Source organism: Monodelphis domestica, chromosome 4 (genome assembly GCF_027887165.1).
Source record: "Monodelphis domestica isolate mMonDom1 chromosome 4, mMonDom1.pri, whole genome shotgun sequence".
Taxonomy (NCBI): domain Eukaryota; kingdom Metazoa; phylum Chordata; class Mammalia; order Didelphimorphia; family Didelphidae; genus Monodelphis; species Monodelphis domestica.
In genome coordinates this window covers 366,719,807-366,835,606 of record NC_077230.1, presented here as the reverse complement: position 1 = coordinate 366,835,606, position 115,800 = coordinate 366,719,807, and the positions used below count along the sequence as shown (strand labels likewise).

Below are 115,800 nucleotides of genomic sequence, written 5' to 3'. Positions count from 1 at the left end.
GACAAGGAGGGGATCAAATCAGTCAATACTTAAAGAAATTAATTCAGACTATTTCCTGGAAGGTCAAATACTGAAGCTGAAGCAGAAATACTTTGGCCACATAATGAGAGGGCAGAACTCTTCGGAAAAGATCCTGATGCTGGGGAAGTTTGAAGGCAAAAGGAGAAGGCAGCGGAGGATGAGATGGATAGACGATGCCATGGAAACAACAAACATGAGCTTGGACAGACTTTCAGAAATAGTGGAAGATAGAAAGGGCCTGGCGTGCTATGGCTGATGGGGTCACAAAGAGTCAGATGGGATTGAACATCAACATGGTGAAGGAGTAGGCTTGTTCTGCCTTGCCCCAAAGGCAAAATGAGTAACAAAGGGTAGGTTGAGAGAGGGAGGCATGAGAGGGGGTGAAAGTTCTGAGAGGCAGTTTCCAGATTTTTATACAAGAAAAACAACTTCCTAACAACTGGAGTTGTCCAAAAGTGGAGCCAAGAGTCAGAGATCTTCAAGTGGATGCAATTTTTTTCTTCTAAATTTTACAAAATGGAATAAAGCATGTCCTTATACAAAGAAAAATAAGATTATACATTAATGAAATTACAAATCTCTCATATGTTTAGCTTACTTTTCTTCATATCCACATCATAAATCCCATCCACACCCTCCCTGAGCCACAGAAGGTATTGTCCTGGGGAGACATGTTCATATAATTTAAGTCCTTCATGTTTCAAGTGGATGCATTTAATTCAAGTGAATGCAGTAGGCATTTATAAAGGCTCTCTATTCTGTGTCTTTAGAGATACGAAGACAAAAAAGGAAGCATTGCCTGCCCTCCGGGAGCTTACGCTCCAGAAGGGAACACAGATAAACAAATGGACTATATATACAAAGTGAGGATATAGTAACTGAAGGACAATGTTGACAGAATGTTACTTAGTGAAGGAATTCAGAAAGGCCCAAAGAATGGAGAACAGAGCTAAAAACTCGAAAAGATCTGGGGATTCCAAACCCTTGAAGCATGGCGGCTTTAACTGTTATTAAAGTGTTGTTACATGGTGTTTGATTCTTTGTGGCCCCATGGACTACACACATGCCAAATTCTTCTACCTTCTAAGTAAATGAGATCATCTCCTGAGAGAACAAGTGACCTAGGAAGTTGGAATCAGTCTGTTAGTCCATCAATAAACATTCATTAAGCACCTACTATGTGCCAGATACAATGCTTTGGATACAAAAGGCAGTCCCCACCCTGGAGAGACTCATGAGCTAATGGGACAGAGAGTGTGCACCAATAAGCTGTTTACTGGCTGGCAGAGAGAGAACAGCTGTGGGAAATATGGTCAGATTCATCAGGAAAAAATAAAAGAACTTTCCATTCTGCACTGAGAGCCCAGTCAGGATTAGGTCATGACACTTGGTGGACTTCTTGGACAGAACTGCATGCCTTCCTCTGGCTGGGTTAATCAGCGGGAGAGAGGGGATAGAGAAGGCAGATAATGGGAGTAACTCAGGATCAAGGTCAAGCATCAACAGTTTTAAGACGAGATCAGAACATTCCCAAGAAGAGAACAAGTTGAATTGGCTAGTTGTAGGGACAAAACAAGATGGTGTCATGGACAGAGTGTCAGGAAGATTCATTTTCCTGAGTTCAAATCTGGTCTCAGATACCTACTAGTTGTGTGACCCTGGGCAAGCCATTTCACCCTGTTTGCCTCAGTTTCCTCATCTGTGAAATGAGATAGAAAAGGAAAGAACAGATCATTTCATTATCTTTGCCAAGAAATGGGGTTACAAAGCATTGAACAAGACTGAAAAAAAATACAAAAGGACTAAGAAGAGAGTGTGAGTTTTTAAATTAATAATAAATAACTAAATATTTTACAAAGTTTTATTAATAATAACTAAAGCAAAAGAACTACCTGACTTAAGCCTGGTCCCAGGTCCAAGAGGGTGTGGGAGGAGCATACATCCACTTAAATACCAATAATGTGATCTTGCCAACATGGGAACGTAGGAGAGATTATAGGGAATTTTGGGAAATACTCAGGACTTCTGGGGAATGAAGTCATCAAAGGTTCAAAATCTCCATTTATACAAGAGCAAAGGAAGGCAGAAGGAATTACAGGGACTGATGGAGTGACTGGAGGTCATAAGGAAAACAAAACATAAATTTAAGAGAAATTAAGCCGAAAAAGGGAGGGAAATTTTGAAATTCGAGAGTAGAACCATGATGAGTGATGGAGAGATCTCAGGTACTAGATTTGTGGGTGCTTTCCTTCTCCAGCTTATTTTACAGGTGAAGAAACTGAGGCAAACAGGGCAAAGTGACTTACTTGGGGTCACAGAGCTAGTAAGTGTCTGAAGCCAGATTTGAACTTGGGAAGGGGAGTCCTCCTGACTCCAGGCCCAGTGCTCTATCCCTGTGCCACCTCACTTCCCTCCTTTGGGCTCTGTAGGGTTTTACCCACATGTTCTTTGGCTTTATTCATTTACCGCCTTAGTCAGAACAGTGTCCTGAATGATTGGGGGAGGGCCAGGCATGCCCCTTCAGCTGCCAGGGAAGGCTCTATCTTATCAGGCCAAATTTTTCCATTCTGAGAAACCGAATGTCCTGTCTCAGTGCTTCCCCAGCATCCCTAGAGAAAGGTGAGAGGGAGGCCATCCTCCCACGGCTTGAAGGGACAGAGGGAACCCCAGAGCGGGATGCCCAGGGAAGAGACCTGGCTGGAGACTGGAGATATGTTGGGGGGAAGATTTCTCCTCATCCAAGAGGACAGAATATTAGAGGAAGGTCCTGGGGGTTGGGGGTGCTTCTAGGAGACCAGGGGCTGGCCTGAGAAATACCCCCTCCCTGAACCCCGAACCTACAAAGCAGGAACCCACAGTGCCCACCACTGCTTGTGTCTGGGACTTGTACTCAACCTCACACGTGGCCGTGCCTACACATGCAGTCTAGACTCCCTCGCAGTTGCACACACACATGATCCATCTAGTCCTGTCCAGGCTCCCACCAGGACTGACCCTCTGGCCTGATCTCCCCCACACCAGCTCACACGTGGCCCATTGGCTCTCCAAAGACTCCCCTGGCCTGTCTGCCCTCCGAGTGTCAGCCCTGCTCCCCACGGCCAGCTCTTGGGCCCCCCAGATCCTCTTCCCTCCTCTCAGGGTCCCCTGCTCCTCCTTAGTCACCCAGAGACCCCCCTCCTCCCCTGCTGGGCCAGGGCAGCCCCGCTGACCCCACTTCCCAGGCTGGGGATCCAGCCAGGAGATTTGGGAGCCGCCAAGGGGGTCAGTTCTCCAGGAGGTAAATGATAGCCGCAGCCCCCCCCCCCCCCACACACACACACATTCCAGCTGCCGTGGCTTTTCACAGCTCCAGCCCTGCAGTGACATTTCCCAGGGCACGGAGGCTGGAGGCCTGCCCTAGAAGAAGGGGGCCCTGGGGAGTGGCTCCCACCCAGAGGAGGTCAAGTTCCATTCCTGGCCTTGACCCTCTGGCCGTGCAGAGTACTGGGAAAAGCCCTGGTCCTGGGAGTCTGGAGGGGGCTGGGCTTGTCTTCTGATGGGGACACCCACCATCTCTGGCCTCAGACCTCTCCATGGCAAAGGGGGGACAGACAGGGCCCCTGTGGGGTGATGGGGAAAAAGCCCTCTGTGACCCCCGAGCACCACGTGTGGTGCAATCAGCAGCTCCCCGATGTCATTCTCATCTCTTTTGACAGAGTTTACACAAGTGGGAGGGAATCAACATTGATTAAGTATCTTTTGCATACGGGGCACTGTGCTAAGTGCTTTACAATTATTATCCCAGAGAGGTGCTCTTATTATCCCCATTTTACTGTTGGAGAAACTGAGTCACAGGGTGGTAAAGTGACTTGCCCAGGGTCACACAGCTGGTAAGTGTCCAAGGCTGGATTTAAACTCAGGTCTTCTAGATTCCAGACTCAGTGCTCTATCCTTTATGCCATCTCAGATAGAGATGATCCCGGGACACGTCAGTATTCTGTTATTATCTTTTTACATTGAATAAACCTGCTACTTAGTATTAATAAAATTATTAATAATATATTATAAATGTTCTATTTATTATTTCTAAAAGTAGCAATAGCATGATATTATAAATTATACTTCAGTACAAACATGCCATTTATTATTAATAAAAGTGTTCATGAAATGATATAAATTATAGTATAAATGTGCTATTTATTATTAATAATGTCAGTAGCATTATATTATAACAGTGTAAATGTGCTACTTGTTATTAACAAGAGTATTAATAGCATGTTATAAATTATATAATAGCATAAATATGCTAATTTTGTTAATAAAATTATGGATAGTATTCTATTAATGGTATTAATAAAAATACTATTTATCATGAATAAATAGGGACAGCTAGTAGTGCACTGGGCAGAGCATGGACTTAAGGGTCAGGAAGACCTGAGTTCAAACTCTTCCTCAGATACCTAGTGGCTGAGTGGTCCTGGGCAAGTAACTTCATCTTTGCCTGCCTCAATTTCTTAATCTGCCAAATGGGAATAACAATATCATCTGCCTTCCAGAGTTGTGTTAAGAATTAAATGAGAGACTTGACTTCCGGTTAAGATGGCGGCTTAGAGAAAGCTGAAGTTCAGATCTCCGGAAAACCCTTCCCAACCGATCTCAAACTAGAAGCTCCTAAGGCGCCGAAATTCAAAACGATCAACAGCACAGACCCTGGGAACCCTCCTCCTGGACCTGGACCCGGTTCAAAAGGTACGGCTCCCCTTAAAAGCCAGAACCCGAGATCACTCGGACCTCAGGGGTAGGAGCGCAGAGTCCAAGGCTCCCGGAAGCGGCAGCCGGGCCGGGCTCAGAGAGCAGGGTCTGAGGAACAACAACCCTCAGGGTCTTCTACCCAAGTCCCAGTCCGGGTGAAAGTTACTGCCTGGGGCTTCCGCTGCAGAGAGCCGGTTGGTCCGGGTGAAAGTTACTGCCTGGGGCCTCCGCTGCAAAGAGCTTGTCGGTCCGGGTGAAAGTTACTGCCTGGGGCTTCCGCTGCAGAGAGCCGGGTTGGTCCGGGTGAAAGTTACTGCCTGGGGCCTCCGCTGCAAAGAGCTTGTCGGTCCGGGTGAAAGTTACTGCCTGGGGCCTCCGCTGCAGAGAGCTGGTCAAAACAACAGCAACCCTCAGGGTGGGCAAGACAACCTCACGGGCTGGATCCTGCTATCCAAGTCTCAGTGAAAGTCTGTGCTCTCGGAGCTTGGGGAAGCGGCAGCCCATCCCCCCGCAGGCCGACGAAACAGCCTCACGGCCAGCGATTCTGAAGGCAACTTCCGGAAATCGAGCCAGGGGGAGAGTGTGGCCTCGTGGTCCAACCCTTCCATTCCAGTTCCAGTGAGGCATATTCAGTTTAACCCAGGGAATGCTCATAGAACCAACATCTGCCCAGGACTAAAGCCTCTGATCACCAGACAAAGACAAGAAAAGCCAATCCTCCACGTTCAGAGATGACAAACTCCACAGAAGCACCGAAGCCCCAAAATACCAAGAAAAATAAGAAGAAAGGGGCGACTCTGGACACATTCTATGGAGCCAAAATACAAAATACAGAGCAGATAGAAGAAGATATACAAGAAAATTCTCCAAAATCTTCCAAAGGAAATAGAAACTCTCCACAAACCCATGAAGAATTTGAATCAGAAAGGACCAAAAAGATGGAAGCCCTCTGGGAGGAAAAGTGGGAAATGATGCAAAAGAAATTCACGCATCTACAAAACCAGTTTGACCAAACTGTAAAAGAAAACCAGGCTTTAAAGCAAGAACTAATAAAGCAAAGCCAAAACACCAAGAAATTAGAAGAGAACATAAAATATCTCACCGACAAGGTGATAGATCTGGAAAACAGGGGGAGAAGAGAAAATTTAAGAATAATTGGACTCCCAGAAAAGCCAGAAATAAACACCAAACTGGACATGGTGATACAAGATATAATCAAAGAAAATTGCCCAGAGATTCTAGAACAAGGGGGCAATACATCCACTGACAGAGCTCACAGAACACCTTCTACACTAAACCCCCAAAAGACAACTCCCAGGAATGTAATTGCCAAATTCCAAAGCTATCAAACAAAAGAAAAAATCCTACAGGAAGCCAGAAAAAGACAATTTAGATATAAAGGAATGCCAATCAGGGTCACCCAAGACCTTGCAAGTTCTACTCTGAATGATCGTAAGGCATGGAACATGATCTTCAGAAAGGCCAGAGAGCTGGGTCTCCAACCAAGAATCAGCTACCCAGCAAAACTGACTATATACTTCCAAGGGAAAGTATGGGCATTCAACAAAATAGAAGACTTCCAACTTTTTGCAAAGAAAAGACCAGAGCTCTGTGGAAAGTTTGATACCGAAAATCAAAGAGCAAGGAATACCTGAAAAGGTAAATATTAAGGAAAGGGGAAAAATGTTATCTTCTTTTACTCAAACTCTCTTCTATAAGAATTAAATGAGATCATAATTGTAAATTGCCTTGCTCTGTAAACCAAGACTTAAGGAGGTTAAAGTGACTCGCCTACAGTCACATAGCCAGGAAGTGGTAGGGCCAGAATTTGAAACCAGATCATCAAGTTCCCATGGCAAGGTTTTTCCAGGTAACTGATGAGAAGTAAGCACTGAAGTTCTAAACCAATTTTACAAACATTTATTAAGTACCTCCTATGTGCCAGGCATATGCTGGTGCTAGGAAGACACAAATGAAAAAATTGCACCATTTTTGTCCTCTAGGGGCAGCTGGGTGGGGGGCAACTGGGGGCACAGTAGATAGAGCACCAGGCCTGGAGTCTGAAAGATCTGAGTTCAAATCCAGTCCCAGACAATTACTAGCTTGTGACCCTGGGTAAGTCCCTGCCCCCGTATGCCTCGGTTTCCTCATCTGTTGAAATGAGTTAGAGAAGGAAATGGCAAACCATTCCAGTATCTCTGCCAAGAAAACTCCAAATGGGGTCATGAAGAGTCAGACACAGCTGAGTCGCCTTTAAGAAGTTCACGTTACACTGGACAGATCAGCTTGCTAATAGATAAGTAATTTGGACTGACTGTGATTTCACTGGCGCTTCCAGGGAAGTCCAGGTGGGGATATTCCCTCTGCCATTGCAGATGACTACCTGCTGTATAATTTAGCGCCCTAGCAAGTTGCCTGGGGGCACTATGAGATAAATAAGGATAATTATGCTGATTACACAGCACTTGAAGGCTTGTGAAATACTTGACATATATTATCCCAGGTGAGCCTCATAGCAATCCTGTGAGGTAGCTACTATGATGACCCCCCACTTTACAGACAAAGAAACTGAGGCTGAGAGAATACACAGTCAGTACGTGTCGGAGGCAGGACTCCTAGCTCTCCATCTCACAAAGTCATGCTGCAATTTGAGGCAAGTGAGAGCTCTAATAACTTTGGTGATTGGGAAAGGACCCTGTACACAGGGATTTTTTAAAAAACCTTTACCTTCTATCTTAGACTCAATATTGTGTGTTGGTTCCAAGGCAGAAGAGCAGTAAGGGCTGGGCAATGGGGGTTAAGTGACTTGCCCAGGGTCACACAGCTGGGAAGTGTCTGAGGCCAGATTTTTTGAACCCAGAACTTCTTATCTCCAGGTGACCTAGCTGCCCCCAAGAGATCTGAAGGAAATTTAAGCATTTTAAGAGATGGAAAAGTGGGAGGTGATAGCATTGGAGGTGTCAGAGACAGTCTGTGCAAAGACACCAAGGAAGGAGGAGATGGAATATTCAATGCCAGGGTTGGAGCATGGGTGAAAAGGATCAATGATATAAGTCTGGAAAGGTAGATGGGAGCTATATCATCGAGGGCTTTATATGTCAGATTGAGGCATTCTACAAGCAATAGGGATCCCTGGACGGTTCTTGAGTCAAAGAATGACTTGGTAGGAGCTATGTTTCAGGAAGATAATTTTTACCTCCTGAGTCCATCCTTAACCAGGCAGGTGTCCTTGGAGTTAATCCTACAATGTCTGCCCAACATGAATAAACCCTTAAGAGAGTAGGATTGGGAGCTGGGAAGACCTCTGATATAATCTAGTCTAACCCCACCATTTTCCTGATAAGGAAACTGAGATCCAAGGAGGTAAATGACTTCTCTAAAGTAATAAGTAACACTAACAGGCCAGGGTTTGAAACACTATGTCATCTGACTAATAAATCAATCATGGTAGACATCCACAACACCCCAAGAAAGAGTCTGGTATTGAACCAGGAGAACATTGTACACAGAGATTGATACACTGTGGTACAATCAAATGTAATGGACTTCTCCGTTAGTGGCAATGCAGTGATCCTGAACAACCCAGAGGGATATAGGAGAAAGAACACTATCCACATTCAGAGGGAAAACTGTGGGAGTAAGAACACAGAAGAAAAACAACTGCTCGCTTACATGGGTCAGTGGGGATATGATTGGGGATGTAGATTCTAAGTGAACATCCTAGTGTAAACATCAACATGGAAATGGGTTCTGATCAAGGACACAAGTAATACCCAATGAAATTGCGCTCGGCTGTGGGAAGGGTGGATGAAGGAGAGGGAGGGAAATAATGTGATTATTGTAACCAAGGAATAATGTTCTAAATTGACTAAATAAATTCTTTTTTTTTTAAGTCTGCTATTGTAGGAGGGCAAATCCACTTGCTGTCAGGATGCCTGAATTGAAATCCTGCCTAACTACTTGACTACCTGTGTCCAGTGGTTTTTCCTTCCAGCTCTAAAAATTCCATGATCTGGGGGCAGTTGGGTAGCTCAGTGGATTAAGAGACAGACCCAGAGATGGTAGGTCCTGGGTTCAAATCTGGACTCAGACACTTCCTAGCTGTGTGACCCTGGGCAAGTAACAACCCCCATTGCCTAACCCTTACTGCTCTTCTGCCTTGAAGCCAATACACAGTATTGACTCTGAGAAGGAAGGTAAGGGATTAAAAAGAAATCCCATGATCTCCAAGCAAACTCAGACTCTCTCCTTATTGAGGCATGGGTCAGCCACTTGTTGGCTCAGTCCAAGACTGTCTCACCATTCCTGGAGCCTGAGCCATACACCCAGCCAATCCCAGCCTACAGTGGGGGAGCAAAGAAGGTTGTAGACCCAGGAAAGTCGCAGCCAGGGACTGATCCCAGATGTCCTGCCTTGGAACCTAGGAAGGCTGGGTAAGAAACATTGCTATAAGCTCTGGACTCTACGGCCATGGCCACGCAGGAACCTTCCCGTCAGCTGCTGGAGTGTTGAAATGAAGTTCAGGAACAGACTCGGGGGCCTCTTTCTCTCCCAGCTCCTTTGGGGAGCAGTGTTTGGGCAGAGGGGACTATTTTTCATTTTGTCTTTGTATTCCCAGCACCTGTCCTAGGGACTGGGACCCAGGAGTGGCTTAAAAATGTTTATTGGATTAGATTCAGTCGAGCCTTCACTCATGCAGCAAACATTTAAGCCTCTACATGAGCTGTCTGCCTTCAGAAAACTTATATTCATTGGGATAACTTTCATTGTTTTGTTTTTTAAACCCTTACCTTCCATCTCAGAGTCAATACTGTGTATTGGTTCCAAGGCAGAAGAGAGGTAAGGGCTAGGCAATGGGGGGTTAAGTGACTTGCCCAGGATCACCTAGCTAGGAAGTGTCTGAGACCAGATTGGAACCCAGGGTCTCTTTCATCGTTTGTTTTTTAAAATCACAGTATTGGGAGATTTAGAGCCAAAAGCAAGTGTGCAGATAAATGTTTAACAACTAGCTCTTTTGCGTATGTCACACGATTAAATTTAATCTTTATTGTGAACATTTTCTCCATCACTTTCCAAAGTCTAGCTAATTAACAAAACTGGAAATCAGTTTGGTGTTGGTCATTTGCTTCTATTGTGTCCAACTCTTCATGACCCCAACTGGGATTTTCTTGGCAAAGTTACTGGGGTTTGCTGTTTCCCTCTCCAAAATCAATTTGTAGCATTTGCTAATCATCTCCAAGATGCTAAATGCTACACTGAAAATGTAATTGAAACAATATAGAATAACATTCCAAAAAAAGAAAGAAAGAAAGATTTTATCACAGCTCAGGGTCAGGTTCATGTACCAGCTGGCACTGGAACACCCCCAATTAATTGAGTTCTACCAACAGTGACCACGTCATACTGCTCATCTTTTTTGATTGGGTTCAGGGAAGGAATAAGCATTTATTAAGGGCCTTCTGTGTGCTAGACACTGTGCTAAGCACTTGACAAATAATATTTCATGTGATTTTCACAAAAACCCAGAGGTAGGTGCTGTTATCATCCCCACTTACAGTCAAGGAAACTGAGGCAGACAGTAATGAAGTGACTTGCCCAGGATCAAGCAACCACTACATTTTTGAACTCAGATCCCTCATTACAAGAAACATCAGAAATCTTCCAATTGTAGATAAAGGAACAAGGAGTCTTTGATTTAGAGATGGAAAAGACATTGAAGATGATTTAATCCATTTACAAGAGAGGAAACTGAGCCCTGAGGAGGGGAAATGACTTGTCCAAGGTCACAGAGTCAGTGAGTTATAGAACCAGGATGTAATTCCAAGTCCACAGTTCTTTCCGTCCCCCACAACACTGGTGAAATTACATATGGTCCCTGCTCTCACCAAGCTCAGCCCATTACTGCCTGTGTGACCCTGGGTAAGTCTCAGTGAGCCAGGAAATTCTCTAAGTCTATTGGTTTGTAGAGAAGGTACCAAGATGCCTTAGTAAAAGGAGGTCCTCATTAATGAAATCAAAGATTGATTACAATTTCTTTTTAAAAGACCTGGGGGGTAATTATGCAAAATATATATTCATATTGTTGTAAGAAAATACTCATACAAAACCAATAAATAAACTAAATAAAAAGGGGGGGGGGGGACAGGTAAGTGGTTCAGTGCATAGAAAGCCAGGCCTGCAGATGGGAGATCCTGGGTTCAAATTTGACCTCAGCACTTCCTAGCTGTGTGACCCTGGGTGAGTCACTGTTGCCTAGCCCTTGCAGCTCTTCTACCTTGGAACCAACACACAGTTCCAAGACAGAAAGTAAGGGTTAAAAAAAAAAGCCCCAGACATAAATGATGTGCCACATACCAAGGGCTGAGGGAGGTCTTGGGTGCAAGGGGTGCAGAGGGAGGATTGGGGAAGGTTTCCTAGGTAAGGGGCATTTGAACTGCTCTTTAAGGGGTGCACAGGAATTCAGAAGCCATCAAGGAGTGGGGGTGAGGAAGGGCATTCCACCAAAGAAATGAGCGACTTCAAAGGCAAGGAGGCTGGAGAAGAGCAGGGCACGCACGTTTGGAGGAGGGAGAGCTGTCAAACAGGAGTCTGGCTTGGCCAGAGAATGGAGCGTCCCAGGAATAATGTAAAAACCCTTCAGGCTCAGCAGCCAAATGAACCCTCCTCGTGAATCCTAACCGTAGACAGTTATCAGCAATATGGTTCCCAAGAGCCTGCCCCAACCACTTCCAGTTGATAAGGCTGCAGGGCCTGGGAGACAGCAGAGCTGTCTGACCCAAGGGGGGAGTCAGACGGGGTCACTCAGGCAGAGACGGCCTGTGGGTTCTGGGAACTGGTGCCTGGGTCCTGGGAGGTCTGAGGCTTGGGCTGCCCATAGGAGGAGGAGGGGGAGATGGAATTCGTGTGAATGCAGGGCCCAGGGGGAGGAAGCAGGAGCTTATTCTAGGATCATGGGATCGGTAGAGCTGGAAGGCCCTCAGAGGTCAGCTAATCCATCCTGATTTTGCAGCTGAGGCCCAGGGACGAGACACGCAGAGTGGATCTGCTCCAAGAGGGACCTCCAGCTGATTCCAGCTTGGGTCACTGGCTCTGACCAGCTTGGGCATCCTTCCACCCCAGCATTCTGGTGTCTTTATGGGAAAGGGGGGCACGGAGGGTGGGAAAGGCTTGCTGACCGCACACTTCTCTCTCTGTTCCAGAAACTAGAAGACTGAGCCACCCAATCCAGGCCAAAGCCTCTGCCCTGCCTTCCCGAGGTCCCCTCCCCACACCTTTCCCTCCCCGGCCCCAATTGATTAAGCCGTATCAATGGCCTTCCTGGAACAGTCCTTCGCTGACCCCCACGGCCCTAGAATAAGCCGGCTTGCACGGACAACCCGGGTGCCTTGATGTGCACAGACATGTGTGAGAGGCAGGCGTGTGCAGGGGCTGGAGGGGGGAAGAGCTGCTGTTGATTTTTCCCTGAAACAACCCAGGCTTTATCAGCCCCATCTCTTTCCCACGGTTTTCTGTTGCCAGTGAGGTCACTGGTCCCTTTAAACTGCAGCAGGGACCAATCAGGGAGCCCGGGGGAGGGCTGTAGGGGCTGGGGGGGGGGGGGGGGGGAGACGGGCCGGAGGAGCCCTTCACACGGACGTCTGTTCCCTTTACAGGAAGATTCAGGATCCCCCCCCCCCCAATCTCCCCAGCAGCAGAAGAGAGGGAGGGAGAGAGAGTGAGAGAGGGAGGGAGGGGAAGTAGGGGAGACAGGAGGGAGGGGGAGAGAGCCAGGGTCCAATCCATCACTCTTGGTAGATGCCTTATTAACCCATTAAACGGGGAGGTTACCGGAGGGAAGGAGGGGGGACGGTCTGGAAACTGGAAAGGGCGTCTGAGCGTGAGACAGAGGAGAGGGTTGGGACAGAGGGGGGGCTAGTGGAGACACAGCGGAGTGTGTGGGAGGGAAGGAGGCTGGGAAGAGACTTCACCAAAGCCACAGGGGACCAGCCGGGTGGGCTGGGAGGGGAAAAAGTTCCTCCGCTCTTCAAGGAAGGGGACCTGACTTTGTCCTCTCCATCCGCCTCCTCCCTCTTCCAGGCAACCTAAGTAAGCCGGAGAGCTAGGGGTGGGGGCCTCCTTCACCTTAGAGAGGCTGGGAGGAGCAGCTCAGGTCCGCACTCATTCACACCTCCTCGAGCGGCAGATTTGTGGCTGCTGGCCATGAAGAGGCTGGGAGAAGAGAGCCCGTCCGACACCGAGTCTGATGGGACCATAGATGTGGGCAAAGAGGAATACAGGTAAGAGAGCCGCCCCGGGCCCTGGGATGGGAGTGGGCAAGGGAGCAGCCCTAAGAAGAGACTGTCAAGTCTTTATTTAAGGGTACCTTGCTATTTCCAAGTCTTAAAACCATTATTGAGAGACCAGCGACGCTCTCCCCTTTAAGAATAAGTGGCTCTCAGCACCTGTGGCATAGACCAGTGTGGGGCCCACCCCACTAGGTTTTAGATCTGGAGCCCCACCACCATTTTACGGATGAGGAAACAGCCCGGGAGAGAAGAGGTGACTCACAAAATAGTCACCTGGAGAGGACCTTTAGAGATCTATTCCAACTCTTTCCCTCATTTTACAGAAGGGGAAATTGAGTCACAGAGAAGGGAAAGGGACTTAACCAAAGTTAGTCAGTGGCAGAACCTGGGCTAATTTTTTGCAGGAGACTAACCTGAGGTTTCTGCCATTTACTCCTCATTGCCTTTCTGTTGGTGTACTTGTGGACTTTGCTGCAAGACCCCCTAGTCTTACTGTGTTTCCTGGGGGCATCTAGTCCTGTGAGCTCTAAGCCAGCCCTTGGATAGCCTGGCTTCCGAAGAAGAGGCAGCTTTACCCAGAGGGGGAGCCAACTGGTGAAAGAGGCAGAATGTAAGGGGCTGGGCTAGAAATCCCATCTTCATACTGGGCTAGGGATGCAGGACCCATGGTGGCCTATTCTCACTTTTATCCTTATTAAGTAACCTTGGACATGGCCCTGAAATTCTTCTTGCCTCCTGTTTTCTTGTATAATGGTGGTTTCTCCCCACCTCCTAATTAATAAGAAATATATTCTCCTATTAAATTCTTGAAAGAAACACACTAGCAATTAAATGGAAGGGTTTAGGAGACACAGAAATAGATCCCAGATAAAATTTTAAATCTCTCCCTGTCTCTCTCTCTCTCTCTGGTTATGGCTCCCTGGCACTGTCTGGCCATCTCTGTCTTGTCTCTCCTTCTATCTCCTCTCTCCTCTTTCTCTGTCTATATGTTTCTGTCAGTGTCTCTAGCGATGTGTCTCTGTCTGTCTTTCTCTCATTTATCTACCTACTTATCTATTCCTGAAGTGGAAATGGAGTCTATATAGGATTGGGGCATCTTAATTATCTCTTCAATGAAGTTGGAATATGGTCCTAGTTTTTTTTCATCATAAAGGAAGAAGTTCCAGTTTTTCCCTTGCTTATTTTCAAAATTTGATAAATGTTCTTCCTTAGAAGTGATAAAATTAGGGGCAGCTAGGTGGCACAGTGGATAGAGCACCAGACTGGAAGGACCTGGGTTCAAATGTAGTCTCAGATAGTCCATGGCTGTGTGATCCTGGGCAGGTCACTTAACCTTGTTTTCCTAGCCCTTACTTGCCCTTCTGTCTTGGAGTTATGACTAAGATTTTTTTTAAAGGATTTTTTTTAAAAAGGGTGATAGACCCTTTGTAAAAAGTATTCCCCTCTGGGTCCTATGAAAAGACTTTTATGGACTCAGGATGACTGAACTAGAAGGAACCTCGGAATATAGAATATTGTCAAATTCTGTGTTTCAACAAAGAACTTAAAATATCAGAGCTATAAAGCACTCTAGAATATCAGGTCTAGAAAGGACTTTAGAACATAAACTATCAGAGCTGGAGAGAACCTTAGAATACAGAATGGTAGAACATAGGATACAACATGACATAAAAATCTCAAATTTTAGAACAGAAAAGTGCTTATCCTCAATATCTGAGTCTGGAATCCTGGGCTGTTTGGTTTTTTTGTGTTTTTTTTTTAACCCTTACCTTCTAATACTAGTATTAGCATTGGAATCAACACTAAATATTGGTTCCAAGGCAGAAGAGTGACAATAGGAGTTAAGTGACTTGCTCAGGATGACACATCTAGGTAATATCTGAGATCATAGAATATTGTTCTTTTATTTTGTTTTTGTTTTTTTAAACCCTTATTTTTTGTCTTAGAATTAATACTATGTATTGGTCCCAAGGCAGAGGAGTGGTAAGGGCTAGGCAATGGGGATTAAGTGACTTGCCCAGGGTCACACAGCTGGGAAGTGTCTGAGGTCACATTTGAACCTAGGACCTCCCATCTCTAGGCCTGGCTCTCAATCCACTGAGTCACCCAACTGCCTCCTAGAATACTGTTTTAAAGATGGCTATGTCCCCAGAATTCACCTAATCATGGGATGATTTAAAGCTGGAAAGGTCCTTGGACATTATCAGGTCCAGCTCCTCATTTTATGGATGAAGAAACTATAAGCTGTCCCACTGAGGGGAAGGAATTTGCCCCAACACAGTTCATTAGTGACAATCAGGCTTGGGGTTCATGTTCCCTGGTTCTCAAGCCCAGGAATCTTTCCACCCTCTCATCCCACTTCCCCAGTTTCATTGTTGGAGATAATTTCTGTCAAAAAAACTTCATGCAATTTGCTTGAGGTACTAATTGACATCCAGTCAATTCTCAGTCTTTCCCATGAGGATTATCACATTGTAGATTAGTCACGGCAAAGCCCAGGTGGGCTCCCCAGTCCCCTGAGAAAACTTCCAGGTCACTGCCATTGCTGTCAGCTGGCATGTTCTCATCAGGGTATACAGACATTCAACCTGAGATGTGTGTGGCCAGAAAGGGAAATCTGACATCTGGTGCCAACTGCCCGATATGCTTAGGCTCATAGACAATCAGAGCTGGAAGGGATCGGTACATAGCATGTTAAAGCCAGAAAGGACATGGAAAATATCAGAGTTCGAAGAAGCCTTAGAAGGGAACAGAAAATATCAGATTTGGGAAGGACCTTAAGGCATGGAATGTCAGAGCTGGAAGGAACCCTAGAACAGGATATGCCAGAGTTGGGAAGGACCTTAGAACAGAAAATACCAGAACTGGGAAGGACCTTAAAGCATGGAATGTCAGAGCTGGAAGGAACCTTAGAACAGAAAATGTCAGAGCTGGAAGGAACCCTAGAACAGGATATGCCAGAGTTGGGAAGGGACCTTAGAACAGAAAATACCAGAGCTGGGAAAGACCTTAAAGCATGGAATGTCAGAGCTGGAAGGAACCATAGAATAGGATATGCCAGAATTGGGAAGAACCTTAGAAAAGAAAATAGTAGAGCTGGAAGGGACCTTAGAATACAGGAGACAGAGCAGAAAGACTCCTTGGAACAAAAAATACTTAGAACAAAGAACATGATAGCTGGAAGGACCCTTTGATACCTGATAACCTCCAGGGGACCCTCAAGTACTGCATCTCCAGCCGATAGCCTGATGCTTTCCCTGTAGCTTTCTAACCTAAGGGGATATCTATTCAAGTATTAACAGCTGATGTATGTATGGTGCTTTTAGGTTCGCAGAGTGCCTTGTATACTCCATCCCATTCGTGGCTAATCGCAGCTCTGAGCAGCAGGTGCTCTGGAATTCTCTGACCATTTTACAGATGAGGAGACAGAGGCTAAGGTGAAGGTGACTTACTCAGAGCTGGGAGCAAATATTCCATATGGGATACAAACCCAGATCTTGTAGATCACAAGTCCAGAGTTCTGTACCACATGAGGCAAAATGCCAGCCTTCCTTCTATCAGAGAGGAACCAGGAGTTGTTTTCTGGGACTAGCAATGCTGTCTTTTGAGCAGGGGGAAAGAGGCAGCAGCTCCATCACTTGCTGTGATGTAATGCAACCAGTTCTCCATTATCTGTACTGAATATAGTGGAGAGACCCTCATGGACTGTCAGGATTTAATGTTGGAAAGCAGAATATCATAGCCGAGAAAGAGGAGGAGGAAAAATGAGGAGGAGGGGGCAGGTTCATCTTTCCACTTTTTTTAATATAATAAATTCATTTTGGGGGGCAGCTGGGTAGCTCAGTGGATTGAGAGCCAGGCCTAGAGATGGGAGGTCCTGGGTTCAAATCTGGTCTCAGACACTTCCCAGCTGTGTGACCCTGGGCAAGTCACTTAATCCCCATTGCTAGCCCTTACCACTTTTCTGCCTTGGAACCAATATTCAATATTGATTCTAAGATGGAAGGTAAGGGGTTAAAAAGAGATAGAGGGGGCAGCTGGGTAGCTCAGTGGATTGAGAGCCAAGCCTAGAGATGGGAAGTCCCAGGTTCAAATCTGGCCTCCAACACTTCCCAGCTGTGTGACCCTGGGCAAGTCACTTGACCCCTGTTGGCTAGCCCTTACTGTTCTTCTGCCTTGGAACCAATACACAGCATTGTATTCCAAGATGGAAGGTCAGGGTTAAAAAAAAAAGGTTCATTTTTCAAAAGTTCATATTTAGATTCAAATACTGTACAGATATCTTAAAGTACCATATGACAATAGCTAATATTTCTAGGGCAAAGCACTTTACAAATGATAACTGATTTGATTTGATCCTTACACACTCACATAATAATGCTATTATACCCATTTTGCAGATCAGAAAACAGAGGCAGATAGAAATTAATTGACTTGTCTGGGGCCACATAGCTACTAAGTGTCTGAGGCTGGATTTGAACTCAGGTCTTCCTTGATTCCAGGTCTAGTACTCTATCCACTGGGACACTTAGCTATGCCTATTATGTATACTTTGTAAATGGCAATCATTATTACTCCTACTATTACTGCTGCTACCACTATTACTACTACAACTACTACCACTACCACCAGCACTGCTACTACCAGAGGCACCAATTGTCCTACCTTTTGTCTTGCTACTTAGGACTTCTATGACTAGAAGAGAGTGAGACTGATGACGTTGTGCAACTCTGCCTCACTTAAATCTAGTTTATGGGGGCAATTGAGGCAGCACAGTGGATAGAGGACTGGGTCTAGAGTTGATAAGGACCTGTGTTCAAATCTGGACTCATTCACTTTCCAGCTGGGTGACCCTAAGCTAGTCATTTCACTCGCTTTGCCTAGTCTTTACCTCTTTTCTGTCTTAGAATTGATACTAAAACAGAAGGTAATGGTTTTTAAAAATCCAATTCATGCACAAGTCAAGACATCACCCTGTGATGTCATTGATCCTCCTCCAAAATGAAGGACAAACCTCAGTAACAACAATATTTCTGAGCTTTGTGACCCTGAGAGAGTCACTTTCTTGTCCGTCCTCATTTTCATTTAATAAGACTCCCAATAAACATCTGTCTAACTTCCACTTGAATACCTCCAGTGACAAGGAATTCATTATCAGCTATCCCATTTGGCACAATTAAAAGGCTGGTCATTAATAAATTAATTGGTGAAATTAAGGAATCTATAACAACTCCCCCCCCAATCAAATGTTCTTAATGGAGGAATCTATGATCTTAAAAAAAAATTATTTAGCAGTGAGGTGGCTCAGTGGATAGAGAGACAGGCCTGGCATCCAGAGGTCCTGGGTTCAAATATGGCCTCAGACATTTCCTAGCTGTATAACTCTAAGCAAGTCACTTATTTCCTCTTCCTTACCACTCTTCTGCCATGGAATAGTTACTTAGTATTGATTCTAAGACAGAAGGTAAGGGTTAAAAAAATTTGAGATAACTATGTTTCACTATCATTGGTTTCCTTCTTAATCCAGTTTTTGCATTTAAAAACATTATTCTGAGAACCCCATAAGTTTCACCTGATTGCCCAATAGGAGTCCAGGGTGCAAAGCAAGCTGAGAACCTCTGGTTCGGATGAGTTCTTAGGTCTCTTCCCATTTTAAATCTTATGAACATTTATATTCTCAGTGCCTACAAAAGCTAATGAGCTCAGAGAAGCAGCCTCAAAATGCAAAGGACACTGGCCTGGGAGTCATAAGAGAGATCTGGGTTTGAATCTCAGCTTTACCCCTTACTTACTAGCTGCATGATCATGGACCAGTCTTTAGAACTCTAGATCTCAGCTTCCTTATAAGTGAAATGGGGATAATTATATAGGTCCTCCTTTCTCACAGACTAGATGTGAGAAAAGTACTTTGGAAATTGGAAAGGATTATTAATATCCCAGCAATTATCATTATTAGCATTGTCATTGAGAGGCTTTGTCATTCAGAAGGGGCTGTTTTATAGTCCACGAACACTGTGACTTAATTCACATATCCTTTATGGATCTCTGATTAAAACCAGAATGAAACTTAAAAGGTTGTTTAGTTCCTTTTACAGGTCAAGAAATGGATGTTCAGAGACATGAAGAAAGAAAGAAAGAAAGAAAGAAAGAAAGAAAGAAAGAAAGAAAGAAAGAAAGAAAGAAAGAAAGAAAGAAAGAAAGAAAGAAAGAAAGAAAGAAAGAAAGAAAGAAAGAAAGAAAGAAAGAAAGAAAGAAAGAAAGAAAGGAAGGAAGGAAGGAAGGAAGGAAGGAAGGAAGGAAGGAAGGAAGGAAGGAAGGAAGGAAGGAAGGAAGGAAGGAAGGAAGGAAGGAAGGAAGGAAGGAAGGAAGGAAGGAAGGAAGGAAGGAAGGAAGGAAGGAAGGAAGGAAGGAAGGAAGGAAGGAAGGAGAGGAAACTGAAGTTTTAGAGAGAGAATAAGTTTTGCCACTTCTACACAGTAAATTGGTGAACTGTGACATCCAAGACCTCAAGGTTCTTCCCTTCCAAGCCAGTAGTGTTTTTTCTCTCCATGCCACCTAGTCCCCTTTCTTTGCTGGTCAGATGAAAGTTGTGGATTTCTTACTCAATCAGCTTTTCCAGAAGGATTCTGAGCGCAAACCAGCTCTTCCAGGGACCAGAGGAAGAAGCATTCCTCAGTGGACTGCATCAGAGAACTTTGGCAATAAAAGGGCTAAATGTTTTCATCATCATTGCCCAGGATTACTCTTGGGGAAAAGGGGAGAGAAGAGTCCTGAGCCAGAAAAAAAAAAATCTCCCTTCCCTCATGCCAAGGATGAAGAATTTGTGGGTCTGGGGGGTGGGGGGAGACATTCCATGGAAATCCTACCAGTTCTCTCATGCCATGCTGAGAAAGTCAGAGTTTGTGAACTTGGGTTTTTTTTTTTTCACTATATAAGTTTTGATAACTGTATTTCAGTAAAATTGGCTTCCCTTGTTATCATCTAGATTTTATTTTGTCCATTTAAAAATATTATCCTTAGAAGGATCCAAGGGCTTCACCAGATGGCCAAAGGGAGACCCCAGAAAAGATTCAGATCTCCTATTGTAGAGGGACCCAACAACCGTTTCTTTTGTCCTTACATCTCTACTTATGCTTAAAGAGTGCTTTCTGGGGGAAGCTCAGTGGCCCACTAGAGAGCCAGGTGTGAAGATGGGAAGCCCTGGATTCAAATCTGACCTCAGACCCTTCCCAGCTGTGTGACTGAGCAAGTCTCTTAACCCCCGTTGCCTAGTCCTTGCAGCTCTTCTGCCTTGGAACCAATCAATACACAGTACTGATTCTAAGATGGAAGATAAGGGTTAAAAAAAAAACAAGACAGAGGAGCAGTGATAATCATGGTGCCCCAGCTGAAGTGAAGCTCATTTGCAGAACCCCAGGAACTCAAAATTAGAAGAGCACTTCGGCCCAGCCTATGTTATTCAATTTTTTTAGTTGTATCCAACTCTCTGTGACCCCATCTGGGTTTTTTTTTTTTTGGCAGATACTAGAGAGGTTTGCTCTTTTCCTCTCCAGCTCATTTAACAGATGAGGAAACTGAGGCACACAGGGTTAAGTGACTTGCTCAGGGTCACACAGCTGGTAAGTGTCCTAGGCCACATTTGATCTCAGGAACTCCCCACTCTGGGCCCAGTGCTCCTCTATTCACTGGCTGCCTCACTGGCCTAGGTCAAACCCATCCATGAAGCAAGAGCCTTCCTTTTCTGCCTTGGCTTTGGTCAGCCCAAGTGTCACTGCAGGGGCTGGCCACTGAGGAAGCAGAATCTAATCAGGGGCACCGGCCACTGTGCATGATGTCCAGGGCACGAGGATGGAGGGAGAAGCTGGCGGTACATGAATTCATCTCCTGGGTTACATTCCCAAACTCACCCACTTCCATTCCCCTGCTCATTCCAGAAACCCTTTGCCAAAAACTTTATTGGCTCCTCACAGCCATCAACAACTGATAACCTCCATGAGCCTCAGTTTTCTCATCTGTCAAATGGAGATCATGATAACCTAAACCTCCCAGGGCTCCCAGAGATAATGTATATAAAGCCCCTTGCAAACTTTAAAGAGCTCTGGAAACACCAGCTCACATTAGCACAACAGCAGTGTTGCTCCCTATTTCTAGAACGTTTCAAAGGTTCCTTACAGCAACCTGATTACTGTTTTGATCCCTATTTTATAGATGAGGAATCTAAGACTCAGAGAGGAGTATGACTTGTTGGTGATCACTTTGCTAATGGATGTAAGAATCAGGATTGAAACCCAGGTCTCCTGACACTAGAAGTCCAGTTCCCTTTCTACCTTTGTAAGCTGCCTTTTTAATAAGCATAAAAAAGGATTATAATAATTATTTATTGTTGTTTTGGAACAACAATTCCAATTTATTTCATGATGTCCGATTTCCAAAGTATATTCCTTACAACAACCCTGAGAGAGTGAACATTATTACCTCCATTTTACAGATGAGGAAATTGAGATCCAGATCTTTGGACACCAAGACCAGCTTGCTTTCTACTGTACCACAGTGCTTGCTTCTTCCCTTCCTTCTTGCTTTCCTTCCTTCCTTCCATTTTCTTTCTATCTTTTTCTTTCTTTTCTTTTCTCTTTCTCTCTCTCCACCTCCCTTCCTTCCCTCTCTCTCCCTTCCTTCCTTCCTTCCTTCCTTCCTTCCTTCCTTCCTTCCTTCCTTCCTTCCTTCCTTCCTTCCTTCCTTTCTCTCTCCCTTTCTTTCTTCTCTTTTCTTTTCCTTCCTTTTAAAATTTAATCTTTTTTAGTGAACAAAAATAAATTTTTTCTCCCTCCCACTTCTCTACCATTTTGGCGGGAGGGTAGAAGAAAAGAAAAACAAACCCCTCATAATAAATATATGTAGTCAAGCAAAATAAGTTCCCACAATGATTTTGTCCAAAAATAAATGTTTCATTGTGCCCACCTAGACTATCACCCTCTGTCAGGAGATGGGTAACATGTTTCATCACTGAATGTCGAGAATCAGCATTGGGCGATGAGTTAGAGTTCTTAAAACCTTTCAAAAATGTTTATCTTTATAGTGTTATTATGCAAACTGGTTCCTGATTCTGCTCATTTCAATCTGTATCAATTCATAAATGTTTTCTCAGGTTTTTCTGAAACCAGCTCTTTCCTAATGTCTTCCAGCACCAGGAGAAGCCATTCCCACCTCTCCTTTCTCAAGGAGACGCCCGGATGCTTGGAAGCCCAGGCTCTCTGCCACAGCTCTGGATTTAAACACACACATACACACACACTCTCTCAAGACACACACACACAGATGCACGCACGCACACACATACACAAAGACAAAAACACACATAGACAAATAGACACACACAGACATACAGACAGAGACAGACAGACATGGAGACAAAGACACACATAGACAAACAAATACAGACACGTAGACACACAGACACAGAGACAAACAGACACACACAGAGACAAACACACAGACAGACTCATACAGACACAGAGACAAACACACACAGACACACACAGAGACAAACACACACAGAGACACACAGACACACACAGACAGACATGGAGACAGACACACATAGACAAAGACACACACAGACACAGAGACAAACACACACAAACAGACACACACAGAGACAAACACACACAGACACAGACAGACATGGAGACAAGGACACACATAGACAAGCAGACAAACACACACAGACAGACACAAACAGACACAGAGACAAAGACACACATAAACAGACACAGAGACAAACACCCACCCACAGGCACACCCAAACTCACACTCATACCCCTCCCTTCCCTACCCCCCTCCTCCTGGGACTCTGGCTGGATTTGGGGAAAAGAGGCACTGGAGAGCCCATGGGCACTCAGGGGCAGGTGGGGGGGAGGACACAGTTGGGGCTGCTTTGAGGTAACTGAAACCCCGAGAGCTGCTGGGAGGAGGAGAAGCCAGATGAGCGGCTGTCCCCCACAGCCCTCAGCCTGCAGGGGCTTCACCACGATGGCAGCAGCCCTTTCGAGGGGGCCCCTCTTCAGGAACCTGGGCTGGGAGCTCCCCTCGCTCACATTTGTGTCTTCTTTCTCCAGCCAGATCTCCAGGGCTCACTCCCCCACCACTACATCCCAGATGCAAGCCAGGAAAAAGAGGAGAGGGGTGAGTGGTCTCTGCACCTTCTCCTAGGGTCTGCTGTGGTCCCTGGGGAACCCTGGATCCCTCTGTAGGCATTTGGTAGCTCATTACCTGCTTTACAGGGCAGGAAACCAGGTTCTTAATCACAGGAAGCTCTAGAGGGAGGGGGCTTTAATTAGAGGAAATGAAGAGGTTGCCTTCATTAGAGCTTCTCTTTACCCTGACGGTAAGATGCTTGAAGGCAATATTATTTCATTTTGTCTTTGCCTCTTAACACCTAACACAATGGGTGGCACACAGCAGGCACTTAATAAATGCTTCTTGATTGATCGATTAATTACCTAAAGATTCTTTTAGCCACTATGCCAAGGATCCTAGACCTCTGACACAGGCAAGCCAGACTGAACAAGAAAGGACTCAGGAGGACACTAACATACAGGAGGTGTTTAATAGATGCCCAGTGATTGATTGATTGAATCATAGGATTTAGAGCCTAAATGATGGTGACAATAACTGGTGTCCTTCACATAGCTGATTTGTTTGATTCCCTTTCCAAGATGCATAGTTTTTACCACTGCAGAATATATAATGGACCAGCTAAAACCAAGTCACTTAGACTCATTTTACCCATGCGTAAAATGAGACTGATATACTTGATGTCAGGGGTTTAGACCTAAGGATACTTTTGTTGTTTAGTCGTTTTCATTCCTGCCCTGCTCTTTGCAACCCTATTTGGAGTTTTCTTGGTTGAGATACTGGAGTGGTTTGCCATGCTCTTCTCCAGCTCATTTTACAGATGAAGAAACTGAGGCAAGTAGGGTAAAGTGACTTGTCCAGGATCATACAGCTAATAAATATCTGAGGTCAGATCAGAACTCAGGAAGATGAGTCTGGGCCATTTAGCTGCCCAAATAAAATAAAGACATGATAAATGGGAGGCCCCTTTCAAGGAAAGGATGGAATGTGAAGAACTGGGAAAGACTTCTCACACAAGGTGGGACATTAGCTGAGGCTAGAAGGAAGCCAAAGAAGCAAGCAGGCTTCCCCCTTGAACCACTCCTCCTCAAGGCTGGAGAAGACTTCCCTCCCTAATCAATAGCTTAACCTGATCAATAGCTTAACCACTTGCCAAGGCACCAGGTTGGTTGGGCAGTAACTTCACAGGTGAAAAGGGGAAGAAGAGCATTCTAAGCACAAGGAGATGGAGGCATGGAGAGGAGAGAGCACAGTGCATGTTTGAGGACCACGATAAGTCCATTCTGGTTGGAGTATAAAGTATATAAAGAAGGGTAAAACAAGGCAAAGCCAGAACAGAAAAGGAGGTTGGGCACAGCCTATTTACATTCTTATTCAAGGAATTTGAACTTTACTTAGAGATGGTATAAATGAGGCCCAAAGAATTTATGAGACTCTTTGAGATCCCACAGATGAAAAATTCTGCCTCAGGGTGACTGAGTTTGGGGAGGGCAGCTTAGAGCAAGGCTTGCTGTGTGCCTGATGTGGTTGGCTCCTCCCTAGATCATTGAGAAAAGACGTCGGGACCGCATCAACAGCAGCTTGTCTGAGCTTCGTCGGCTGGTCCCTACAGCCTTTGAGAAGCAGGTAAGGGTGTCCCTGAAGGATGGAGGGTTGTGCGTCTGCTGGAGGAAGAATGGGAATTTTGGATGTCTCCTGGAAGGAGAGTGGGAAGGTTGGGTGTCTGATGGATGGAGAATAGGAGGGTTGGGTGTCTGCTGGAGGGAGAGTGGGAAGGTTTCTAGTTTGATGGGGGGGATGTTGAGGGTCTGCTGTATGGGAGAGTAGGAGGGTTGGGTGTCTGTTGGTGGGAGAGAGAGAATGTTGGGTATTTCACGGAGGCAGAATGGAAATGTTGAATGTCTCCTGGAAGGAGAGTGGGAAGACTGAGTGTCTGCTGGATGGAGAGTAGGAGGGTTGGGTGTCTGCTGGAGGGAGAGTGGGAAGATTGAGCGTTTGATGGGGGGATGTTGAATGTCTGCTGGATGGGAGAGTAGGAGGGTTGGGTGTCTACTGGTAAGAGAGAGAGAATGTTAGGTATTTCATGGAGGCAGAATGGGAATGTTGAGTGTCTGTTGGGGAGGGAGCGGGAGAGGAAACTGGTTTCTCATTGAGGTAGGAGAACACAGTGCCATTTTTAGGTGTCAAAAAGGAGTCCAGTTTGGTGGAATTCTCCTGTGTGATTGTCCATTTAGTCTGGGTTCATTTCCTAATTCAAAAGTTGGGAAGTTCAGGCTATTGTAGAGGGTGATGGAGAAGGTGCTAACTTAATCTAATTCATGACCAGTCTCCTTCCCCCTAATGTCAGCAGGTTGCCAGATTCTGCTTCCTAAAACAAGTTACTCCCCTCCTCAAAAACCTTCAATGACTTCCAGTGTCATAGTCAAAATTTAGACATAGCCTCTGAGCCTTAGTTTCCTCATCTTTTAAAAGTATATGTGGAGGGAAATAGCTTCACCTGCAACACAGTTGTTTCCTAACAAAATCCAAGTTGGAAGTCACCCAGGCCAATTTCCAGCCGGATATCCAAAACCCTTCTGCTGCATTCCCCCAAAGGAGCTACCCATCCTGTCCATGAATGTTTCTAACAAGGGGGACAGCAGGCAATCTATTACTTTGTTGTATAGCTTCAAAGGTTAGGAATGTCTGCCTTATATAGAGTCCAAAGGTGCCTCTTTCTGACTTCCACCCAAGCCACCTAGTTCTGCCCTTCAGGGCCAAACAGAACAAAGCCCATCCCTCTTCTACATGACAGCCTTCAAGACACTCGATTATCTTGTCTCCTTGCCCACCTCCCCTCTTTTTCTTTTCTCAGGCTAACTATCCCTACTTCCTGCCTTCAAACCATTGCCCTTAATTCAGCACAATTTTGAGTCTCTTTCCCATCCAGGTTTAAAACATGGCCCCAGAACAGAACATTCCAAATGTGGTCTGAGTAGATCACAGGATGACGCACCTTCGTCCTCCTCTCTAGTAACATAATCTAAGATTGTGTGAACATTTGGGACTGCCATGTCCTCATGGGTTCGATGGAGCCCGAAGTCCACTAAAACCCCCCAGATCCTTTTTGGATGTGATACTATTTTTTTTTTAATTTAGAATATTTTTCCATGGTTCCATGATTCATGATCCCTCCCCCTTCTCTGCTCCTCCTCCCTCTGGAAGCTGACAAGCAGTTCTACTGGGCATTGTTGGATGAGATGCTCTTTAGATGTGTCTCCCCAATATTGTACTTTGGAGTTTGGCTTTTTGACTAAGTGCAGGGCTTTACTATTAAACTTTTGTTGTGTTAGATTTGCCCTTTATTCTCATTTGTTGGCATCTTTGGGGTTCCTGACCTAATTATCTAGCTTCGTGTCACCTGTAGATTTGATAAGCATGGCACAGTGTGTGGTCATTTTTCGGTCCTGTACAACTCTTCCTGAACCCCTTTTGGGGTTTCCTTGTCAAAACCAACCCGAGTCCTTGATGCCATCCCCTCCCATCCCTTCTAATAGATTACTTTTCTCTCTAATCTTTCATTTCTCCTTATCTGATGCCTATGAACATATTCAAATCTCTTCCAGTCTTAAAAAGCTCTCACTTGGAATTTTAGCATCCCTTCCTTCCTTCAAGATATTATCCTATGACTCCTGCCTTGTACAGCCAAACTCCTAGAAAAGCTAACCTGCTAACCTCTTCTCACTTTTCCCTAAATCCTCTACAGTCTGGTTTCCAAGTTTGTCATTCAACAAATTGTTCTTTCCAAAGTTACTAATGGTCTCTCTCTTTTTTAAACCTTTACCTTCTGTCTCAGAATCAATACTGTGTATTGGTTCCAAGGCAGAAGAGCAGTAAGGGCTAGGCAATGGGGGTTAAGTGACTTGTCCAGGGTCACACAGCTGGGAAGTGTCTGAGGTCAAATTTGAACACAGGATTTTCCATCTCTAGACCTGGCTCTCAATCCACTAAGCTACTTAGCTGCCCCTAATGATCTCTTAGATGCCAATCCCAGTGCCTTTTTCTCAATCCTAATCCTCGTTGACCTCTGCAACCTCTGACATTGCTGATCACCCTCTCCTCTTGGACACTCTCTCTTGTCCTTCTGAGAAAAAAATCTTCAGGAGGATGCTTCTATTGTCCAGACACACACTCACATGCACTTTCCCAAGTTAATGTAAGCTCTGAGGGCAATGACTGTTTTAACTCTTATTTTCATGCTGGCATGACTTGCCTGGCAATGAAGGATACTTAACGATTAATTGTCCTCTCTAGATCTCCAGGTACCAGCAGCCCAGTATCAGGCTTCTCTGATTAGAGTTCCTCTCCCACGTCTGAAGGCCTGAACTCCACCTTCGTCCTTTCTCTCTTCCTCACAGGGCTCCTCCAAGCTAGAGAAAGCAGAAATCCTACAGATGACAGTGGACCATCTGAAAATGCTCCGGGCCACTGGAGGGTCTGGTAAGCGAAGCCCTTCTCTCCACCGGCTGACCTGGGGAGAACCCACGGCCAAACTCTGTACCTCCTTCCCTGTTTCATCTTGCTGACATTTCTTCCCCCTTCCATTAAATGAAGGGCCATTAAAAGAAGGTTCCCCCTTCTTGACCTCTCCGCAGCCTTTGACAGTATTGATTATCCTCTCCTCAGATATTCTCTCTTGTCCTCTGAGGCTTTATGGTGTCTTGAAAAGAGCACTCTGAGCTTAGAACATGGTTAAATCCCAAATTCAAATCCCAGTTTTTCTTTCTTTTCTTTCTTTCTTTTTCCTTCTTCCTTCCTTCCTTCCTTCCTTTCTTCCTTCCTTCCTTCATTTCTTTCTTTGTTTTTCTTTCTTTCTGTCTTTCTTTCTTTCTTTCTTTCTTTCTTTCTTTCTTTCTTTCTTTCTTTCTTTCTTTCTTTCTTTCTTTCTTTCTTTCTTTTTCTTTCTTTCTTTCCTTCTTTCCTTCCTTCCTTCCTTTCTTTCTTCTTTCTTTCTTTCTTCCTTCCTTTGTCCTTTCTTTCTTTTTCTTTCCTTCTTTCTTTCTCTTTTCTTTACTTTCCTTCCTTCCTTCCTTTTTTCTTTTTTCCTACCTTTCTTCATTTTTCCTTCCCTTCTTTCTTCCTTCCTTTTTTCTTTTCTTTCTTTCATTAATTTTTTCTTCCTTACTTCCTCTCTTTATCTCTTACCTTCTATCTTAGAATCAATACTGTATATTGGTTCCAAAGCAGAAGAGCAAGTCAGAACTAGGAAATGGGGTTAAGTGACTTGCCCAGGGTCACACAGCTAAGAAGTCTTTGAGGCCAAATTTGAACCCTGGACCTCCTCATCTCTTAGCCTGCTCTCAATCCACTGAACCATTTAGCTACCCCCTACTTCTGCAACTTTCTACCTGTGTGACCCAAGGAAACTCTTTGAGGCTCAGTTTCCTCACTTGTAAAATCAAGAAGTTGGGCTAAATGATGTCTAAAGTTCTTTCCAGATCTAAACTCTATCTCCACCCACTGCCACTTCTACTTCCACTGTTCCAGGGGAGCATGATATTGCTTCAGCGGCTGACTGGTGTCTTACTCAGCTGTCTAGCTTTCCCTACTATCTTTAAATTATAATTTAGTCTTTGAACTTAAAAAAAATATTTGGTGGGGGCAGCTACAGGGAATTGAGAGCTGGGTCTAGACATGGAAGGTCCTGTCAAATGCTTTCTAAATCTTTAAGCACCAAATAAAGGTGATTGTTCAAATCTGGCCTCAGACACTTCCTAGCTGTGTGACCCTGGGCAAGTCACTCAACTCCCATTGCCTAGCTCTTACTGCCCTTCTGCCTTGTTACCAATACACAGTATTGATTCTAAGATGGAAGGTAAGGGCTTACTTTTTTTTTTTGAGTGGTATATTTTAATAGAATTGGTTTCTTTTTATCATCCTATGAATTTTATTGCATGCTTTTAAAATTTGTGATTATGAGAAAGGGTTCGAAGGCATGGCACACAAAAAGGCTGAGCCCGTGTCCCCGGGCCTTGCTGAGTTATCTCTGATATGCTGGTTCACTCACTCACTCCATCAATGACCATTTTATTGTAAAAAAAAAGGGGGGGGTCTTCTTGAGATAATAATAGATGGCTTTGGCTCCCTGGTTGCGATGTCACACCAGTGAGGGGTTGGAGGATCAAGTGATCAGGAACAGGGGTTGAAGTAGAATCTAGGAGAGGGAATGGCAGTTCCCCTCTCTGTCCTTCTCAAGGGAGAATTAGCAGCCTCTATCACTTGCACCTCCTTTGGGGTAAAGGCTGAGAGGATGAGAAGTCTGTCTCCCCAGGCAGCCCCTCTAGAGGAAGGTTTCTAGATTTCTCCCCTCTAGAGGAAGGTTTCTAGATTTCCTTCCCCAAAGGAGCTACGTGGCCGTCCTTGTCTGGCCTTACTACAGAGGGACAGACAGGTCTCTAGCTTGAGGCTGTGCCCAGTTACTTAAGCGCCTTCCTTTTGTGAATTAGACCAAACTGAATCTGATAGCTACTTAAGGGATTTATTAACCAGGAAAGGTAAATGGGTTGAGGGGAGAGGGGAGAGGTAGCCCTGACAGAGTATCTATGCAGTCGTCGGTTCCAGGGGCCCCTTTCCCAACTGAATGCCCTTTCTAGAGTCTAATACTAGTATATCCCAAAGGAATCATCTAGAAACAGTTCTGAGAGGCGAGGAGGACCCAGGAGGGCTGGGCTCTGGTTTGAGAGTCCTAGCCGTTTGCAGCAGGTGGAGGAAACAGTAGGATTTCTAGAGAGAAAACAGCTACTGGATTAAGACAAGAACCAGGGTCTTCACTGATGGCTTCAGATCTTCAGCCACCCAGAAACAGGACCTTTCAGCTCCTGGTCACCAGGTAGAACACCAAGGGGCTCTTCAGTATCCCCTCAGCCCATCGTTCTTCTCCCATAAGCCCTTGCTCTTCCAACGGTCACTCCAGTCCTGTCAGTCAACCGTAGAATTCCAAAAACCCTCCTTGCTCCACCCTAACATTATGTAACTTACAGTAAGCACCCACTGTGTGCCAGGTGCTGAGCTAAGCCCTGCCCTTGTGGAGCTTACAGACCAAGGGGGAGACACCATGCCAACACATCCAGAGTGGGCTGTGTACAGGCTAAAGAGGAGAGCAGGAACAGAGGGAAGGCTTCCCGGAGAAGGTGCATTTTTGGTGGCATTAGAGGAAGCCAGAGAAGACAGAGTTAGAGTAGAGGAGGGAGATGCTCCAGATGGGCTTGGGAGCTAAGAGATGGAGGGTCCTATCCACATGACAGCCAAGAGGTCAGCCACTGAACTAAAGGGTGCTTGGGGGGATTTAGGTGGAAGGAGATTGGAAAGGGAGCAGGGGGCTAGCTTATGAAGGACTTTGAATGACAAGGGGAAGATTGTGTATTTGATCCAGAAGGCAATAGGGAGTCACAGGAGCTACAGGGGTAGAGGAGTGGCACCATCAGACCTGAACTTTAGGAAAATCATGTTAGTGGTTGAATAGAGAATGGACTGGAGTGGGAAGGGATGGGCATAGGCAGAGCCAATGGGCTATTGCATGGGGAGATGAGTTTAAAGATAGCAACAGCTTAATGCATGTCTCCCCAAACTCCCTACCCCCACAAGCCTTAGAGATGTTGATGACAAAGTCAGAGGACCAGCTCTCTTGGTAGAAATCTTGGGTGCTGTGGCAGAACAATGGGCATGGTAGCTTTATGTCCAAGAACACCGCATGGTTCTGTGTCCAGGATGCTAGAAGTCCTGGCTCAGCTACCATGACCTGTAGAACTTATCAGGGGCAGCCAGGGGACTCCATGGAGAGAGAGCTGGGCCCAGAGATGGAAGGTCCAGGGTTTAAACCCAGCTTCAGACACTTCCTGGCTATGTAGCCCTGGGCAAGTCACTGGATCCACTGGAGAAGAAAACAGCAAACTACTCCAGGATCTTTACCAAGAAAGCCTCATGGGCAGGATGGTCCCCCAGGGTCACAGAGCCCTCGGTCCTCTTGGCTGCCTTTTCCCTGAATTAAGATGTCTCTAGCTCCCAGATGCCTCCTCTGGAGCTGTTTGCAATGTTTTGCTGTGGAAGAGCCCTTGGGTGAAGGAAAGGAAGGAGCTTGAAAAATGTCTTCCTGCCCCCCCATGGGAGCCCATGGAGTCCTGTCACACTCCAGCTCTTCTGGCTTGCACAATGACCCTGATTTCTACGCCAGACCCTAGCCCCTTGCCTCAGGGAGAACAGAATCATAGGCCTATGAAGCTAAAGCTAAAAGGGACTTTTCTTCCTTTGAAATGAAGAAAAGCCACTCTGACTTTGGGAAGAATTCACTAATGAACCATCAACTCAATAATGCCTTTTGCATTATTAATAGTTATTGTTGGTACCAATTTAGTACTTTATGGCTGCTAAATGCTTTCCAGCTGGTTTCCAATTAAATCCTCCCAACGACCCTACTAAGGGAGGAGGAAGGATGAGACAGATATTTCCATACCCATTTTACAGATGAGGAAGCAGAAGGAAATGACTAGTAAATGGTAGGATTGGGATTTAGACTCAGGACTCTTGGCTCCAAGTTGAATGTGTTGTCTGTCCATTTCTTATATGCTCAGGCTTAGAAGTGACTTCATGTGGACATTTCATTTCAAGGAAGCAAAGCTGTGGGGAAATATAGAAAAGCAAAGATATCATCCTTGCCCTCCAACAGCTTATATTTTAAAAGTGAAGACAGCCCTTAAAAGGGAGCTGAAAAGCAGGAGAGTGAAGGGAGAGATTCCCCAATGGACTAACCAGCCTGGGCAAATGTATGTATGTGGGAGAAGGAAGGTTGAGATCAGGGACATAGCTCCTAGTTGGAATCGATGAAAGGAGGTGGTGAAGTCTGGAGTATGGAAGACAGCTTGTCTAGGATCCTCCTCAAAAACAGATTCTGAAAGAACCTCACCAATGGGAGAAGAGGAATGTGGGGTCCAAGGGAGAAGCTGAAATATGGCGGCCAAGTCTGGAGAGTGAAATGTGATGTCACTGGGCCCTTACTCAAAATGGGGGTTATTGGAAGAACTTATCCATGGGAGAAAGAAGCCACACTACACTCAGTTCATCCAATAGGAATTCTCTCAGCTTTATTGAATACTAAAGTTGTTCTTGGTGCAAAGTCATGTAAATGTCAGTTAAGGAGAATGGTGACTTCTCCCTTTCTCTTCTCTCCCAGCTACTAAGGTAGGTTTGGATGGGATTATAGACTTGGGAGACACTTTGGAGAGCATCCAATAGTCCAGCCTCTCTCTCTCCTCCTGAACCCCACTCCTGTCTGACAGATGCAACTTCACTTCAACAAATATTTTAATTAGAGCTGGGAGATATCTTAAAGATCATTTTAACCAATCCCTTGCCTCTGGTATTTTACAGATTAGTAAATTGAGACACAGGTAGCAGAATAGCTCTTTTAGAACAGCTTCCAGAGGCAGATCAAATGTCGTGTGATGATATAATGTAAAAAAGACACTGGACTTGGAGTCAATGGATCTGAGTTTGAATCTTAGCTCTGCTGCTGTCTGGTGTGATTAATAGGAGGAGGAATAAGAATTTAGAAAATATAAAAAATGTTAAGAATTTAAGAATGGCATCTAGAGGGTACAACCAATATAACACTGAGCCTACAGTCAGGAAGACTCATTGTTGTGAGTTCAAATCAGGCCACAGATGCATCCTAGCTGTGTGACCCCGGACAAGTCATTTAACCCTGTTTGCCTCAGTTTCCTTGTCTGTAAAAGCAGCTCGAGAAGGAAATGGCAAGCCACTCTAATATCTTAGCCAAGAAAACTCCAAATGGGGTGAGATATGACTGAAAAACAAGTGAACAAAAACATAGCACTTTAAGATTTGCAGAATTCTCTATAAATATAATAATTTATTATTAATATTAACAACAGTAGCTGATGAAGAACTGATAAAGACTTTGGGTGTGGAACTGGTCATATTATTAGATTTAGCTAGCGTTTTGGTTAATTTTGCTGAATTGATTTTCCTTTTAAATAAAACCCTAACTTTCTACCTTGGAATCAATACTAAGTTTTGATTCCAAGGCAGAAGAATGGTAAGGGCTAAGCAATTGGAGTTAAGTGACTTGCCTAGGGTCACAGCTAGGGAGTATCCAAGGCCAAATTTGAACCCTGAACTTTTTTTTCTTTCATTTTGAGTCATTGTTACCAAAGATGCTTTATCGATAAGGAAATAGGAAAGGGGTATCTCCAGTAATAAATGGGATAGGAGCAGCTAGGTGGCTCAGCAGATAAAAAACCAGGCCTTGAGATGGAAGGCCCTGGGTTCAAATTTGGCCTCAGACACTTCTTAGTTGTACGACCCATAACAAATCATTTAAACTCAATTGCCCAGCCCTTATCACTTTTCTGCCTTAGAACCAATACTTTGTATCAATTCTAAGACAGAAGGCAAGGGAAAGGAAGGAAGGAAGAAAGAAAGAAAGAAAGAAAGAAAGAAAGAAAGAAAGAAAGAAAGAAAGAAAGAAAGAAAGAAAGAAAGAAAGAAAGAAAGAAAGAAAGAAAGAAAGAAAGAAAGAAAGAAAGAAAGAGAGAGAGAGAGAGAGAGAGAGAGAGAGAGAGAGAGAGAGAGAGAGAGAGAGAGGAGGGGGGGAGAGGGGGAGAGAGGTGGGGGGGGGGAGAGAGAGAGGTGGGGGGAGAGGGAGAGAGGGAAAGAGAAAAAGAAGTATAAAGGTTAAATTTTGGGTTGAGACTGAATATAAAATTAGTTGGTCACCAGGGATTTAATTTTTTAAAAACCTCAATGAAGCACTCAAGTCAGAATGGAATTTTATGGTGATTTATTTACTATAGGAGGAAGAAATTAAGAAAGAGAGAAAGAGAGAAAGGGATTTTAAACTGCTCCCACTCAGGCTGAGCCAGGCAGGAGTTCAAGACCTTGGCCAAGGAGGCCTCCCCAGAAGGCCAAGTGATAGGGGAGTCAGCCTTATCATTCACCATGTGACCGTCTCAAGGAAGCTGTCTGAGGGAGTTCCTCCAGGCTCAATTTCCAGGGTCAACTGGTGCCCAACCCTTCCCACAGGAAGTGACAAGAACTCCAAAGTCAGTTCTCTATGTCACTTCCTGAGTCTCACATTTGCCAATGGTGGCTCAAGCTTGGCTTAGGACAGCCCAGGGGACAGTCACTTGTTTCTGATTTGTCACTTGCTAGCACATGCCAGTGTAGTGTGGGTGTATACATTCCTGGGTGCTAGACTAGACAAAATGGAGAAAATCAAAAATTCACAGAAGTGAGGGAGGGGATATAAAAATTACAAGTGCCAATAAAAAAATTAGAGAAATATTTTTAAAAACTGATATTTATATAGTAACATAAGGTTTGCAAAGCTTATTTCATCCTTGAAACCACATACCACAGCCATTATTATTTCCATTTTATTGGTAGGAAAATTGAGACTTGGAGGTATTAAGTGATCTGCCTATGGTCAAGTTGGGTCAATGGCAGAATTTGAACCCAAGTCTTTTCTGATTTTAAGTAGAACAGTCTTTCTACTATATACCATAACTCCACTAAGCCTCAGTTTCTCAATCTACAAAATGAAGAGGTTGAATTTCATTTTCCAAGAAGGCTTACAAGAGTTGTGGGCAAGTGCTGGGCAGTGGAGTCAGACCAGCTTTGGAGCTCTTAATCATGTGATCATCCTCTTTATTAGCTCTTTTGCTCTCCTGCTCTCCATCCCTCCTAGCTTTGTGCTTTCTGAAAATGGGGATCCAAGAGCCTCAAGTTCTTGGATGGAATGGGATTGTGTACATAAAGGGAGGTATAAATCTTGTACTTTGTTCATATTTGTTTTTATTATTAAAGAGGCAGCACAGTAGAAGTATACCACTGTGGTTCTTTCTGGATGCCCCAAAGAGCCTTTCAGGATTCTTTTTATAATATAATTTAATATTTTAAGTTAACAATTTAATTCATTTTCATTTAAGACATTTAAATTTCTAATATGGTAAATATTGATAGATATTAACTTAAATAAACAAAAACTCTACGGAATTTTGGTGAACCTCAGTCTAGTTCTCAACTCTGCAACCAACTAGCTATATGCCCTTGGGCAAGTCATTTAAACCTGTCCTTCCCAGCTTTGTCTTCTGTAGACTAGCCAAACATGCCTTCTGTGACTTCATCCAAGTTACTGATAAAAATGTTCAATAGCACAGAACCAAGGACAGATGCCTGGGGCACTCCATTAGAGAAATTTCCTTTAAAAAAATTAAATTATCATAAACAATACTAAAAATCAGTATAGCTAATTCAACATGCCTTACAACCATTCACATTTTTTTTTTAATGAGGCTACTTAACTTCCCTTTTGACTGTGGAAAAGTCTAAAGGGAAGGGACCAAAGTTCCTGGACCTTAGTTTCTTTTTCTCTCTCTTTTTAAAAATTATTTTTAAGTATTTTTCCATGATTCATATTCTCTCCCTCCCCTCTTCTCTCCCCACTCCTGGAGGTGACAGGAAATTCCACTGGTTTTTACATATATTATCACTCATTACCTATTTCTATATTATTCATTTTTATAATAATCTTTTAAAACCAAAACCCCAAATCCTATACCTATATAAACAAGTGATAAATCACATGTTTTTCTTCTGCATTTCTGCTCCCACAGTTCTTTCTCTAGTTGCCACCGCTAGTGTTTCTAGTACAATGTTAAATAATAGAGGTGATAATGGGCATCCTTGTTTCACTCCTGATCTTATTGGGAAGGCTTCTAACTTAACCTCATTGTAGATGATGCTTGCTGATGGTTTTAAATAAATATTACTTCTTATTTTGTGGGAGAACCCTTTTATTCCTCTCCTTTCTTATGTTTTCAATAGGAATGGATTATATTTTTGTCAAAGGCTTTTCTTGCATCTATTGAAATGATCATGTGATTTCTGTTAGTTTGGTTGTTGATATGATCAATTATGCAGATGGTTTTCCCAATATTGAACCAGCCTTGCATCCCTGGTCATAGTAAATAATTCTTGTGATAACTTGCTGGAGTCTTTTTGCTACTATTTTATTTAAATTTTTTGCATCTGTGTTCATTAAGGAGATTGGTCCACAGTTTTCTTTCTCTGTTTTTGGTCTGCCTGTCTTAGGTATCAGTACCATATTTATATCATTAAAAGAAGTTGGTAAGATACCTTCCTTTGCTTATTTTGTCAAATGGTTTGTATAGTATTGGGATTAATTGTTCTTTAAATGTTTGATAGAATTCACTTGTGAATCCATCTGGCCCTGGAAATTTTTTCCGGGGGAGGTCATTGATGGTTTGTTCAATTTCTTTTTCTGAGACAGGATTATTTAAGTATTCTATTTGCTCTTTTGTTAATCTTGGCAATTTATATTTTTGCAAATATTCATCCATTTCACCTAGGTTGTCAGATTTATGGTCATATAATTGGGCAAAATAGCTCCTAATACTCAGTTTCTTTATCTGTGATAGAAGAGATTTAGACTTGAAAACCACTAACTTCAACTAGGGCAGTGAGGTGGCCCAGGGAATAGAGTGCCTGGTCCACAATCAGAAAGTCTTCTCTTCTTGAGTTGAAATCCAGCCTCAGACACTTACTGTATGATCCTCAGTTTCCTCATCTGTCAAATAATCCAGAGAAGGACATGGTAAATCACTCCAATAACTGCCAAGAGAACCCCAGATGGGGTCATGAAAAGTCAGAAATGACTGAATAACAAAGAGATCCCTTCTAGTTCAAAAACTATGATTCTAGGAGAGTCTCAGAGTTTCAGCTGCAGCTGTAAATCATGATGATTATGTTCCTGCTGATGATAAGAGAATTTAAGCTTGTGGTAAGCATATTCTGTCTTCCCAGACAGAGCTATTTTTATCCTGGATAGTGGGAAGGTGGGTTTCATTCTGACATGTTTCTAGACCTTTGAAAACTTAGCAGACATTTGCAACGGAGTCATCCCCCTCGCAGCCAGGTCCCTCCCTGGGCTCTTCGACAATTGTAGTGAGTAGGATTCCTTGGCGCCCAGCAGGCTCTGATGTTTCCTGTGTCCTTTGCCCCTCAGGACTCTTTGATGCCCGTGCCCTGGCAGTGGACTACAGAAGCATTGGCTTTCGAGAGTGCCTCACTGAAGTTGGCAGATACCTTGGGATCCTGGAGGGCCAGAGCAGTACCGAGCCCATCCGGCTTCGCCTCCTCTCTCATCTGCACAACTACATTGCTGAGATGGTGCCCTCGTCAGGGGCTGCCACATTCCTGCCTTGCCCAGCTTGGCCATGGGCATTCCCCCACGGCAACTCGGCAGCCTCGAGCCAACTTCCAGTGCCCCAGCAAGGGCCCAGCCCAGGACTGGCACTCGTAACTGCCTCTTCTCTGGCGTATTCCATCCCCATGCTCCGAACCACCCCTCTCCACCGAATCTCTGGCACCATCCTGCCTTCCCGGAAGAGCTTCCTGAGCCGTCGGGTGCCCACAGGCCCCCCTCGGGCCCGCCCTGCAGGGAGGCCGGCTAGCCCAGCTCTGGTCCCTGTGGGGAGTGGCGCAGCTTCCAGAAACAGCCACATTGCTGCAGTCCTGCTCTCCTCCCCCTCATGCTCTCCCTCCCCTGCAGTTCCCATTCCTCCTCCCTACACATCGCCCACTGCGCTGAGTCCATCTGTTCAGGGGCCCGCAGGCAGTCTTGGCACTGCCAGACTCTGCCACTCCTGGACTACCGAGGTTGGGGCTTTCTGAGGTGATTCCCCACCAGATTCCTGGCACATGCACAGCTTGCCATTCCCTGGGACCATGGCTGGAGCAGGCCTGGATGGCACCATGATTGATGGAAAGGGCTCCTTCTTCCATCCCCATCCTGCCTCTCTCCTCCTCCCTGCTTCTCGAAGTAGCCTCTCCAGTTCCGGTCTTCATGTCCTCCTTCCTGCCTCCAGGCTCCATCCAGCTCCCCTTCTCCCTTTGTTTTATTAATAATTATAAAACTGGCTGTCTGGTGTATCAGAATTAGCCTTGGACCCAAAGCCAGAGAATTTGGCTTCCTCTCTTGCCTCTCCTCTTTCATGACTGGGTGAACCTGAGGAAACTCCTTCTGGCTGGACCTTCGATGGAGCCGCATCAGAATGGAGGGGTTGGACCAGATCTTCTCATCCTACATCTTCACTTCCAGCCAGCGTTCCCCCATGCAGATGTATTTCATCATGTAATTGACAAGTAGGGCATTGTGGTGCCCCCTCTAGGTGGTGTTGACAGGTGAGATCGCCTGGGTGCCATGGAATCTGGCTCCTTGGGCTTTCATAAAGAGTCCTCATCTGGACCCTGATCACCTACCACTAAGTCTTGATTCCTTGACTTTGATTCCTCCTCTGTGGCTACCCTTTATTAAACCCCAGCCTCCCCTTTAGAGGAATTCCCTTGAGTGACATGGCTCTTAGAGCAAGACTCTCCATCTAGGTGATTCAGTGACAGCTAGTTGACAAGGTCCATAGGGCACCGGACTTGGAATCTGGAAGATCTAAGTTCAAATCCTACCCCCAGACACTAGTTGTGACCCTGGGCAAATCCCTTAATCTCTCAGTGCCTCAGTTTCCTCATCTGTAAAATGGAAGTAATAATAGTCCCTATTTTCCAGGTTTGCTATGAGGATCAAATGAGTTAACATAGAAAAAAATGCTCTGTGAATGATGTGTGTATTAATACTAGTTACTATTCTTCCCGGAGTTGGTCATCCATTTCTGTGTGTCCATGACAAAGTCAACCCGTTGTATGGCCCTTCCTAGCAGAAATCCTCATCTGGGATCAATCACAGTGGAGGGGGATGAAAGAGAGAAGCGGGGAATGTTTTGAGAGAACAGAACATTGCATCCCAGGCCAGCTGGCCCTTCTGGGAAGTCAAGCCCAGAAGGAATAAATGACTTTTAAGCAGTAGTTTCTTGGGAACCTGGTTCCAGAACAAGCAGCTGGAGCACAATGTCTGACCTCCCAGTGAAAAGTGTGAATAAATATGAGGAAACACCACAAAAAGAGCCATTGGGCAAGATTACACTTCTGCCTTTGACCCACTTTACTCCAGATGAATTGGAAAAACAAGATCACAGGATCGAGTTTTTATCCCTTATTCCCACTAAATAAAGAGCTGAAATCACAGAATCAGAAGCATCATTAGAGCAGTGTTTTGATAAATGTTTAACAACCCACTTGGGGTAAGGGGGGAAGTATGTCCAATATACTTTGAAGCTTAATCTGCATTATTAATATTTCTTCTGTCTTATGTCTGGGCAATCAACAAAATAGATCAAGCCTCGATTTGTAACATTTGCCAATTTCCAAGGTTTAAATGCTCACCATGATCACTTAACAATCAGCTCCAAGGTATAAATGCTCACCATGATCATTTAACAATCAGCTCTCTCCAGGAGGTTCCTGGCTCTGGCACATTCTTTCATTAGAGGCCATCTAAGGGATTTGCACCCAAGCAGGAGTCCTGGGGATCATAAACTCAGAGACTTCAGGGCTGAAAGGGATCTTAGCATACATCTTGTCCAACTCTCTCTTATAGAAGAGGGCGCTGAGCCTCAGAGAGACAGTAACCCGCTCAAGTCACACAAATAATAGCCAGAGCCAGAATTCCAACTCAGCTCCTTCAGTTCCAAATCTGTGCTATTCAGTGGGCCACACAGCCTTCTTTCTCCCACCTCCTCCACACGGTCTCATCCAGCCTTGTGATAATTTCTCCTGACTGGGAGCTCCCTCCCTTAGCTCTAGGGAGCTCATTCTACTTTGGGATGGCTCTAATCAGCCAATGAGTTTTCCTTTCATTGAACCTACACCAAGAACTTAGTTGCAGGGTCAGCCACATAGTAGGTGCTTTTTCAATGTGGGTCAGATGGCATTTGCCTCTCTAAAGCTTCTCCCTGTTACTCCTGTTTCTGCTTTCTGGGACTAAACAAAAGTCTAGTGCCTCCTTTTTTTTTTTTAAACCCAGACCTTCTGTCTTAGAATCCATACTAAGTATTGGTTCCAAGGCTTTAGAAAAGCAGTAAGGACTTGGACAACTGAGGTTAAGTGACTTGCCCAGGATCACATAGCTAAGAAGTGTCTGAGGTCAGATTTGAACCCAGGACTTCTTGGCTCTATCCACTGAGTCACCCAGATGGTATCACGTGATAGTCTTTCCACTACTTGAGGACCACTCTCCTGGCCGGCCCTGAGCCTTCTCTAGGCTCAACATTCCCAGGTCTTTCAATAGAATTTGGCATAGTCCAAGCCTTCATTTCCCCACTCTCTCTCCCTGCTTAAGTCAAAACTGTTTCTCATGCCTTAGGGACAAAGACTAACCCTTGGGGCAGCCGGGTAGCCCAGTGGACAGAGCACCAGACCTAGAGAGGAGATGACCTGTGTTCTCATATGGCCTCAACTACTTACTAGCTGTGTGACCCTGAGCAAGTCACTTAACACTCTTAGCTTCAGTTTCCTTACCTGTTAAATGAGCTAGGGAAGGAAATGGCAAACCATTCCAGTATCTCCACCAAGAAAACCCCAATGGGGTGATAGAGAGTCAGACACAACTGAACAACAACACGTGTTTAGTCCTTCCTCGAAGAGAGAGACTTGCCTTTTTGGAGGAAGAAATGGCAAACCACTCCAGTATCTCTGCCAAGAGAACTCCCAATGGACTCCCAAAGGGTCAGCCGTGCCCTAACAGCAACAACATGCTCTATATGCTCTTTCTGAACCAAACTAATCTTCGTCATATTTGAATTTTTAAGAATTGAGTCACTTTTTTTTTTAACAAGAATGAATGGATTCCAACCATGGACCACTTGCTGAGTGTCAGGTAGCCCTGGGGATGGGACAGGCTGAATTTAGGACAGTAAAGATAGATGAAGTCCATAGTCTTACCACAACTGGGAAGATAAGGCAGAGGAACTGGAGAGGAGGAAGGCAGCAGCAACTACCAATCACTACCCTCTTATCCTCCTTTGATATTACCTGTAACCTGCCTAAAAAGGCAGAGCTCACCCAGGCTTCCAGGCTGGACCACAGGGCCGATTGCTCTTATGATGGTAAGCAAGGCCTCTGTGTGGTGAAAGGGTGCCATTTGGGGGGAGTCTCACTACAGTTTGCCCTGTCTACCTTATGTGTTCTCCTGGGTCTCTGGGAAGACTTTCATTTAATAAGCCATAATGTAAGCTGCCAAAGGTCTTTAAATATGGCATAATCCAAAGGGATTAAGCAGTGATGCTTCTGTCATAAGGTCTACATCTTCCTGACCCCTTGTATTCTCTTAGATATCCCTGTGCCAGAGGCTATACAATCCTGGATGCCCACTTAACATCCTATTCAATCCATTTTAGTGCCCTGGAAAAGATTCTAGGGTCTCAAAGTCTAGGCCAATGATGGTGAACCTGTGGCACAGGTGCCAAAGATGACATGCCCGTCACTCTGTGGGCACAGGCTACCCTCCTCCAACTCAGTTTGTTACTAGAAAGGCAATGGGACTCCCCTCTCCCTCTCCACCATGCCTGGTGGCATTTTTCCCATCCCCCATCCCTCTTCCCAGAAGCCCAATGGAAGTGCACAGGGAGGAAGATGGGTGGCTCAGAGGCGGCAGAGCTGGAGGGGAGAAGAGAACTCAGGTTACTCCCCTCCCCCTCTCTATACTCACTGAGGACATTGCTCATTTCACCCACCCCTCCACCCAGCAGCCCAATGGGAGCACTTCCTCCCTCTCCTGTGTGGGGTAAAGGGGAGTCAAGAAGAGGGGAAGTACCTGCACTGAGGGGGGAGGGGGACAGTATGTACCCTCTGGGGGAAAGTATCTGGGTTCAAATCTGGCCTCAGATACTTCTTAGCTGTGTAACTTTGGACAAATCACTTAATCCAAATTGCCTAATCCTTGCCATTCTTCTGTCTTAGAATTGATATGTGGGGGGCAGCTGGGCAGCTCAGTGGATTGAGAGTCAGGCCTAGAGACAAAAGGTCCTAGGTTCAAATCTGAACTCAGACACTTCCTAGCTGTGTGACCCTGGGCAAGTCACTTGACCCCCATTGCCTACCCTTACCACTCTTCTGCCTTGGAGCCAATACACAGTATTGACTCCAAGACAGAAGGTAAGGGTTTTATAAAATAAAAAAAAAAAGAATTGATATTGTAAGGACTGAAATTCTCTGGAGGCTCTATTTCTTAATTTAAAAAATAATTTATTAATAGACCACTCAGGATAAACTAAATTAGCCAATGAACTCCCTTCATAGTCCAAACGTACTGTGAAGATGGGATTAACTCTACTTTTTATTTTAACCTTTACAGTACACCAAAGAAAGCACAGCTGGGCAATAGCACATGGGGGTGAGTAGGCCCAGGCCAAAGCTAGGCAGCTGGAGAAGAGAATAAGAACAAGGACAGAAGAGGGGAGATAAGTGAAAAGGAAGATGAGTGAGAGGCAGACCAATATATGTCTCTCATAACGTCATCACTCAGCCCCTCCCCTGGAGATACTTGATTGGTTAAGAGTCAACAAGAAGGCAGATTTAGAGACTTCAAGCCCCTCCTTTGTTATGTCATCACAGGAAGAGGCGGGTCTTAAGGATGCCAAGAAGCCACCAAGGGGCTGGATTGCTGCGGTCCAAAATGGCTGCCTAGAGCTTGTAGATATCATTCCCTAATCTCCCAAATTGGGTCAAGTAAGCTTCCAGCTTGGGCCCCAAATGCTGTGATTCTTTTCAAGGATCCAACTCAGTTTCTTAGCCTGGGGGGAGAAACTGTTTCAGCCTTAAATCAAACTGTTTTTCAGAGGAAGTCAAAGAAAAAATCATTTCCCAATTGAATATTAATTTCCACAATGCTAAGTTAGAAAATGAAGGTTAAAAAAAAGAAAAAAAAGTGAATGCCTGATCTCCGAAATCCTAGAGAGGTCTTCATAGGCAACTCAGGCCTCCAGACACCAACTCTGTCTCTCTCTTCATGACACCACGGCTTCTGGCCTATGCATGCACTCTGAATTACACACTCCCTCCATTTCCCCAGACCTGCCCTTTTGTTATAGTTCAGTTGTTTTTCAGTCCGATCTGACCCTTCCTAACCCTATCCTATTTGTGCAGTTTTTTGAGCAAAGATACTGGAGTGGTTTGCCATTTCCTTCCCCAGGACATTTTACAGATGAGGAAATTGAGGCAGAGTTTAGTGACTTGTCCAGGGTCACACAGATAATTAATGTCTGAGGCTGGATTTGAACTCAGAAAGATGAGTCTTCCTGATTCCATGCCCAATGCTTTATCCATTGTGCTATCTAGCTGCCCCACCACCCCTGCCTTTCTACATGTTGGTTATTTTGTCATTCCTTAGGAAGTGATGGAGACAATAATTTCATTACTCCTTAAATGTCTGGTAAGGAATTAGATTGTATTTAAACTGACTAACCCACAGCAGTTGGATCCCCATAACCCTATGATATTCTGACTGAATAGACCATGCTGGAGGTGACTGCTTTTAGAGGCTGCCCAGGGAGCCGCTGCCTAGGAATTCTAGTAAAGAGATATTTTTCATATACGGCAAATTACCGCCTATTTCCTGGGATCAAAACAAAAGATATTTTCCATCTCCGACACATTAGCCCTCCATCCACCCCCGCCTCTGTCCTGGTCCCAAGATACCCTGAGCGCCCACCCTAGGAACGTAATCAGCTCTTCCCAAGGCTGATTTGAGTGATGAATCGCCCTCCCTGCCTCCTCCCCACCATGTCATTTAATGCTGAGAATACCTTGTCCGCCTGTAATTAAATCAACCATAAATGAGCCAAATAAGAATGCACCCGAAGGTTTATCTAATTTCTTTGGTGACTTGTGACTGTGCTTCAGGATTCTTACAGACATGTTGATTGTTTCTGTCCATGTGACTCAGAGCCCCTTCCCAGTGGTCTTGGAGAGGAGGGTCAGGTCTGAGTCAGTTTGCCTGAGTGAAGGACAGAGCTGGGATTTGAACCCAGGGCTTCTGGGTTCCGTTCTCCATCTCCCTTCTCCCATACTTTGCTCACTTCTGGCTCTCCTGCGATGCTCCTGCTTTGATCTGATTGGACATGCCCTGAGTGCTCCAAGGCTATGCCAACCAAACCAAAGCTCAGGCAGACCCTGCCGGGAGCAGCCTGATGAAGGAGTGAGGACCAGGCTGGCTCATGCTGGACGAGAAAAGCTCATCAGGAAGGCGGTCGATGGCTGATCTTAATGTTTTCATTCCCAGAAACTCAGGAGTGCCCCTCTCTAAAGGGTTTGGGGCTGCCCACATCTATATGCCCACAGTCATGGTCCCTTGAAGTATCCAGACCTGTCAGTTCCTTCCTTTGGGAAGGCCCTCTCTATGGTATCTTTTAAAAGTTCATTTCTGGAGGGCAGCTAGATTGGCTCAGTGGGCAGAGAGCCAGGTTCACATCTGGCTTCAGACCCTTCCTGGCTGGGTGACCCTGGGCAAGTCACTTAATCACAACTCCCTAGCTCTTATCATTCTTCTCTCTTGGAAATGATACTTAGTATTGATTCCAAGACAGAAAGTTTTTTAAAAAAATACTTAATTTCTAACCTAGGACAAAGTGAAATTCTCCAGAGAGCTCCCACTGTGGTAGAATGAGACTAATTCTTTCAGAGGAGACTACAACAAATGTAATGAAAAACAGCATAGAAAGAGGGCAGAGAGTCCTGGACTTGTAGTCAGAAGCCTGGGGATACAAGGAGAATAAAGAAGAGTATAGCTCATGAATGGGAGAATAGATTTCTGAATAGCCTAGATGGAGTTATAAATAATGAGGAAGATAAAGTAAACATACTCTCCTAAGGAAAGGACTCCACCAATATGGAACCAGGCTCAAAGGGCCACTGAACTAGGCACACCCTTTGACCCAGCAATACCTCTACTGGGTCTGTATCCCAAAGAGATCAGAGAAAAGGAAAAGGACCCACCTGGACCAAAATGCTTTTAGCAGCTCTTTTTGACATGGCAAAGGATGGGAAACTGGGAGGTTGTCCATTGTTTGGGGATTGGGTGAATGAGATGTGGTAGATGGTTGTAAGGGAACACAATGGTGCCATAAGGAACAAGGGACAGGATGAATTTAGAAAAGTCTAAAAAGACTTCTATGAATTGATGCAAAGCAAAGTGGGCAGAACCAGGAGAATGTTGTACATTGTAACAGAAATATTGTTCGATGATCAACTGGGAAAGACTAGGAGACTCATGAGGAAAATGCTCTCCACAGCCAAAGGTGGAACTCGTGGAGTCTGAGTGCAGATCAGAGCACGCCATCTTCCACCATATAGCCTTCATGAGATTTCCATTATAAGTGTGATATGCGACTTCTATCATGACATGAGCAATATGGAAATATGTATTACATGAAAGTATGGGTATCAGACTATTCACTGCCTGGGGTGGTGGGGGTGGTGGGAGGGGAGAAAATATAAATTCTAAAATGTCAAAAAAATTGCCTAAAATTGTTTCTATGTGTAACTGAAAAAAAAATTTAATGGAAAAATAAATAAAAGTAAATAAAAATAAATAAGGAAAGGGCTCCACAAAGAATCATGGGTTATTGAAGAAGGAAGGGTAGAAGAGAACATTTTTGAGCCACACTCTTATTGAGAGAGAAAAGGGAAGGCTCAAAAGAGAGGTGAAAAAAATAACTGAAAGAAAATGAAATGAACAGTTTAAATATATACAAAGAAAAGGAGGATAAAGGAGAAACTGGAAGAGAAGGGGGAAGGAGAAAGAGAAAATGAGGAAAAAGAAGAAAAAATGAGGAAAATGAAGAATAGGAGAAGAAAGAACAAAGGAAATGAAGTTAAGAAGGAGTAAGTCCAGGCCTTGACACTTAGTTCTCTGGTTATGGAGCCTTAGATGAATGACTTAACCTGAACCTCAATTTCCTTATCTGTATAATGGGGATAATAATCCCTCTACCTTTCATGTGAATTTGCTGTTAGGAAAGTGCTTTGTAGACCTTAAAGTGAGATGCAAAGGTATGCTAGTAGGCTGTAGGAACAGCCAGAAATGAGACTAAGGAACCAGTGCTCCCAGCAGGACCAATAGAACTCAATTCTCCTTGTTATCCTTGAATTCCTTTCATGGTGGCATCATTTTGTCATGCCTGATGGAAAAAGAAAATGGGTGAGCCATTTCACGACTCAATAGCCTCACCAAAAGAGAGGAGGAAGTTTGCTGACTAATTGGGATAACATTTCAAGGTACTGTGAAAGGACTCAGTGAGCCGAAGCTACCTTCTTCCTTCTTTTTTATTTAACCCTTATCTTCTGTCTTAGAATCCATTCTAGGTATTCCAAGACAGAAAAGCAATTATGGGGCTAGGCAATGGAGGTTAAGAGACTTGCCCAGAGCCACATAGCTAGGAAGTGTCTGTGGCCAAATTTGAATCCCAAGCCCTCCAATTCCAGGTCTGGCTCTCTTATCCACTGAGCTCTCTAGCTGCTTCCTATTTTTTTTTGTCCTTTCTTTTAAATTCTTGCCTTAGAATGGATACAAGTATCTGTTCCAAAGCAGAAGTGAGGTAAGGGCTAAGTAATTGGAGTTAAATGACTTGCCCAGGGTCACACAGCTAGGAAGTGTCTAAGGCCAGATTTGAACCCAGGACCTTCCAATTCCAGGCCTGACTTTATCCACTGAGCCACATGGCTGCCCTATGTTCTTTCTAAGAGGCTATGTTCAGTAAGTAAACAGTCTAGTCGGTTGAAGAGTCTGTCTATTTGATAAATACATGTTCATTGACAATGAGACTGTGAGAAACCTGCAATCTATGACACCTCTCCAAAACAAAAGGAAAGAAAAGAAAAGACAAATAATTTGTTGGACCAATGAGTGTCTTTAAACCTCTATAATATGCATGCCTGTGCCCTTTGATAGAGAAAGAACTCAGTAGTAATGCATATGGAATACAATATGAGAAAAATAAAATTTGGTTAATAAGTAATGACCCTTAAAATTGTGTAACACCAAAAATTCTCCAATCTGCAAATAAAACAGCTGAGGCAGAGCTCTGAGCCAACAATAAAGGCACCTGGCTCTCAAGTCTGGTCTAAGACCCCAACTTGCACTAGTGCAGTGATGGTGAACCTTTTAGAAAGAAAGTGCCCAAATAGCAGCCCTCATGCTGCCTGTGAGACCCCACCTTACCCCAGACAGAGGAGGAAGGAAGCTCCCATTGGCTGGTGGGCAGAGGAGTAGAGGATGGGAGAAATGTCCTCAGGCACCTATGGAGAGGGGGAGGGGAGCAGCCCCTCTGGCATGCATGCCATAGGTTCACTAACATGGCTCTATAGTTTTATTTTTTTTAAAACCCTTACTTTTTGTCTTAGAATCAATACTAAGTCTTGGCTCCAAAGCAGAAGAGTAGCAGGGCTGGGAAATAGGAGTTAAGTGACTTGCCCAGGGTCACACAATTGGGAAGTGTCTGAGGCCAGATTTGAACCCAGGATTTCCTGTCTCTGGGCCTGGTTCTCAAATCTACTGAGCCACCCAGCTGCCCCCAGAGTATAGATTTTATACCTGTCCAGGTTCACAGCACAAATTTTAAGTTCTGTGTGTTCCAGACATCATATATATTTTCATTGGTGGATTGTGAGCCCCTAGAACACCCACTAGGCAGCAGGATAGACACATGGCAACCAGCCTTTTGTCCCCCATTCACAAGGCAACACTTTGACTACATACAGGGTAGGGTCTAAACTGGTCTAGACTAGGTTGCAAGGTCTGGGTCCAATCCCTGGTCTAGACCTTCCTAGGATGGGTCACAAAAAGGTATTAATAAAGGACTGAAGGGCTCTTCCTTTTTCTGGGGGACTTTCCACTGAAGCTGGAGAAATCTCTATCCTGCAGTAATTAAATGATCTAGTCTTAGGGTAGAAGCCTTTGTAGGAGAAGTTACAATTTAGCCTAAAAGGAAAGGATCTACTCAACTCTAAACTGAATCTGATTATTCCTAATTATATTGTGTTAAGAATTGTTGATTATCCCTAATTGCCAAAATACATATTAATGTTTGTTAATAGAAAAGGAATGTCCAAGAAATAATCACTACCCCTATGGAATTACATTAAACTAGATAATACTGATTTTAACATAAGGATAAAATCATGGATTGGTAACTCCAGTCAAATCATTTCTCACAATTGTTAAGCTCAACTGTTCCATCTTTTTAAGAGCCTTGAAGGGTTAACTATAGGATTATATAGTGGGAGGGACCCATAACTTGTCCCTTAAGACCTTTTCCTGGACAGCTTTATCTCATAGAATGCAAAGCCCTAAAAGGCTCATAGATTAGAGCTAGAGGAAATCCTAGAGGTGATCTGGGTCCAACCCTCTCCCTTTACAGATGAGAAAACAGAAGCCAAGAGAGAATTCACTTGCCCAAAGCCATTTAAGTAGTGAGGGACAGAAATGAGATTTGAACCCAGCTCTTCTGACTTTGAATCTAACTCTTTCCACTATACTCTCACTACTTTCTCATTTGAAACTATTCACTCTTCAGAACCAAGTTCAATATGATGACTACTATTGTAATAATATTTTATAGAGTATTTTAGAATTACAAAGAATTTTTTATTCATTTTCATAAAAGAATAATCTTGTAAAACCAAAACCCCAAATCATATACCCAAATAAACAAGTGATAAATCATATGTTTTCACTTACATTTCTACTTCTACAGTTCTTTCTCTGGAGGTGAATAGCATTCTTTGTCATAAGTCCCTCAGCATTGTCCTGGATCACTGAAGTGCTGCTAGTAGCAAAGTATCACACTTGATTGTTCCACAATATTTCAGTATATGTTATGTTATCAGTGTATAATGTTCTCCTGGTTCTGCTTATTTCATTTTGCATCAGTTCACCCAGGTCTTTCCAGCTCTTTGTGAAATCATTCTCCTCATCACAGAATAGGAATTATCTCCATTTTGCAAATGAGGAAACTGAAACTCAGGAAAAGCTTGGCATTTACTAATTAACACTCTCTGATGTTGAGTAAAGAACATAATCACTGGGATAGGTGGAAGATTGTTAGTGAACAGGGTCAGGTAAGTGGCCAGGAGAATCCCCTTAATGGTTAAATAAGGAAATCAAGATTAAAGTACATGGGACAATTTTAAATTAGACTCTCATAATCATAGTTTTCTAACTAATGTTGTTGTTGTTGTTGTTGGTTGTCTCTCGAACCAAGGATGACGATTGTCTTTGTGCGTTTTTGTGCACAAAGACACCTGTGCATGAAGATTTAAGTGGAAAAGTCAATGCACAGAGACAGTCCCACTTTCTCGGCGTTGGAAGCCTGGGTCCAGTGGCACAAAAAGTCGTTACACCTAGAGACTTCTAACTAATGTGACCTAAAACATATAATATTGGAGTTAATATGCTATGGCAGAAAGAATATGAAGTGGAGTTAAAAGAACTAGATTTAAATCCCAGCTGATCCTGGGCAAATCTCTTCCTTGCTCCAGGGCTCAAGTTTACTCCTCTTACTTCCTGGCCATCTGACCCTGGACAAATCACTTAACCCCAGTTATCTAGCCTTACCTCTCTTCTGCCTTGGAACCAATATTTAGTATTTATTCGGAAGGTAAGGGTTTTTTTTTTTAAGGGTTTGGAAATAATGGATATGAATCTAATGAAAATTCATTGCACCAAAAGTACTGAGAAAAGACAAGGAAAACTTGTATGAACTGATGCAGAGTGAAGTGAGCAGAACATCAAGAAGATAATTTATAGAATGACAATGTTGTTTTTAAAAAAAAGTTTTGAAAGATCTTAGAATTCTGATCACTTCAGTGACAAACCACAATTGGAGGGTACCAGTGATGAAGCATGCTCCCTAATTCCTTTCAGAGGTAATGGACAGGTGATAGACTCAAGGGGCAGGATAATGTTGGGATTGGCAAGGAAGGATATTGGAATCCTACAATTGACTGACAGGAGCTGGAATGACAGTTTGAGCAGCAAGGGATTATGGGAGAGAACCATTGGCTGGGGGGGGTGGGGGGAGGCATTCTGAAGAGTGCTGCGTCTTCAGTCTTAGAACTGAAAGCTGACAAATTCAGTTTCTGAGTGGCTGAAGGAACCCCCCTGAAGCCACGAGAGAAGAGCCTGATTTCCTGCCCTTTAATCCTGAAGCTATTTCCTCTCAAAGAAATTCCTCTACTGTTTTCCTCCATCTGCTACAAAGGATCACAGTTCCTGAGGAGGTGCTGGCCAAGACTCTCTCAAAACCAGAGCCCAGCCCTCCTGGTTCCTCCTGATTTCTCCTTGCTTTCCCTGAACTGTTCAAGATTAATTCTTTTGATAGACTAACAATCTAGATTATAGAAAGAGCAGTCAGTTGGGAAAGGGGCAAAAGCATTTGTGGACATTGGCAAAGGCCTCTTGAACCAGTTGCTGCATGAACAACTTGTCAGGGTGACCTTTTCACCCACTTCCCCTCAACCCATTACCCTATCCTTCAATAAATCCTTTAGTCTAAAAATCAGATTTGGGTTTGGCCTATTTTCAATAACAGGAAGGGTAAACCCTTGGGGACCAGACTCAAAGCTTGAGTCCTGTCCCTTCCGTGGCACATCCAGACAAGGCCTACCACATATTTCTATTGAGGAAGGTAAATTGGCAATCTTCCTCCAAGGCTGCTGACAGGGGAGACTGACATCTCATCCCCTCAGCCTTTGCTCCCAAGGGGACTCAAGAGATATAGTCTGCTTGATATCTCTTGAGGAAGAAGAGAGAGAGGAAATCATCTTTCCCTCTCTCTAGAGTTTATCTCAAAATCTTGCTCCTGCTTACTCTAGGGAGGGAGAGGTCTTGCCATTCCCCTCACTCAACAGAGTTTGCCTTACCCCCTGTTTCCTGGTCACTTGGTCTTCTCAACTCCCTACTTGTATTCATCTTAACCAGTGAAACCAATCAACCAATCCTTTTTTAAAAAAGAAGAGTCCCCCTTCTTTTTTTTACAATAAGAAATGTAGTTTTGGACATAGACGAAGTGGGAATTTGGAATTTTTTTCTCTTTACACATTTTTGTTACAAGAGTTTTGTTTTTCTTTTCTCATTTGGGAAAAGGCAAGTGGAGAAGGGAAAGATGTAGCAATAATGTTATGAAGTGAAAAAAGAAAAAAGTCATTGAAGACAAAGAATCATTTTTTAATGCATGGAATAGAACAGAAGGAAGATCTGTAGGCAACAGACAGCAAGGATATCTTTGAAAGTTATACATTGAATGTATTATATGCTTTAAAAGAAACACAGACTTTACACAATGGAGATTTGCAGTTTCACTTATAATTCTTTTTTTATTCTATTTTGAATATGGAAATATTCATTTTAGTTGAAGTTTATTAAGTTCAACATTAAATATATGTACATACACAATGTGAGAGGTTAAATTTTGGGGGGGGCAGGAATTTGATCAAAAGCCAGTGCACAATTTATTAAACGCAAAACACTTAGTTTATTATTAGGAAATATGGATAGGAAATAGGAAGGATAAAAGTGAAAGTAATCTTATAATAATTTGTAACTATACCTCAGATCCCAATCCTAACTAAATTTCTCTACAAAACTCTATATCGATCTGTCTCAGAGGGCAGTATCTTCTGCTAAGCTGAAGCCCTTACCTATTCTTCTCTACTCTCTCTGTCTGATAATATAACCACTATCTCTCTACCTTATCTACCCAAGTTATTAATAATCAATAAGGCTATTAAGGCCTTAAATTGTTTTCTCTGACTCCAACAGTCCCCAGAGAGAACAAACCACACACACTCCTCAGGGTGTGGGGACTCAGAGACAAAAGCCCTTTCCAATGGTCTGCAATTTACAAAACACACTCAGCCACACCCTTCTAATTGTCACCAACTGACAACCTGCACAGCAGGGGGTCTCTTACTCAGAAATCCTATCTCCTTTTCCACTTTTATAGGAAAAGGGAGAAATTAATAAAAACTCTCTTAACAACACATACATATTTGTGTTATATTTGTTATATTTCTGTGACATTATTTTATGGAGTTATATATGACTGATGGCTAGGAAAATATTTATCAAAAGTAAAATTCTGAATTTAAAAAGTATATATATATATATACATATACAAAATAAAGAAGAGAACATTGGTTCCCTCCCAGCTCTAAGATCCTATGTTAAATCATCCAATATAACCTTTCACTTATCAAGACACAAGGAAACTGAGGCATAATAAGGGGAAGTGATGAGAACCAATAGTCAAACTGAAACTTTTTAAAAAATTTAAACCCTTACCTTCCATTTTAGAATCAATACTGTGTATTGGTTCTGAGGCAGAAGAGTGGTAAGGGCTAGGCAATGGGGGTCAAGTGACTTGCCCAGGGTCACACAGCTAGGAAGTATCTGAGGCCAAATTTGAACCCAGGACCTCCTGTCTCTCGGCCTGACTCTCAGTCCACTGAGCCACCCAGCTGCCCCCCAAACTGAAACTGCTGACTCTCTCTCTAATGTTATTTTCATTAGTGAATGCCCAAACGACACAAAATGCCATAGCATTTTTCTACTTTACCTTATGCATACACATATATCCAAGCAATGGAAATTTCATTTCTGCTTTATTGAAAAAAGGTCTTCCACTTTGTGAAATGATTTGAATCTTAAAAAATAAACTATGAACATTAGGACTGAAGATGAAATGATATATGTCATGTGCTAATTATTACTTTATAACATTATAATTACTATTAAAAAGTTTTAAAATGTTATATTAAAAGATTAGCAATGAACATCAACATGGTGATTATTTATAAGAAAATCAGTTCATTCCAGTGCATAGATTTTACAGTTCACAATTGCCCCCCGCCCCCCACGTTCTCTTCATTCTCATCAGTCATCCTCTCATCCTCATTTACTTTTTCTGGAATATGCTCATATTTTAACAAGGCTTTGGGTTACCTGGCCTTGTATTCGGTTCTAGGGGTCCCATTTTAGGAAGGACATTGACACATTACCCAGCATGCCCAGAGGATAACAATGGGACTGGGGACTGTATCACCTAAGGATCCAATGAAGGAACCAATGCCATTTAAGTTAAAGAGAAGTCTCTGATCATAGACTGAGTTTTTGAGGAGTTGTCACGTGGAAGAAGGTTTGGATTTGCTCTACGTGGTCCCAGAGGGCAGTAATGAGTAGAAACAAGAGACAGATTTCTGTTTGACAAACTAAAGCTGTGAGGGTTACCATAAGATTGAGCCAGGTGCTCCATGATCCCTCCCAGCTTGGTTACTTTGGCTGTACACGGAGTTAATATTTGACTTTCCTGAAGTTATGAGAACAGACTAGCTGATCTTTTGAGGCATTTCCAGATCTAACATCTATGCTTTCAGGATATTTTGTTCTCAGAAATTAAACAGTTTAGCTGAGGCCAGGAGAGGGAAGAAAACGGGTCAGATCCAAGAATTATCGAAGAGGAGCTGGAGGGCCGATGAGGTACATGAGGTCCTGTTGGTACAGCTATAAATGGCTGATCCAGCCATTCTAGAATACCCTGGAACCCAACAATACCACTAGCAGGTCCAAAGAGATCAAAGAAAGAGGAAAGGGGCCCGTATGTACAGAAGATATTTAGAGCAGCTCTTTATGTGGTGGCTGGCAAAGAATTGGAAACTGAAGAGGCGCCCATCGATTGGGACATGGTTGCACAAGTGATGCTTGTTCTAAGTTATGAACCTGAGAGATGCCAAGGTTGTGAATCTGAGATGGGAAAGATGGCGGCGTCCTTGACAGGAACAGCGGAGTTTAGAAAAGGGGGATCTTAGGGCGAAGATAATGAGTTCTGTTTTGGGCATTTTGGGTTTTAAGATGCCTACAAGGCATCCATTTGGAAACAATGTTATGGGACTAGAGCTCAGGATAAAGACAAAGGCTGAATATATATATATACACAAATATATATATATATTCTATCTCAAATTCAACATTTGCAAAACTCCTACTCACACCATTATTCTAAGGAAATAGATGGATAGATACAAACATGCACATATATAAATGTTTATATGTACATAAAAGATATATATCTACACATACATATATGTATATAAACATGTAGATCATCTGAATAGCTACAATAATCAAATCCATGAGTTTTAATGGGCTGAATTATTCCATCAAACCTGGTCTCTAATAAGGACAGAGGAGAAAAAAGAGAAGAGGGTCAAGGAATAGGGACTTGCAGTATAGCCACAGTTGCCAATGCTGACCCAGCAAAGGAGATGGAGGAGGAGAATCAAGAGGAAGTATTACCATGGAAACTCAGAGAGTATCCAGGAGAAAAAAAAGGAGTCAACAATGTCAAATGCTTCAGAAATGTTAAGGAGAATAAAGAGTGAGAAAAGGTCTGATGAAATCTTAGAAGAGAGAACAGAGAAGGAGAAGGGGCCTAAGACAGAGCCCCTGGCCACAGAGAGACTCCCCCAAACCAAAGATAAAACAGCCCCTTGGAATAAAAGTGTGATTCATGTCTGTCCCCTAGTGGTCAAAATAAAATGGGATGTTTTTCCCTAGGAAAGCTGCAAAGAATTACTCATTCTGTAAAGAGAGCAGCCTCTTGTTACATTTTCTTTTACAGATCTGTTCATGAATCTGAAAACTCAAGGCCAGGCTTTCAGAAAGCAGCCTCCAAGGGCCACGCACTTAAAATATTATTTTAAATTAAATGGTTTATTAGAAACGACAACAAAAATCAGCAGAAACCGTTATTCTTACTTCTTAACTATATTTACAGTGATTCATTTCAATACAATGATATGCCATGACGTCTTTTCATTTCTTATCTCTATATTCCCATGGAGACTCAATCCATTCTCTCTTTCTATTCTTTTTTTTTTCTTAAATCTTTCCTTCTGTCTTAGATTTGATACCATCAGTTTCAAGGCAGAAGAGGGGTAAGGCTAAGCAACTAGGATTAAGTGACTTGTCCAAGGTCACACAGCTAGGAAGTGTCTGAGGCCAAATTTAGAGCCAGATCCTCCTGACTCCAGGCCTGGTGATCTATCCACTGTGCTACCTAGCTGCCTCTTACCCATTCGTTTTTGTTTCCCATTTCTTTATAGAATGTGATCCTAGTCAAAGTAAATACCATTATTCTAGTTCTGTGTTTTTTGATAGGCATTATTTCTTGAAGTTTTTTTCTCCTAGATTTCTTTGTACTCTTTGTGCTTGTCCTCTTGTTTACTTTATGGCATACCTAACAACAGTTACAAAAATAATCATGCTCTTTGTCCTAACAATTTCATAGTTACAAATATGCTCTCTAAGTGTTATCAAGTTACAAAGAACCAAAACAGAGCTGTCTGTTCAGATATTTTTGTTATAAATGCAAAAAATTGGAAGTAATCCAAATAGTCAACAATAACCGTTTAACAGATCATGGTACATTGACGTAATGGAAGACTTCAGAGATTTCTTTCAGAATTTCTTTTTATGCTTCTCTCTTCACGTGGGGTTAAATATTCAAATGGTCATGGCATGACTGATGGCCTCTTTAGGCTGATCATGTGCCAGAGATGAAGGGTGACAGGTGGACAGCCAGAGGGCTCCAGGGCTATTTTCCCATGTCAGGAAGAAATTGAGGAAGGCTTCCAGAATGGTGGGTGAACCAACCCCCTGTGAACTGATGGTGCAGGACATGCCCATTTATGAGGTCATCCATCCATTTGAGTAGCTCTATAATGCCATCACTGTTTCCATTTTTTAAAAATCAACATTATATATGCTAAACAGATGACTGAGGCATCTACAAAAGGTTTCTTTGCCTCCTCTGACCAATCAGTCAATGTGAAAGCACTGGTGTGGGCTCATGAAGTATGGCTTGGTATGGATAGGGATCTGCAGACTACCTAGAATCTGAGGTAGCTGTCCCACGTGAGGCAGCTAGCTGGAGCAAAAAGGATAGAGTTCTGGGCCTGAAGTCAGGAAGATCTGAATTCAAATCTGGCCTCAGATACTTACTAGCTCTATGACCCTGGGCATGTCACTGAATCTCTGTTTGCCTCAGTTTCTGCATTTGTAAAATTAGATTCATAATAGTACCCACCTTGAAGAGTTGTGGTAAGATCAAATGAGATATTTGTAAGCACTTAGCAGGGTAACTGACACCTTGTAGGTGCTATATAAATGCCAGCCATTGTTGTTGTTGTTGTTGTTGTTGTTGTTACTATGGAGTCAAAGAGGCGAAGATGAGGAGGGGGCAGCCTTACACCAGGGGGAACAGTTTGCACAGGAGTCTTCTCTAGGCTTCAGCTGCCACTTCTGGGTAGAAAGTCCAGTTTGGATAAGACAGTCTTTCAGGTCCCTTTCAGCTCCAAAAGGAATCATCCATGAAGTAAATCTCGAATAAGATAATGCCTATAAAACACTTCTTCCCCTTACCTTATTCCCTTCTGTTTGGGTCCTGGGTGCTACTGTGAAAAAGCTATAATTTGCAGACTCTATTCCATACCTCCAGGGAGGTAACTCATGGAAAGAGCTCTTTACACTGTTTCCCAATAAAGGACAAGATAAACTCTTACTATGACTCAGAAACTTTCTGTAGACCATAAATTGCATCTCTGAAGGGTGGATGTCCTGTTGGCTCCTTCCCTCAGAGGGTGACCCTTCCTGACTGCCTTTCAGTGTGGGGTCTTCATCTTACTTGAGGATGGAGGGGTGAGACGGAGAAAAAGGAAAAGGAGTTATTTGCAACTTTCCATCCACTGACTAGAGTTTCCAAGGGGAGTTGTCCAAGAGCACTGGATGTCATCCAGGGAATCTTGTGAGTCAAACTGGCCAGGAGCCTTCACTTCAGGAACCAGGACTGGCTCTTGAGGTGGTGATCTGAAGGGAGTCAGTCCCTTCTGAAGGGAGGGCAAACCTGGTGAGAGAATCGAGGGTTTACTCTCTGCTGGCCTTCGCTTTTGCCCTGCAGGAAAGGAGAAGAAAGAATGAGCAAATTAGCCAAATGAAGTACATTTAAGATGAGAATTTTTTTTTTTAATTTTAGAACCCTTACCTTCCATCTTGGAGTCAGAAGAGTGGTAAGGGCTAGGCAATGGGGGTCAAGTGACTTGCCCAGGGTCACACAGCTGGGAAGTGTCTGAGGTCATAGTTGAACCCAAGACCTCCCGTCTCTAGGCCTGGCCCTCAATCCACTGAGCTACCCAGCTGCCCCCTAAGATGAGAATTTGAGGAGAGGAAGAAAGGCTTATTGACTCTAGGGTTTCAACTCACACCCAGTGAAAGGGAAAAGATGGGAAATGTTTCATGTTAGAGGGATTGTGGAAAGGACATGGATTGAATATACTTCTGGTAAAGCTATCAATGAGGGAAGTTAGGTGGCTGTATCTAGAGTTCAAATCTGACCACTGACATTTGCCAAATGAGTGACTCTGGACAATCCACTTAACCCTGTTTGCCTCAATTTCCCCACATGTCAAATGAGCTGGAGAAGAAAATGGCAAGCCATTCCAGTACCTTTGCCAAGAAAACCCCAAAAGAGATCACCAAGAGACTGAAAGGACTCATCAACAGCTTGGTCAAGTCATCCAGGAAAAATAAAAGGCAGAAAGGTCTCATATACATCCAAATCTTTATAGCAGCACTTTCTGTGGTATCAAAGAACTAGCAACAAAGTTGATGTCTGTGGATTGGGAAATGGCTAAGCAAATTGTGGTCCAAGAATACAATTTCTGGGCAATAAGAATTATGAAAGCTACAACATAGGAATACTTACATGAACTGGTGCAGAGAGAATTAAGCAAAATCAAGACTCTAACATATACAGCAACTACAACATCATAAATTGAAAGAACAGAGAAATGGAAACTGCTATGCAAGGATAATAGCCTGCATCGTGTTGCCCTCGAGGAAGAAACACAGGAATGCACATCCCTCCCTTCTTTGCCTCAGTTTAGTATGAAGGGAAGATGGGATGATGGGTTTGGAATACAGTGTAAGCTTTCAGATAGAGATGAAGTGTTGGTTAGTTTTACTGAGAAGCTTTTCTCCTCAATTTCCTTTTTTATTTTTTATTATGAGAAATTGTTTTCTGGCTGTGGAGAAGGTAAGCAAGTATTGGGAACTTAAGGTAACAAAAACAAAAATTCATTTTAAAAAATCAATGAAAAGAAAAAAAAGATAATCATAAGTTAATGTGATTTTTTTCCCCCTTTATTGTCTCTTTCTGTCAGTTCAGAACCTGTCAATGCCCACTAGGTTGTTTACTTCTTTCCCATCATCCCTAGCAGTTCTGCTATTTTGGCCAACCTTATTTTTAGCTGCTGCAGGCTAATCCCTCGCCAGCCCCACAGTATTGCAAGCTGGTGACTCAGCTATAGGGTCCCAGATGAAAATGGTGAGGATGGGACCCCAAACCAGCCATCTCAAATGGTAATCTTGTTGACAAGGGGGGAAATACCAGGGGCACCTCCCCGTCACAAGGATGGGGTTACCTATTTCTAGCTGATAGACTCAGCTGCCTGCCTTCTGGCATACCATCTATGACAGCCCTGAGCTGTTGCTAAGAAGACCAGGCTGGGGTACAGTCCAGACTCTCCACCTAGGGGCCTGGGGAATTTGGGCAGCCTTCCATATCCCAGAGTTCTCCAGTTCCTCAACTATAAAACAGACTCAATGATCCCTTCTAAAGGATCTAAGGAAATGAGAGAGGCCTCTAGTCCTCTGGCTATATGCTCTGAAGGAGATTTATGGAATCAATCAACAAACATTTCTTTTGTACCTGTTATGCACCAAACATTGTACTAGGCACCGGGAAGAAAAACACAGAGAGTTTACATTCTATTAAAGGGAGACAAATACAGAATAAATACAAGGTCGTCTAGGGCAAGGGTGCTAGAGAAGTTTGGAGGATCATGAAAGGTTTCAGAGAGAAGCTTGGGCTGGGTTTTGAAAAAAGTGATTCTACAAAGGGAGAAAAGGAGGGAGGGGCGGCCAATGCAAAGGGAAAGAGATGGGAGATGAAGGCTATGTTTAAGGAACATTGTTCCAAAATGAAGATAGTCTGGTTGGACCAAAACATGCAGGAAGGGGAGTAATATCTGAGGCCTGAAAGAGGTTGGAGCCAGGCTGTGAAGGGCTTTTAAAGTCAAAGGGATGTGTTTGTTACCTTCCATCTTAGAATCAAGATCAAGTATAGATTCCAAAGCAGGGGACTAGTAAGGGCTAGGCAAGGGAGGGTAAGTGACTTGCTCAGGGTCACACAATTTTTTAAAAAAGATATTTTATTTAACAATTACATGTAATGGCAATTTCCCACGTTTTCTGAAGTTAGGTGATCCAAACCATCTCCATTCCTCCTTTCCCTGCCCCTTCCTGGAAATAGAAAACAGTTTGATCTAGGTTATACATGTATTATCATGTAAAACACATTTCCATATTGTTCATTTTTGTAAGAGAATAAACACATAAAACCAATTCCCCCCCCCCCCCAAATAAGCTAAAGTGAGAAATCGTCCACTTTGATCTACAGCTCTTTCTTTGGAGGTACAGAGCATCCTCTGAGACATGCATATTCTTATGGTGGGTGTTTTGTCCAGGAGGCGATGGGAAGCTAGGAATTTGAGGAGTAGAGGAGTGATATGGTCAGATTAGTAGTTGAGAATAACATTTTTGGCAGCTATGTGGGGGATGGACTGGTGTGGGAAAAGTCTTGAGGCAGGGAGGGCAAGCAGAAGGCTGTTGCAATAATGTGGGGGAGAGGTGATGTTCCTAGCACACAGCCCTCATCTCCTCCCAGAGTGTTCCCCCTGGCTATCTGTCTGTCCCCACTGCCTGGAACATTCTCCCTCCTCATCTCCACCTCCTTGCATCCCTCAAAGCTCAGCTCAAAACCTGCTTTCTGCAAGAAGCCTTTCTCCTTAATGATCCCCCTTAATGCTCGTGCCTTGCCTCTGTGGATTATTCCCATTTGCTCTTGTTTACACAGAGCTGTTTGCATGTTACCTCCTATTAGAATGTGAGCTCTCAGAGCAGGGACTGATTTTTGTCCCTTTTGGGGTTAGCACTGAGCCTGGTACAAGTGGGCATTTATTAAATGCTTGCTTACTATCCAAATTAACAGAGAAAAAGGGTGAGCAGCAGGGAGAGGCTAAAAACTGGATACAGATGGAAAGACCCAGACCAGACAAGGCAGAATCTCTTAGGAGGTGGGGAGGTGGAGGGGCTGCCAGATGATGAAATCCGAGATCTACAGAAAATACTTTATCCATAAAGGCAGAGAGACAGGCCTGGTCAGTTTCAGCCCTGGTCAATTTCCTTCCTGGGAAATAGATGGAAGTAGAAGACTTTTTCCTCTCCTAACTTATTCAATTCCATATTTGTTGCACACACACATACCTAGTTTAGAAAATGTCCTAATGTAGTCAGCCTACTGAGGCTGCTAAGTGGCACGGGGCATTCAGCAATGAACTTGGCTTTCTGGGAGTTCCAATTCAATAAAGACACCCACTAGCTATGTGAACCTGGACAAGTCACTTAACTTCTGTCTCAGTTTCCTTATGTCAAAGTGGAGATGATGATGATCACCCCTATCTTCTAGGATCAGGATATAATATTTGTAAAGTGCTTTCTGAACACATGTTTAAATGCTACTTATTAATATTATAGAACACATACAAAAACTTGTAAAACAAAACTCCAACCATTGCTTTTTTGAAAGCTTTGTGTGCTATGTGTGGAGTACAAAGCCAGGCTCTGGGATTACAGGCACAAATGAAACAGTCCTTGCCTCCCAAGGAGTTTACATTCCACTGGGGTTTAGAGGGAGGAATAGCATGCCTTAAAAACATTTTTTTCTTGCCCTTACTTTCTGTCTTAGAATGGATACTATTAGTGCCAAGGCAGAAGAGTGGTAAGGGCTAGGTAATTGGGGTTAACTGACTTTTCCAGTGTCACAGTCAGAAAAATGTCTGAGACCAAGTTTGAACCCAAGACCACCCACCTCTAGGCCTGGCTTTCTATCCACTGAGTCACCTAGTTGTCACCCCCCAAATAAGTAAATTGAAAATCTATTAAGCCATTGAGTGGGAGAAAAAAACACTCATAAGGATGGGGGCTCGGGCAGTCCTGGAAAGCCACCCTGGAGGCAGTGACACTCACTCTGGGCCCAGAAGGGAGACAGATTCTTAGACACTATGGTGAGACAACTCCCAAGGACTCGATGAAAAATGTTATCCACCTCCAGAGAGAGCTTGGAGCACAGGCAAAGCATTTTTTTTTTTGCACTCAAATTCTCTAGCTTTTTCTTTCCCCAGCATGGCTAATGTAGAAATACTTGGCATGGGGTTATCAGACTGTATTCCTTGTTTTCTAGATAGGTGGGGAGAGGAGGAAAGAATTTAGAACGTTAAATAAAACATTTTAAATTAAGAATGAAAAAAAAGAGAAAGTGATAGGGAGAGAAAGCATTTCAGGAATGGGCCTTGACAGCTGTTGAAGAAAAACAATACTAACCCTGAACTATGTGGTTTAGGCTTAAGGCAGCCAGGAACAATTTGCGTTAATTGAACCTTCCCCTAAACTTTAACCTAATGGGGCCATTTCTAGGTTGGAAAAGGCAGTCCAGAATAGCCGGGTTCTCCAGGCCCTCAAAGGGAACTCAGGTGACATTTATAGGAACACAGAACCAGGAAAATCTATCTCAAAATGGAGCCAGGGTGGACATTCCAGAGCAGAGCAACCAAATCCCTGTCCCATTCCTTCTGGGCCACTCCCAGAGTTAAACAAAGAGGTCTCCTCCCTGCCATCTTGATCTTAATCCTGGGTCTCTGGAGAGAGCAGGTGGGTGGGGGCCGGCCTGAGGCCCCAGGATTTATCTCTTATCAAATCACTTTGGGGGCCAGGAGGAGGGAAGGGAAAGGCCAGGCAGAACTTGGAGTTAAATGTGATTAATTTATTTTTCTAAGAAAAGTTTTTTTGTTCTTTTGTTCCAATCTATTTCCCTCCTTTCCCAGAAGTCCCAGTAGGGCTTTGGAGAGAAATATTTTAATCCTCTTTCTGAATTCAAATCTGCCTCTTCTTAACTGTGTGACTCTGGGCAAGTCACTGCACCTGTTTGCCTCTGTTTCCTCATCTGTCAAATGAACTGGAGCAAAAAACAGCCAACCATTCCAGTATCTTTGCCAAGAAAAATTCAAATAGGATCATGAAGAGTTGGACACAACTGAAATGACTCAACAACAACAATTATTATTATTTTAAACCATTACCTTCCATCTTGGTTATTGGTTCCAAGGCAGAAGATTGGTAAGAGTTAGGCAATGGGGGTTAACTGACTTGCCCAGGGTCACATAGATGGGGTCTGAGGCCACATTTGAACCCAGGGTCTTTGGTCACTAGGCCTGACTCTCAACCCACAGAGCCATCTAGATGCTACCAATGATTTTGTAATATTTCTAGATAAATTCAGAAGACAGTTTTCCTCTATATTGCATATACAAAGGCAAGGAGGTAGGAGATAGGGTGTTATACACAGGGAAAAAAGGTTCATTTGTATTGAACAGTGTACACAAAATGGAGCCATTTTGAATGGGCCTAAAAAGATATGTTGAGCCAGATTATGTGGGAAATGTTGGTTTTTTCGATCTGGAGGTCACAAGGGGGTTGGGGGGGGGGGGCGTGCCACTTTGTTAGCTGTGCCGATGTAAGCTTGGGAGAAATCAGAGGGGAATGGAAGGAGGCCTGCATGAGGGGATGGAGAAAAGGGGAGGCTAGAGAGGCAGAAGCAGGGTGGGAGCTAAACTAAACTCTGCAGTCTGTGTTTCAACTGGAGTCTATCAGAAACAACTGATTAACATTCGGGCATTTCGGGAGATCCACCGGGATGGGGGGACAAGAAGGGACGGGGAGAGCCCCGGCCCAAGGAGTCTTTCCTCTTGGTGTCCTGCCTGCTCTAGACCCAGGGGAAGCCTTGCTGAGCCTGAGGCCAGGGCCCTGGGATGGGAACCCTTCAGGGCCAGCTCTCCCCTGCTCGGCCTAGGTAGACAGGCTGGCCCCTGACCTGGAACTGAGTATACAAAAGGCTCCTGAGAACAGAAATCTTTCTCCTTCCCATGCAGCTTGCTGGTGGAGAGGAAGAACCTCTGTGGACCCCCAGGCATGGGGAAAGGCAATACCGGGGTGCTAATAGGCCCCCAGATTGTTTCTGCTTCTTGAGTTTGTGGTTGTTCTGCATATGAGTAAGAATCTGAGACAGAACAGACCAGCTTCTAACCGGGAAAAGAGGTCCGGCCACTGCGGCCGGGCAGGGAAGCAAGGTCCAGTTCTGAGGAAGGCAGCCCTGGAGAGGCCAGGAAGGGGGAGAGCCAATGGTCCAACAGGAGGAAGTGGGAGGGGTTGGAAAGTTGGGGGGTGCAGAGAGGGGGGAAGGTCCCAGACATGGCCTTGGGGGGGATATTTTCATTATTGCAATCTTGCTTATTTTCAATAAACATCCCTTTGTTAAAGTGAAAGGGGAGCCCCAGATCAGAGTTCTAATAATAACAGTGAAGAGATACCTGGCCACTTGCTATTGGGCAGCACATACAGGCTGAGAGAGCAGTATTTTAGGAGAATCGCCCCCCCACCCCACCCCACCCCACTCTGAGGACCCACCTGCCAGTACAAGGAAGGGTTGGAGCAGCAGCTTCAGAACTTGGGCTGCCTATAACAATTTTTTCTTCTGAAATTAACAAACTATATTTCATATGTAAATATCAGTAGATAATATCATATATATTGTCACGTGGAATCTAGAGGCCCCCCCAAACTTGTAGCCCAGAAAGATTTAATGACCCCCAGTGTACTTAGCTTGAAGGTGAAAGCCCCAGGTTTGACCCGGAGGGAAAGTCCAACCTCAGAGTCTCAGAATGACAATAGACCTTAAAGGAGTTCAAGTGGGGATAGCTAATCCCTTCAGGTGTCAAATATCTCTTTTGTCCTAATGGTTTCTCCCTTTAGGCCAAACTCCTTTACCCAGGAGGCCCAGCCCTTTTGTGTCCACCGTAAAGCATCAGCCCCTCACTGTTATTCCTGTCTGGGACTCCTCATTTTCCTTTGTTACCCTTGTAAAGTCAATCCACTCATCCTACAACCCCACCTTCCCTAGAAAGGGATTTAAACTTCCCACTTTAAGGGCTCCTCAGAATTGTCCAATCTAGCTCAGTTGGCGTTTCCAGGGGTCACAGACCAGAGCAACTAGAGTTCAATCCTCCATGTGGAGGCCTAATCTAGCACTGAACCCTTATATTCCTAACTAAAGAACTATTTAATAGTTCTGTGTTTTTTCAAGTTAATATATATGCAACTGGCGTCCCATGCCCCATGTGCCACAAACTCTGCGCCTCGGTCTTTGGATTTCAAAGCCACATGAGGGTACATCAATAGAGGATAATGCACAAAGACAATCGTCATTCTCGGCTTCCAAGAGACTACTACTATATATGGAATAAATACCAAATAAAATTGAATAACTGAAAAAGAGGGTTTGTCCGTGAGTGGCTGTTATCATGGCCTCCTTTCTCTGGCCCTTCTCATTTCCAAAGTTCGAGGCTCTGGGCCCTATGAAAAATGCCAGACCTTCTTCTCTTGGGAGCTTAGCTATTATAAGGTGGGGAAAAGGAAAGATACAGACAAGTCTTCAGGAAGATTCCAAGGCCCGAAAGGAACTCATTCAGCCAAAAGGAGTTTGGGAAAGAGGCCCAGGGAGAATGTCTGTCCCCAGGAGAGAGTAAGAGGAATATTTGGGGGAGGAGCAACCATAGAGTGTTTTGAGGTGCCAGTAAGTCTTTGAGGTGGAGATGCCCAATAAGTAGTTGGAAATGGAAACCTACTATATAGTTCTGAAGTTTAAGGCTGGCCATATATAAGTGTGTAATTTAATTTTTTCAATTAACAAGTGTTTCTCTCCTCACCATTCAAGTGCCATCCCATTTGAGCAAAAAAAAAAAGAAAGAAATCTCTCATTACAATTATGCATAGGCAAGCAAAGGAAATTTCCCACATTGGCCTGACCATGTCCAATTCTTTATATTGAGTCCAAAACTTGTCAGGTGGTGGTGAGGAACATGTTTCTTTTTTTTTTCCTTTAAGACAGTCTTAAGAAAAAAGGACAAGGTCTAGGCAATGGCTCAAGGCCCTCGGCAAGGAATTGTCTGAAGTCACATTTGCATCCAGGTCCTCCTGACACCAGGCCTGGTGCTCTCTCTATTGTACCACCTAGCTGCCCCACTTCATGACTTTAATCACGCAAGGCCCCTTTGGTCTCTGGGGCTCAGTTTCCACATCTGCAAGATGAGAGGGTTGGACTTCACTTTTTGTCCAACTTCCTTCCACTTCTAAATCTTAGAGGATCCCCAGGTTTTCTGAGAGGAAAACCCTTTGTGAACCTTAAAATGTTACTGAAATAGCTTTGTAATAATGAAAAGTAAACTCCTTGAGGGTACTCGATTTCTTCCTTTTTGTAGCCCCAGAGCACAATACTTTCATTGTTCAGATCTCAAACACCTACTATGTGCCAGGCCATTTGCTAGACAGGGGATATAACCACAAAATGAATTCCTACTCAGTTCCTAGAAATTTATATTTAAGTGGGGGAGAAAAACAAGAGCATTAAAAAAAACATTTTCAGCAAAATTATAAAAATTATATATGGATATAAATTAAATACAAGCTAGCCTGGGAGAAAGGGCCCAAGCAGCTGTTGGAGGAATAGGGAAGACTTCTTACAGATGGTGTCTGAACTGCATTTTAAAAGGATGAGACAATGAGGGGCAAGTGGGGAAGGGCTGTGTTCCATGGAATGGAGTTTGGGCCTAGGGTTTGCTGGAGAGCCTAATTTTTAAATTTTCAGTGTGAGCATTTTACACTGAAGAAATTGGCCAGCACTACAAATTAGGGCATGATTTATTGTTTTATTGATTGTTTAGATTTTAGAAAGTGGTGGAGAAAATGTTAACAGATTAATCTCCAAGCATGTTGTGTGTTTTATCTGGGACTTCCACCAGCCCGATAGTACAAGGCTGAGGTATAGTCCTCCCAAGGGAGGCAGGGGATAGACTATCTAGAGGACTAGAGATGGTTTAGTTTGGCCTCTTGTCTTCCACAATAAAATATAAAAACTCCTTGAGGGCAGGGATTATGTTTTCCTTATTGCCATAGTGTGCCAGCTTCAAGTTCTCCTCAGTCTAATCCATTCTCCATTAACCCCTCCCCCCCCCTTTGATTTTCCTAAATTGAAAGTATGATCTCATATCATTCCCACACTCCATAAACTCCACCTCCATGGGCTCCCTGTTCCCTCCAAGATCAAACCCAAAATGCAGTTTGGCATTCCAAGTTCTTCAAAACCTAGATCCCTCCTAGACTCCCTGGTACATAGACCTCCATCCAGTCACACTGACCTCCTGCCTTAGGTTTAGACGGCTCTGGACTCATTCCCCATACCCAGACTCCTCTCCCTCCTCCACTCACAATGCTGACCTCTAACTTCCTTTAAGTCCCAACTAAAATCTCTCCTCCACCCCCTCTAAATTCCATCTCATCTTTTTTTTTTTAACCACTTATCTTCGGTCTTAAAAACAATACTGTGTATTGGTTCCGAGGCAACGGATTAAGTGACTGACTCAGGGTCACACAGCTGGGAAATGTCTGGGGTCAGATTTATCTTCTATAAAGCCTATATCTTATATATACAAATAGCGCCTTCCCCTCCCCCCATTAGATTGTAATCTCCTTGAGGGAGGAGAGTACCTTTCGCCTCTGGTAGTCCTCTCCCCTCCCATAATGCCTGGCACTCGTAAGCGACTGATAAATGTTTATCGATAATGGATTGTTTGGATTCCGTAGTTATCAATGGTTTGGAGGTTCTGAGTGTAGCCAATGAGCCTGAAGAATAGGGTGTGGAGGGGTCTCCCTCCACAAAGGGGTCTAGACTGCGCCCTTAGGGGCACTGGGAGGGAAAGTGATTTGGATAGGTTCCCGAAGGCCTTAAACCTAGGTCCGTCCTCACACCCAAGCCACCCTCTTAGCTGTAAAGGATAATGTTGACCCCATGGCTCGGTCTCTGCGGCAGTGCCAGGGCTTAATACATCAATGTTTGCCATTTCTTGTGCCAGTGGATACACAGTGGGTGCCCAGAAAACGTCGGTGCCACCAGTAGGCCCTTAATAAGTGAACGTTGACAAGGGCACACGGGAGAAGCTCTTAAATCGAGAGCTGCCAGCTTCACTCTAACCGTCGGCTTCCCAACCGTCTTCCAAGGGCCCCTCCCCCTCAACTGAGCCCGCGTGCTCCAACGCAGAAGCAGCAGCTGCAGCTGCGCGAAGGGTGCGGTGGGGGGAGGGGGCGTTACGGCGGGTGGGGGGAGGAGGGAGTGGGGGCAGAGGCAGCGGCGGGCGCGCGGGTCCTCCTGGACTTGGGGGGCGCTCTGGCCCACCGCGCGCGCCTCGGGTAGCCTCGCTCTCGCGTAGCTCTCTCTTGGTCTCGCGCTGCCTCTCGGTCGCACGCGCCCCCGGGGCCGCGTAGCGCCGCGCAGCGTTGCGCCGCGCCGCGCTGCGCTGCGCTGGGCTGGGCCGGGGCGGGCCGGACGGCGCCGCCCGGGGCGCGCCGTGCCCTTTGACCGGCGGCGCTCCCGGGGCGGGGGTATAAATGGGGCGCGGCGGCCTCGAGGCTGTCTCTCTCTCCGCTCCTGCCCCTTTGCTCTGTGCTCCCCGGCTTCCCACCCCCTAACCCCCCCCCCAAAAGACAAAAAAAAAAGAACCTAAAAAAACCTCAAGCTCCAAGTGAACAACGAAGAACGGACGCGCGGAGAGACCGTCCGCGGATCGGGGGCTTGGCTTGAGACCTCCCGGCGCCGAGAGAGACCTTTGCCCCGCTCCGCCTACTCGTCTGCGTGTCAGGCCCCCGCGTGTCTGTCTTCCGTCTCCGTGCTCGGTACCGCGTGTTCGTTCCGTCTCCCACGTGTTTGCCCCCTCCCCCCGTTTTCTCCCCTCTCCGGCTGGTCCCCCACGTGGCCCGCCTCGGCCTCCGTGTTCCTCCTCCCCCTGTTGCTCTCGCTCCTGTTCCCGGCCCCCACGTGTCCTTGAACCGTGTGCCGGTCGCCTCCCTCCCTCCTTGTGCTTTCCCTCCCCACGTCCGCGGCCGCCGCGCTCCCCCACGTGGCTTCTCCCCCGCGTGCCGCCGCGTTTGCTGCTTCCCTGCCGGCTTCCCTTGCTATTCCCCCACGGGGAAGGCGACAGCTACCACCGCCCGCCTGCGAGGCCTCGTTGAAGGGGGCTGTCGAGTTGGGGGACCACCCAAGAGGGAATAAGGCTCCTCTCTGGGGGTTCTAAATTGAAGCCGGAAGGCTGAACCGTGGGTTTCGGCCCCATTTTTGTCGTGCTTGTCTGTGTCGCTTGTGTTTCCCCTAACATGCGGCTGTGATTCTCCGGGCTTCGTCTCCACGTTTCCTTGAGGCTTCGCAACCTTTACTGGCTGGCTCAGACTTCTCTTTCCCCTTGTCTGTGGCTAGATTTTGGCCTCGGCCAAAATCGTAAAAGTCTTGTCTTTTTCTCCCCTTGCTTTGGTTCCAGAAAGAGTTCCTCCTGGCGGGGCTCGGGGTGTTGGGGGGTGGGGAGATGAACACTGCTGCCAGCAGTTACCCCATGGCCTCCCTATATGTCGGTGACTTGCACTCAGATGTCACCGAAGCCATGCTGTACGAGAAGTTCAGCCCTGCTGGACCCGTGCTGTCCATTCGGGTCTGCAGGGACATGATTACCAGGCGCTCCCTGGGATATGCCTATGTCAACTTTCAGCAACCAGCTGATGGTGAGTATGATAGGGATCGGGCTCCTCAGGCTGCACTTCGGGGGCTGGTTTGGGCTTCCGAGGACGCACTTGGGCCAGCAGTATTGCAAGTGTGCAGAGCATTTAAGGCTATTGACTCTTGTTAGGCCTGCATTTCTTAAGGGCTCGTATTTATTTCATGTTTTTTATAGTTGGCAAAACTTCCTTTAAACAATCCTACCAGGTAGGTAATATGAGTAACAGTATCATGTTACAGTGGAAGCTAATGAGGCTCAGATTTAAGTGACATGACAATGGCCACACAGCCAGTTTGCCCCTGAGCTGGGGCTCAAGTCACAGGCATCTTACTCCCAGGACTTTCTATTTTGCCAAGGTGCTTCTCCAAAAACAACTGAAATGATTCACAATTTGTTCAATAACTGGTAGGTGGCCTTAGTCTTTAATCCCATCCCTAGTGGTTACTCCTTAAGTAAGTCACTCTTGAGTTCCACTTTCTTGTGTTATGAATAGTTTTCCATTATTTGCATCCTGGTGGGGAAAGGAGTGGGATCCCATAAGCATTTCTGTAGCTATGTAAAAGCATTTTAAAAGTATTTCATTTGATTCTCACTGCTACAGTCCTGCAAGGTGGTAGTTCTTGAGGGTTCCCTCTAATTTCTAGGTGATATGACCTGTGAAAATTTTTGTTCTGAGGGCTGTAATAGCCAATTATACAAAGAAGGGAGGGCTGGACTTAGACGGTTCTCATCCATGTGCTGTTTAAACAAAGCTGAACTATCCCACATTGTCCTAAATAAAATCAGGAGCATTTAAAAGTATTAAGTAACCAGTAATTTTGAACCTCGGACCATTAGCTAACCCCGAGGGGGTAAGAGAAGGTGCAGCCATTTTGCTGATTAAAATCTCCATCTGCATCTTGAGTTGGCAACCCCCAGGCACAGAGCACATGTGTAACCAATTGAACACAATTAGTTTTTTGGTATAAATTTTGGGGAAGTGTGGTTCTTAACTGGTAGTTATGGCCAGTTGTTTTACCCAGTTAAGATAAAAATGACCAGTCCACAGATCAGTTGGAAAGTCTTAATAAGGCTTTCAAGAAAGAATTCCTTGGGTAGTGTCCACCTGAAGCACAAGACTGTTTTGTCTGCCCCCTGGGTATCTAGGAATGGGATGATTAATGCTAGAGCCTCTCCTAGGGAGAGGGAAAGCATATAATGTAGGTAACAGCACTGCTTTCAGGATCTATAGCTTAGTCACTCACTGGTTTATAGAAGTCTTAGTTGTGTGTGTGTGTGTGTGTGTGTGTGTTTCCTCTTAGAATCAATACTGTATTGGTTCTATGGCAGAAGAATAAGGGCTAGGCATTGGAGGTAAAGTGACGATTTGAATCTAGGACTTCCCATCTCTTGGCCTGGTTCCCCATAAACCTTAATTTTCCCAATCTAAACTTTCTTTGGGAATATTTAATCCCAACTAGTGGGCATCACATGAGAGAATGGCCACCAGAATTTTGTATAAACACTAGCTTTTGGACATGATGACCTACTTAACATTGTGTAAAAGTTCTGTTAGCAATGATACAAAACCAAAGTCGTTTAAGCAACTTTTTTAAAACTTGAGAATAAAACTAAATTCATATTGACTACTTTTGGCAACAGTAAAGGACACTCCCTAAGTTTTCAGTTACTGATATCCCATGTTAGCCAATTGGGAGTCTGAGGGCCTGAGAGAGCTGTTTATTCAAGGTCAGAGTAAGACAGTGGAAATAGAACCTAGGCTTTTGCCTTCACAGATAGGGCTCTAATCAGTAGAGAGAAGCAGCTTTTTGTGTGTGCACAGTGTGTTTTTGAACTTCCAGTATGAACACAAAAGATTGGGAGAAGCAGTACTAAGAGGTTAAATGGGGCCTTTTTAGGGGAAATAATAATGCTGTCTTTGGTACATGTGTTGGCTACAAGATTGTCACCTTTGAACAAAAGTACTGTTCAGTTGCAGATAACATAAGCTATTGGTTTGTGTCTTTGCCAAGGCATACTTTTGCAGGTCCTCTCCCTGCTAAAAATAAATGCTGCCCACTTTGAGTTGTCTTTAGAAGTGCCTTCTTGAAATTTAGGTTTTTTCAAAAGTCATTGATTCATATTGTTGAAATCGAACCCCGAGGTGTCAATTATATTAGTTGCCCACATTTATACTAAGATTTTAATTACTAAATAACAAATGTATAATAGCACTTCAGGACTATTTCTGCCTCCTCCTGCACACATTTTTATTCTCAGTTTTCTATTTGTTCCTAGCCCACTCTAGCATAAATGGAACCTGTGGGGGTTTCCAACATTGGGTAGAGAATGAAAGTTTCCTTAGCAGATGTCAGTAATTTTGGAGGAAAGGATAAGATCTTGTTTTTATATTAAACCTCAATGAATTGACAAATAAAACTTGCTGTTTTTAAAATAAAGTAAATCTTTTCCCCTTGTTTAATAACATGAGTAGAAATTGTCAATGTGGAATCTAGAAGTCCCCAGTTTATTTAGTTGGGAGGTAGAACCCCAGGTTTTGACCTTGTCACAGGAGAGTTTTCTATAAAGAATTAACTACTTCATTGACAGTACTTTAGGATTTGTTGAATGCTTTTCTATAGGATCTTGCTTGAGCTTTAAGGACAATCTGAGCATTCTATAGATGAGGGAGCAGGTTGAGGTTGAGGACCTTGCACAGGGTCATACAGCTAGGAACGCAGGATTTGAACTCAAAATTTGTTGACTCTCAGGCCATCTAGGTGGCTGGCTATTCTCAGGGAGTGAGCTTAATCCTGAAAAAGGTGTCAGGAATTTAAGGGGATCCTGAAGCATCTTTCCTCATCCATGTTGAGTTCCATAGTCTGATCTCATTCATGAAAGGGAAAACAAGCAGGACCTCGGGCTCAGACCTTTAGCTGGATAAGAATGCAAAGGACAGGGATTGTTTTGTGTCCTGGACCCTTTGACAGTTTGGAACTTGAGGGACTCCTTTTAGCAATTAGGTACTCCTTGCCCTATCCAAAACAGACTGAGTGTACCTTGTTTGTTTTTTTCATCACTAGCTGAAAGGGCCCTGGATACCATGAACTTTGATGTCATTAAAGGCAAACCAATCCGTATCATGTGGTCTCAACGGGATCCCTCCTTGAGGAAATCAGGAGTTGGGAATGTTTTCATTAAAAACCTGGATAAGTCCATAGACAACAAGGCACTTTATGACACCTTTTCAGCATTTGGGAACATCTTGTCCTGCAAGGTGAGTAGTGGTTATTTCCATGGCAAAATTGATGTTTATTTAAAGGGGGTGGAGGCATGTGTAATAAAAAAAAAATTGTAAAGCCAGCCAAAGGTAAAATGTACTTGATCAAAAGGCTGGAGAAACGCTACTCTTAAATCTCCAAAGTCTGGTTTCCATACAGTGTGTACCTGGAAGTGAGATCTGGGCTATTGTCCTCAGTCAGGTGACTTTTTAGAAGGGTAAAGCACTGTATTTAGTGGGCATTGGGTGTTCTTGGGAACTTTATGGTTAAAGCACTTCATGTATTTAGTGGGCACTCTAGGGAACCTTAAACCTAAAGGCAAGGAAATCCCAGACTGCCCGGAACACATCAAGATGATTGAACATTGGGGGTAGCTGGGTAGCTCAGTGGATTGAGAGCCAGGCCTAAACACAGGAGGTCCTAGGTTCAAATCTGAATCTGTCCTCAGACACTTCCCAGCTGTGTGACACTAGGCAAGTCACTTGACCCCCATTGCCTAGCCCTTACCACTTTTCTGCCTGGAAGGTAAGGGTTTTAAAAAAAAAATGATTGAACATTGGTTTTCATGGGTCCAGGCACTGCTAGCTCAAGTCTGGAAATTGCTCTTCTTTCCAAGCCTCCCTCCTACCATGGGCCTTCTCCCTAAAAACTTATTTACCTTTGGTTCTTCACTTTTATTTTTGTTTTGACAAATGACAAACATTTCCAGTTTTTGATTCCTCCTTCAGGATCATACATACTTTACCATTCCTACATAAGCTACACCTTTTTTGATATCTGGTCCTGTCTCCTCTCACCCCTAGCTACTACCCTAGCTCAGGTCCTCTTTCCCCTGTTGAAAAAGCTTTAGAATTTCTCTGCCTCTGACTTATCTCCTTCCTTCAAGTAGTCTCACATGGCCTACTCATATTCTGACAGAGCCCTGGGATAGTCCACTCTTAAATATATTCCCTCCAAGTCTCCTAATTGCTTTCTGGATGAAATTCAAGTTCTTCACTGATAAAGACACTTGGTTTGTTACGTAGCGCTTGTCTACATGTCTCCCCTCATCTTAATCAAGTTGCCTAACATCTGCCTTCATCCAACACTCCCACTCTTTCATGCTCTGGGTGCACCTCCATATCACTCTTGATTTTTGTCCTGGAGCTACAATTACCTTTTTATTGGAGGACTTAATGTTAAATTGAATTAAGGCAATAACTTATTTGGCTCCTGTATTTTATAGGTGGTGTGTGATGAAAATGGTTCTAAAGGCTACGCATTTGTGCACTTTGAGACCCAGGATGCTGCAGATAGGGCCATCGAGAAGATGAACGGCATGCTTCTCAACGACCGAAAAGTGTGAGTGTCACAGCCAGAAGCAACAACCATCGCATGAACCGTGGTGCATCTCAATATTAACAGGGACACACAAGGCTACTGGTGCTCTCGGCTCAAACCGTGGCCTCCTACCTCTCCACTACAGGGCTGGTGAGTCTCCCTGCCCAAGCTGTGGCCTGCACAAGGCGGGCTCCCTGCCCAAGCCTTAGCCTGCTACCTCTCCCTTACAGGGATCAGTGGGCCTCTCCTCTCCTGAAAATGAGAGATGACTAGTTGAGGGCCCTGAGCTTACTCTGAATCAGGTGAAATTTGGTATCTTTAGGACCATTTGGGTCACTTTAAAACAATGTATATTTAAAACGGGTTGTTTTTAATTAAAGATAACACCTTGTTCTGTAAGCTCAGGTGTCTTCACATTCTAGCTCTTGGCCCATTCATGGTAAGAGCTTTGGCCTAATTGCAATGAATCCACTTTAACCAAAACATAAATAAATCAAGTGTTCACCAGTCCCTGTATTGTAGGAGTTGGTCTTCTAAGCAAAGACCTCATTTTGTAGTGGTCATTTTTAGCTTGGAGACAATCTGGTAAAAGGAAAAAGATGGGTATGGGGGAAGGGAGGAAAGACAGGCACTTTGACAGCTCAAGGGAAAGTCTCAACTGGGATGTAACTTAGAACATCCATGTCATCTTTGCAAACATTGAAGGGCAACAAGTTAAACTGACAACTATGGGGCCAAGCATCCCACCCAAAAGGTTGTTTTCCACAGATTTAAGAAGTGTAAAAGTATGAACATTTTCTTAAAGTGTCATCGTGGTAATAATCTTGGCCTCTGGTGTTATGGTATAGTCGAATGAGCCAGGAAACTTGGTACAATATCCTTACTGTGATACTAATCTCACCCATACCATCAGATGAGCCACTTGCTGTTTGTGGACCTCTGTTTATGACATGAAAAAGAGAATATTAGGGGTCCTTAAAAGATTTCCTTTCTGTGATTAGGCACTTTGGTGAGATTGGGTGGCTGGTGGGAGCCAAGGACATGGTTAGTTGGTACCAACCCCTAAACCCAAAAGTTTGAGGTCCAGCAACAGACATGTTGTTCATTGGTGATTTTTTTTGAGCCTGGCTTTTTGTACTCCTTTGTGTATGAAAGTTGGTGGGGTGCTGAGGCTTGCCCCGTCATTGGATGACTTGTGCCAGCACACGTTGATTGGTACCTGGCGGTGGAGTGGCCCACTGAATTGAGTTCCTGCTTGCCACTGGCAAAATAATCATCTTTGTCCACTTTCCAGGTTTGTTGGTAGATTCAAGTCAAGGAAAGAACGGGAAGCAGAGCTGGGAGCCAAAGCTAAGGAATTCACCAATGTGTACATCAAAAACTTTGGTGATGATATGGATGATGGAAGACTGAAGGAGCTTTTCAGCAAATATGGTGAGTGTTATTGGGGTGCAGCAGACTGTCCTGGAATTCTCTTTGAGGAGGTTTTGAGGATAGGGACCAAATTCATTGGAAAGAGAAGGCCCACCAAAAACCTTTATCAAATCTTCTGTGCGTTTTTTGTAGAAACCTAAACATAACTCAAATAATGTCCTACAGTAGAAATTTAACAGTTCTGCTCATCTTGCCAGTCACTTCATAGAAGTCTTTCTTTGTATTGTTTCTTATGGTCCCATAACCACCACTACCTTACATAATTCTCATCACTTTCTATATTATGTTAAATTATAACCCACTCACTTTTTTGCACTCTTGCCTTTTTTCCCTTTTTCGTGGTATTTAAAATCCCAGTGATAGAATTCTACTTCTATGTTCTAAGAACATTTCTATTTTGTACCAATTTTACAGTCCCCCCCGACATTCCTTTGGCCTTGCCAAAATTTAAATTACATCAATTTTGCTTTTTTGCCAGTGCACTATCTGTAAAAACTTATTTCCACTTTGGAAAGTTGTATTAAAAGGATCGTGCTTTTTTTCCCCCCATGAATGCTTGATAGTGACTTTGTAATGATCATGTTGGTCTCACTGTCTGCAATTCTGATCTTTTAAAACAGGTAAAACTCTTAGTGTCAAAGTGATGACTGATCCTAGTGGAAAATCCAAAGGCTTTGGCTTTGTGAGTTTTGAGAAGCATGAAGATGCCAATAAGGTGAGATCACATGTAGGAACCTCTTAAAGGATAGAAGTGGAAAGGATTGTAAAAAGACACTAAAGCATTATTTTAGTCTTTAAAAAAGAAGTTAACAGACTAAATGATAGAATAAGCATGTTCTGATACTTATCTAAATTGGATCTGTCCCTGCCCCCATGGAATTCACATTATGGTTTAGGGATAAGACAGCACAGGTAATTCAAGTGCATTCTAATAGTGCATTAGAAAGGTGCCCACATAACACATAGGGTTAACCTAAGGAAGGGGGGCTGGCAGTCTGGTTTTAGGAATAGGCCTTTACCAACAGATCAGAGAGGTCTTCCTGTTTTGTCATTGTCAGTTTATCACAGAAAAGCTGTAAACTTTGATGTTAGCTCTGGATGTTTGCAGTAATTGGATTTGTAAGAAGAGACTTTTTGACTTAGCAGTTTTGTACCCAAAGCAGTGTTCATAGAACAGATCCATAATTAACTTTGAGTATAACTCAACTTGACTTTTCTTACCCAGGCAGTTGAAGAAATGAATGGAAAAGACATCAATGGAAAGATGGTATTTGTAGGCCGGGCACAGAAAAAAGTTGAACGCCAGGCTGAATTAAAACGGAAATTTGAGCAGCTAAAACAAGAGAGAATCAGCCGCTACCAGGTAGGAAAGGATCAGATTTAGCACCCTCTGGATAGTGACTTCCAAAAAAAAAAAAAAAGAAATTATTTGGGGACTGAGACTTAGAATGTACAATGTTAGGTTCCAGTATTCAGTTAATTATTGACTCTGTAATGGTCATACAATGTATTTTTCACATGAAAGGTATTTTGCATTTTCATGTTTTCATTTACATGTTTGTTAATCCATTAGTTATTGAGCAACCCACAGCCAAGCACTTCAGTCCTAAGATGCAAAAAGAAACCTGAAGGAACTTAAATAAAGAAAATATAAAAACAAGTACACAGCAAGCTGTATATGGGATAAATGGAAAATATTTAAGAGAGAAGGCATTGGAATTTAGGTAGGCTTTCCTATTAAAGGTGTGGCGTTTTAGTGAGGATTTGGAGAGAAGCCAGGGGAGGGTCAAAGTGTTCCAGTGATGGGGAGCAGTCACAGAAGAACCACTGCATATATTCTAGGTCTGGATAATAGACAATATCTCTCTTCTAGTGGTACAGATTGCAAGTTATTATCCATACTGTTTCTTTTAGGGGGTGAATCTCTATATTAAGAACTTGGATGACACCATTGATGATGAAAAATTAAGGAAGGAATTTTCTCCTTTTGGATCAATTACCAGTGCCAAGGTAGTGTTTCTTTTGATTTTTTTTTTTTTGTAGTTTTCAATTAGGAAGGCTAAATAGATGTCTTTGTGGAAACGAGGAAGGACATCTAGCCTAACTGAAAAGGAATCCTTTATTCTTTTTAAGGGATCATGAAACTTCCTTTATCCTCAGCATTAACCTCAAATAAACTGCTTGTCCTTAGGGATCAGAACAAGGACCCCATGGTAGAGGTTATAGAAAGGCAAGTCTGAGCTACTGATTGCAACAAGATATATCACTAAAGTCCTCTTTAACCTAAGATTCTATGTCCCAGAAGTCAATTGCTCGAGTTTTAGGGAGAGATGATTTTTTTTTTCCGTCTCTAAACCTTTACCCTCCAAGGCAGAAGAGTGATAAGGGCTATGCAATTGGGGTCTTCTAGGAAAGGTCTGAGGACCAATTTGAACCCAGATGTCTTCTTTATCCTGACAACTGCTTTTCAAATAACTTCTTGAACTGAAAGAAACTTAGGATTGTGATTTTCTATATAGCAAGACCTTTGCAACAAGAATGCTTTTGATTTCATTTTTGGAAATGGACCAATCTTTGGTTTCACTTTCACTTTCTGGAGGAATTTGTTCCATTCTGTCATGAAAGGGAATCATTTCATCTAGTCTCCACCTAAACATCTTCATATAGTCATCAGCAGTGCCTACTCTAGTATTCATTATATACTAGGTAGTGTTGCTCTTCCCCACTCCTGGTGGGGTGGGGATGTTAGTAGTGTTGGGTTTAGGGAGGAAAGACTGCTACAGATCCCTGACCCCGGCGAATCCCTCTACACCCCCATCTCGTCAGTGGCATCTCCCAATACAAAATTGGCTTGGGATGAACTGTTATGCCCTAGCCAAATGGCCCTTCAGGGGTTTTGACTTGTGAGAAATGCCTTGTGTTAGATAAGAAAAATCTACTGTAGGGATGCTAGCCAGTGTGCTCGACATAGCCAAGAAGCATCAGTGGTCTGGCACGAAGAAGCTGCACCTGCATCTTTCCCATTCTTGGCTGCTTTGTGCCTGTCTGGGGACAGGTGGTGCTACAGTACAAGCAGAGGAAATCCAGACAGGTTACCTTCTGTTTACTTTGGGGCTTGTCTCTACAACTCTGCCACACTTGGGACTTGCATTTATAGAAGTGCCAGCAGGTGTCAGTGTCATGTAGGCCTCTGAGGTCGAGGGGGGAAGAGAAAGTAATCTCCACTGGCACCCAGGCCTTCACATGACTAGTTTGAAAATATACAGAAATGTACAGAAAGGAGGAAGGAAAGGCAGCTAGATGACTGGATAGAGAACCAAAACTAGAGATAGATCCTGCCTTCAATTCTGGCCTTAGACATTCCCTAGCTGTATGACCTTGGACAAGTCACTTAATTCTAATTGCAAGCCCTTAACTCTGCTAACTAAAGGTTTAAAGAAAAAGTCATTGTATAGTAGGGGGCTATATCTGAGGGGGACATGTTGCAAGATCTAGTGACCATGGTTGAAACCTCAAACAACTGCTGACCCATATGTATGTGCTTGTTCCTCTGCTTGGTTCTCAGCAGCCTTAGAGCCCCCCAAACAAACAATAAAATCACATTAAGTGGGGGGAGTCCCCCATGCCTCCCAGGCTGAGGCCTTTAGCCCCCTATATAAAGAGGGGGAATGAGCTTTACTGTATTAGTGATTATTCACTTCATATACTAAAAATAAAGGTAGCTCTCAAATATTGTGGATATTAAAATCTCCATGATACACTGGATTGGAGTTGGTAGATCTATGCATTTGGACTTTTTGGAAAATGTCAAGAACATGAGTGCAGAAAATGGACCTGTTGGAGAGTGAGTGACAGCTGAATCAGGTTGGAGTCCTCCTGTCCTTTGGTAGAACTTAAAGCAGCAGCCTAGAATGACCCTTGGACATTTTAGAAGCATAGATATATTTGAATAGGGAGTTGGGGGGGGATGCAATTCTGATTAGACTAGCCAGTGAAGCTTTGAAGTTCATTAGTAGCAGGCAGATTTGGGGGGGTAATCTGCCTCGAGATCAGCCACAAGAGTCAAAAAAGTTGATATTGATTGGGCAGCCTTTGGAGCTTTCCTTTTTAATAGCCCCTTTGTCCACCCGCCTGTCCCATCCCTTATCTGCTCTTCCACTTTACACAATTGCAAATTGAAAGGTTTTTCTTGGCATGTCAAGCCTTATTGAGGTGAAAACATTGGCAGTAGGATACTGGGATGGGATCTCTACTTGCACATACAAGGAAATAGAAACATTACTGTGGGCCAGGACTGCTCCTTGAATAGAAGGCATGCTTTATTAGAAAGCAAAACACAGGAAGGAGGTTATGGGGAAAGGTAGAAGGGATGAATTCTTGGTTTGGTGGTCTTTAGGGACAGAAGAGGGGGAAACATCTTGTTTGATAATATGGTGTGAAAAGCTCTTGGGCTTGGTACCTGGAGAAGCTTCTGGGCTGTATTTCAGCTTCTCCTTAGGTCTTCTGTCTGCTGTGCTAACATGTCACTTTCATTTTAGGTGATGCTCGAGGATGGGCGAAGTAAAGGCTTTGGCTTTGTCTGCTTCTCTTCGCCTGATGAGGCAACCAAAGCAGTAACAGAAATGAATGGGCGCATTGTGGGCTCAAAGCCCTTGTATGTTGCACTTGCACAGAGGAAAGAAGAAAGGAAAGCTCACCTAACCAATCAGTATATGCAGCGTATTGCAGGAATGAGAGCCCTACCTGCCAACACTATCATCAATCAGTTTCAGCCAACTCCTGGGGGCTACTTCATGCCAGCAGTGCCCCAGGTATTTGTAGATCTGTGTTTATATAGCAAGGCACTTTCTGGAGGGTGGGTTGAAAGCCAAAATAGAGGATCCTATGGGGCTTGGAAAGACCGAAATATGAGCTTTGGCACGTCCTGCCAGGCTGAACCAAAACGAGGCTTGCCCATCTGCCAATAGGCATATCTTTTCTTCAAAACTGTCGTGATAATAGGGATTTGATACTGGGGGCGGGGGGTGAAATTCCCAAATTCTTGAGGCACATATTTGTACATTTGTATAGGTGTATATAATTCTCTAGGTTATAATTTGAACAAAACAGTGTTTGGCTATAATGCTGCTGGTTAATGTTTGACCTGTGAGAATTGGACAGGTGGTCATGCCAGGCTGCACAAATGTGGTATGGGAAGAAATTTCAGAAAACATAGCTGTATTTTCCTAGGTATCTATTAGATTGTATGCTTTAAGAAAAGGTTGGTGCTAATGGAGAGGATTGTCTAATGTAAATGAGGAATAAACACATTCAGTGAAAGGTTGATTTGTTTGTTTTTGTTTTTAATCAGGCTCAGAATAGACCTCCTTATTATGCTCCCAATCAGATAGCCCAGATGAGACCCAATCCCCGATGGCAACAAGGTGGAAGACCTCAAGGTAAGTTGAGAGATTGACTGAAATCTAGTCCTGAGGGAGTAAAGAAGGCAATTTTTATCCTAATGTTTTCAGGAACACTCAAGTATTAACCCAAATGGTATTTATGATGGTTGATAGTCCATTTGGACCCCAGAGAGATACTGTATTATCCCAGCTGGGTTATTTCTCAGGTATAATGGGACAAATATATTTTTAGTTTGTCATCCTTCCTTCCGTATCCCCCAAGTTTGTAAATTTCATATGCCATGGATTAAGCCATTTAACCACTAAACCTGGGCCTTTTTCCTTTTGTTTATTCATCAATTTAGATTCTACCTGTAAGTTTCTGTTCACAAAGGTCATAAAGTAAAGGTACATTAATTAAAGATTTAAAGTGAAAGAAGTCATGTAAACATATCTTTAGATTAATGAGTATTAAGTTGTATACCAAGAGGCATAGTTAAGATTTGGGGGGGAAAACCAGAAGGACTTAAAGACTTTACCCCAATTACATGTAAAATGTTCAGTTTTTTTGAAATTGACTATTTTTTTCCATGATTCTTTTTGCCTTATATATTTCCCCAGTATCCAACACAGCTTCAATATTTTATTTTATTTTATTTGGAATTTGTTTTGATCCATATTTGCACTTTTCCCATTAGGCTTTCAAGGAGTACCAAACACCATTCGTCAGTCTGGGCCACGCCCTGCTCTTCGACACCTGACTCCAGCCAGTAATACCCAGGCTTCTCGAGGGCTCCCTACTACTCCTCAGAGAGTGGGTGAGTCATCAAATGTGGGGTCATGATGTTCATGGAAGATAAAGGTCCTAGGTTCATTATCTGGTCAGAGAAGGCATCAACTGCTCCTCCCCAATTTTGTATCAAGGTCCAAATGCCCTGATCTCAATCCTAGCCTTCTTACCACTGTCCTTGTCACATAGGCCCTGCCAAGGAAGACTTGTTTTCTTTTTCTAAAACAAATTTAATAATGTGCTTTAATCTGCATTCAGATTGCATTATGTATAATGTAATGTCCTTTTGATTCTGCTCACTTCACTCTGCATCAGTTCATATAAATCAGGTTTTTCTGAAGCTATCCCCTTCATTATAGCACAATAGTATTCCATCCCAATCATACTACAATAGTTTCGGCTATTCCCCCAATTGATGGGTATCTCCCATCTACTTTATGACAATAGTTATAAAGTAATATTGTGGTCTCCTAGTTTAAAATGTTACAGCTTAAGTCAAAATGACTTTTAGCAGCCTCATTTACAAAGAGGTGGAAAAGTATAGCCAACACAGAAGGCAGGGATCTCCAGAACTAATCTCTCTAATGCCAGGAAGGGAATGAATGCTAGGCCATGTTGGTCTCTTTTTATACCCTTTTTTCCCTCATCACTTCCCATCACTCCTCCTTAACAGAATCCAATGGTAGTCTCATTTTGCCTAGCACTGCCCCCAGTGGGGGCAGGAGGTGGGGAAGACATTGGCCTTTGGAGTTGTCACTTAAGTAATTGACTTGTGAACTGTCATACTGGTTTGATTAGCTAAAAATAGGATTGATTCCCCCTTGTCTATCTTCACACCTTCCATTTCTAATTCTATATTCTACAAATACTTTTTGATAAATTGGACTTTTTTCTCTTTAGAATTCAGACCAAGGAAAGGTATTGCTGAGTTAAGGGTATTCTGTTTTATGGGTTTTTTTTCTTTGTTATGTTACAAGGGAATCACTTTAAAAGACTGATATATATTAATTTAAGGTCGCCAAGGAATCAGCTATGTAATTCCTAAATGAAAAACTCAAGTCAGCCGTCAGCCTTTTTTGGAGTTTAATTACAATAGGAGCAAGAAAGGAATTAGAGATATATATAGAGAGAGAGAAAGGGGAGAGAAGGGAATAGGGCTTAAATACCCCTTCTGTTTAGGCTGGGCCAAAAGGCCCAAGCCCTTAGATAGCTGGGGCAAAGAAAAGAGATCAGTCCCTATTACTCACGTGTCCAAAATGGAGAAACAGTCTCAGAGGCCCCCACCTTCAGCTTCCTTCAGAGCAAGCTTCCTCAGAGCCCAGGAACAACACCGACCAAAAACTCAATCCCCCTTCAGTCTCCAGACCCTCCTATCTTTAAGGACACCATCCAAGTTGCCTCCCCTCAGTCCTCACATCTACCAATCACTCTTCATCAATTTCCCTGTCAATGGAGGCTCTCGCTTAACCCAGGACCGCCCAGAGGTTTCTGGCTTTTTGCACATGTCTGTTGAAGGTCATATTTTCCAATGATTAAATCTATACTCCTTTGCTACAGCCCTTTCTAAATCCTGTTAACTTGAGTATGGTAGAGATTGGAATAATTAAATTTTGATCTAGGCTGCAGCCCTTACTCAATCCTATTAGGACTGAATAGGGTGGAGATTTATTCCAAGTATCTCCATTGTATCAATTCTAAATCAATCAAGACTCAAAGAAATTCCTGTTCTATGCTTAAGCATAGGTCAAAGTCCTTTTCCATTGTTCAGCAAAGGGTTTCTGTCCTAAAGTAATCTTAAGAAGGGAAGAGAAGGAACCTCCCATGCCAATGGAGTTCCCATTCCAATAGACTATCAGTAAGAAATTTTCCAAGTATGAAATATCCCAATGGTGAAATTTCCAACATTTATAAGTCTAAGGAATTTTGAGGTTTACAGTTTTTAAACCCTTTGTCTTTTCAATTCTAAAACTGGATTGGGCAAGGACTAGGCAAATGGATTAGTTGATTTGCCCAGGTCCTCCTAACCCCAGGTCTGGCTCTCAATCCCATGGAGTCATCTAGCTATCCCAGAGTGTACACTTCTCAAATGATTAAACTCAATTACAACTCCACTAACCAGTGTATCTGTTTTTTCCACATGACTATTGATAGCTCTGATTTCTTCTGAAAACTGCCCGTTCATATTCTTTGCTCATTTATCAACTAGGGAATAGGTTTTTTTTCTTCCAATAATTTGGTTTAGAAGCCATTATCTGAGAAATGCCTAGCAGTTTCTTGTTTTCCTTCTAATTTTGGCTGCTTACATTTTGTACAAGGTTTTAAAAATTGCTTTTAGGTCTTCCCTAAGAAAGGATACTTTGCTCCTGACCTAAATTTCCTCAATTTTCCTCTCTAAAGGGAATGGAAGTTCATAGCCTTTCCGCCTGGGTCCCTTCTTAGGTCTAGGGGCTTAAGGCCTATAATTTTCTGTTAATTTTCTTGCTTCTCCAAAACCCTCCCACCCACCCCCATCCCTTCTCTTCACTGAAGAAGAGATGAAATTCATATACTTCCACGTGCTTTATAAGACTCAAGACTTACATCAGTTTAGCTGCTCAAAGCCTTGCTTTTTCAGTGTTCAGTATTGAGCTGGGGTCTTCTGAAATAGAGCTAAAAATAGGTATGTATGGCTGAATAAATTCATACCCAAAGTAATTGACTCATAAGAAGTCTAGTTAAGTTTTCTTTTATGCTGAGGGTAATAGATCTTTCTCCATGATACTTACCTGTAATTGAGTTAACAAAAGATTGAGGTGATCCTCATCATAGGGTAGTTGACAGCTCAGCTACAGGTCTTTATGGTAGTAATTGGAGTTTCTTGGTTCTTTGCTAAGAGTTTTTCTTGGGTGTTTTCTATTTAGGGGTGCCCACTGCTGTGCAAAATTTATCTCCTAGACCCTCTGTAGCTACCCCTGCACCTCGAGCCGTCCCTCCTTACAAATATGCTGCAAATGTCCGAAGCCCCCATCCAGCCATCCAGCCTTTGCAGGTAATGGGGGAATCTCTGTACTGAAGTTAAGTTGGGCATGAGGGATGAGTTAGCTATTTGATTTCTGCTGAGTTTTGAAAAGGAATAGAGGTTTAGAGGCCTGACCTGACAGAGGAACTTAAACTTGATGTCCTTGTACAGGGAGTTTTTCAAGGTTTGGGAGGCATACATAATTGACAATACCTGCTTTGGTTGCTCCCTGGGTTCATTTGTTGTTTGCAGTTTTCCCGCTACTTTACTGAACCTCTTATTCTGACCCGCAGACACCTCAACCAGCAGTCCATGTGCAAGGCCAGGAGCCCTTGACAGCTTCCATGCTGGCTGCTGCTCCTCCCCAGGAACAGAAACAGATGCTAGGTGAGTGACTTAGGTGTCCCTTTGGGACCCATCAGCACAACCTGCTCTCTTACAGTGAGGAAGCAAGCCATTGTAGTAGCCAGGCTGACCCTAAATTTATTTTAATTTCTTTGGTAGGAGAGCGCTTGTTCCCATTGATTCAAACCATGCACAATAATTTAGCGGGGAAGATCACAGGTATGCTGCTAGAGATAGATAATTCAGAACTGCTGCACATGCTGGAGTCTCCAGAATCCCTCCGTTCAAAGGTAAGTGCTCAATTCCATGGAAGGAACATTAGTGAAAGGCATGATGAGAAGTAACCTGGTGTAATTAATGAAGATCCCTTTGTTTATCAACCCTGTACTCCACTCAATTTTCCCATCTGTAAAGTTAAGATTTGATAGAAATCCTTAAGACTATGAACATAGGAGTGGAAATAACAGCACCAAGTAAGTTAACTCCTTAACCCAGGAATCCTAATTGTCCATTTCAGGTGTTAGACCTCCAGGAAACAAAACACTCCCCTATACAGTTGGGGCTTTTCCCTCAGGTTAGGAGTAGAATTTGTTCATTTTGTATCTTTGAGGTTACAGGAACCTGTGCATAACAGGTGCTGCTGTGAATTAATACTAAATCTTGGTTGAGACAGCTAGGTGACTCACTGGATTGAGAGGTTCTATGTGACCCCTCAGCAACTTAGAGGGGTCACTTGGCCCTCATTTCCCAACCTCATTGCTTTCCTGGTTTGGAATTCATTATGTTGAATTAATAAGCTCATTCATTATTGAATCTCGTTATCTGGGCCTATTCTAAGGAACTGCTGAGGTAGATAAATTGTTATTGCTAAAAGTAAAGGGCATTATTTTCCCTCGCTGTCTTGTACATAGAATACTTAAATATGTTTGTTAAATGAATGAATAATTGATAATGGTCCAGGTGGAGGAAGCCGTAGCAGTATTACAAGCTCATCACGCCAAGAAGGAAGCTGCTCAGAAGGTGGCTGTGGTTGCTGCTACCTCTTAGACCAGAAAAACTGGTAAATTGATTTACACAATTCACTAACAATTAAAAAGTGCATTGGAATCCTATAGGTCCCCAACTAGAACTCATGCCAGCATCTTTACCTCCTCTTTCTTTCTGATTCTTGGGTCTTAGCTGAATCTTGTCATGGGGTGGGGTTAGTTGGGGGGAGTATATGAGCTCTGATAACTTGATTGCTTTGAGGCCTTCAAAGGGATGATGCCTTACTGTGCAGTAAAATAAGACATTGACTGCATCCTGCTAGGCTGATGTGACCCAAGGGTTCATGTTAAGATTTAGGAAATGTTTTGTGACTTCATCTGTGGAGTAATTGTTGTATCTAAGTAATGCCCATTTTCTTATCTTTACAGGATACTCTGAAGCTTCACAGCCCCTTCATAGATGTTCACTGAGCATGTGGAGACTTCTTCACTGTACTACAGACTGGACAATAGATGGCAGAAGAAGCTGCTGCCATTCTGTATGTTTTTTCTTTGGGAAAAATCAATTTGAAAGGTCAATTCTTCAAAAGCCTAAAGCTTTTCAGTGGTCAAATTTCACAGGTTTCTTGTGTGTAGCCTGGATCCTGTTAACCTTTAATTTAATTTAATTTTTCTCTTCTAAAAAAGCTTTTCTGACTGTTTTGTTTTGGTTTTATCAGGAATTGGTTTTATTTGAAATATCCAATTTACAGAGTCTGGAAAAGTGTTTCTCAATAAAGAAGTAAAACCTTCATAAATTGCCTCTTTGTTTTTGTCCCCATGTTTCCAGACTCCCCTGAAGTTTATTTTATTTCTTTCAAAAACAAGTCCAAGTTTTCACTGGAAGGAATCTCAGGAACATGGATAAATCTCAATGGGACAGCTTTGATATTTGGTTGCCCCTTGTTTGTTCTGGTTTTTCAAGCAGCTTACTATTTCCTAGCTAATGAAGAGGCCTGTTTTGAGTTGATGTTAAATTGTCATGTTAAAATATGATCCTGTCACACTTTAGCTGTCATACTAGAACCCACAGCTCTTTATAATAAATAGGAACTATTTCTGTTGGCTTTAACTGTGTACAGTGAATAATTTTGGACCAAGTCTCAAGCCAAGACAGGACTTGGATGTTTGCATGGGAAATTTAGAGGAGGCAGAAAGAAATTGATTTTGATTTAAGGAGTGACATTTCTTTTGCATCATTATTCAAACAGCTCTATATAGCTTCCCCAAATACTGAATCTTTTTCTGAATAATTTTAAATTTCTTAAAACAAGTTCCAGTGAGCAAGGCTCTTGCCCCTTCTCCCTGTTTCCAATTTAGGATTATAGAATGAGAATCACTATGGTTCCTTGACACTATTGAAGTTTATTACATTGGATGTAGTCCAGTCTTTAAAAGCAGCATTACAAAAGACTAGCCCAGTGATTTATCTTGGAGAGGATGAGACTGGAAGCCCCTAGGATGAAATTAGGTTTCTTGTCAAATTCTTTCAGTGCTGCTAATGTCCATAGTATTCTATCACATTGTCATCCAGATGAAAGGCATCTTAGAGTCTAATACTTTGATCTCGATAATAGTGGTTAGGTCAAAGGGTATGCAGTTTTTGGGAATGTTTGCAAATTGCTTTTAAGAGTGAACTAGTACAGTTATGGTTTTCCATTTTTGTCATTCCTAATCTGATGGCTGCAAGGTGGTATATTTCACATTTTTTTATATTTACCTTCTGCCTTAGGATCTAGATGATTGTTACAAAGGCAGAAGAGTTCAGGGGAGTTGTGACTTGTTTAGGATCACACAAGGGCCTTGAGACCAGGTTTAAATCCAGGACCTCTATGCCTGGCTCTCAATCCACCTAGCTATCCCCTAAGTTTCAATTTGCATTTCTCTTAATTTTTAGAGTGTTCACATCATGTGGTCATTAATAGCTTGGCATTCTTTCTCTGGAAATTTCCTGTTACATGTATCCCTTGACCATTTTGTCAATTGGGGAATAAATGCTTGAAAATTAAGGAGCAAAGAATCCTAGAAATTCTGGGGTGTATTAGGTTGTGAATCAATATACTTAACGTGCCAAATACATTATTACAGTAGTTGTAACAATTATTCAATTTGACCAGTGGAAGAATTCCACTTGGGCATTCACCTCTGTGAAAAATAGACTCGAATACAGGACTACAATCCCCATGAGCCTTTGCTCCACTTCCCCAGAATGCCTTGTAATCTCACCTGGGCCGAGATCGAGAAGGTATTTAAGTGGATTCAAAGGCTTTTGAAGGGGGCTTGGTTTTTTTTGGACCTTTGGACTTTGGAGCAGAGGCGTCTCTTCCATGATGTGAGGTTATTTTGTCTAGGCCTCTGGCCTAGGCACGTTTCTTACTTGTATATTCTTAATCTTTAACCTTTAGTAAACCTCTAAAAAATATAATACTCCTTGCAGAGAGAAACTAATTTCTACCTGCCTCAGTCTCCCCATATTCCATAAATTTTAATCTTTACACCTCAAATGAATGAACCATTTTTGATAATGGATATTCTACAAGGACAGGTTGAACTCTGTCCACAAACCATGTTTGGAGAGACCATAACCTCCAGAAGCACCAAAACGGGATTCTTCTGGGACTTGGGTGTCTACAGCCAGCAATCCCTGGTGGTGTCCAAAATCCAAAACCAAATGCATTCCCAGAAATTTGCAAATTTTCTGGAGAAAAGATACAGGAATTCTCAGTCTCAGTACACCCACCTTATAGTGACTGGTAGCTTTTGGACTCCACAGCGACCAGTCACTTTCTACTGTAGCCCATCTTTGTCCATAGTTTGCCAGCCTCATGTAGGCTGTATACTTGTGAACATAACTTTAAGCCTCTTAATACTTTTAGAGTTTGGAGATTTTTTAATTCATATATACATATTGTGAACTGAGACATGGGTTTGAGGGTTCCAACTGTCCAGGGCGGGGGTTTGAAATATGAACCCTCTTTGGAGTTAATGACTTCTCCCTTGGCAGAAATCTTGAAGCTATGGCTAGGTGACCACTTGTCTGGCATGTGAAACAAGGGGATTTTTTATTCAGCAAAGATTTGGAGTACAGGACTTCTGAGGTCCCTTCTAACTTGTAATTGTGAAGTGACAACCATTATTCTGATGCCACCCCTAAAGCAACATAATTCAGTGAAGCCCTGAAACTTTGGGACTTAAATGAAATAGTGCCCCATTAGAAAGCTTTGAGAACAGTTTTCATCTTAGCACATAACTAGCCATGAAAGGACTTCAAGGATAGCCACTCTTAACCCATTACTGGACAAGAAATTCATAGTTATACATGTCTTCTTTTCTGACATCAAGCTTTAAATGGTTGACTTTCACCCATTGATTCCTTGTTCTGTCTTTTAGGGTCAGGCAAAATATAGCTATTCTTTCTTCAAAGTGCATGTGTGATAGTCATGCAAGTGCTTGAACTCGGCTTATCAGGCCTCCCTGAAATCTCCAGCTTAAACCTCCCTAGTTTCTTCAAATTTTTTTCAAATTATCTTCTGGTTTGTATGATTTGCAGCTTATCACTGGCCTTCTCAAATTACGGCACCCAAAGTATTTCCAGTATGGTCCAACAAGGTCAGCAGACACCGGGGCCCTTCCTTGAAGCTATGCTTCCATTCAGTCCAAGACTGACATTTTTTAATATTTTAAAATTATTTCATACTGTGGACTCATAGAATGTGAATTCATAGATCGTTTTCAGGGAAACCAATCAGAATTCTAGAGTTAGAAGTTTTCAGTTTCCATCTATGTAGTCCCTACAGCCATTACGTTTTGACAAGTAGATATCTAACTTTGTTGTCTAAACTATTGTATTTGTGACATTGATTTTTTTACCCTAAATAATATAAACCTTTTATTTGTGTATTAAATGTCATATGGGGGCAGCTGGATAGTGCCAGGAGTCACTCATGGAAACCAGGAAGTCACAAAGTCACTTCTAGGAAGGATGGAAACATCCACTGAACCCTCCCCCCCCTCCCAGTGACTTTACTTATTAACATCCCCTTATTGGAATTGCTATGATTTTTCCCCCAGGAAAAATAGAAGAGAGCAACATGCTTGCAGGGTTAATACTCTTACTCTGTCCCCCCAGAATATCACCAGGATATCCCATTCACAAAATTAAACCTAAGGATTCTCATGTACCCACTTAGATAGGACCCTCTTTTCTAGGCTTAAAACTTATGGCAAATCTGCTCAGAATTCCCCAACCTAAATCTGGGTCATATTGATTCTACCCTCTGACCCTGCACTTGGCAACAATGTTTTTGTTGAATATTTCCTTAGACATTGTGTCAGGAATTATGTGTTGAGAATGAAGTTGTGTGCCAAGTAGATGTGTGATCATGTGGGTATAAAATAAAGCCAAGCTCTGCCTAGGCGGAACAGTCTATTCTGTGAAACCTGTGCTGCGGGTTGAATACAAAAGTTGTGTCCCATTCATCATTCCGTTGGCTGTCCCACCTCCAAGGCCCCATCCCCTGTGGGAGGCTGGACCCCCACAGGGTGTCAAATCTGACCTCAAACTTCTAGCTGTGTGACCCTGGGCAAGTCACTTAATCCCCATTGCCTAGTCCTTACTGCCTTAGAACCAATATTGATTATAAGACAGAAGGTAATTTTTTTAACAAACAAAACAATGTATTATATTTGATTTAGCTTAATATTTTAGCTCATCACATTCTTTTTGGAATCTACCCCTCAAATCGGTGTTACACCATTCAAGCTTTCTATCAGTTGCAGATCTGTTTAGTGTGAAATTAATTATTGAATGATTAGTTATAGTAGTGAATTTCTCAAGGCACAGATTGAGTTGTTATATATAGGTCTCATTATACTTGTTACATGACTGAATACAACTCAATAGTGATTATACCACTTGAGGGAGATAAAGATAGATGAAGGATGAATCAACCTGGTGAAAGATGATTCAACTGGTCCAAGAAGTTTTTCCTAGCACAAGGTTCTACTGGTACAGGGAATGGCAAGTTGGAGACACTCCAAAGGATGTTCCAGTTACTGATCCATCCACCTTTAGTAAGGAGTAGTGTCCCATCCCTTCTTTGGCTCTCCTCCTTCCTCTCATGTATCAAAAAGGGAATACAAAAATCTTTTATTGACTTTAATATTCACTAATATCAGCTTTACCACAGTCTAAGCTTTGTCACTCCTTATACTATTATATCTTTTTTCAAACATTAAGCTTTTCCCCTCCCATCAACTCTTCTCCCCACACTTGGGAAAAGAAATCCTTTCTAATAAATGTTAGCCTGGAAATAACACAGAACTACCAAAGTAGTCAGAAAAACCAAGTCTTTAATCAGGAAAGGCTTAAGTCCAATATTTGGCCCTTTACTTAGGGCCTGGCACCAAAACTTTTACAGAGTTTACACCCTGGGTCTCTGGGGACATTATCCCTGGCGGTGACACCGCGCTAGATGATGACTCCGAGGGACAAACGAGTTTGGGAAATTTATATACCTTTTGGGAAACCGGGGGATAGAAAATGCGACTGACGTTACCATGGTTACAAGGAAATGGGAGTGTTTAAACTAGCGGACTAATTACAAGCAGGCTTGGGAAAGAGACTTTGGCCAGAGGCTGGTATCAGGGAGTGACAATAGACTCTAAAAGGATAGTCCCTGCCCTGGTGTAGGTCTTCTTGGGAAGGACCTGATATAATGGGGAAAACTTCTAATTTAGCATTTGCTTAGCCCCCTTAACTGAGATTATTATTTGCCTTAGGGTCTGTTGTTCAGCCTGAGACGAGCTAAATCTGAAATTTGGGTGGGGGTGGAGAACAGGGATGAACTTGGGGTCTCTCTCCACGTAGGAGCTAACCCTAAACTTGGGGTTCATCAGATCTTACTAAGCTTCAAGTTGGGGGTTTCTAGATTCCAGTTGACATTAATATGCAAAGTAAAACCAATTCCCATATTGATATCTTCAAAAACGCGTTTTTCATTCTGTATCTTGAGGCCATCACCCCTCTTCTGAAACTGTTTTACAACATCCCCTTGCTTTTTTACTATATTCATGTTTGCCTTTGCACCCATTTTCTCTAAATGTCTTTTAAGAATTACTTATTCCCCCTCCCTATAAGAATTGTTCCTTTGGTATCTTCTGAATTTCATTAACTTTTCCACCTCTTAAGTTTTTAAATTTTTTTATTTATTTTTCTCATCGGTTTAATATATGAGATTCTACCCATCCTTCCTCGGGTCGCTTGGAAATCTGCCCTTCCAAAATCCAGAGTGCCTATCAAATTATGCATGACTTTCCTCTATTACAAACACTTAAAGATGGTGGTCATTCCCGCTCCTCTCCCCCCACACTCCCCATTTTTATCTTGATAGAATCATTCCAGAGTTTGGGACCTTGGAGGTCTTTTTGGATCCTGATTTTTCTTATCCAGCAAGTCATCACGTCCAGATTGGTAAAAGCCACAAATTTGATAAGCATGCCATCTATTTCATCATTCAGGTCGTGGATAAAACTAACATTTTGCCAGCACAAAGACCTAGTACACTCCTCGGGAGACCTTCCAGTTAGAACAGGGCCACTAATGATAACTTAATAACTCAATACAGTTGATGAATACCCCTTGACATCTAAGCGTTCCCCGGTTCCCGGATCATAGTCGCTCAAAAAGTTTCTACTCCCTTAATTAGAATGTAGACTCCTCGAGGCCAGAGACTCATTAACATTTTTTTTTTTGGTCAGTTTCACGTTTTCAATCTAAGTGATTAGCCTAAGGCTACGGCAAACACTAAAAAGAAGTTCGCTCCCAGCCTTTCCCCAGTTCTCTTTCGCCCGGGAAAAGGCTCCGGCGCAATTTGAGACCCCATTCACTATTCAGGCTGCGCCGGCGCACAAGGCCCCCTCTCAGCACGACCAGACTTAAGGCAGCAGGGGGACCTTGGGGAACTTAGCGCAAGAGGCCTTCTAGGCCCGGGCGGAAATAAGGGCAGAGGGAGACGCCGACTTCCGGATACGCAGTCGGACGCAAGATGGCCGCCACCAAGCGAGTTCTCTATGTGGGTGAGTAGAAATTATGTCTTCAAGTTCGGCCGAGGTCAAGGTTCCGTCCGGGATGGTTCTTTTAGGAGCATCCTCCTTTATTTTCTACTCGGCCTGAGAATGCTGGGCCAGTGAGGGGAGTCTGGCTCCGTACTTCAGGCCTGGTAGGACAAGACTAGGAGGAGAAGCGGACGAGGCTATCGCGAGACCTTATACAAGCTGCAGTGGGGAAAGGGTTGGCTCCCGGACTTCGCTGAGTGCTTATGGGCGGGGCCAGGTGCATGCTGACTCCTAGGGGTGAGGCCTCGGGGCTGGGCAAGCGCTCCTTTTGCGGGCGGTGCGCTCTGAATTCTAATTTGATTCTCTGAGCATTCATTTGGGCTTAATTTTTACCTGTTTTACATTCTTTTGTATTCCTTGTTGGAATGTGAGTTCCTTGAGGGCAGGGAGTGGATTCTGCATTTTCCTCTGCTCTGCGCACCTTTTATTTTTTAAACACTTACTTTCGGTCTTAGAATCAATATTGTATATTGGTTCCGAGGCTTAAGAGCTGTAAAGGCTAGGAAATTTGGGCTAAATTACTTTATCAGGGTCACACAGCTGGGAAATGTCTGAGTGACTTGAACCCAGAACCTCCCGTCTCTGGCCTGACTCTCAATCCACTGAGCCACCCATCTGCCCCTCACCTAAATGGTTCTTAATAAATGCTTGTTCAGTTGCACAGCCTCATGCTGCTCTCAGGCTTTGGGGGAATGGGGTCAGGAAACTTCCAGGTGAGGGCATTCCATTCATCTGTATACTGGCCTCTCCAGCTTCAAGAGTTACCTAAAGCAGAGGGTATCAAAACTCGGCCCCCAAAGTGCAGTCCACACCAGCATTTATTAAGTGTCTACTATGTGCCAGGCACCTTCTAAGTGATGGAGGCACAAAGAAAGGCAAAAGATGGTTGCCCCAGCTCCGAGTCTAAGAGAACATAGTAGGCACTTAATAAATGTTTGCTCACCGCTAAAAATTGTTAACCAAAGACCTTCAATATTTATGTTTTGTTGTTGGTCAGTTGTTTTCTATCGGGTCCAATTCTTTGTGACTCCATTTGCTGGTTTTCTTGGTAAAGTTACTGGAGTGATTTGCCATTTTCTTCTCCAGCTCATTTTACTGAATGAGGAAACTGAGGCAAACTGGATTAGTTAAGTGACTTCCTCCAGGGTCACACAGCAAGTAAGTGCCTGAGCTTGGATTTGAACTCCTGAAGCCAGGCCCAGCTTTCTGTCCACTACCTACTTATAGGCTCCTCCTCCCTTCTCTTCTGGGCCCTTTGTTGACTGAGATTAAACTTTCTCCTAAATCTGTCAGTGTCATTCATTCTTTTGGTTGTTAATATTTTATTTTTTTCCCTCAATTATATATAATAGCAATTTTTAACATGTTTCCTGAAATTTTGAGATCCAAAATTGCTTCCCTCCCTTTTCCCTGAGAGAATAAGCAATTTGATCTGGTTTTATACATGTATGTCCTGCAAAACATATTTTCATGTTGGTCAAGTTGTGAGAGAATACTTACATAAAGCCAAAACCCCAAAATAAAATAACACACCCAAATAAAATAAAAATGAAAAATAGTAGTATGCATCCATCTGCACTGTCATTCATTCTTCTCCTACTTTGGACCAGATCTTGTGTTTGGCCCTAAGAACTACAAAAAACAAAAGGCAAACAGTTCCTGCCCCCCCAGCAGCTTACAGTCTACCTAAGGAGACAAGAGGAACATATATAAATATATGCAAAATATAAAATGAGCACAAGATAATTTTGAGGGAAAGGCATTAATAGTGGCAGAAGCTTTGAAAAGGCTGGGTATATAGAAGGTGCAGTGAGCTGAATTGGGAGGGAAAACAGGGATTCTAAGAGTCAGGATGGAAGAGGAGGTACATTCCATGCAAGGAGAACAACCATGTAGAGGCAGGGAGATTGGAGATGAGGTTCTTGAGAATGCTTCTACATAGCTGATTTTTTCTGGAGTAGCAGGTAGCCTAGTAGGTCTGAAGTCAGGAAGATTTGACTTCAAATCTCGCCTCAGACACTTACTAACTGTGTGATGTTGAGAGCAAATAACTTACTCTATTATTGCCTCAATTTTTCCAATTGTAAAATGAAAAAATAATAGCCCTTACCTTCCAAGGTTGTTGTGAGGATCAAATGAGATAATAATTGTAGAGTGCTTAGTGCAGTGCCTGGCACAGAGGAAGCTCTTGCTAGGTAAAATGTTAACTATTTGTTATTGCAGACAAATTGTTTCCTTGTCATAGATGTAAGGTCCTTGCGAGGGCATAGAATTGTCATTTGTGTCTTTGTGTTTCCAAGTCAAGCACATTGTTGACACACAGTGTCATGGATTTGGAGCTTTAAACCCTAAGGGACATTGCATGTCATTTAGTCCAAATCCATCCTTTTTCAGATGAGGACACTGAGGTGCTGCGTTGGGTTGAGCTTTCTTCCCTAAACCATGTGCCTGACTATAGCATATATGAAGGAGAATAGAGAAGGGTGTCTTTGGTTCATTTGCAGGTGGGCTGGCAGAAGAGGTGGATGAGAAGGTCCTTCATGCTGCTTTTATTCCTTTTGGAGACATCACAGACATTCAGATACCACTGGATTATGAAACAGGTGAGCATGATTATTGGGTCTCTTCCATTATCTTAGGGAGAAAATTACAGAAGTGCCAAGGAAAATCAAGGAACCATCTGGGATTTGTTGGGACACCTTGGGGAGAGGGGCAGTACAAAAATACCAGCTGCACTTTAGATGAAGAATCAGTGTTTTGTGCTGTCAGACCTGGGGAGAGAGTTACTCTGAGTCAGCAGTGCATTAGGGCACTGGCCTGAGAGTCAGGAAGGCCAGCCAGGATTCAGATCCTGCATCAGTTACCCAAGAGCTTGGTCATTCTGGCCAAATCATTTCACCTCAGTGAGCCTCAATTCCTCATCTATAAAAGAAAGATAACAATTGCACCTGCCTCACAGTATTCTTCTGAGGTTCAATCAAAAGAAAGTATGTCAAGTGCTTTGCTCTTTTGTTTTATCCCAGTTGGACTTCTTGTTCTCCAAGCCCTACATCCTCTCTCCTAACTCTGCCTCTGAATACTGTAATCTCTCAGACAGCAGAGGCTACTCAGTTCTTTCCTTTGTATACCAAGTGTCAATAGCATAGGAGTTGAAGCAAACTCAGTAAATATTACTTTATAGATAGTGTGTTAGATTGAGAAGAAGTCTGTCTTGGCCTATAAACCATTTTTTAAATCATGTTTGACTATTTAAATTAAAAGCATTACAATAAGGGAATGTAATTTATTTTATTTTTTTAAACTTTTACCTTCTGTCTTAGAATCAATATTATATATTGGTTTCAAGGCAGAAGAGTGGTAAGGGCTACGCAGTGGGTGTTAAGTGACTTGCCTAGGGTCACACAGCTAGGAAGTATAGGAGAATGTAATTAAAGTATAGTCTCCATTATTCCCTTAAAATTGGAGGCTTGGTAAGCATTCACACTTTTCTGTCCTGTGGGTCTCTGATCAATGTGCTAGTTAATTGGTCCCAGACCTCCCCAGCAGTATGGCGCAAAGCTGGTGGCTGTGAGGGGCAAGTGGCTCCATCACCAGGACCGATGTATGACCCCCATCCCAGCCAAGTGTATTTCCTTGATTTTCCCTTATTCTCCAAAGGTGCATGCTGTGATAGTAATTTCATATTATTATATGAAATTTTTTATTATTTCTGTAGTTCTCTAGCACTGTAGAGTACTTTTCTCACAACCACATTAAAAATATATATATTTCTCCGGGCCTGGCATACTCTCAATTCCTAACTAGGCTAGATAGCATAAAGATGTTTCATTCATGTCCAGTTCTTCCTGACTCCATTTGGGGTTTTCTTGGCAGATATTGGAGAGGTTTGCCATTTCCTTTGTCAGCTTATTTTACAGATGAGGAAACCAAGGCAAACAGGGTTAAGTGACTTGGCCAGGGTCATATAGCTAGTAAGTGTCTGAGGTCAAATTTAAACTCCAGTCTCTTCCTGACTCTATGCCTAGTGTTCTGTCCATTGCACCACCTGGCTGCCCCACAATGAACAAAAAACAAATACTCTCTGATACAGATTTTGTCATTTTCTCCTTTTCCCCTTGAACTCCTTGTCTTATGATGTTTCGTATTGTAACTGTATTGTAACTATTCCTTTGTATTCATTCTCTTAGAAAAGCACCGAGGATTTGCATTTGTTGAATTTGAATTGGCAGAGGTGAGAAACATAAGCAAAAGTTTTCTTCATTTCTAGTTTTATCCTCCTGTATATCCCTCCCCTGTACCTGAAGAACTACCCTTATTAGAACAAACAAATGCAGTTCAGCAAAACCAGCCAGTCCATGACATGACTGGCAGTATATGCAGTGCTCCATACCCATAGGCCTCCTCTATAATGAGGCAGGGAGGGGGATTTTCTTCTCTCTTCTCTTCTCTTGGACATTGGAATTGTACCATGTGGTTTGGGGGTGGATGTTGGTGTGTTGGGTGTTTTTGGTTTGTTTGTTTTTTATCGTTATGACCCTGCCGCATATCATTTTTCTGGACATCATCACTTTGCTTTCTGAAGTTCCCTGGATTTGTCTGGGATTCATATTGTTTTTCCTTCTTGTTTTATACTTCTCTCTCTCTCTCTCTCTCTCCCTCCCTCCCTCCCTCCCTCCCTCTCTCTCTCTCCCTCCCTCTCTTTCTCTCTCCCCTTCCCCTCTATCTATCACCCCCCCCCCCTTTACCTTCCATCTTGGAATCAATACTGTTTTAGTTCCAAGGCAGAAGAGTGGTAAGGGCTAGGCAATGGGGGTCAAGTGACTTACCCAGGGTCACACAGCTGGGAAGTGTCTGAGGTCAGATTTGAACCTAGGACCTCCCTCTCTAGGCCTGGCTCTCAATCCACTGAGCTACACAGCTGCCCCCTCTCTCTTTTTAAACCCTTACCTTCCATCTTAAAATCAATATTGAATATTGGTTCCGAGGCAGTGGTAAGGGCTAGCAATGGGGATTAAGTGACTTGCCCAGGGTCACACAGCTGGGAAGTGTCTGAGGCCAGATTTGACGACTTCTTTCTTCATGGCCATCTAGTTGAAGGACAAACACTGTTTTAAAGGATTTCCAAAGCTTTGATTTCCCCAGTTTTGCCCTTTGCTATGGTCAACATGGAATCTAGGAAACCCAAACTTTCCCAAGAAGATCCAAACTTGGGCAGGAACCATCCTTTAGTATCCTTTGTAAGCAGCCCCTTCTCTTACACCCTAGCCTTTAGCAATGATTCCTTTCCCAAGCTTGGTTGTATCCTGTCAGTGTAGTTTGAACACTCCCATTTCCTTTGTAGCTATAGTGATGTCAGTGATTAAAGAGTGATTTTGACTATTTAATAGTTCCGTTTTTTCCCAGTCAACACTACAAAATGAGCCATTCTTGCTTGGAGTCCCTTTTGAAGGGTGTTTTTACCAATGAGGGTTTTTCATAGAGATCCCAATAAAAGAGGTTCCTGCTCCCAGACCAAAGACCTTGTCTGGGATGTCTGGGTTCATTTTGGGAAGCCTTGAGGTGCCTGGTACCTGCTGGACAGTACTACTCCTAGGACTAGGGAGACAAAGACAAAAGATTGTCTGCCCTCGGGGAGCTTACATTTTATTGGAGTAGAGGTAATAGCTCTCTAAGAAAGTAAATACAAAGCAATTCACTGGAAGATGCTTGGGATGGGCTGGGGAAGCCTGGAGGATACCAACCAGGAAAAGGCCTAAGGTAGGAGGAGGTCCTGGGCTGGGCTTCCAAGGAGTATGGGGAGGGGGAGGAAGTGTAGGCACTATGCATCTTGTGCATGGGGAACAGCCAGCATTCCAGCAGGAGTCATACAAATTAGGACCTAAGGGGGGTGTGAACCAGCCTGTGGAGGTCTCCCAGTTTTTGGCTGAGAAATTTATATTCTAGAGGCAGAATGTTGAATTTGAAGTATTTACCAGACATCCAGCTGGCAGTTAGTATGAGGTATAGTAGTTCAAGGGAGAAACTAGGCCTAGATAATAGTGATTTGAGAATCATCTGTACCTAGAGAGAGAAGAGGGCCTGTGCAGAACTTTGCTTAGAAGATCATGTGAGAGAATGGTTAATGGTAACCTTTTAAAAAATTTTTTTAAAAATCCTAATTTCTGCTTGCTATTAATGCCCAATGGCACTTCCTTGTCTCTACAATTTATAATTCACTTTTTTATTTGCTCTTTTTAGGATGCAGCAGCAGCAATTGATAACATGGTATGTATTCTATTCCTTACTGCTTTCATTTTTTATGTTTTCATTATCTAATTTTTGAATCCATACGTCATCTCCTGGCCACTAAACAAATCTCTATATAAAATGTTTATCTCTAGTTTAGAGCTGCCCTTGACTTTTGGTGAAAAATAACTATCTTAAACGCTGTTACTTTGTACTAACTTAGTTTGACATTTCCCCTGGTAACTTCTGAGCACAGTGAACCCAAGTAGATTTCACACTTACTCATGCCTTATTTTAGGTCAGCCCTGAAAACCTGATAGCACTTGGTGGCTTGTGGAAAGAGACTCCCAAACCCATCTTCATTTCACAGTGAGCACAAAGAAAGCTTCTTCTGTGAGGAAGGTCAAGATGCTTTGTATATGTGTGAGATTAATGGGAGAAATCCCAAGAACACTTGGAGGAACTTGTGAGTAGTTCTTTAGGATAAAATGAACCCCCTGGGATAGAAGATAGAGAGCTGACTTTGGAGTCAAGAATACTCTGAGTTCAAGTTCTGCTTCTGATACCAGGTGTACATAGGCCAGAGACTTCTATCTTGACTCTTGGGGCAAACTTTGTTGGTTGAGTAAGGTCAGAGGGCTCATACCACATTGGCTGTAGAAGGATGACATTTGCATTCAAGCCATTCTTAATGACCTTCTGCCAAATTAGAGAGGGCTGTGATCTACCTTGGCAGAGGGGGAGCTCTGAAAACATGAACTTTCAGATAATAGTGTGTGTTTATAATATAGCATTATCATAGCTTTTAGTTATGACAAGCATTATATGCCGCATCTACCACTAGGAAGACAGAAAAAGCAATGGCATTCCCATTTTACATACTAGAAAATGGAAGTTTGAGTGACTGGCTCAAGGTTGCACAACCCATGGGCAGAGGGGCTGAGACTTATTTCTACTCTATGAGACACTGCTAATCACTGGGTACGCAAAGATACATGTGACCATGAGCCCCGCTTTCTAGGAGCTTAATGTCTACTAGAGGGAAATGATATCTGCCACCAAAAGAGCACATGTCAAGGAGCCTTTGGGAAGTATATTGGAAGTATATCATTCCAGCCAAATGTTAGAAGGACTTCAAGGAGGGAGATATGATTTTTATTTCTTTATTTTAAAACCCTTACTTTCTGTCTTATTAATTCCAAGATAGAAGAGCAAGGGCTATGCAAACAGGGTTAAGTGACTTGCTAAGACCAGATTTGAACCCAGGTCCTCTCAACTTTAGGCCTAGTACTCTATCCTCTTTGCCTCCTGGCTGTCCCAGAAATGACTTTTAGGTACAGGGGGAAATAGTGAGTCAGAAAGGCTTAAGGAGATAAGATACCTGAATTGATCCTTGAAGGAGGGGAGGGACTTCAACAGGCTTAAAAGGTTTTAATGTTCTCTGCAAATGAGAGGTATTTTATTGTTATTCCTATCCTGGAGATGGAGTAGTAGCATGAACATGGAGTCCAGTCTGCCAGGAACATGGAGAACACGAAGGGAGTGTTAGCAGATAAGGCCGGAAAGGTAGGTGGGAGCCACATTGTAAAGGGGTTTCAGTGCCAGCTCAGGAGCTGATTTATTCCCAGACATTGGAGAGCCACTGATGGTTTTGTGTAAAGGAGCAGTGATGGGATCAGAGCTCATGAAAATTCTGTGGGTAGTGAGATAGAGGATGGATTGGAAGGAGAACACACTAGTTCAGTCATATGGGCAATAAGAGATGAGGGGCCGTGGGGGTGACCAGGAGTACGGAGATTTGAGCCATCTTGTTGGCATGGAACCCACCAGCTCTGGCCTCTGATTGGGTTCCTAGACTGATGGAGAGGAAGAGGAATTAACTGACTCACCTGTCAAGGATGGTGATGCTGTTAATCAAGTTAGGAGGCCAGGGAGCTGTGGGGGTGGGGGTGGGGGGGCCAATAGATTTGGCTTTAAACTTGTTGAATTTGAATGACAGATTCAAACCAGCACATGAGCAACATTGTCTTCCTTCATCCCCACTTCTCTTACCCATTTGACCTGTTATTCCATTCCATGATGTGAAGGTATCCAATAGGAGAACTCTGAGAAAAGTTGGCAGGAAAAGTGGTCATTTGGGAAAATCCCCAAAAGAGAGAGGTAACAAAGTCATGGGATGGGGTGCAGTGAAGAAAGTGTGCAGGACACCCAAGGACTGACCTCGGGGAATGCCACTTTTTATTTTTTTTTCTTAATGTATCAATATATGTTTGATTCAATACAGCAAACACTTCCCATCTAAACCCTACAAAGTACATTCCCAGAAATCATGTTAAGCAAACTCTCCAAATAGTGTGATTGCCACTGATAGCATGTCACTTTCCATTTTATAGTTGCCCGTTGTAAACTGATGACAGGGTGGCAGCAGCGTCGGCCTTGGTACTTGGCGTCATCCCAAGTTCTCTTGCCACCTAGTGTTGACTCGGTTTACTTTATATTTATGTTGCTCTTTTGTATGACTTCAGAGAAAGCCAGCTGGTGCTGCTGATGGATAGAATGCTAAGCCTGGAGTCAGGGGCACCCGAGTTCAAATCTAGCCTCAGACACTTAACTAGCTGTGTGACTGAGCAAATTCCTTAATTCTGTTTGCCTTAGTTTCTCTAGTTGCAAAATGGAAGTCCCAAAGCACCTACCACCCGACATGGTTGTGAGCATCATATGAGGGAATGCTTATAAAGTGCTTAGCATGATGCCTGGCACACAGTAGGTGCTTATTATTATTATTTTTTTAACCCTTATGTTCCATTATAGAAGGCAGAAAAGCAGTAAGGGTGGGGGGGAGGAAAAGAAAATGATCTATGTCTTTAACGAATAATGCTTGGAAATGATCAAATAAAATATATTAAAAAAAAAAAAAAAGCAGTAAGGGCTGGGTGGTGGGGATTAAATGACTTGCCCAGAGTTACACAGCTAGGAAGTGTCTATGGCCACATTTGCACCCAGGACCTCCCAACTTCAGACCTGGCTCTATCCACTGAGCCCCTAGCTGCCCCACTTAATGTTAACTTTTAGAGGAGTGGCATAGGGAGCTGAAGATGACTGGTGAGAATGTGATTAGAATGAATAAGGAGGGTTTGTAGTTGGGAATTTGAGAGAAGGCTTGGACAGTTCTTGTAGAGATAGTGATAGAGAATCAGAAGTAAAAAAAAAAGCATTACATTAGTGAAGGCTTAGACAAAACTGGAAAACATCCCTTTGTGGTTGGTTCATTCATTTAAGTGACCTGACTTTCTCGGGGAGCAGTCGGCCCCTTGGAAGTGGAGGAGGGCAGAGCGTAGGAGTTGCCCCAGCTTAAAGGGTTGCAGGTGGAAGTGCTAAAAGGTCAGGTTGTCCAGGGGCTTGACTATGGAGAAAGAGTCTTACTGACATTGTTAATTATAGGGTCAGGCCTGGGTGGGGTGGGAAATGAGAGATAAGAACTGGCTTTCTGGACTGGGCAAATAAGGAAAAGTCAGGCGACTGGGCCTGTAAGGGTGAAGAACAGGTATGGGAGGACTAAGAGAGGTGGAAGAACAGGGGAGTGTGGTCAGAGGATGGAATTTCAGACTCAGGATCTTGAGTTGAGGGGATGAGCTCCCAGGCACATACACCCTGATGGTGAGTGGCTGGAGAAGAGGGAGGGGAGAGGTCACAGGAGGTAGGAAGGATAACAGATTCTTTTTTTTTTTTTAACCCTTACCTTCTGTCTTGGAGTCAATACTGTGTATTGGTTCCAAGGCAGAAGAGTGGTCAGGGCTAGGCAATGGGGGTCAAGGGACTTGCCCAGGGTCACACAGCTGGGAAGTGTCTGAGGCCAGATTTGAACCCAGGACCTTCCATCTCTAGGCCTGGCTCTCCATCCACTGAGCTACCCAGCTGCCTCCAGGAAAACAGATTCTTAAAAGCCCTCAGAGGTCATTTTGTCCAGTCTATAACTGAAGAGGAACCCTGAACAAACAAATGGTCGCCCAGCTTCCCCTTGACCTTAAGTCAGGGGTGGAGGGAGTGAGGAACCAACCTACTACCTCTTCTGCACACCTCTAGTTGTTAGGGGATGTCAGCCCATGTGCTCAGGCCCAGAGTTCAAATCCAGCTTCAGACATGTACTCACTGTGCAATCCTGGGCAAGTCGATATACCCTGTTGGCCTTAGTTTACTCATCTATAAAATGCGCTAGAGAAGGAAGTGGCAAACCACTCCAGTATCTTTGCCAAGAAAATCCCAAGTAGGGTCACATAGAGTTGGACATGATTAATTAACTAAGCAACAATTGTTAGGTTTTTCTTACCAGAAGCCTACCTCTGCCCTTCTGTAACTTCTCCCGTTTTCCCTTAATTCTGCCCTGTAGGGGCTCTCAGAATAAACCCATTTTCTCCCATATGACTGCCTGTTAGGTAACTCAAGAGAGCCGTCATCACATCCCCCCACTCGAGCGTTCTCTTCTCTAGGCCAAATATCCATAGTTCTTTCAAGGCCTTCTATCCCCTCACTCTTCCGGACAGCCACTCTAGTGTACACCAGCCTGCCACTGTCCTTCCCAGTGTAGCGCCCAGAATCGAACACAAGGAGAGGATTGTAGAAGGCCCACAGTGTGGGTGGCTGTAAGATCTCCCAAGATGCCTGCAGAGAGGGGATGGAGAGGAACGTTGTGAGCCACTTCATAGAAAAAGGTGGGAGCGTGCCAGGGAACAGGAGAGATTAGTTTACTGGGAGGCAGGAACTGCAAGGGATGAAAGGTGAAAAAAGTGAAAGCAGCTGAGTGAGGGATAAAAAGTGTACATGGGGAGCACGGAAGGAGTCCTGGTTCTGTCTCCAAGCCCTGGAAGAGAGACCGCCAGAAGTCTAGACTCAGCATTTAGAGAGCATCTCGGCCCGACTCAGTGAGGGAATAAGGAGCTTGGAAGGCTTGTCCAGCGTCACGGAGGCAGTGTGCAACAGCCCCAGGATTCAGAACTATCCAGCTGGCTAAATATTTGGCCTTTTGGGGGAAGCTTGATTTCACCAAATGTGAGGAGAGGAGGGAGAGTGCAGATCTTTAGTCAGAAGAGGCCTTGGTGCCCTCCCTCCTTTGATGAAGCTAGTGGGATCCTGCCTGGGTTAGGTAATAGCGGAGATAGCATTTGGCCCTGGGTCTTCCAATTCTGGAGCCAGGGTCCTTCCTTCTGTGGAATGGAATGGGGTTTTTCCAAGCTCTTGTGGAAGAGGCAGGTAGGGAAGGAGGCTGGAACAAAAGGAGGGCGCTTGTGCTTCTCTCCATGTCTCTGGCCTTGAGGGATTGGGACAGCAGAGAATTGAGAAGGGAACTGAGAAGCCTGCCAGCCCCAGGAGAAAGGGAGCCCTGAGCAGGCAAAAATTACCTTCAGGGAGTAGTGGACAGAGTTAAGAAGCCCTCCTTTTTTTAATCCCTTTTCATCAGCTTAAACCTCACAGTATCAACTGTATTTCAGTTTTACTCTCATTCCTTTTAGAATGAGTCTGAGCTCTTTGGAAGAACAATTCGGGTCAATTTGGCTAAACCAATGAAAATTAAAGAAGGCTCTTCCAGACCAGGTGAGTGAAAGGACTAATTGGGGATAGCTAGTGGCTCATTGGGTAGAGTCAGGTCTAGAGATGGTTGGTCTTGGGTTCAAATATGGCCTTAGATATTTCTTAGCTTTGTGACAGTGGGCAAGTCACTTAACCCCAGTTGCCTAGCCCTTACTGCTCTTCTACCTTGGGACCATTACTTAGTATTGATTCTAACACAGAAGGTAAGGAATGGCCTTTAAAAGAAGAAGGAGGAAAGAAAAGAGACTAATTGTCAATTTCCCAAGGATGTCCTTGAGTTTGTTTTGGAGCATTTTTACCTCTTCTCTGTGGCTGATGTTTCTGAACAGGACTCTCCTGCCACAAACTATTTTGTTATAATGATAAAAGGATAATGAGCAAGAAAAACTGACTTCTCTTTAGAGCAAAAATATACAAATTGTTGCTACTTGAAAGGAAAAGTTAATTTCTTTATTTCCTATCTGTGATTTGCAGTTTGATGCTAATTAGAGATGTGTAAAAAATCACCTTTTTTTTTTTTGTGTAGTCCTTTAGGGTTTATAGAATGCATTTGTTAACAGCCACTGTGTGAGGTAGAAAGCACAAGAATCTCCATCCCAATTCTAGGGTTAAGAAAATTGAAGCTTAGAGTTTGGCAGGTCCTTTGCCTTAGGCTGCAGAGTGACTAAGAGGAGTCTCAGAGATGAATATTGAGGCTTCCCAGGCCAGAGCTCCCTCCAATGGCTTGGCTGCTTTTCTGTTGTGAGCAGACACTTATACTTACGTCACATATCTCAAGGACAAGTGGTGCTGGGACCAACCCTCCCAAGAAGTGACTGTCCTATTTCCAAGGGACTGGCTTGGCCCCTTTGCTCCATCCTTCCTAATGCTAAGAACTGTTTTCTCTTCAAATAAAGAAGAGATGAAATTTTCCACGATTAGCCTTTTTTCTATCCAGCTGCGAGGACAAATTGTCCCCTTTACTGGATGACTAAAGCAGTCATGAAATGGACATCCCCACTTAGTGGTCACTCACTGTTCTGGCCCTCATACCATTGGTGCGGTTTCTTTTCTTTTCACCCAGTGTGGTCAGATGATGAGTGGTTGAAGAAATTTTCTGGGAAGACACTTGAGGAGAATAAAGAAGAAGGGGCATCAGAGCCTCCCAAGTCGGAAGCCCAGGAGGTAAATAACAGGGCCCAAGCCTTTCTGAGTAGAGACTGAATAAATTATAGTGCTTTTGAGATGGGTTATGTCAGATGAAGAAGGGTGGAATGGGAAGGGACAGGAACAAGCATTTATTAAGCTTCTATAGGGTGCCAGGCACTGCTAAGCCCTTCTACAACTCTTCTTTTATATCATCTTCACAATAACCTTCTGAAATAGATACTATTGTTATCTCCCTCTTTTTTTCTTTTACATTTGAAGAAACTGGGACAAAGATTAAGTGACTTGGGTAATATAGCTCATAAGTGTCTGTCTGGATTTGAATTCAGATCTTCTTGACTCCAGTACCCTATCCACTGTGCTGCCTAACTGCCTGGGATGGGAGAGAACTTGGAGGTGGGACATCAACTTATGCTTTATAATGCTAGGAGCCTCTTAAGTGTGGGAATTTTCAAGGGCACAAAGGCCCTGGTTTGTGGCTGTGATCTGATAAGACATAGACCTCCTTTAAGCTTTGGAGTCATTGAGAGCCAAGGGGAACAGTATATGATGTGAGCATGCATTTATTGAATATCTGTATTGCTCTGACTTCATATTTTGGGAATTTTTTAAAAATCCTTACCTTCTGTCTTGGAACCAATTGGTTCCTATAGCATCCCAAGCATATTCACATCTATGAAATATAAATGACTGTATGGCTACTGTGTCTCCAAGCATAAGGTTATACCAAGGAGGCTTGTGAATGTAACCTTGAACTGGCCATGCGGCCCTTGGCTAAGACAAACTCATTAACATGCTCGGACTCAATTCCCCGGGAAAGCGGGTTTGCAGTCTACACGCCCAAAGGTGTTCCCTCTACCTTGCCACCCAATCTTAATTGTCTATACTTTGTGACGTGTTACTACGTGCTTGGGAGTACCGCCCAAGCAGGACAGGAATAAATTCAGAGGCAATCCCATGAACTTCCTCTTGGCCTTTCTCCCTTCCATGGAGCTCCACTGGGCTCCTCAATGACTATGTCTCTCTCTCCTCTTGACCTTCTCCTTCCCCGAGGCTGTAATCATCTCGGCCTGCATTTCCTATCTTAATCTCCTCATCTACCTTTTTTGTGTTCCTTTGTACTCATACTCTCCTATCAAAGGGAGTATCATAGGGATTGCCTGCCCTATCCAACCACTGACTTGTCCGTGTCTTTCATTTCCACCCTGGTTCCTACCTCTCCTTGGGTCCCATCACAAAGGTGAGCCCCTTCCCTTGTGGGACCCTGCTGGTCAGGGAAGTCCATTAAGGAAAACCCCACAGTTCCAAGACAGAAGAGTGGTAAGGACCAGGCAATTAGGGTTAAGTGACTTGTCCAGGGTCACATCTGAGTCTAGATTTGAACCCAGAACTTTCCATTTCCAGGCCTGATTTTACTGAGCTCCCTAGTTTCCCTAAAAGAATCTTTTTGAAAAATTATTTTTAAAAATTTTCATTAAATATTTCCCAATTACATGTAAAAAAATAATTTTTTAAAGCAATCATTTAAAAAATTGTTTGAGTTCCAGATTCTCTTCCTCTCTCATGGCTCTCCTTGAGATGTCAAGCAATTAGATATTAATTATCCGGTGAAGTCATGCAAAGCATATTTCTCTGCTAACTATGGCAAAAAGAAAACCCAAACAAAATCAAATAAAATAAGAAAAAAATTAAAAATATGTTTTATGGAGCAGCAAGGATACCTCAGTGAATAGAGAGCCAGGCTTGGAGTCGGGGAGAATCTGAATTCAAATCTGGCCTCAGATACTTCCTAGCTGTGTGACCCTGAATGGATCACTTTACCCTGATTACCTGGCCCTCACTGCCCTTCTCAATGCTTATGATTCGATGGAAAGTAAGGATTTTAGTTTTAAAGTATGCTTCATTCTGCATACAGAGTTCATCAGTTCTTTCTTTGGAAATAGCATCTTTCACCACAGGTCTGTAGTCATTGTCTTAGATGTCTTGATGAGAATAACTACGTCCTTACATTATTGCTGTGTACAATGTTCACCTGGTTTTACTCATTTCACTTGGCATGTGTTCATATACATCTTCTCAGGTAAAGAGTACCTTTTTTTGACAAAATGAGTGGGGAGAGGTCCTCGGTATAGTGAAACGGTGCTCAAAAAATTTGTTTTTTATTTTTCAAGATATTGAGAAGTCTTATTGTAGGTATGTACTGGTCTGAGAGAGAGAGAGAAATCTGAAGAAAACTTATTTGCTCACAATGAGAAACAATTATTAATGTCAAGATTTAAAAAAATTTTTTTTACCCTTCCCTAGGGAGAGCCCCCAGCCAAAAAGGCTAGAGCAAATCCTCAGGTGTACATGGATATCAAGATTGGAAACAAGCCTGCTGGGCGAATCCAAATGCTTCTGCGCTCTGATATTGTTCCCATGACAGTAGGTAAAAGCAAGTTGCCCTTCCTTCTACCCAAGTTATAACTGCCTTCTACAGCATCCCTGGTGAATGATTATCCAGAATATCCTTGAAGGCCTTCAGTGGCACGGGACTCTCATTCTCTTATAAGAGGGGCCCATTGCATTTTGGATAATTCTCCTTTTCCTCCTTTTGATCCAAAACCTGCTTTTCTGTAACCTAAGGAGGACAAGTCTAACCCTTCTTCACAACCTAATACTGGGGATAGTGATTGGGGGTTAAGATGTGGGGAGAGGAAAGGAGAGGAGGGGACCAGAGAGTTATTAATCAAGAATCTTTTTTATTTTATTTTTAAAGTATTTTTCCATGGTTACATGATTCATGTTCTTTCCCTCTCCCTTCCCAGAGCTGACAAGCAATTCCACTGGGTTATGCATGTATTATCACTCAAAACCCATTTCCATATTATTCATTTTTGTAATAGAGCAATCTTTTAAAACCAAAACCCCACATCCTATACCGAGATAAGTGATAAATCAAATGTTTTCCTTCTGTGTTTCTATCCCAATAGTTCGTTCTCTTGATGTGGATAGTGTTCTTTCTCATAAGTCCCTCAGGATCATCCTGGATCGTTGCATCGCTATTAGTAGCAAAGTTGATTACTTTTGATCGTCTCATAATGTTTCAGTTACTGTGTACAATGTTCTCCTGCTTCTGCTCATTTCATTCCACATAAGTTTGTGGAGATCTTTCTAGTTCACGTAGAAATCAAGCAGTTTATTGTCCCTTATTGCACAATAGAATTCCATCACCATCAGATACCACAATTTGTTCAGCCATTCCCCAATTGATAGACACCTCCTCATTTTCCATTTTTTTGCTAACACAAAGAGTGCAGCTATGAATATTCTTGTACAAGTCTTTTTCCTTATTATCTCTTTGGGGTACAAACCCAGCAGTGCTATGGCTAGACCAAATGGCAGACAGTCTTTTATCGCCCTTTGGGCATAGTTCCAAATTGCCCTCCAGAATGGTTGGATCAATTCACAGCTCTACCAGCAGTGCATTAATGTCCCAATTTTGTCGCATCCCAGCTAACATTTATTATTTTCCTTTACTGTCATATTGGCCAATCTGCTAGGTGTGAGGTGGTACCTCAGAGTTGTTTGGATTTGCATTTCTCCAATTAGGAAGGATTTAGAACACTTTTTCATGTGCTTATTGATTTTTTGATTTCTTTATCTGAAAACAGCCCATTCATATCCTTTGACCATTTGTCAGTTGGGGAAATCAAGAATCTTTTCAGTGTAAGTTCTTAAAGAAAAATAACATTTTACTAAACTAAACTTATTTCATTTTCCTACACCAGAGAATTTCCGTTGTCTATGCACCCATGAAAAAGGCTTTGGCTTCAAGGGAAGCAGTTTCCACCGTATCATCCCCCAGTTCATGTGTCAGGCAGGGGATTTCACCAACCACAATGGCACTGGGGGTAAATCTATCTATGGAAAAAAGTTTGATGATGAGAACTTCATTCTGAAACATACAGGACCAGGTAGGAATAAACCTGTGACTTTCATGGGCCCTCATTTTCTAGGAAACATGAGACCAGATTATAGTTTAATATCTTTGAATGAAAGTGTGAATGCTGTAAAGTATTGAAATATCCATATGCACGTGCTTATGTCTATACACGCCCCCAGATATTCTGTTCCCAGAGGCTCTGTCAGTGGACCACCAGTGCTGGCAGGGCCCATGTCAGACAGACTCGAAGTTATCAGAGCCCTGGCCCAGCTCAGTGCTGAGGGGCTCTTTGATCACCAGCTCATGTACTATTTTATCCCTCACACCTCATGGAAGCCATCGTAGGTGGCATGGAAGGGTGGTGTGCTATATCGGTGGAAGGATCAACCACCCTAAGCAAATCACAGCTCCTTTTAAGGATCGATCTGCCCGTGTGGATGTATCTAGACAGACACCCACATTTTACTATGAGGACTGAGCTGAATGATGCTCTTGGTAGTATATACAATTAAGAAAAGTGTTTAATCTACCAGTATGTGGTTTCCTCATTCTTCCTTCCTGTTTACTTCTCTTCCTCCAAAACAAAACAAAGCAGCCTCTCCAGGGAGAAAGGAATGCTGGGGTTTGTTTCTTGGCTTGATTGTCCAGTTGTAAGAAGATATTGAGATTGTTAAAGGGAAACATTGGAATAGTTTGAGAGGAACTGTGTGCCTGGGCTGGCGCTTCTCCTGGGAAACAGCTGAAGTGCTTCTGCCTTCTTTCCCCAGGGCTACTCTCCATGGCAAATTCTGGTCCAAATACCAATGGCTCCCAGTTCTTCATTACTTGTGACAAGACAGACTGGCTGGATGGGAAGCATGTGGTCTTTGGCGAAGTCACTGAAGGCATGGATGTGGTACAGAAGATTGAGGTAGGAAAACAGGATCTGACTCAGCACTTTCCTCCTCAGACCTTCTCATCCCTCCTGGCTTCCTTATCTCTATTACTGTCACAACCACCCCACTGTTCCCTTCCTCCCTCTCCACACCCCGGCTTATTAATTCTCCCTTCTCAGTTTGTCTTCCGTTCATCCCCTCCTTTCCATCCTCACTGCCCCTGCTCTCATTCGGACCGTTACCATCTTCTACCTGGGTTTTTACAACTGCCGCCTGCCTCATCTCTTCACTTGCAGCTTCTTCCTCCCCGCGATTCAGATCGCATGCTCTCCCCAGAGCCATTTGTGAAAGCAGGTGTTTGCTTTAGCCTTTTTTGTCTCATGGTCCCCTTTGGCAAACTAGTGAAACCTGTGACCCACTTCTCAGAATTATGTTCTTAACCACATGAGTCAAATATACAGAAACATCAGAGCCAGGGCTCTGCAGGTACAGCGCGCAGCGGAGAAGGCTGCCCTCATAGGCGGCCTGGAGGCAGATCTTACCCCTGCAGTTATTTGGAAGTAATGAGGAGTGGAAAGACCTTTTGAGATTTTGGAATAACTGTGAGATAGGAGCTGATCTGTGATTTCTTCTAACTCCACTGTGGTTTGTGGCCTACATTTAGAACTGAAGGAAATGCTCAATTTCAGGTCAAGGTTAGTAAAGTAAAAATGGGAGCTTTTCCCCATCCAAGTTCACGAACCCCCTGAAATCCATTCATGACCCTAGTTAAGAACCCTGTTCAGAAGGATGTGCAGTGGATAGACGGCTTTCAAATGTGGCCTCAGACGCCTTCTAGATGGCTAACCCTGGGGAAGTCACTTCACCCTGTTTGCCAAAAATAACTAAATGAATGAATGACAATTTAAAAACATATATAAAGGATAGCTCTGATTATATCCGTTCTTTCCTAAAGAGCTTTCAGTGGCTCCTCCCTGCCTACAATATAAATTCCCAACTCCTTAGTCTGATGTTCGAGGCCTTCCATGTGGTGGGCCCCAGTGACTTTTCTGGCTTGATCTCATACTCTTTCCTAGCAAGTGCTCTGCTTGGGCCTGATTAGAGTGCTCAGTCTGAGCCCGCTCTGTGCTTTGTTCACGCCAAGGGTCGCCCTCGTCAGACTCCCTCCCTCGTGAGCACAACGAGAGAGCTGTGCTCCCCCCAACTCCCTGATGAGGGCATGTGTGTGTCTGGTGTCTGTCTGTCTGTGCGTGTTTGTGTTCCCTGCAGCCTCCTCCGGGCTGGCTCTGGCAGCATGGTGGGCAGGGAGGGATTGCTGACTGAGGTCAGTTGAGGCCGGAGACTCTCTGTGACGTCTTTTTGTACGTTCATGCAGGAGTTCATACTCGGTGAAACTTGGGGCTTAGGCCGGTGACCCTCAGAACAGTGTGGGGCCCCGGCCGGCCTCCTTCCTTTGTCCTATCCTCTGTACAAGGTCTGGTCTGGCCCTCGCAGAAGAGGAGGAGGTTGTGGCTGCCGCAGAAGCCAGACACCTTTCATCCCTGAATTGGGAATGATCCTCACACTTCATTTTTTCTTCTTTTTTAAAAATAAGCCTTAACTCTGTCTTAAAATCAATACCAAGTATCAGTAAGGGATGGGCAATGGGGGGTGAAGTGACTTGGCCAGAGTCACACAGCTAGGCAGTGTCTGAGGCCAGATTAGAGCCCAGGACCTCCTGTCTCCAGGCCATCTGGCTCCCCCTGTCCTTGTGCTTTCTCATCCCTCCAGGCTAAGAAAGGCAGACCTAAAGGGGCCCCTATAGATGGGGCTGTTACTCAGGAGCAGAGGGAGACTCGCTTTAGGCCCTCGAGAATGAGTCGTCCCTGTGGCCGACGTCCTTGGCCCATGTTCTCTGTGGCCTCCTTTGACGGCGTTCCCATCTGGCCAAGGCCAGGGTCCGGCACACCCGGTAGAGGGCTGCTCGGGGAGGGGCTCCTGGGTTGGAAATGGTTCCTTCACTTCGTGTTTCCTGTTGCATTGACAGGCTCAAGGCAGCAAAGATGGGAAGCCCAAACAGAAAGTGATCATCTCTGACTGCGGAGAGTACGTGTGAGGCCTCCCTTCCTTCTCTTCCTGGACTGAGCTGATGGGGTGGAAGTGAGCCGGAAGGAGACTTGGGATGCCCGGGCTGGCAGTGGCTCGGCCTCCTGGTGAAGGGTGGCCCGAAGCTCGGCAGCCTCCCGGCCTTTCTCGTGGGCACTTTAGCCCAGTGTGGCTGTGGAAACCGAGAAACCTTGGGGAGAACCAGGGGAGAAGATGGCAGATGGGCTTAGTGACCGTCCTGGCCTCAGGAGCCTCTCGCTTTGGGCCTTTTCTAGTTCTGCAAGGATGGTTTTGGGGGTCATTTTTATTTTGTAAAAATAAATTCTAATTTTTCTATTTGTGCTAGATCCCTTTGTGGAGATGTTGCCATAGACAGACCAGCGGTCATCCTGGAATAGCCCTTGTGTCTATGGCACGACTCCCCAGCCGTGCCACGAGGGGTGGGGCATTTGTCCTGGGGAGCCTGGACTGCCCTGACTCCTTCGGGATCTGAAGGGAGTCGCTTCTCTGGTCCAGGCCCTGCTTCTTTACCCGGAAAGGGTAGGGCCAAACAAGGGGTTTCTAAGGGCCTTTACAGCACTAACTTGTAGGACCCCCATTTGACAGGTTGAAACTCAAGAGCCTCTTTGCCAGGTAACATTCGAAAGTAGCGAGGAGCCTTGGGTCAGTAAGCCCGAGTACCCATCTTGCCTCAGTCACTGCCTGGCTGTGGGACTGGGCGTCCCAGCACAAGCAGGAGCTGCTCTGCTTCAGGGGAGCCCGTCGTCCTCTGACCCAGACGCTCGGCAGCTCCTTCCATCTGGCCGAGCTTCCCTGCCTCCCGGCCCCGTGTCTGGAGGTCAGCCGAGGCCCCACCACACAGCTGGGCTCTGCCTCTCTGGGAAACAGGGTTTGCCGGCGTTCGCTCGGGGAGGGACGTAATCCTGATTGAATGGCACAGGAAGCGGGTCCTTCACACAATGCCGCTTTCCCCAGAGCAGCGCCTGTCAGGACCAGCACCTCCCTCCATCCCTGCCTCGACTCTCCCGGGCCTGACCCCCTGCTGACCCGAGGAGACCCTTCCTGCCATCCTCCCTCCTCGTCAGGGGCCACGGCACGAAGTCTGGCATTTGGGCGACACTCATCTGCCTGTGCCAGTCTGGGCCCCGATGCAGGGAGAGAAGGAGAGACCCCCCCCCCCATCTTTCCCCCCAGGCCTAGCCCCTCAGGGAATGCCCGAGTGCAGAGCCCCCGACTTTGGATCTGCCTGGAATCAGTCGCCCACTGAGTGTAGAAGCTGGGTGTGCCAGCACGCCCTAACCACCGGCTCTTGGCTGGCCCTGCTCCCTTCCCTTCCCAGCAGCCTTGGTTCTGGCAGCTGCTCCTTTGGCTTCCTCACCCTTTTCCTGTCTATACCCACCAGCTCCCTGGATCACAGGACATTTTCCCTTTCCCCTCACAGGGCCTTCCCGACCAGTGCTCACCACTCCCATTGCTATAGAGGGTTGGCAGAGTCCTTTCTCCACTACTGTGAGTTTACTGGACCCATTTTTCAGATGAGGAAACACTTGGAAAGGTGACGGTCTCCTCACTCGTGCAGGCCAGAGCCAGGACACCAACTCAGCTTTCCTTCTACCATAGCACATGGTGCAGGGTGAGTCTGGCCTCACCAAACCCCAAGATTCCTGGCCCTCGCCCACCCTGGCTTTCCCCTCCCCAGCGTACTCTGAGAGCAATCGATAGAAGCCGCCGGGCTGTGGCATCCTCGGGTACTGATCCCTGGCCCGGCTCCCTTCTCTGCAAAGGCTGGGGCCCTAGAAAGAGGGGTTCATCCTCCCCTCATTCCTTTCAGGAGTCAGATTGTTTCCTGCAAGGAGCTTGGGGGAACGCGTACTTGGCAAAGTCCATTTCAGGCCTCCGGAGGACAGAGCTGGGTTTGGGGCTCATCGGTGCCTCAGCTTGCCAGCCGCCACGGGGCCTAGGCCAATCCTGGTCTACACAGCTCTTTCACAGCAAGGGAAAGACGACTCTCCTTCCAGCTGTCAAAAAAAAGTACATCCCCTCCCTAAACCTGTTTCTCTCCATTCTGTCCTCAACAAACTGGCCTCCCCCGCGTCTGGGGGAAACATTCATGTCCATCACAGCTGCCTGCAGAGGCCACACGTGGGTGGCAGTGGGACTGCAAACAGCTGGGCATGCCAAACAGTATTTGTCTATGAAGGGGAGGGGGTGGGTCCAAGATCTCGACTGAGCACTTCAGGATTCCAAAAAGCGGAACCGCCCGCTCAAACATCACCAAATCCCATCTGGCCTAGGGAGGAAGGGGATGCCCTCCTGCATCGGTGGCTAGTCCTGAGCCCAGGAACCTTGGCCTGTCAAGCAGATCACTGAAGAGGAATCCCAGGACCTGGGTTTACATTTTACCTGGGAGCAAGTCCCTTAGTCTCGGTGCCTCGGCTTCCTCATCCATGAAAGGAAGAGCTGGGTGAGAGGAGCTCTTGCCAACTCATCTCTGTTTCTAGAGATCTTCAGGCCTTGCTTCAGCTCAGAAGGGCCATCAATATCCAAATCAGTCAGTTTATCTATCGGTCCATTCACGCATCCATCCATATACGTATCCTGTCCGATCTACCTAACCTTATCTCCATCCATCATCTATCACCGCTGTCCGCCTGTCCATCCATCCATCCATCACCAGAGACAGGTTTTGTTGGGTGGCCAGCTTCTAAGACCAGCCCATTTCTTATGCCGATTGCTACTAGATTCTTTTGCTTCCATTGAAATACAAGATAACTAATGTCATGGCTCCAATGCCAACATGTTTTCTTGGAAAACAGTGACAGGAACTAAACAACGGCCCTTCTGCCTCTGAGTTGCTACTAGGACAGAAAAGGTTTGAAAGAAAAAACAAAAATGAGGCAGCGAGGTGGCCCAGTGGATAAAGTGCCAGGCCTAGAGTTGGGGGAACCGGGGTTCAAATCTGCACTAAGACCGGGCAAATTACTTAATCCTAATCGTTAGCCCGATCCTTGCCCTTCTGTCTAAGAATTGTTACTAAGACAAAAAGTAAGAGTTTAAAAGAAAGAAGGGGGAAAAGGGAAGAGTTTCTGAAAGTTTATGCATGTGTTTCTTGATCTGAGCTAGTAGACCTAGCTGTGACTGCATGCTGAACCAATGGGCCTAGAGGTAACAAGCTGGAATTTTCTTTCCCTTAAGACCAGTACCTTTTGCCTTAGAATTCATACTAAGAATCCAAGGTAGAAGAGCAATAAGGACTAAGCAGTGGGGGTTAAGTG

General features: G+C 43.9%; 3 protein-coding genes, 1 long non-coding RNA gene and 1 other non-coding gene across 7 annotated transcripts; 4 read left to right on the top strand and 1 right to left on the bottom strand.

The window, feature by feature from the left end:
- Window positions 1-12,471: 12,471 nt before the first annotated feature.
- Window positions 12,472-39,332, top strand: HEYL (hes related family bHLH transcription factor with YRPW motif like). Of its 2 annotated transcripts, none has more exons than XM_056795204.1 (5): window positions 12,472-13,028; window positions 23,153-23,219; window positions 24,714-24,797; window positions 27,569-27,650; window positions 37,252-39,332. In XM_056795204.1, exons 1-5 carry the CDS (start codon window positions 12,952-12,954, stop codon window positions 37,917-37,919), a joined length of 978 nt encoding a protein of 325 aa, XP_056651182.1. In that variant the 5' UTR covers window positions 12,472-12,951; the 3' UTR covers window positions 37,920-39,332. The 2 variants fall into 2 exon arrangements, with proteins under 2 accessions (XP_056651182.1, XP_056651183.1); XM_056795205.1 differs by lacking the exon at window positions 12,472-13,028 and adding an exon at window positions 20,559-20,656.
- A 13,444-nt stretch (window positions 39,333-52,776) lies between these two features.
- LOC130453856 (uncharacterized) lies at window positions 52,777-67,599 on the bottom strand. The gene is made up of 2 exons (XR_008911486.1): window positions 61,333-67,599; window positions 52,777-59,547 (listed from the first exon to the last, which is right to left on the bottom strand). It is a non-coding gene; the product is annotated as an uncharacterized LOC130453856 (long non-coding RNA).
- Window positions 67,600-67,733: 134 nt separating this feature from the next.
- PABPC4 (poly(A) binding protein cytoplasmic 4) lies at window positions 67,734-86,325 on the top strand. Its single transcript, XM_001365232.4, has 15 exons — window positions 67,734-69,018; window positions 72,077-72,270; window positions 73,500-73,615; window positions 74,889-75,028; window positions 75,649-75,743; window positions 76,254-76,391; window positions 76,943-77,038; window positions 79,567-79,839; window positions 80,379-80,466; window positions 81,108-81,227; window positions 84,100-84,227; window positions 84,491-84,584; window positions 84,702-84,832; window positions 85,503-85,602; window positions 85,958-86,325. The coding sequence occupies exons 1-14, from the start codon at window positions 68,826-68,828 to the stop codon at window positions 85,587-85,589; spliced, it is 1,893 nt and encodes a 630-aa protein (XP_001365269.1). The 5' UTR covers window positions 67,734-68,825; the 3' UTR covers window positions 85,590-85,602; window positions 85,958-86,325.
- LOC130454200 (small nucleolar RNA SNORA55) lies at window positions 78,034-78,168 on the top strand. The gene has a single exon (XR_008911873.1). It is a non-coding gene; the product is annotated as a small nucleolar RNA SNORA55 (small nucleolar RNA).
- A 6,216-nt stretch (window positions 86,326-92,541) lies between the features above and the next one.
- On the top strand, window positions 92,542-112,861 carry PPIE (peptidylprolyl isomerase E). Of its 2 annotated transcripts, XM_001365171.5 has the most exons (10): window positions 92,542-92,644; window positions 95,188-95,286; window positions 96,871-96,914; window positions 98,921-98,947; window positions 104,416-104,497; window positions 105,558-105,658; window positions 107,945-108,068; window positions 109,411-109,596; window positions 110,333-110,475; window positions 112,467-112,861. In XM_001365171.5, the coding sequence occupies exons 1-10, from the start codon at window positions 92,614-92,616 to the stop codon at window positions 112,533-112,535; spliced, it is 906 nt and encodes a 301-aa protein (XP_001365208.1). In that variant the 5' UTR covers window positions 92,542-92,613; the 3' UTR covers window positions 112,536-112,861. The 2 variants fall into 2 exon arrangements, with proteins under 2 accessions (XP_001365208.1, XP_007492898.1); XM_007492836.3 differs by lacking the exons at window positions 92,542-92,644; window positions 95,188-95,286; window positions 96,871-96,914 and adding an exon at window positions 100,391-100,474 and having other exon boundaries at window positions 98,931-98,947.
- Window positions 112,862-115,800: the final 2,939 nt, after the last annotated feature.

Excerpts from the sequence above, each read along its gene's own strand:
- PABPC4 (XM_001365232.4), top strand. The coding sequence starts at position 68,826 with ATGAACACTGCTGCCAGCAGTTACCCCATGGCCTCCCTATATGTCGGT. Across the intron at positions 79,840-80,378 it reads TCATGCCAGCAGTGCCCCAG|GCTCAGAATAGACCTCCTTA; the intron begins GTATTTGTAGAT and ends GTTTTTAATCAG. Across the intron at positions 84,833-85,502 it reads CAGAATCCCTCCGTTCAAAG|GTGGAGGAAGCCGTAGCAGT; the intron begins GTAAGTGCTCAA and ends ATAATGGTCCAG.
- PPIE (XM_001365171.5), top strand. The coding sequence starts at position 92,614 with ATGGCCGCCACCAAGCGAGTTCTCTATGTGG. Across the intron at positions 96,915-98,920 it reads TTGAATTTGAATTGGCAGAG|GATGCAGCAGCAGCAATTGA; the intron begins GTGAGAAACATA and ends TGCTCTTTTTAG. Across the intron at positions 110,476-112,466 it reads ATGTGGTACAGAAGATTGAG|GCTCAAGGCAGCAAAGATGG; the intron begins GTAGGAAAACAG and ends TTGCATTGACAG.
- HEYL (XM_056795204.1), top strand. The coding sequence starts at position 12,952 with ATGAAGAGGCTGGGAGAAGAGAGCCCGTCCGACACCGAGTCTGATGGG. Across the intron at positions 13,029-23,152 it reads GTGGGCAAAGAGGAATACAG|CCAGATCTCCAGGGCTCACT; the intron begins GTAAGAGAGCCG and ends TTCTTTCTCCAG. Across the intron at positions 27,651-37,251 it reads CCGGGCCACTGGAGGGTCTG|GACTCTTTGATGCCCGTGCC; the intron begins GTAAGCGAAGCC and ends TTTGCCCCTCAG.